The sequence below is a fragment of the Gavia stellata genome, chromosome 1, assembly GCF_030936135.1.
Source record: "Gavia stellata isolate bGavSte3 chromosome 1, bGavSte3.hap2, whole genome shotgun sequence".
NCBI lineage: Eukaryota > Metazoa > Chordata > Aves > Gaviiformes > Gaviidae > Gavia > Gavia stellata.
Window position 1 is genome coordinate 129,449,943 of NC_082594.1, and position 124,240 is coordinate 129,574,182.

At 45.0% G+C, this 124,240-nt stretch overlaps 2 protein-coding genes across 2 annotated transcripts; both read left to right on the forward strand.

The window, feature by feature from the left end:
* Positions 1–286: 286 nt before the first annotated feature.
* On the forward strand, positions 287–36,336 carry SLC22A15 (solute carrier family 22 member 15). The gene is made up of 12 exons (XM_059821132.1): positions 287–373; positions 15,730–15,942; positions 19,030–19,162; positions 20,597–20,761; positions 21,794–21,923; positions 23,697–23,912; positions 25,258–25,398; positions 26,210–26,295; positions 28,381–28,501; positions 29,464–29,536; positions 32,878–33,066; positions 36,170–36,336. Exons 1-12 carry the CDS (start codon positions 287–289, stop codon positions 36,254–36,256), a joined length of 1,641 nt encoding a protein of 546 aa, XP_059677115.1. The 3' UTR covers positions 36,257–36,336.
* Positions 36,337–58,897: 22,561 nt separating this feature from the next.
* On the forward strand, positions 58,898–75,733 carry MAB21L3 (mab-21 like 3). Its single transcript, XM_009815128.2, has 6 exons — positions 58,898–58,945; positions 63,408–63,548; positions 68,312–68,603; positions 71,414–71,595; positions 72,388–72,582; positions 75,443–75,733. The coding sequence occupies exons 1-6, from the start codon at positions 58,898–58,900 to the stop codon at positions 75,674–75,676; spliced, it is 1,092 nt and encodes a 363-aa protein (XP_009813430.1). The 3' UTR covers positions 75,677–75,733.
* Positions 75,734–124,240: the final 48,507 nt, after the last annotated feature.

Below are 124,240 nucleotides of genomic sequence, written 5' to 3' on the forward strand. Positions count from 1 at the left end.
GAACGCGCGCGTGCGCTAACGCTCGTAACGGCGATACGGCGGCTGTTGCGTTTCCGCTTCCCTGCCGGGCGCCAGGCAAGGAAGCACGCTGCGCCTGCGTCCCTGGGCGGGCCGCTTCCCAGCTGCTCTCCTCGGCGCCTGCGCTTGAGCGCCGCCTCGCGCCTCCCGCCCTTTCCTCCTCCTCCTCCTCCGCGAGGGCCCGGCCGTTGCTCCGCGCCCCGCCCCGGGCCGGGGATGCACTGCTCGGCGGCCGCTCCTAGGAGCCGCGCGGCGGGCGGGGAGCGGGATGGAGGTGGAGGAGGCGTTCCCGCTGGTGGGGCAGATGGGGCCATACCAGGTGTATCTGTGCGTCCTGCTGGCCGTGCTCCTCCAGGTGAGAGGTCCCCGCCCGCCCCTCTCCCAAGGGTGGGTGCAGCGCCCTGACTCGTGTGGGAGCACCCCTGGGGGAGGCGGTGCCGGGAGGGGGGTGCCCCCGCAGGCACGGGGTGGGTGCTGTGGGCAGTTGCCCTCTCAAGTGGTTGGGTGGACGTGCCCGTGGTGAGTGCTGCCTGGCGTGAGGGTTGGTGGCGGCGGTCTTCCGCTGAGGGCTGCTGGTGGCAGTAACCGGTCTTCTGCCCTGGATTTAGCCCGCAGCGGTTTGCTGTGCTCCTGGGGCGAAGGTGACCTCTGTCCAAAGGCAGAGTGACTTCTGCAGAGTGAGTCTGGGGCCAGTGGCTGATGCTGTCTGTGCTGCGTTGCCTGGGGAGTTACGCCTTGTGTCACTGGGTGAGCGACTTGGGAGTATGCGGTTTGTCAGGTGTGGGGCTGGTGGAAGTGAGATTAAACTGTGATTTCCATGAGCTAGAGTGGAAGGCCGACTTCTGTCAGAGGCTTTCTTGGGAATCCTACACAACCTAGAGTTAATGGCCTAGGCTGGTGATTTCTGGGTTGCATGTGGCTTGTTTGTGGTGGAAATGTTTGAAAAGCTACAGGTGGTCACCGATACCTCTGTGTGTAGAAGCTTTCATCTGATCGGCTGATAGGCTGTGACTGCTTATGGTACTCTGATTTGCCTTAACTTAACTCTTAGAGCATAGCGGCAGTGTCTCTGCATTAGGTATTTGGACGAGGGTCTACATTTTGGGTAGTCAGGTTTGTATTCCATGAGATACAAAACTGGAACTCTCTTAAGTTTCGTGATGAAAATGGAGTCCCAAGTAACAGTGGAGTACTATAATATCATTCAGAGACTGCGTGACCAAGTGATGTGCTCTGCAGCCAGGTTTGTTGTCTGTATTTCCAGCTTTGCTTCGTCCTTGTGCCTATTCCTTTGGGGTTGGGGATGGGAGATGAGGATAATATGTGCACCTTCACAGTCAGGCCTAAGCACAAAGTGTAGTTTGAATCTGACAGAAGTTTGGTTTACTCCATGTTAACTCTTCAAAAACTTAATTGTAGTGAATTCAGCTAGGCTGACAAATGCTGGCTTACTGCCACTGCGGAAAGTTACCAGCTGCAGGAGGGAAGAGGGGGACTTAAGTGTCCTCCCACCTCTGCTGACCAGTATTTTGTTGTCATCAAGAACTTCCAGTCATGGGCCATGAGACTGAAGATGTCTTCTCCTGGCAGCTAGGGGACTGGCAGAAGTATAAAGAAGCTTTAGGAGATAATCAGAGAAAAGTCAGATGCCCAGTCCTGTCAGTTGGGAACTCTGTACTTGGTTGCAAAGCTGTGATGATGAACAGCAAAAGCTTTGTAGGTTTCTGTTTCCTTGTACTGTTTGTTTCTTTTTTTTTTAACTGATTTAGCTGATTAATCCTTTAAAATTAGACATTGCTTAGAGCTTGTTCTGGCTGACTAGCTAGAGAATTTGTATGCTCACTGAAGATTAGGGATTAAGGAAGCGATAGTTATTTTTTTCTTCCAGTGCTAGTCATGTTCTGGAACAAACTGCAACCATGACAAGTGCTCTGTATTCCCAGAGTTTTAAGTAGTATGGGTCAGCTGTTCTGTAATGCTTTTGTTTGTTTGTTTTCTTTTGAATGGATTAACTTGCATTTCTCATGGGGGAAGTAAACAGAAAGATCTTTACAAATCCCAGAACTAATTCAGAATAACTAAAGAAAAAAGGTAGCAGGCTTGCAGGTCTGGTTTTTTTTTTTCTTTTTTTCCTTCCCATATTACCTTTAATGCTTGAACTTTACCAGTGGGGATCATCCACTGACATATGTTTTCTTTGCTTCAGATCATGCAGGCACAGAAGTTTGTAAGGGATTTAGATGTGGAGCTTGTTGTCTTTCAGTCTGTGAATAGATTTGGACTTACACAACTGGTTCCTGCTTGGGTGGTTGGTTGCTTTCGGTGTTCCTTTATTGGTGCCAAGTTACATAACATGTCACTGGAAACTGCAAGAGCAAGACTGAAGGCAGGTTCCACGGCCGGTGTTAGTCTTTTGTCTGGTTTATCGTCAGTCTTTGGAGGACAGACCCAAAAATAAGTAATGTATCTGGTGTGTGTGACGTAGATTTAGGTAATCATGGGCTGTTTTAGTGGATTAGATGCAGCATCTGGCTGCAGAATGAGAACTCCTGTTAGTTTGTCACTGGTTTATTGCTTGTTTCCCTGTCCCTTCCCACATGCTCCCTCAGTTGGCTTGTATTTTCGCATTGGTCTATTGGTATAAAAAATATTTCTACATTCTTAAAGATAAGAATACCACAGGGGTGAAAACTGTTTTGGTTTTTGCTGTGTCAAGTCCCTTCATCTCTAATCACAGAATCATTAAGGTTGGAAAAGTCCTGTAAGATCATCAAGTCCAACCATCAATGCTGCTTTCCCTGCCCATAAGATTCCCGGCCGATGTTCTTGCTTTCCCTGTAGGCTTCTGTGCTGTTTCATCTCTGCATGTTTCTAATCTCTTGAGTTTCATACTTTATAGGTATTTTCCCTCATCTTAGTGTTTTTCTTCTCATACAAATTTCTACAGTAAACTACTTCTACCAAGTAGCCTTACTGATATGCCAATGTATCTGGTCTCTGAATTCTAATCACAAACATAGTTTAGCTCACAGAACTTCTTTGAGGCAAGTTGTACCAAACACTTCCATTTGTATGGGTGAGACTTTGCACATGAGAGCCAATTTTCATGTGGGCTTTAGTGAACTCGTACTTGACCTGTGGAATGAGCTTACTGACACTCTGGCAAAAAACCTCCAGGTTGCTTGTAGTCAGAAAAACGTTTTTGTGTGTCATCAGTGTAAAACTAGATTAAGTGTAAGTCTTGTGGGCTGCTTCTTTCGTCGTCTTCACTTCTTCACTGATTTGTATTATTTGTCTGCTACCTGATGCTGTTATTCATGAACTTGTTGAGCTGTTACTGTATTAAGGTATGCCTGGCTTATTCACTACCAACTTAATAGGACTTTGGAAGATTTTTAGGAATGTTCTGTAGCAGTGGTTGCTAACTTTATAATGGAGTGATGACAGCTAAAGTAGAGAAACTTTTTTTTTTCAAAAATCTATGGAATTACCCAAAGACCAAACTTACCTGAAGAATGTGGGGATAGACGAATGATGTGAATTTGAAGCTGGATTAGTCTTGCATTTCCAGTGTATCTTTAAGAGAGTGAGGGAGGAATAAAGGGAGCTGATAACTCTTAAAATACTTCAGAATTTACTTTGAACTAAAAGTAATTGCTTGACACCTATTGATTACTAGAAAAGTCCTCATTACCTTTTGAAGAAATTAAATTGAAGCATTATTAAAGAATGGTGTCTCTTGGTGTTTGTTTAGTGTGTATAACAACATTAGACAAAATCTCACATCTTGATCAGACACTTGAGAGTGTACAAGCATATTAAAAAAAAGTTTCTTGGTCTCTTGTGACTCCACATATGTGGTTGAAAGGTTTGTCTTTGCCACCGAATCTGAGCTACAGGATTGCCCAAGTCCAAACTGAACCTGCAGAAATCTGAGAATGGAAGTGCGGTCCTACTGTATCTCTATTAAAAGCCTTTTAATAAAACATGTTAGAGTTTAAAAGGGAGGTCTTGTTTGCACAGCTGAAAAAGGCTTTGCCTAAAGTTGGATAATGTGCATTGCACAGCAGTATGGGTAATTACCAAGGGTGGTGTTTCCCTCTACCTTAGGAGCTTATTACTAACTGAAGGGAAGATGGAAAAACAGTTAAGATAGTAACATCAAGTTCCTTGAATAATAGTTTGTTTTAAGGCAAAGGCATTCTTGATGCAGTGCGGCCGTAATGAGTGGTGCTGCTAACATCTCTGCTGTTGGCAGCAAGATCATGTATGACTTCTATCATTGGAATATCCCAATGTAGAAAGCTGCACATCTGCACAAATGTTTTGAGGGAGAGCAGATTCTGGGACATGTGGCTTAAGTAAGGCGGGCTTGTCCCAAATCTTTAGAAATAATTCAAAAGAAGTAGTGTCTGACTTCAGATAGGATACAGATGTGATCCCATACATAGCCTTGTTTAACTCCGTTTCTTGACATTTCTTATCTACCCCCTATACACATTCTACCTCTTTAATGGCATGAGACATCACTCTGTAGTTGTAATGACAGTAATGAAATACTTTGTCAGTGAATCTTCCTTTAATACTTATGTTTTTCTTGAGTCTTATTAAGCTGTTCTTTGAACTATCCAGAACTGATCATAAATTGGACAGCTTACTCTCAGTCCTTGATGAGGTATACTATTAGGACTTTACCTGAATAGAAAGTGCAAAACAAATCTGAAATGCAATAAACAATTTAAAATGAAGGAAAAAGATGGGTATTACACGAATTGCATTACAATTGCTAGTATAGGGTGCTTCATGACAGGTGTTTACTCAAAGTTACTTGCACTGTAACTCGGACGTAGTTCAAATATAAGTATCTGTAAGGTATGTACGCGAGGTGACAGATATAAAAAAGATTTACAGAATTGCTGTGTAACCTTCCTTTGCTTAGATTACCTCACTGTTTGGCTTTTTTCTTTATGTCTGTGGGACAAGTAAGAGTTTTAAGTCCCTCTGATTCTCAGGAGAAGCAGTTGCAGAATGTGTGTCAAACATGTGCAGCCACTTATGTAGAGGGTGGTTTCAAATGTGGCATGAATACAAACATAAAAAGTAGGGGCCCAGATTTTTATTTCTTGAGGTAAGCTTCTTATTCCAACATCTTTTCGTGCATTGTATCTTACTCAAACGTGCTTATGCTGAAGGATGGTGTTGCTTTCCTTGTAGAAGTGATGAACGCTTTTAGAGTAGTTGCATCACTGAATAGAATTCCTTGTTCTGGTATAGCTTATTCCTGTTCAGGCAGATAAACTAGATGGGCATAAGTATGTAAACTAGTCACACAGAAAGATATGCTGCTACTCATTTAGCTAAGAATATTTCTACCTGAAAGTTGGTGGAACTTCCAAGTGAAGACCAATCCTACCATTTGCTCCAATTGGGCGGGGGGAATCTTTTAAGGAAAAAAGGTAGTCACGTGTTAAATTTCATTTCAGGACTCCTTGGTCCTTTAGTGGCTTTCTGTAGATAAAACATAGCTGCCAGAAGAATCGGAAATATAGTCAAGACCCACTGTGGTCTGTCTTTCTGTATTACTTCTTTCAGATCCTTAACTGTTCTTTAAAAGAAACAATCACTTATCTTTTGTGATATTGTAGTTATAACCTTAAAAACATGAATGCAGCTGATGCAGACATCGTGCTGTATTCTGCAGAAAACCTGAAATAACAATGCTGAGTTGGGACATGCTTCATTAGCAGTGGGGTCCTTAACTCTCAAATAACACAGAAGTTTAAATTCTAGTACCTGCTTCCTTGCTGATTAATTTTAAATAGCTAACTTGCTGTTGTTTTTTCCAAAAATAATCCTGAGTGGAGGGGAGTCATGAATACCTTATCAGTTGCCTACATCTCTACCTTCCCTCAAAATTACGTTGCCTTAATGCAAACCAGTGCATCATCCATACAGCTAAGCTTTAAATTTATGTTTGTATGCAGGGGAAAAGTATGGTCAAAACAAGCTTGAGGTATAGAAGAAACATAAGCTGTAGCTTTGAGACCTTCCCTTCTTTAGCTGCATCTGTACTGCAAAGCACGTGTAGTTGGGCTCATATTTAGTTGGTTTTAAGTGTCATTCACAATTGCTGGGTCTTTTGGCTCTTCTAATGATCACTACATTCGCTCTGACACTGAAATCACATGTTCTGTGTGTATGTATCCATATAAATGCATCTAGTCAGCTTTTACAATTTAACTTACAAGACTGACTTCAGTTTCTGTGCAGTTCAGTCCTAGAAGATGCCTGTTCAACGTGCTGTTGTAAAGACCTTTACAGAATTATTGCTGATGGGCATATTTGGGGAGAAACACTGAGAAGTAGGCATTCTGAAGGCCTAGCAACAGAGAGAAGGAAGCAGATTGTTCTACCTATTTAAAAAAAAAAAAAAACAACCAAACCCAAATCAAACTTTTTTAAAAAGTGAAGGCTACATGCTGTGTAAAGAGTGAAGTTGTCAGAAGGAACTCGCTCTGGGGCTCTTTACTCGAGCTGTGGCTGAATGCCTTGCTTTTGCAATGTCTTTTTAACAGCTGGGAATGGAAGGTGCCTGGGAGCCACTGTGTCAGTGATGGTTGGCGTCTTTAAATGGGGTGTGAGTAAAACATACAGGGAGTTGTTTTCAGATTATTAACAATAAAGTTATTGTTATATAGAATATTTTGTGCAACGGGACGGTATTTGGATTCAGTGGGAGGTGAAACAATCCCATATTCTGCTATTAATCAAGATGGCTTTCAGTCTGGCAAACTCTGAAACAATCCATCTAGCTAATCTGTCCTCTGAGCACCCTCAGAAGATGAGCTTGGGAGTTAACAGGCATAATTCTAATGGATAGCAGACTATGGATTAAAAATATTTGTATTATGGCACATTATCTCCCTTTCCTTCTTCCCTGCCCATGTGTACACACAGCCTCTAACTTTCATGTTTCGTAGGCAATAAATTACCTGTATTTTTCCACTAGCAAGGCATATCATCAGTGCTCTCCTCCCTGACGCTTCCTCCATTTTAGAGACCCTAATTTCCTTTTCTCTCAGGTGATAGAACTGATAGATGTGTAATTGAACTCAGAATAATTGTTTCCAACTTGCACATGATTATTGCGCTTTATTTCTGACCCAAATAAAGTTTTGTGCTCTCAAATGCTTTTTTTAAACTGGAGTAGTTAATGTAACTACTTCTATTTATAGGTAAGGTAGTGCTTCATGTGCATTGTTTGCATTAAGTAAAACCTCTGCTTGCTTTTTACAAGTATCAGCCCAATGGGACAGGAGTCCCCCTGGAGCAATAGCATGTGTTTTCTAGGTCTCCTCTGTTTGCAGTATGATCTCTGACTAAGTTAGCGGTGGTTAAACATTGTATTTGTGTTTGCCTGGTCATTTTCCTAATACTGGTGGGCTTCGGGGGAAAGGGTGTTACAATGAAGCTTCTGAGATCCTCAGGTAGGGAAAGCTGAAGAGTTTTAAGTATAGCTTATTCCAGCTTTCTGTTAGTGGTATGCTGTTCAGTTATTGGTGTCTTAAAAATACAGAGACAAAGACCAGAGCTCTTCAATCTCTTTCAACTTGCAGACTCCCTACAGACTTCCCACTGAAGGTGTTAAATCCTTGTACAGCAAATTTAAGACTGCTGACAGCTTTGTATTTCTTAATTGTTTTTCACAAACTTTAGTAATTCAGGGACTTCTGAGGCCTGTAGGCTGTAAGGTGAAAAATCACTGGTTTAGCACGTTCCACCCCAAAATTGGAAAAAAATGTTCTTTCAGTTCTGGAGCATCATGTTCCTCTGAAATAGCAGTAAAGCCAAGACTCTTTTTAATTGAAAAAAAAACCCCAAACAACAAAACACAAGTAGATCCAATTGCTTATCCTCAGAGAAGTCCTTAAAATGCATAAATGAATGAAAGCAGCTAGTACAAATGTCAGCAATGTCTTTTAGTGTGGATACTTAAATAGCAGAAAATTCTGAAGTAATCAGTGTAAGCTTTTATTGCATCTCTTTACCAAGTTAAATGCTTTAGTCATTTGGTAGCGAAGAAGTCTAGGCATAGCCAAGAATGTGCTCTTCTCATAGTCTTAGCAGAACTCCCTCTGAGAGACCAAGATGCTCAGCCAATAATACTCTTTGGCAGTGTCCCAAACCAGTGTGCGAAGGTGAGAACTTTGATCTCTTATGGTACTGGCTGTGACTCAGACATGTTGATAGCCAAAGCAGGCTGGAAGATATGGAGAGAAAGAGGGACAAAGATGAAATGCAGGCAAAAGGATAATTGTGCTTGTGGAAGCAGGACTAAACTCTGCCTGATACTTGTCAGCCCACAATTCCGACTTTTTTTTAGTCAGCAGTTGCTGACTTTTTCTTCATGTTATCCTATAATGCCACTGAGACAGTTCAGTCCTGTGCTGGTTTGTAGTATATTCATAAACTGGAATAGGAACTTCTGGCACTTTTTTGCTTTATTCTCCTGTAAGTTCTTCTTTATGTAAGAAGAGTGGAGTGGCACTTGTGATCTGGTATTGATGAAACTGTATAGGTGACGTTCAACTGAGGAGTTTTGGCACTTGACTGCACTTTAATGTAATTTAACTTTCTTGAATATTCCTGTTCAAGCAGAGGTAGTATTTATAGTGCTTTTTGTAATTTTGGTTCTTGTTTATTGGCTTGGTTCTCTGACTTACTAGTGTGTGAGCATTTTTGCACAGAGGAACAAGAAGTTTCCATGTAGATACTTTAATAAGGCACCTAAGCTTCTTTCTGCCTTTTGTTTTAAAGGCAGAAAAATAATACTTCCAACTTCCTTATTCACGTTCAGAGGCCTGTCAACCTATGATGTGAGGGTGACTTTATTTCCCTTGCTTAGGGTGATGCAGTCATAGCAGTGGCAAGTCCTGTCCCAGGCCTTTGAGATCCAGTGTATGAGTCTGTGCTAGGTTAGTTTGTGTGCCTTTAAGTGTTGTTGCATGTAGTCCAGCATACTACAAAAACCACAAATGCTTTAGGCTATACTGCCTGAAGCAGTTCTGGACTCATGTTTTCAGTCTACCAGCACACAGTTGGCTGCTGTGCTAACTGTTTAAACATACAGTAAAACTTACATTAATTTCTGTCACTGAACTTGATGCTTTGTAGGGCAAGGCTGTGAGGTTTTTTCAGGGTGTTCTACTTTGTAACATGCCAGAAGCATTGTAGCACCTGCTTCTCCCTTCTAGGTCTCTAGCAAATTGCAGGTCTCCTTAGCATCATGTGCATTTCCTGTACCTCCTATGTTATTTTGAAGAAAAAAAATGTATTTATGGTCATTTTTAATGTTTCTGTGGTAGGTAGCACACCAGGTGTTAATTTAGTCAACAGACTGATATACCACAGTAGAGGAATACTACTGAGCTCTTTTCAATCCTGTAAGTTGTTTCATCTGTCCCGGAGCAAACCGTAGAGATAATTGTCTTGCAAGATTTTGCTTCAGTACAAGACTGACAGCTGACTTCTTAACAGCAAAGTCATTATCTGTATTTATAGCACTGGAAAAATCCAGCTTGCAGGAAGTAATAGCAACCTGTCTCTTGGTGGTGAGTTTTCTTACTTGTTTATTCTGGTGTTTGGGAGAATGGGGTGGTAGGAGAGGTAGAAGAATTCAATGCAATTGGCACAATTAATGAAGTATGCATAGTCAGAGTTTAATTCACTCACGTGGTCTTGCTGTGGGAAGAGTATTGTTTTGTTCTTGATGAACCCTTTGTGGAGCTTTGTTTTGACGTTCCTTCGTCACCATCTGCATTCCACCCTGTTTTGCTCTCCAGTTATAAGCAGATTCTGACATACCCTCTGTCTTGGGTTCATTGACAATAGCTGAGAAGTCTCAAATGGTATCAATTTACCTAGAAATACTGGATCTCTAGTGTGGCACTAGTGGAAAAAAGTGCAGAGCTGAAAGTACTTCACTAAATTTTGCTGGTAAAGATCACTTCTGCATGTTGGCAGAAAAAGGGTAGGTTCATGTTCTTGTGATAGACTACAAAATAATTAGTAAAGCAACTTGAGCTGAGGAGGTGAGAGCCCAGGTATGTGTCCTGCAGTCCTGTTACCAATGCTATAACCAGATTTGTCATCATTAGGTAGGCAGGTAGGAGTACAGCTACAGGGTGTGTGCAGTGTTCCCATGGCCCTGTCAGGCAAAGGTGTGTACGCAGGAGTTGGCTACTATTTGGACTATCTTTGCAGAAAGCTTGTGCAATGAAGTTATTTGCTCTCGAGACTCAAACGTTTGCCTGTGCTGATGGGAAGTAAAGCAGACCTTGTCTGTCCATGTGCTGTTTGGTGGCAGTGGTCACCTAACTAATCGACATGTGTGCTGGCTGGCCGGTCTGAGCAGAAGGAGCACCAAACCCCTAATGCTGCCATTCCCCACCAAAATGATACTGAGCATGAAACAGAGTTGAGGGGTGCGTTTAGATGTTTGGAACAGAGAAGAAAGGGAAGCTGAGGGGATGTTTTTCCACAAACCTGTAGGAAACAAGGCTCTGAGAGTTTTGGTTTGCTGTACAGTGTTAGATTTCAATGTGGATGTTGAAGAATGCTAGAATAAAGCTATGTATGGGCTTGGACAGACATTGGACTTTTTTCTGTGGATTCTGGAGGCCTACGTTTTAAAGGTGAAAAACTCTAAATTGGGTAGGTTTTCTCAGTTTCTCTACAGAAACCCTAAGTTCTTTCAAAAATATGTGTTGACTGCATCGTTGCACAGGTAATAATCAACAGTGGTTACATTCTTCATGGAAAATATTTCCTATCAGAATGGGGCTGGGGTTGTTAAGTGTCTGAGAGATTACATCGTATTATTCTGCATATGGTGATTGTTCGCTTTGTAACTACAGCATATCCTTTCCTTCTGTTTTATGGTGTTCTCTCTCTTACTGCGCTACCAAGAGGGGGAAGGGTATTCGCTAGAAGAGCGTGTTAGCAGCAGATAATAATTTTGAAGCAGAGAGATGTTTTAGGGCTTTTCTACACAAGACTTATTGGGGGGGGGGGGGGGGAATCATGGGAATTTTAAAGGCAAATCACCCTTTTGAAATAACTCGGTGCAGATGAGATCGTCAGACTTTCAAAAATAAGGTGGCCCTCCAGCTTTTCAGCTGGGTCATGGGTTCAGGAGAAATTACTCTAATCCTAAAATGTAACTGTCTCTTCACTGTAGGCTTCTACCAGAGCAAGGTCATATGTTGCTCTTCCTTAATTTCTGTCTTTCCTCAAGGTACAGTTTTAATGTTTCTGTATTTGAAAGGTCAGAAGTTAGTGGCTTGTGAACTGATTAAAAAGGTTGGAAGCACTTGGTGGAATTTAAGTCTTGCTTTTGTTTTTCATTTCTGCTTCATAATGGGTAAATGATGAGGTCTAAAAGAGTTTCTTAAATTATTTTTGTGTGTATTTTCATTATAATGAATGAAGGGTTAAATCACTGACGGTCCCTGGCTGAGACACTACTGTGATACATAAAAGCTTTACTTGCATAGTTTTAGTTATTCCTTGAGCAGAACTGATAATAGGATGTTTCAAGATATGTAACTCCCTTCCTGATAAGATCAAATGGGCCTTGAGGTAGCTCGTTAACATTCCGAGGCCAAAGGATGGATAAGCCAATCCCATGACTATGTATGGACAAAGGAAGCCCGAAGTTCAACTAGCAGACAGTGTGAAGAAGACTATGAATGACCACCGGAGGGTGAAAAGACCCTAACCCTAATTTTACTGCGCATGCTTGGACTATGCAAATGAATTCCAGGAACTCATCTACATAAGACCAGATAAGACCAGCCTTTGTAGAAATCTGATGAATATGTATGATTTTTCTGTATATGAACTGAGGTGCTTTGCTAACCTGTTGGAGCACTCGTGGTGGACAAATCCCCAGTGCTGCCCAGCGCTGTATTAAAGAATGCCTGCTTAATAACAAACTGGTTGTTATTGAGTTATTCATCTCGGAAAACCATCCCGATCATGGGCTCGGTACCGACTTTGTTGTTTCAATACACAAATGAAACTATTTAAGTTCTTCCTCCCCCTCCCTTGCTAGTCTTATTAGAGATTCTACATTTTTCTTGGAAGCAATTTATTATTAAAATGAACACTAAGAAGGCTGGTCAAGACATTCCAGGCATTTCTATTAAAATTAATTTTAAAATGTTAATTTGAAATTAATTTCAAAACCTGTTAATGAAATAGCTATAAATGGCTAACTAAAATTCCATCTACTTAGCAGAGAAAGTGAAAGTTTACAGGTTAAGATCTTGCCTTTTAATAAATCTCTTTACACCATGGACTTCTAATCTAGACAACTATAAAATTTTAACCTACAGAGAATATAAACAAACAGGAGAAACTCAAACCAAACTATCAAAACTCTCAGCATTTCATCATCAGTGACTACGAGCTTCTGCGTCCTCCCCCTGTGCTTGGTATTCATCTTGATTAATACAGATCAGTGCAGGGAATTTGGTGGGGAACTGTTAACATATATGTAGAGCCAATTAAAATCTTTTGTGAATAGAAGGTATACCTTAAATTTGACTTGACTTGTACTATATGGGTTACAGAAGAAACGAAAAAATTAAAGGCTTTTTTGTCTGCCACAGTGTATGTAATGTAGCCATCTTATACCTTATAAAGTTGTTATATTTCTATTCTGATTTGATAGTGTTTTATATTGACCACCAGTCTATGCAACTATGTTATTGCTAAGTGCAAGCATTTAGTGTTCTTATGGGGGGGAATCTCCAGATTCATTAACAGAAAACCCTGCCTCTTATTTGAATGTTTAAAAACTGTATTCTGAATTTCTTTAAGTTTGGAATTTACTTTGTCATGTTTAAGACCACTTCTAGAAAATGTTTCTGGTCTTCAAAAGTGTAAATTAATTTTGGGGTATGTTTTGTGGTTTTCGGTTTTGTTTTTGCAATGAGGGTTTACCATACCTGTTACCCAAAGTACAAGGCAGATGATCGCTAGGAAGAAAGTCTTGTGACAGCAGTGACTCCAGTGAACCTGAATATAGAGCAATACTACTTGATAACATCAAAACATGTCTTCATCTTCATACATTTTTCTGATTCAACAGATCATTTGAAAGTGTTTCTGTCTTTGTTATATCCTTGCTTGCTGCAGCCACTAGGCATGCTTAAGGCTGACTTTTTTTTTATTGAAAAAATATCTGTAGTGTTTCTTTGTGCCTGCAATCACTTATTATTTGATTTAGTTTTCTGTAGGCGGGGTGGGTTTCACCTAGAGCAAAAATAAAAAGCGTTGTGCTTGCTTTCTCTAAACCAAATGCTTTGAGCATTTAATTTCCTGAACTACTTCAAAAATATGTTTACTATTTCACAAGACAAAAGCAAGGATGTTATCACTTAGTCCTGACACGGAATTGTCTGAGTGAGTCAGAATACGGGAATGCACCACAGATCATGATCTGTAATTCCAATTTCTCTGTAATTCCAAACTGTTCTTGAGAGTACTGTATCCATACATCCCTAGCAACATGGCCATTGAGCTTTTTAACACCTCTTTCCCCATGTAATCTTAGTCATTGCCTTCTTTCACAGATGAGGTCTTTTACTTTTCATCGTTGTCTATCTAGTTGTTCTTTAGCTTAAATAACATAATTAACAGGTTGGTTTTTTTCTTACAAATTCCTTTTGATATTCAATAATTTTACATTAAAAAATAGAAAGAGAATGATTTTTTGAAATATTTCTTTACCTCCTGCCACTACATTAGCAGCTTATGATGTAGAATGCAAAAAGGAGCTGATGGAAAGAAAATGTTTTCAGGTAATAACTCAGGGGTCTCTGTGTTAATTCAGTAGTAATTCTTATTTAGATCTGGGTGTAACTCCGACTGCTCAGCTGTTGTACAGAACACAATAGGATTACCTGATGTTGCTTGCATCAGAATTCAGAGGTCCTCAGAGGTCTCTTTTTGTGCATATCTATAGCCTTTCCAGTTTGGAGAATTATTTGTGAAGCAGCCTTCTGAGAGAACACACTTCCTACGGGTACCTTCTTCCCAAGAACATATGGAGGAGATGCTGGGAGCAGAGCAAGAACTGTAGTTAGGCGGTGTCTGAAGCAGAGTTTGAGGGATGGAGTGGCATGGCTGAGGGGTTTTTTATGGAGGAAGTAGGCAGGAGAAGCAACAGGATCCCCTTTTTTTTGTCAGGAGCTACTGTGCTGATTTACTGTTCCTCAGTGAGGGTGTGAGACAAGAGGCAATTTTATCTGGAGAGTGTGGGGGGGTCCTTGTTGTTACCAGCAACTGCTTTTGTCTCAGAAGACTTTATCATCTGTCTTCTTTTGCAGAACTCATGGCACTTCTATGTTCAAACAGGTCTAAAAACACTGGGTTTTAAGATGGAGTTGCAATGTAGACTGCTAAAGCAGTGGCCTGTCAATGTTCTTCTGGGGGTCTGGAGCACAAGTCAGTTTTGGACCCCTCACTACAAGAAGGACATTGAGGTGCTGGAGCGTGTCCAGAGAAGGGCAACAAAGCTGGTGAGGGGTCTGGAGCACAAGTCTGATGAGAAGCAGCTGAGGGAACTGGGGTTGTTCAGTCCGGAGAAGAAGCTGAGGGGAGACCTTATCGCTCTCTACAACTACCTGAAAGGAGCTTGTGGTGAGGTGGGTGTTGGTCTCTTCTCCCAAGTGACCAGCGACAGGACAAGAGGAAATGGCCTCAAGTTGTGCCAGGGGAGGTTTAGGCTGGATATTAGGAAAAATTTCTTTACTGAGGGAGTGGTGAAGCACTGGAACAGGCTGCCCAGGGAGGAGGTGGTGGAGTCACCATCACTGGAGGTGTTCAAGGAACGTGTGGACGTGGCATTGCGGGTCATGGTTTAGTGGGCATGGTGGGGTTGGGTTGATGGTTGGACTTGATGATCTTACAGGTCTTTTCCAACCTTAGTGATTCTGTGATTCTTCTGAGCAAGCAGCAGTGACCCAGCTCTAGACCAGGCTTGAAATGTCTGGGTGTCCAGCAGTTTTATTTATTCTTTCCTGAACAAAGCCAGCTGTTAATCACTGTATTTAGACTTTGTGTGTGTGTATAAATGTGTAGATTTATTAAAAATGCATATGTACTTTCACATGTGTGCCTCTGTTTTAAGAGTAAAACAGGTTCACAGAAGAATAAAAAATAGAAAGAATTAATTTTGGGAAAACTGAGAAAGCTTAGATATTGAAACAGTGAGGAGGAGATCTATTCCAAATATCAAATTTGAGGAATGAACAACACAGGTGGAGGGAGAGGATATAGTAGAGTAATATACTTGCATTAAAGAATAGTTTTGTCTCCCTAGTACTACTAACAACTTCTCATGCATCCAGGAGGTGTACTTGCTATGTGTGGGAGTTGGGGGGGCCTCTGAGGGAAGGGCGTCAGGAGGAGAACTTTGTTTCTCTTAAATAATCAACAGATAAAAAGTGCAAGAACCACCGTGTTGAAGTTGTCGTTCTTCAGTGTGTGATAATTGGTAGGTGGGGGCTATACGTGTCATCGTGTAGTGGTAGAAGGTGAATATAACATAGGAATATTTTTTAATACTGACTTGATCCAACTGCTGAGGAAACATTGCTTGGATGTATACTTAGCATCTTTGTTTTTTGTCTTTCATGCCAGCTCTATGTGGCCACTGAAGCCATCCTCATCGCATTGGTGGGCGCAACTCCTCCCTACCACTGGGATCTCCAAGAGCTCTCAGCTAATCAGAGCCATAGCAACCAGTCAGCGAGTGAGCAGAGAGCTTTTGGGGAATGGCTTCTGACTGCCAATGGCAGCGAGGTGCATAAGCATGTACACTTCAGCAGCAGCTTCACATCAATAGTCTCTGAGGTAAGTCTGAAACGTGTTTTGCTGCCTCGTATTTGAGTAGTAAATCTTACTGGGTCAGTTGTGGGGGGCTGGTTGTACTGCTTCTTGTTCCCATACTAATGCATGTTTTGATTAGCAAATGAAACAGGTGCTACCTCCAGGTAGAGAGCAGGTAATCTATTCATATCTTTACTGGCAACAAAACTAGCTGTATTCTGCTGTGCAGAACCAAAGTTCTACTCCAAAACTTCCCACCTCTTCCATGTGGAAGTTATGTATTGGATCCTGTAGCCTGGTTCCACAGTTGAGCTGGAATCACATCATTCATTGTACTACTGTGCTCAAAATCCTCTGTGTACCCTGAACTCTTTCTGGCCACCTTGCTAAGGTCAAATACATGCAGTGCATCCATCATGCAGTTAGCAAGCAGTGGAGGAGCTGGAGAGGAAGTGGCTTCTGCAGTCTTTGCAGCTCCAGATGTGACGGAAGATATGGGCAGTGGGGAGGCAGGTGGACAAAGCAACTCTCCCCCATTCTATCCCAAACCAAGCTTTACTGGTGTGGCCTCTGTATTTTGTCAGCATCTTCTTTCATGGTCTAGCCACAGTCCCTACAGAAATTATACCAGACTCTGCACTGATGTGTGCAACACCTGCCCTTCCTGGTGCCTTCAGTATCTGTTAATGTCAAATTGTTCTGTGCAAGAGCCCTATCCGAGTGCATGTGTTACAAGACCTGAATTTAGAGCTATACAGCTGAGTCAAGTGTAGTACCACTTGATAATTCATGGCTCTTGTCCAGAGGCATTAATGCTCTCTGAATTAGTCCTGTAAAGCACTTAGCTTTATTGGTTATGAGCATATTAATAAAAACTACCAGCTTTGGAATAGGACCAAGCAGTTGTGTACAACAGGTATTGCTTCTTATTCTGGTAATAAAGAGGATATAACTACTTATGCCACTATTTAAATTAAGATCCTAATGGACGGTGGATTTTTTTAAGCATTATTTAAAGCTCAGTAAGGTTTTCAAACTTTCTCTGGGCTTTTTCTTTTTTGCTTTCCAATTTATCTAGGAATCTTTCTCTTAAGTCAGACATGTTTGTGGAGCCTAGCAGTGTTTTTAGGACAGAAATTTTCAAGATTTTATGCATTTTAGTTGCACAGATAAGAAATGCAGGTAAAGAATGAAGTTTACTTGAAAAATAGAAAATTAAAAAAAAGATCCTAAGGCAACTTGTATGGATTCTGCTTCGAAGTTCTCTAACATACTTCTCAGTAAAGGCCCATATGTATAAAATCTTGTTGCCTCTCCTGTTTCCCACTTAAAATCCATTTTTTTTTTCAAAATTTGTTAGCTGAATGTGTGGTATATTTCAAGTTGAGTTATGTGCTGAATACAAAGATTTCAGTGAGATTGCACTTATTTGGGGGATCTCATCACTCTCTAATTTCACTACTGATATGTAAAGAAGCTTTCTCTATATTTGAGGAGGATGTTTTTAATGTTTATCTCGTGGCGTCACTGACTAATAACATGACTATTGCAAATTTACACTGAAAAATACTGATGTAAAAAGCTTGATTTATGAATATCAAGCATATATACGTAATATGCTTTATGTAGAAGAGAAAAGCTTGAGCCCTGTAAAGGGCTTCTTAACTGTGGAGATTAATTTGCAGGACAAATTTTGCTTTACAACTAAATTATCTCTTAATCCCTGAATGATTCAGAAAGCATCTAATGTCACTGAGTTTCAGTGTTGGCAACTTTTTTAATTTATATACCAAACGTTAGGGCGTAATTCTTGTAGCTCTTATAAAACAAACTGACCATGTTTCAAGATTAATTTTGCCTCGTATGCTGTTATTATACAAATGTATTTTTCTGGGAATTGTTTTTAAATTCTAGAGAAGCTTCAAAAGCTGATTTGTGGTCACATGGTTAGTTTTTAAAATTGAATTTTGTCAGTCTTGATGCTTTATGGGCACATTACCTACGGTATCAGTAAACACCTCACCATTAAAGTGGCAATTCAAAATGAAGCATATATTCAGAGTAAGCAAGTTATTTTCTTGGAGCTTCTGAATGATTTTGTTTTGTTAGCACCCTAATCTTGATGAGGTTTAATTGCATGGCTCTGTTCTTGTGTTGAGGTAGTTTATAACTGAGCTTTGAAATAATATAAGCTTTGCTAGAAAGGATATCTAATGGGGTTTTGGTAGAGAAAGAGAAGATTATGAGGAGGAGATTAGAGTGTTATTGCAGGGATAATGACATAATCACCAGCTTACCAGCACAGGAAGAAAAGTTGGGTGTCACTAAAAGGAAACATTATCTGAAGATGCAAGAGGAGTAGAAAAAGAAAAGAACACAAGATGTGGAGTTTTTAGAATACAAAAGGAAATAACTTTTGAACAGTGACAGCATGGCATATTTTCATTCTGCAGTTTTGTGGGGGAAAGAATTTCCTGTCAGGTTCAGCCTAAGACATTAAGTCAGTAAGAATCAAACATAGGAAGATCAGATTTGTATTTGGAATTGAAGAACTGGAAATGACACAAAGTAGACTGTAAAAAAAAAAAAAAAAAATGAGTATTTGCAATACCAGAAAAACTGTCTAATGCTACCAAAGTGTTTCTCAGTGACAAGACAGTTCACAGGAAGGAGCATATGCAGGATTATCTTTGGACATAAACCACAATTTTTTTTTTTTTGCATAGTGTGCCTACACACTGCAGTGGCATATGTCAAGAGGTAGGACTGAGTCTATTTAAGCTAGTAGATTTATGTGAGAAAAGGCAATAAAAGGGAGAGTGGGAGAAGGCTGCAAAAATTACAATATTCTATGAGGGATCTGTCCTTGATTTCAGAATCAAAGACTTCACGTGATTTGGGGGAACTGTGCAATTGTTTAGTACTACCTGGTGAGTCTGGGAGACAACAGTTGTGTTTTGGTGACTATCTGATGACTGACTGAATGTGATGCTTAGGAGATTTATGCAGTTTGATCTTCCTTAAAGTATGTGTCATCCCCCTCCAACTATTAGCTGTTGGTGAACTGCTTGGATACTGGTTAATTCTCCTTTTTTTTTTTTCTCCATCCAGTGGTTTTTAATTGGCAACACGTCATACAAAGTCAGTGCTGCCAGTTCTTTCTACTTCAGTGGTGTGTTTGTTGGAGCAATCTCCTTTGGCCAGCTCTCGGATCGCTTCGGGAGGAAGAAAGTCTATCTCACAGGTAACCACTGCCTCCTAACAAAATGAATGAAGTGGAGGTGTTGTGTCTCTGACAGGAGCCCAGTTTCTGCTGAGAGCTTGATATGCAGCAGTGAATAATGTGCTGTGATTTTTTTTTTTGTCTTTTTTTGTCCTTCCAGTATACTTCAAGAATATAAATAGGGACAAGAAATTAGTATTTGACTATTCAGTCACTCTGAATGTCTGGGAGGTATTCTGGATTCAGGAATCACAGAATCACTAAGGTTGGAAAAGACCTGTAAGATCATCAAGTCCAAGCATTAACACAAAAAAAAAAACCCCAAAAAACCCACCACAAACAAAAAAACACACCACCATGCCCATCAATCCACGTCCCACAATGCCACGTCCACATGTTCCTTGAATACCTCCAGGGAGGTGACTCCACCACCTCCCTGGGCAGCCTATTCCATTGTGTTACCACTCTCTCAGTAAAGAAATTTTTCCTAATATTCAGTCTGAATGTCCCCTGGTACAACTTGAGGCCATTTCCTCTCGTTCTGTCACTAGTCACTTGGGAGAAGAGGCCAACACCCACCTCTCTGCAACCCCCTTTCAGGTAATTGTAGAGAGCGATGAGGTCTCCCCTCAGCCTCCTCTTCTCCAGACTGAACAACGCCAGTTCCCTCAGCCGGTCCTCATAAGTGCTTACACGCATGCATGTCATGCTTATGGGATCTCCACAGGTTGCAATTAGTATTTCTAGTAATTTGTTAGCAATGTTCTCACATGCATAACCTGCTAGGAATTTGTTGCACCTTTTATCTCCTTTCTGTATGATTTAATTTTTATGTGTTTGTGATCCTCATCGTGTTTTAAAGCTCAAGCTTTTTTACTCTCCCCAGATCAAACAACATTTGGAACTTCATGTTTTGTGTATGTATTTATGAAGTTGTGCGTCAATGGATGAGCATGTAGAATTAAAAAATGATTTTTTTTTTTAAAGGAACAACCTCATTCAAAGCAAATAAAGGTGGGCCTGCTATGCAGTGCAAACTCCCCATGAACTGTCCCCTGGTAACTTTTCTCTTCGCTAGTTTGTATGGCCTGCTTTCCAAGAACGAGGAGAGATATTTAGTCATATATTTAATCTGTGGCTTCTGTATGGGGATGAATATCAAGCCATCTTAACTGGAGCCAGACAGTAGTTCTGAGTATGTGAAAAAAATTGACTGCTGTGAATTTAGTACTGCAAATCATGTATTAGAAACCACTCCTTTTGTGTCCCCTCTTATGATACTGACTTTAGGTACTTACCACAGGTTTGGGCAGAAACGTCTGTAGCAGTGCGTAGTTGTTGACCGTGATTACTTAGGACAGATGCCACTGAACATCAAGTAAAGATACTGATAAATGCTTCTGTTTTTTAATTTAGGTACTCTTCTGAAATGAAACCTTTTGCCTTGTTTTCCAGGTTTTGCGCTTGACATCTTGTTTGCCATTGCAAATGGATTCTCACCCTCATATGAATTCTTTGCCATCTCTCGCTTCTTGGTAGGGATGATGAATGGTGGGATGTCACTGGTGGCCTTTGTTCTACTGAATGAGTGTGTGGGTACTGCCTACTGGGCATTGGCAGGTAAAATTTGAGTGTCGGTGTCTTTATTGTCAGAATTTATAGATTTCAGTCTCACGCACCACTTGAGATGCACTAAAGCTCCCACCATAGCAGCTGCAAATTTAACTCTGCTTGAGGATCTGTGTGACCACAGTCTTTGAGCCTTGCTTTAATATGAACCTTAGACAAGCACAGGAGCTGACTTGGGGCAATTCAGATTTCTGCATCACTAAAGCTGACGAGGTCCAGTTGAAACATCCCCTGTGAATGTTACACAGCTAAATACTCATCCAAGGTTCATGATAGCTGAGTATTATCCATCAGAATTTTGGACTCTGCTAAACAGAGCTTAGTGTTTCTGTGCTAAATATAAATTCTTTCATTCCTGGCAGTTCTCAAAAAGAAATCAGAAGTGGTTTTATATAATGGGAAGATGAGACAACTATTGTTTACATGTAAAAAAAAAAAAAAGTTGTCCCATCTGGTAATCAACCTTAGAACTTAGAATAAGACACAGATACCTTTACCTGTCTGGATTGCTAGTGTTGAAGCTGTCCTTCAGATATGATGCATATAAATTGTACCATTACAGCTCTGGGGCCTGACTTACCCAGTCTGTGATAAGTGCCAAAGAAGTGCTGTGCTGAGACTGTTTTAAAACAGGCTATCTTACAAATCATGAGAGCTACAAATGAATACTATATATTCCTAAAAATACCAGTTTTCCAATGGTTTGTAATATTTATTTTTACACATAGAAAGATGAAACATATTTATATTTGAAATTACCAGACTTGTTTATGGGGCTCTGTTGGGTGAGGAGGAGGTAGAATGCTGCTTTTTAGACTTATATTGATCTTTGCAATTAGATGTAATACTTCTGCCCTGCATGGGTGAAGGACAGAATGTTCTTTGGTCAAATAGCTGTGGGTTTGCCTGTATTACTGAGTGAATTTTTCTTAATGAAGTGTTAGTTTCTGTCTGATCCCATGCGTTGAGAGTTCATAATGTTCCTTAAAAGAGTGATAATGTTTTTGTTTTGTTGTATATTAGGATCTATTGGTGGCTTGTTCTTTGCTGTTGGAATTGCCCAATATGCTTTATTAGGCTACTTCATTCGTTCCTGGAGGACTCTGGCTGTTGTGGTTAACCTGGAAGGAACAGTCGTCTTTCTTCTCTCTCTGTAAGTTATTTTGCAAACAGAGTTTCATCAGGAAAGATGTCAAAAATAAGAAAAAGAAAAAAAAACCTGAAAACAAACAAAAACCCCAATGAACAAACCACACAACTAAGTCAGGGTGCTTTTCTAGGATGGTATGAAATGGTGTAACTAAGGTATTTCTCTCAACCTCTGCCACCCAATGTTCTGTGCTTTCTTTAAAGAGCAGTGCTGCAGTATTTGAAAATGTAAGTGTACATTGTATTGTATATGCATTGTTACTGTAGATGGAACAGTCTCTAGAGTCCTGTAGAACCACATCCTATTCTTTAACTGGTATATGTAGGTGGTCTAAACTGTTGTCTGGTATGCTACAAGAGACTATATAGATGTTAAAAGAAACAGAAGTGTTTTTGCAGTTATGTGATAACATGGTATTTCTCTTATAATTGTGCTTACACAGAAGGAATGGCATCAAAATTGCTTGCATATACAGTCTTAAAGGTGACATGCAAAAGAAAAAATAGGCAACTTCCTTTTATTTTTCAAATATGATTAGGAAAGAATAGGAAGAAGACTTCTTTATTAAGATAGTAGGGGTTTTGTGTTTGTGGACTTCAGCACTGAAAGGTATATAATGCAGTGTGCTCTTTTGTTATATACTTCCTGACAGCAAAATCTCAGTAAGTGAAAAATGATGATTACTTTAGCTGCTGTTTAAACTTAAGGCTTTTTTCCTTCCAACATCTATTTAACTTCAGTAGCTAACTTTTTGAATAAAGCCCTTTGCTAAAGAGTCAACACACCCTTTCAAGGGAAGCATCGAACTCAGGGAAAGGTCTTAGGGGCTGTTCATGAGGTGAAAGGCAGAGATGACACTTCTGATATTTCAAAACTTAGTGGTGTTTGGGGCCTTTGGAAAAAAATTTTAACTTTCAGATTGATATGTTAAATTTTTTTGAAGTGCTTTATGCTTGGGACTTCAGAGCTGTGCTCGGAGGCCTATCTTACTGTAAGAAAGGATTTTTTTTTATTCCAAATTTCACACTGCCTCCCTCCCACATTGCTTAAAAATTACTCTGTGCAGAAAATGCTGTCAAGATTTTTTTTATCACAGGGAAGAAAACATGTTCCTTTCTAAGATCTTTTCTTTTATAAAACCACAGAATCACTTTCCTTCAAATTTAAAGGAAAAAAAAGGTCACTTCTGGTCAGAGGCAAGACTGTTAAATAGCTTCTGGCAAAAGACTAAAGTTCAAATTATTTTTGGGAATCTGAAAGTAATAGAAGATTTGCTTTGTAGGCTGTGTTGGAGTTATAGACCTATCAAGTGAACAGTGCACATGGGGTGCAATAGCATGACCTTTGCACAGCCTCTACCTTCCTGTCTACAGGAGAGAATTTGGGATAAAGTTGGAAAATGAGGAACAGAAGACAACTAGTTAGTGTTACAAAAACATCCTGTGGTTACTTGTAGTAATGTGGTGCCTCCTTAATTCTGAATTCTCCTAAGAGAGAGTCCTAATGATACTGTAATTTGTAGTATTGTGTGTATATGTATGTGTATATATGTATATACTCAATGTAATTTCTTGGTATCTAAATTACATATGACTTATGTTCCCTTTCCTTTCAATGTGCTTTGTCTCTGTTTCAGTAAGTGAATTCTGTACCTGAAGGGTTGTTTGAAAAATTCTTTGTTATACTGAAATGTATTTCAGCCTTATTTCCGTAGACAAGTCCAGCCTTGTAGAAGAGAAAGCCCTAAAGCTTTCTGTGTGTGTATGTGTGTTTCAGATTCATTCCAGAGTCCCCTCGCTGGCTCTATTCACAAGGCCGGCTGAATGAAGCCGAAGATGCCCTCTACCTCATTGCGAAGAGGAACCGCAAGCAGAAGTGCACTTTTTCATTAAAACTCCCAGCAGAGAGGAGCTCCAGAGAGGCTAGCAGTTTCTTGGATCTGTTCCGATATAAGATTCTCTTGGGACGCACCTTGATCATGATGTTTACCTGGTACTTGAAATACTTAGTAGGCCCAGTTGTGCTACTGTTGCCTCTTTAAGTCTTTGAGAGAACATGTTGCTGAAAATTGGCTCATCCTACAGATTGTACTTAGTCTCAGCCTGTATTATTAGGGACACTGTACCTAAAAGGATCCTTGTATTATAGTATTTCCTTAGTGCATTTCTAACGTGAAGCCATTTTTACAGTCTCGTTCTGAGGTGCTTAACGTTTGCATTTCTGTCATGCTTTTTGAGTCTCAAAATAGTTGAGAAATACCTCTTCCTTTCTGCCCCTCAGAAGCTGCTGAGATTAGTCGTGCTGTCCTCCTCTGTGGCCCGGTGCTATGTGTCAGTACTTTCAGTCAGGTGGATTATTCTTTGTTTTGTGTGTGAGGAGCCCACACCCACCAAGGTGGGTGGCCTACCTTGTCTAAGGAGTGTGTTTATTTTCTTAAGAGGAAGTGCTGCCAGTGCTAGCAGTTGCTGTAGTAAGGAGCAGGAACTCGTGGTGCTACCTGTACTCGTTAGCAGAAATTTAACTCTCCATAAGTGCTTATATTGCTTCAGATAGCTCTGCTAGCCCTGAGGTCTTCTGCTGCCACTTTGAAATAAACCTTATGTATGACATGGTATGTGAGTCCTCTGGCATTACTGTTCATACAGTTGCTTTTATAATGCATATATTTGGGGAAGATGTATTGATGAAGAGAAAAACAAATCGCGTTATTTTGTTTGCAGACAACACAGAGCTGTTTTCCTGTTGCTTTTCCAAATGCTTACTGCAGAATAGTTGATTTTTCTGTTCCTTAAATGAGAATTGCTGATTTCCTGCAGAATGAATTAGTGACCTATTCCTTTCTTCTCTGTAAAGATGACAGCCAGTCAGAGTTACGAAAGAAAAGTAAAAAATCAGAATTGGAGAATGAATAAAACTGGACCAGGGTGTAGAAATTAAAAAAAGGTGGAAATCTCATCTGAACTGTTTGAGAAAGGGTTTACACACAATTGGAAAAGTATGGACAGAAGTGAAACCTGGTAAAAACAAAAAGGACAAAGACATCATTTCTCAAGTCAAGTAATATAATCATGTTCATATTTTAACTTTGTTGTGGTTTACGCACATTCTTCTTAAGCGTAGTCTTAAGTTTAACTGAGTAGTAAGTCAGGAATTGGGTATGTGCAGAGACAAAATGGTTTCTTTACCTAGAAAGCATCACATACTTGTAGAGAAACATTTTTAGACCTATCTTCTGAAACACTAAATATAGTTCATAGTGTATTGTGCCAGACCAGTGCTTTGATTTGGCAGGCAAAGCAGCAGCTCTGATTTTACTCTTTTTTTCTGTCTCTTGCAGGTTTGTGTGCAGTTTGGTTTACTATGGTCTTACCCTTAATGTGGGTGACTTAGGTGGAAGTATTTATGCCAATTTAGCCCTTTCAGGGTTGATAGAAATCCCAGCATACCCAATCTGTATTTACTTGATTAACCAAAAATGGTAAGTATGACATTTATTAACCCATTCAGGGTTTTGTTATAACTTTTCTCAAAGATAGGTTTTCTGTATATTGCACCGCCTAGCTTATATCCCTTGTGTAGGGCTTCCTGCTTCAGTGACACTACTTCATTATATTCTCCTGGGAAATGCTTTTTTGTTTGAAAGTGCCACTGATACATCTTTTTTTAAATAACAACAGTATACCTTGTTCTCACTAGCTCACATTAATGAGCTGTCTAAATTTGGCTAAGATGAGGCTGATACTCCAGATCAGTCGAACCTATTGTGCTGACTCCATGCTAACACAAGATGGCATTCTTCCCACCTCTGCCTCATAATCCCCGTTCTCACAGTTAATGTCAAAGCTATTGCAACTAAACTCAACTGAAGCCATCATGGGGTTTCGTGTAATAGCTGCTGTGTGCACTAGTATGTGACCAGAGCTTTTGATTCAGGTATTTAACAGTTTCCTGAGCCATGATATTCTGGACAATGTCTTTCACTTTTTGTAGCATTCACCTCCCAATCTCTTCTCTACATGTCTCTTGAGGAACTTTACAAACGTGCATACACAAACGTGGGAAGCAAATCAGAATCCTAGAAATTGTCAGCCACTGCATAATGACTTCTTGGTGTTCATTTTGTTAAGAGTGCAGTAGAAGCTTGTTTAAACAGTGTGAGAGGAAGTGTTTGTGGGAGATGGCATTCAGAACTTCCAACTGCAAATAAAGAGACAACATGAATTTAGAGGCCTCATTGCTCTGCAAACCACAGATCTAATGCAGAATAAAGCTTTGTCCTTGCACATCAGGTTTGGTCGGAAGCGAACGTTGAGTGCATTTCTGTTCCTGGGAGGACTGGCTTCTATTATTGTCATGTTTCTTCCTAAAAAGAAAGGTAAATATTTCCTTTTGTTTCTGGAGTATGTGATAAGAAGTTGTAAACACAGCATCCTACAGCCTAAGATTTTGATGGTTGCCACTAGATTAGGCTCATACCACATGCAAGTCTCAATTTTTGAAGCCAGAGAAACTAACTCAAAAAGGATAAGCAGCAACCTTCCTAAGACCTTAAGGAAGGCATGTTAGAAAGACTTGGGCTTGAACTTTTGTCTTTGGGTTCTGCCCTTTACTTCTGATCACATCAATCATTCCTTTCCAGTGTTTCTGACTTAATCTCAAAGATGATGTTTTTTGGGGTATCTCTGTTAGCCAAATGATATGTCAGTGTAAGTCGTACCTGTGCAGCTTGTATGTATCCCTCCAAGTGAAAGACCAGTGTCAAAAGATCCTAAGAATTGAAACTTGGGGCAGGTTTCCATCTTTTCCTCACTTCTCTGTAGTGTTCAAGACTGGTGTGATTGTGGTATTAGTAATGTGACCACATAACTTATGGTTCAGAAAGCATTCTGAAAATCTTCTGAAGCACAGGATCTTTAAGAAACGTGAAATGAAATGTCTTTTTTGTAAAGACACACTAATGTTCACTTCTTCATTTACAGATGTTTTTCAGAATGATAGAAACAAAGTTGCACAGTGGGCATTTTTTCCTTTGAAAACTAGGTACATAAATTCATCTCAGCTTGTAAGATTTGGGAATGTATAACACCTGTCATAAGGAGAGAAAATGCTTCAAACATTTGAAGCATGATTCAAAAAGATTAAACATTTATGATGACAGTATGCATGAGTTGCTCTAAATGGCAATGAATCTAATAGGTGAAACTTTTTTTAAAGGGGTACAACTCAAGTTTCCAGAAGTATTCCAGGTGCTAGAGCCCAGACACTCAGAGATATTCTGGTTAGGCTGGTACCAGTCATCAAGTAGCTTTTCCATACCAGTCCAAGTATAACATGTGAAAAGAAAGAGATTTTTCAGAGGATAGAACTGCAAGACCCCAGGAAATCAGCTGTGTGCTGAACTGCCAAAGTCAGCCAGGACCAAAGTGCCTTAAGAAGCGAAATGGCAAACTGGCCAAAGCAAGCACCTGTCTCTACTGTGCATCATTCATTCAAAGCAGTAATGGCTTATGCTGTAGCCTTCCTTGGTAAGCATTTACCATGTGTTCTGCCTGGTATAAGTGAATAAGCGCTGGCCATTCTGTCAAAACTGAGCTGGATAGGATAGTTGGTATGGTTCTTTACAGCATCTTCCTGTCTTTTATTTTTCTTCCAAAGTAATAATGTTAGAAACACGTTATCATGCTATGGAATTGACACTGAATAGGGCTCTTATTACTAAAAAAAACTTCCTCACATTTGAAAAATGAATCTTCAACTTGCTGACAGAACTAGTGTAGTATTTTATTAGTGGTAGACTCAGAAAATGTTGGTTTTTAATTTCAGCTTTTACTATGTTTATAGGATTTTTATCTTACAGTACTAAAATCTGATGTTCTAGTAGAGCCTTAATGCAGGAAATTAGTGCTTTAAAGATGTCACTCACTGTAACACTGAGGACAAGGAAAAGAAAACTCAGTTTCTGTTTTCTCTGATACTGAGCAATAGTTCCATTCTGTAGTCCCTGGGACTGTTCAGTCATTTAACCCAGTCATTTTCTATTGGATTGTATTTAATAAATGGAAACAATTTTGGGCTCGTAGCAAGTCTGCCATGAATTTAAAATAAATTTTTTTCAGTTATTTTTTTCAAAATGTGTTACATGGAGACTTTTCCTCTTTGTACCAATTTGATTGCATGGATAAAGGTAATAAATCCATAGACACAGACTATAAATTCCGTTGGATGATTTCTGCCATTGCTGCCTAAAAGAAGGCTCTTGGATTCTCTTGAGTTTTGAGAGATCTCCTGAAGGTACAGATCACCTCTGACAAATACTGTCCTTTATTAGAAAAATGCTTGGCTCTCATAGCAGGTCCTTCAGTAGGTTCCTTTTCACTCCATACTGTTGTGTGATTGAAATGATTACAGAGATGTATTTGAGTGCTTGAAAGCCTTACGAGGGTCACATTTTCTCTGTCAGATACTGGAGTGTTTGCAGTGGTGAATAGTCGCTCTCTGTCTTTGCTGGGGAAACTGACAATCAGTGCTGCATTTAACATTGTCTACATCTACACATCGGAACTTTATCCCACAGTGATCAGGTAACACAAGTTAATTTTAAGGTCTTCATTTTTCTGTTTCTCTTACGTGATCACCTTTTATTTCTCTCTTCCTTTTTTCTATTAACTATATCTTTTCATTTGAGATTTTCAGTTACATATAATGATTATCTGTAGTTTTATATGCTAAATTTCTTCCCTTACCCTCTTCTCACTTCCACTTCCCTCAAATTTGCAGTGTTCTCTTCAGACTACCCATATTCTTTTATATAACAGTAAAATAGTCCTTTGGCTCCTTTGTATGCTCACAGCCCTCTCTCCACTAATGAGGATGACAATAGTATTGCTGATATTTCTTTAATGACTGATATCTAACTTTTTCAGTGCTTTATAAACCAGACAACTCTATTAAACATTCATACTTGCTTAACCAGCGACACTGAAAATGACTGGTTGGTCAGTAAGCTTTGTAAAATTAACTTGATGCTTCACAGGCCACATGTAAGCAATAGTAAGGTTTCACTCACTAGAGGCAGAAGTACCCCATGCTTATGCTGATGGTAGACAAGCATCGATCATATGGGTGCAATTTTTAATAGATATTTTAACCAGGTATTATTGTTGCTGATCAGCCACCAGTGAAACTATACTGTGGTGTTTTTCATGGGTGGGCAAATCTGTTGATAAACAGGATTTGGATAAAGGAATTTAGCCAAAATTTCAGGCAGAGGCAAGATGCATTAACTGAAATAGCACTTTTTTGTCTCTTTATAGGTATGTATGTTAGAATTCTGAACATGCAGGAGATTTTTTTTGCTTCTCTTAAGCACAAAGCATGTTTTAATTCCTGTCATGATGCTTTCAGTTACATTTGACTTTTCTTTGCCAGTTAATGTGGTCAGGATCATGACTGAGATTTTTTTTCTTGCTCAATGGCACTCTTCAAAAGTTGTAATTTCTCCTATGCAAATGTCACTGATTAATGATTTTTGTTTTCATCTTAGGAATGTTGGAATGGGTGCCTGCTCCATGTTCTCCCGTGTTGGTGGAATCATTGCTCCTTTTGTCCCTTCATTGGTTTGTCTGAACTTCTCACTATTATGTGTGTATTTGTTTTGTGGCTCTGACCTATCAGAGGCTTACAGAGGTGGGAATACTTTGGCTAAGTCATGTATATAAACTAAGATATGTAATTTGGATGTCTTAATGCTATCGTGGTAGGCTGAAGGCATTGTGATACAATCTGTGTAATTAGACAAAAACAACGTTATTTAGTTCAGAAGATGTTTTAGCCCTGTAAGAATTCTGGGACTTATCTAGTGGACTTTAGCAGTACAGTAATTTCAAAATACCAAGACAGTGATACCCAATTTTAAACACTAAGCAAGCAATAGCAAAAACCTACATAGTTAAAAGATCTACAGCATCAAGATAAAGCATAAGAGCTCAATAACTCATATTTGTGAGAAGCAATTAGTTTTACTGTCAGTGCACTTCATTGAATATCCATGGATTATAATTATCAGCAAAGCAGTTTATCTTTCAGTGAATGAGTATGTTGTTGTGGAGACCTGATATACCAGCAAGGCTTTTGAGCGCAAACTTCACAGCAGTCTGTCAAGGCAAAGAAATTCTGAAGAATGAAACATGAGGATGATAACTGTTATTTTCCTCTATGTTCATAGTCTTATGTGTATGCAGGTAAAATAGTGTGCCAGTTTCTTTCACACAAACTGCTTGCTGAGGTCAAGTGACAATTCCTTTAATGTGACAGATTTCATCTGGAATAACTTTCCTCTCTGCCATTTGCCATCTTGTTATGTCAGGCAGAGGGCTAGCAAAAGGGCAGATGAGCACAGTGAGCCCTTTAATCTGCAGAATGAAACATGGGGTAGGTGAGAGTGCAAGCACCTCTGGGGTACAACAGGCAAAGACCAAAACTGGTGCAGGTCTCCCAGGTAGATTTATCAGGCAGCTTTTATGTAGCAGTTGGGGCATCCATTATGTTGTATCTAGTGGAGATTTAGCACTGCAGCAGACACACAAATCTTGGATCATCATGTTTGAAGGGGTCCATGAAAGTGAAAATAGCTCTGTTTAAATAACAAATGAACATTGATTTGAGGAAAGAATTAAGTATTTCTGTGGTTTGGAATGTCTTCAACTATTATAATGCGTTTTTGGTAACTTTTGTCTGAGGATCTCATAAGAAGGGTGGGAATGGGAAAAGTTAATTGCTGAGATAAGAGATGAAGTGTTGCTCTTAGATTTCATCACAGCCTGTTATTTTCTCAATTTAGAATTGCTCTTTACTATACAAAGCAAGTTTTTGAAACAAACAGCTAAACCCTTGCCTTTTTTTAAATGAGCCTGCTTCACTGATTGTCTGAAAGTGAATGTACACGTTTTGGAGCTACATTGTAGATGGTGTATATTTTCACACACACCTTTCCCCAGTGTAGTTTTGCTTGTAACAAGCCATGTGGAAGCAGGGACACGCATCAAAGGAGGAGTATAAACACTGCTTAGGCTGTTAGGGGTGATGACAGGAAGACCAAAGCTCAATTGAAGCTAAAACTACCAAGGAGCATAAATAGGGATTCCATTAGCTAAAGGAAATTTAAAGAAAATGTTTAGCCTGTTGTTAAATGGGTTGGACATCCTATTGGTGGATGAGATGGAATTATCTGAAATACTTAACACTTTTGCTTTAGTCTTCATAGGCAAAGCCTGACCCCAAGACTGCATATCAGCATAGTTGAGGAAGCAGAGGGCCAGCCAACAGTGGAGGAGCAATAGGTTCAAGAACGCTAAAGCTGAAAGCTTTCCATTCCATGGGATAGGATTCCCTAAGAGGTGGTGAAAGAGCTGGCTCTGATAGTGAGGCAAGTGTCCATCATCTGTGATAAACCATTCTTGTAGAGAAAGGTCACTGATAACTGTGGGGATAAAAGCTAATGCTATGTGCATCTTTAAGATCAGAAAGTGGATCCAGGGAGTTACAGGCTGAGCAGCTCGAACAGTCTTTGGGAAGATAATGGGACACGACCTTTCAGAGTCTGTTTCTGAGCATGTGAAGTGCAAGGAGGTAATCAAGATCAGTGAACACAGATTTACTAAAGACAATTTTTTCTTAGCCAGTTTGATTTGATAGTTAGCTATTTAATCACAGAAGGTAATACAGATAAGGAAAAGGAGGAGAGCAGAAAAGGCTTTTGTAAGGCTTTTGACACTGTCCCACAGCATTCTTGTTTGGAAGCTGAGGAAGTGTGTCCTGGATGAAAGAAATATTAGATCTGAATGTTGCATAGACCACCAGGCTCAAAGGGACAGTGAAAGTCTCAGTATTTGGTGGCTGGTGACAAGTGGAAGATACAACAGAATACAACCTCCTCATATTTTTAGAGGATGCAAAATAAGGAGGAGTGATTGACACACCAAATGGTAGACCTTGAGTCCAGTGGGACCTTTTGGGCCAACAGAAATCCCATGAAGGCCAATAAAAAGAATAAAATTCTGTTTCTGGTGTGGACTAATTACATGGTCAGTACAGGCTGGGAACCAACTGGCTGAAGAGCAGCTGGAAGAGACCTGGGCACAACAATGGATGACAAGTTAAATGGGAGCTAGCAGTGTCCTCTCATCACAAACAGGCAAACTTCACTCTGAGCTCAATCGGGCCCAATTCAGTATGTAGCCCACAGGTTAAGTTCCCTCCCAGTTCTAGAGGGATGTTGAAGAATCTGTGGAGGGTCCAGTGGAGGGTAAGCAAGATGGTCAGGGGCCTAGAGCCCATGGCTTCAGATGAAAGCTTGAGGGAACATTACACCCTTGATCTTTCCAGTAGCATTGAACAGTTCAGCAGGGGTCAATGGCCACAAGTTTTGGCTTGGGGGTTAGATAGGAAATCTGGACAATACTCTTTCTGAGAGGCTTAATGCAGCCCTGGAACAGTCTACTCAGAGGGAGAGTCTCCATCCTTGGAGTTTTTTCAATACTTGGTTACACAAAGCTATGATTGACCTGGTCTAGTGTTGGCTGTAGTTGTGCTTAGAGTAGGTGGTGGGCACAGATGACCTCAAGGGATCTCTTCCAATCATCATGTCTATGATTCTGTGATATCTCTTCCCTACTACAAAGTTTGTTAAAAAGTACATATACTCAGTTCTTGTCCATAACATAAATTCAGCAGGCATTTCTTTTAAAGTCCATCCCAAAATCTCTGTGGATCTAATAGTATTGATAAGATACAATTGACAATATTGGTTAAAGAAAAACCATAGGATTAGTAACTTTTATGCTAAATACGAACACAAACACTTGCCAGATGGAATGGTTGTAAAAGTTAAGTGCTTTAATGTGCAGTATGAACTAGAAGGAACCAATCTCAACCTAACTCTCTTTGTTCTTGTCTCCAGAAATCTGTACAGTGGTCTCTGCCTTACATTGTGTTTGGAGCAACTGGTCTTTTGTCTGGGCTCTTAAGTTTATTGTTGCCAGAGACCTTAAACAGCCCTTTGCTAGAAACTATTTCAGACCTGCAGGTATGCTCGTACTGGCGGCTGGGTGATGAAGCCATGTCATTACAAGCCCTAGATGGCTCACAGGTATATTAATTTTTATTTCCTAGTACTTTTCTGTTGTGTTTATTTCAGCTGTCAGCTTGAATATGCCACTCTAAATAGATTAGGGTAGTGATTCTTGACCTGTGGAGAGTAGGCCCCAAGGAGATACAGAAGATAGTTTAGTAACCTTACCATTATGTCTGAAATGTTGTTTGGAAATGCGAGCTGAAACATAGCTGGGTTAATTCATCCCTTCAAGGCCAAAAGCTTACAATCTTTTCCTTTAGGATAAAGGACTCTGTGTCTGTCCCTCTCTAATCTCTAAGACAGATTGCTGCAGCATGCTTCATGCAAAGCTGGCCACTGAAGTTTGAGAAGCCTTAGATGTTAAAGAAAACAGAAGCCTGTTTGTGAAGGGCTGTCCTCAAAGGTAGCACACTGTCCTTCTGCCCTGACCTGCACTGGCTGTTCTGCAATGTCAATTGTTAGGTCTACCCTAGAGAGTCTTTAAATGGGTTAAAGCTAGACTAACCTCTGAGATCTGTCCCACTGTTGATTCTGGGAAATGAGATTCGTTGAAAACGTTGGAACTACAAAACTCCCAGGCATAAGCATAAATAAATGTGGCAGTGGGATGTTTTTCAGTGAGGTTTCCTTGAATGTTGTTTTTTCATATCACTTTATACTTCATTTTGTCAAACTCCTTGATGCCTCCTGAGGTGTGTACAACTTCCTGTCATGTGGAGGTTTTTTTACGTGGCTGCTCCTCTGTGAATGGAGTGGGATTAAAAAGAAGGAGGTAGAGAGCTGGAAGTGGGTGTTTGAATTTGGGTAAGGTTTTAATATTTAAAACCTGGTCCCAAAATTTCAAGTATCAATGGACTAATAAAAATTGAATAAGTGGTCAGAAGACTTGAAGGGCAACTCATAACAAAAAATGTTAGTTGTCCCATTAGGCTGAGATGAGACAGGATCCTTATAACAACTTTTACTTTCATTTGGTTAATTTTTGGTCAAGCAGTCTGAGATTCACAGGTAGTCATAAACTTATTTTCATAGAAATCAGGAGGCAGAGTAACACTTATTTCTAGAATGAGAACAGTTGCTTCCTTTCAAAGGCTTCAACACGTTGCCTTTGTTTACCAATTTTAGCTGTAATCATTCTTGAAAGGACAGCGCAGTTTAGTGACAAAAGCACCCTTGAAGAAGGGTTGAAAGAGGCAGCCCTGTAACGATTAATTTTATACTTTAGCTACTTTACATGCGCATTTTATAAACATTTTTAGCCATACTGGATAATACGTTACGGCACCATGTTCTTGCTGGCTACACAAATCATCATATACATTTACATCAAGTTTATACCAGCTGTTATTTTGGTAATTACATCATTATTACATCTTAACTGTGCAGATGGCTTACTAACAAAAAACAATTCTAGCAAACAGTGCAGGTATTACAACTTAGAGGGGGGGAAAGTCACGGTTTTATTTTCCTTTCTAACCAAGTAAGGTCAGTATTGCCCTTTGGGGTGACAAGTATTGTCTGTCTATCAGTATTTGCACAACTTGGTTCACTTATGTCAAGCAGTCTTCTCAGGTTTAAATCTTCCCTGCTTGCACTTCTGCAGGCTTCTTAAAAATCCCAACCTCAGCAGGATCCACAAAAGAAAAAAAAAAAGAAAAAAAAATTGAGAACATTCTTCAGGAACACTTTTCCCTAGATGGATTAAAATTATTGAATCCAAATGAAAAAAAGTTGATGGTTCTGGCCTGAAGTAATCCTGTAACTTCAGTGAAGTTACAATCTGGAATGTCTGTGATACATTAGGGGTTTATTTTAAAGCTCACAAAGAAAGCACTGATAAAATGGAAAGCTGTTAAACATTAACCCTATTTGACAAGACCATGGAGAAGTCTTACTAAGCTTCTGTAAGAATGATGTAGAATTTGTTTGGCATACCCTGAATTCCCCCTGTGGAATCATTGTCCTTTTGTACCACTTTCAGTATAACATGCGTTCCGGTTGCCCAGAATGGAGGCTTTGTCCCTGTTAACATACATGAATGTGATATTCAAGTTGGACAGCATCCAGTAATAGCCTGACTTCTCTCAAATAATTTTAGAAATCCAGAAAAAAGCATAACATGATTCCCTTTATATCTTCTGTCAGGTCTTAGTGCTCAAAGTGTTTGAAATTCCTTTGCAGTTAATGCACATTGCTGTAGCAAAACTCTGAAGACAGATCTAAAGCTACAGATTTTGCTTGCATGGTACTGTCAGTCAGGAACATGATTTCCATTTCTCTGTTTTCACCCTTTCTCTCACCCTTCTTCACATATAACTAGGCAGGCAGAAGTCTTAGGGTGGATGCAAACATACTGGAAAAAACCTAAATGCTCAAACTAGATGGGGGTTTATACTAGCAAGAGAATCTTTTTAACTGGAATAATTTGTATCAGTTGGAAAAATGCTACACTGGCAAAATAAAAATCAGTTAGCTGTAATAGCCGACTTTAGTTTGGCTATATGATATAAATTATGTTGTTAAAAGGACTCTGGCTGGAGGAGGTATGTCTATAATAGGGAGTTTACTTTCTGAACATATGAAGTGGTAATGTTTTTTCCCTTTTCCATAACACCTTTAGTTAGTATTGCAGGGCGATCTTTTAGTTAAAAACTTGCATAGGAAAATGCCTGTGCTACACATGGACAAATAATAATTCAGGATGGAGAAGCTTTTTACCTAACAAAGTAATCTGTATTCTGAGCCTCTGTTTCCAGTAGCTCACCACAGAGTAGGGACCTCAGACTTAAATTAAGAAAGCTGAGCAGATTATCACTTCAGAACCATTCTAGCTGGTCTCCCTCCTCATATATTCTCTAGTGTACTGATGGAGCAGAGGAAGTCCATCCACTAGAAGCCCATCTCTTTTAAAGGTATTTTTGAAGAACCAAGGACATAAAAAGAAATCTTAATTCACATTAGGTGTTTTACAAAGTTTTAATACAGTGATTTGACCTGTCTTTTCTTACTTTTTTTTCTCTACCAGCATTCCAACAGAGGTGTAATGGTTTATGCTTACATATTTTGAGATTGATTTAGTGGCTTCTGCACTAACCAATGACTTCATTTTTGTTTCTAGTCTGGAGACAAAGAGAGTTCTGCAGGGAGTGGAAGTGAAGATGAGGAGTTCTATGATGCTGACGAAGAGACTCATATGATAAAGTAATGAAAAGAAGAAACACTGGCTTATTTTATGCCTTGTCTTACTTGTCCAGTCAGTTCAGCTGTAAGACGAGTACTGGGGACCTCGCCTGTCAGGGAATGTAATTGGGCAAGTGCCTGTGTTTTTCCTGACTAGGAGAGGGGTTTGAGTACTGTTCAGACTAATTGCACCACTGATGCTCTCCATACGAGACAGCCGTTCAAATTCTTGTGGTTCAGAATGACAGTGCACGGACCGCATTTGAAGCCAGGTGAGACAGCAAGGGTGGGATCATGTATTTCTGAAGCCTAGGAAATTACCTAGGCTTAGACAGATTTGGACAGATCATCAATGCACATGTTTGTATTTTATTTTTAAGGTGGGTGATTTTGTTTCAGTATAAATCGATAAACTTGAAAACATCCACTTTTTTTTTCTGTAGAGTGAAAGTGGTCACAGAAATGTGCTCTGTGCTACTCCAGTGGGAACAAATTCCTGAAAATGTATGTTAAAATCGCTTCTGCATATTGAATAGGAGGGAGGCAACTACGAAAATGAGGTTTCTCTCTCTGCACAGACACCTGTATAGAGTTACAGGGTGCAGCTGGTTAGTCATGAGCTGTGCATTTACTTAGTGATAATGGAAGGCTGGGAGGAAGGACTACAAGAAAGAGCAACTCTAAAGCCTGCAGTCATAAAGGACATACTGATTTTTTCATTTTCATCCACCAAGCATTTTCTTGGGTTGTCTTATGCATACGTTTGCCACGTGTTCCCCACATCTCAGCACTGCTGTTTGTAGCTTTGCCTACTTTTACCTTGTCCTCACTTTGCCATAAATATTGAAGCTCAAGAAATTCTCTGTTCAGTGAAATAATTCTGTGAAGGATATAATTTCATGGGTGGGACATAGGTGAGGTATTAACACATACTCTGTGAGTGTGGTGTGTGTTAGAATACATAGCTCATTTTTGTGGACCTATCTGTGTCTTTATTTCTGAAAGAAACTTAACTCTGAAGTGGTAAGAGGAACTATGGGTTGCTGTTACATTTGGGGATTACTTCCAGGAAGCTGCTAGTATTTATTTAAAATTCTTGTGTGTTGATAAAGTTATCATTAAAAAAAAAAAAAACGGTAGACCTCTTTGAGACAGCATTTGGTTACTTTACGTTGTTTCTTAACCAGGTGCTTGCTCAAGCACTTGGTTACTTGACCTTGTTGAGGAAGACAACTTCACTCTCCTGTTTACACTGAACTTTCTGTAGGTGCTTCATTAGAGGGATATGGAATCTTGAAATACGAAACATGAACGTATGAAATGTAAGGCCTCATCTTTGTAGTTGGAACAAGAATTCAGTTTGTTTGATTGTGTTGTCGTCTTCATCCTCTAACCCGTGGCTTTCTATTTATTAACATTGATTTCCATAAAATGTTTGTTAGTCTTTATACTTGGAATTCCTAGCAAAGTGCCACAAAATGGCAGCAAGTATATTGTCAGGCTCACTAGCCATTTTTGTGGATGTTAGACTAAAAGCATTGGATTAAAAAAAAAATTGAAAAGCTGACTGGTGAATATTTTCTGGTTAAACTGGGAAGCTCCTTTACTCTGAAAGGAAGTGAAAGTAAACAGCATCTGAAGTTTGCAGCTAGCTGCTTGCACTTTGTTTGCTGGGAACTGTAACACTGAGCAAAGTGCAACTACCCTGCTTGGTGCAGAGGGCAGCCCAGAGACTGCAGATTCACGCATGCAGTCCTCCCACTTGGCCTGAGCTCAGTCCAAGCACTGAGTGTGAGCAAAGTTGGCAACTTCAGTCCCTATGGACAATGTGTCAGTATTGTCATGATTTTTGCCTGTTATGAGCTTCACTAGAAGAATTCCAGCCTGCAGTCTTCACTTTGTTTTTCCCAGACTGTTGAATAGTTGTTGTAGATGTGGCAGGGCACTTTTAAACCCAGTTGGATAGTGTTTCTGCCTTATTTGGCCTTTCTGTATGCAAGAAAATTGCTCAAATAAGGTACTCGGAAATACTTGGAAAGGTTGAATCTATTTGTTTGAAGAATTTTTAGTGTTGTATTCACATTTTGAGTCATGGACAACTGGAAAAATGACTTTTTGTTGCTGATGGCTTCTAAATAAATAAAACCTGCTTACTTAGAAGCAAACAGCGGTAAGCCTAGCAGTATTAACATGCCGCCAAGACCTGACAGGTTTTTTTAGGTGTTTGCTACCTCTGTCCCTCTTTGGATGGTAGGTAGAGTAAGTCACCTGAGAGGCAGACAGGAACTGTTAACCTTCCTCCCTTCATAGTTTACTGTCATTATCTGCTACTGGCAACCCTGGTCATGCCACAGGACATGTCAACATGATTTTCATTAGAACAGTAGGATGCTGTAACGGTTCAGGTGGAGGAGATCACTCTTTGCAGGACCTGAGCTGGATTTTGTGACAGTCCTCAACTTATAATTAAACTTACCTTTCCACTCATGCACTTCTATATCATAAGTATACATATGTAAAATTGCAAAAACAAGAGTGAAGAAAACATTGGCAATTTTTTTCCATAAAAGCTGCTGCTCTTTTTTAACCTTAAATCTGTCCCATGTTTGCACCTTTGGAATTTTAAAGGGCAGCATCTTTTTTGTGTCAACCATGGGAACACTCTGTTGTTACTTTTGCTGGCCAGTTAATTCAGAAATTTTATAGGAGAGAATCCCTCCAGGAGGAGCTCAGCAATGTAGTATCAGGCTTCTTACAATTACTTGCTCTCCTCCTTTGTGTTCTAAGGTCCAAATCCGTTAGGTGCATTCAGTTTCTTTTCAGAGAGGTTTGTTTTATAAGAACTGGCCTTGTGGTACAGAAACCTATAGGATCACTTTTTTCTTACCCATAGAGTGTAATGCTTTATAATATTGAGAAACTTGTGCTATATGTAGCATTCACTGGGGAGCAATGCTGCACAGTGTTTTGTAGCCTGTGTGGTCAGCTTTTTCTGTATCTAGATGGAGCATTATTGCGAAGCAGAAGTTCTTCAGTTGAACAGTGCCTGCTGTTACGGGTCTCACAACCGTGTTACTTGAAAGCCCAAGTCATAAGGCCAGAGAGAACTTGTGACTTTGAAGTTATATGTAAGCAGTCTGCATAGGCCCAACTAATAAATCTCAGTGTTTGGGTAGTAGATTTGCCCTGAGGAGCTACTGGAGAGCAGAGGCTGATACAGCACTAGATGTATCACAGTGTTTGACATATTGTAATGATAAGAGTCTGAGACCAAATATTCTTGCTATAGTTGAGTGAAGTACGACAACCTTATCCCACGTTTTTTGCTAGAGTAGCTTTGTATTCTAAGCAGCCTGCACTGTTAACTGGTTTTTGTGTTGCACAGGCACTAGGATACCTACCCAAGATGGGAATTCCTTCGGTTTTGTAGCTGTCCCTTTTTTCAGCCAGCTCACTTAGTGGGATTATGCTAGAGATGAGAGAGGCTTTCCCATGGTGCTGATTAGTCATAGCTCACCTGAGACAGTATTAAGATCTGTTTGGGATTCTGCTATCTAGGGACCTCACAAGTGATACCTGAATACAGCTAGGAGTGAAGGAGAGTGACAGGTCATGTGAGACAGCATGGCGGAGAATTAGCTGGAGGGAGTCGAAAGACTAGAGGATTCAACAGAAACACTTTAGGGCAAGGGTAAATGAAGGCAGAAGGTAGTAGCCATTGGGTGGAAATACCCTTCTTGCTGCTTGTGTTGACTTGAAGCTGCTTTCAGAGCTAGCATTGGTTCCAGGATGTCCTTTTGGGTCACCAGTTCTGTCACTTACTTTTTAATGTCAACTTTGTTCAGCACTACTACTTTAGTGATGAAACATTTCTTTTCATCAATATAAAATGTGGCACGCTTCAGTTTTCTTTTGGATTCAGCTTTTCTATGAAATGGCATGTCACTAAGATCATCAAAATTTGTAAAGCCTTCTTTTGGAGAATGCTGTGTAACTGGTCTTCACTTAACTTGCCAGCTTCCCTTTAGAAAGATAGGAAGATTAGAATTATTTGATGCATTTTTGTCACACAACTTCTTGTGAAGTGATACTTCAGCCTTCTAAAAGGATTTTACTCCCTGGCTATTTTTCATAGGCTGAAGAGAATAGAATAGGAAAGCGATTTGACTAGTTTATCTTTTAAACTGCTTCCCCTGAAAACAAAGTTAGTGCTCTCCATTTAGGGATTGGGAAAGTGCTGTTTGGAGACTCCCTGACACACTGGAAACTTAGAAGCTCTGTGTTAAAGGAGGGCCACAGGTGACTCTGTGTTCAGGTCAGGGTGCTGAGTGAAGAACATGTCCACACCTCTCCAGAGACACCTAATTAACATGGAGCAGGTTGTAGCTAGCTGCCACCTTTGTTCCAGTAAAGGCTTTACGGATTCATAGCCCTATGCAGTCCTCTGCTCACAGTGCACAGTCTGTGCCAGGGTTTCCAGGCTGTATGGATGTACTGAGGTTAGCAGAATATCCTTTGCAGAACCATGGGGAATGCAGTTGAGCCGTACATTTTCCAACCTATGTCGCCTAAGGTTATAAAAGCAGTTCGCAAGAGAATGTTTTTGTTGTACTGAGGAAAAGGGGGAAAGTGAGAAACAAACTTTTCCTAGAGTGTGTTAATGGAAACATTTGAGCTAAAACTCTTGTTCCTGAGTTTTCTGTGTAATCACCGAATGCAGATTTGGTTAGTATTTTGTTTTAGCTGAAGGATAGTGTGCTATATATACACCTTTTCCCATCTTGTTAGAGCTTCTTTGATCATGCTCTTTGACAAGGCTGAATCTAGGCATCTGTACATGCAAGTCGTGAGCCTTGCAGTAAATATGTCAGAAAAGCCCAAGAGCAGCACTGTCATTTGATGGTGGAAGTTAGTCTGACCTGACACACGTAATGCCTGTGTCAGAAATGTGTATATTCAGCTGTTTACCAAACAGGAGACTTAGGTATAGCTGTATTTTCCGTCTCATTGCTTGTATCTTACTACAAGAGGTATTAAGTGGAAGAAAGATACCTATGTAAGAAAACTTCTATGGCAGATCTAAATGTAGAATTGGAAGGTGAACAAATTTACACAGAATTTTTCCATGCTATGTATTTTTAATGCCTTGTCCAGTCTATTGTAGCCTTCAGATTTTCCAGGTGCTACTGTTATTTAAGTCTATTAGAGCTGGGTAAAACTTTCACCCTGACAGTCTGAATTCACTGAACTATCTCATCTTATTTTTGGTACTACTTGCTGTTTCTGTCATTCTGAAAAAAGCTCCTGTATTGCCTAACAGGGAGCAGATTTTTCTGTTCTAATCTGAAGTGCCTGTTTTTATAAAGTCTTCTTTAATTTCCTCAGCCAACTTGATATGGGACTGTGTGTAAAGTAACATCATAGAATTGGATTATATCAGTGCCAAAGACAGTTTTTACTGGAAAGCAATGGTCCAAAACTAGTTCTAGCTGCATTCATTTGGAATTCTTCCATGCAACCTGCTAAAACTGGTATTTACAAGCATCTCCAGAGCTTTAAGTGACAGAGTTAGTTACCTTTGTTTGCTTGTCTTTCATTGCTCAGTTCACTTAAGTAGCTTTTGCTTCTGAGAAACCAAAGAAATTAAATGAAGGATTTAAGACAAAGTGTAGGTTCTGTAGAACAAGCAGAATTTACACCATGTAGCCATTATAGAGAAATCTGCAGAGCCTGTTTGCTTCTGAGCTGCAAATATCAAAGCTTACTCTAAGACTGATAAAACCTGGTTAAAAAAACTGCACATTGGAATTTGTTAGTTCATTCATCAGCCTTACAAATTAGCATTGCTAATAACAGCTTGCCTGGAGCTTCACAGGTTCTAGCAGACTTCTACAAAATGCACAGTCTGTTTGAGGTGTTGCTAAATAATAATGTCTAGAGTTTAAATCCCTATTACAACTAAAATTCACTGCAAGACAGCCCTATCATGGCTGCTTGTTTGCCAGTGTTAGCAGGTGGCTAAAAGTTTGTGCAGCAAGAGCTGGCTGCCCAGGATGAATGGTTTTAAAAGAAATAATCTGCTTTCTCCAGTCTGTATGCAGAATGAAGCAGGACCATGGGGTGTCAAGGACCTCTCATATACAGCAAGCTTATGGAATGGAGTGTGTTTAAGTACTTGCCCACCCTCATTTACAAAAGGTTTGTAGAGGAGGCAAGTCTTCAGCATGCATGTTACTGCTTCCCACCAACACATCTGAGGTGCTCATATTATACCTACTTACCAGTAGGCGGGCAAAAAGTATGGCAGTAGGGAAACTTTTGCCAATATCGAAGGTTATATTTACTTAAAGATGTTACATGAGAGGTACCTGGCACAGCTGTGTTGAAACAAAATGCTTTTACATGATGGAAACTTGATTGGGAGACAGGCATTTCTGATGTTAGTTTGTAGGAAAAAAAAAATCAGTGTTGCAGATGCTGAAAATTGTTATAGAGCAGACAACTGCTGGGTGATTTGTGATAAAAGAATTTATTGTGATTGCTGTGATTTCAAGTATGCTTCTAAAAGACTGGGTTTGAGTATTTGATCATTGTCACTCCCCAAAGTCCAACCCAAATTTTATTTTGTTCTTGTTAAAATTTGAATAAGTCATGTAAAAATTGGAAGTATATTTTTCATATGGATACTTCTATTGCACTACCTTTCCTTCCTGAATCTAATAATAATTTGATTTTTTTTAAGCTACCTCTTTATGTTGAGCTTTTTTGTCAATTTTGTATTTAATTGATTTTTAGGAAACTACAAAATATTTCCTTTTTTAATTTATGTGGGAATCCATGACTTGAAGACCACAAGTAGTCCTTCTGTTTAAAGTTTTTCTTAAAGGCCTTATGTGGTTAAAAGATTTAAGCTTTTGAAGGAGCAGACTAATTATACACTTAGAACATGTGTTCTCCTGTGTGTACTGCTTGCCTTTTAGAAGGGCCAGAAAGCCCTTAATTTTATGCTAACCTCAGTTGAGGACATGACTCTTCAGGGGCAATAAAAAGGTTTGAGTTGGGGAGTTTGAATCAATTTAATTTATTGCCAATTAAAGAGCTTTTAGTTACTGCTTTTGGTATTGAAAGAAAAAATAAATAAAACACTTAAGGAAAACACTGCTGCTTTCTTCCAGACACCATTCTTCCCTCTCTCCCCCCCATGCCATCGCCCACCCCACAGTGGTCTCTACTTCCTTGGCTGCATGTTATGCTCTGTCCCTTCAGCAAGGCAACAGGCAGCACAGGAGATTGGGATTAGTCTGTTGTGCTTGCTGGTTCTTTCACTGCTCCTTGTTTCTTACTCAACCGCTTTCGTGTGGGTTTCTTCCCCAGTCTCAGTCCCTTTAGAGTTGTAGCTCCTTCTGAGTCTACTCTCAGCCTCTGCTCAGGCTATGGTTTTGCTTTGGCATTTCTCCTGCTCAGCTGTCTCTCCTTCCTGCTCCTCTTGTGCTGGCATGGTCTTATCCTTTTTTTCCTCCTGCTGCTATAGCACAGTAATCTCTTTTTCTTGGCATTTACTGGCCTTTCTTCAATGTGATTTTGCAGAAGTGCCAGAAACTCCTGACAGTGTTGGAGTGCAGTGGGCCAGTGCCCAGTGTGCCCAAGAGGCAACGGACACTAACTGAAACACAGGAGGATCCATCTGAACACAGGAAAGCACTTTTTTACTGCGAGGGTAACTAAGCACTGGCACAGGTTGCCTGGAGAGCTGGAGTCTCCATGCATGGAGATATTAAAAAGCTGTCTGGACACAGTCCTGGGCAGCCTGCTTTAGTAGGTGGCCCTGCTTGAGCAGGGGGTTGGACCAGATAACCTCCAGAGGACCTTCCAACCTCAGCCATTCTCCGATTCTGTGCTGCCTCTTGCTGAGCTGGCTGGGAACAACACAGGGCAGTCTCTGGCTTCTTCCCACACAGGACACCCTGCAGCCCCCTCACTGCCAGAACCCTGACAGTTATGCTCAATACATGACTGTACAGGGTTTTCTTCCAAATCAAGTCCTTACAGTTTGGGCTGACAGTTTTTGTGAGTGGTAGTTGGTACTGTATTCCCTTTCTGTTACTGTTGTCTTAGGTCAAGTAAGTGAAACTCCTAAGGATATAATCAGACACTTACAGCCAAGTTCTGTGTCTGGTTATGTCTGCATCTCTGCTGATTTCAGAAGACAGAACTTAGATCTCCACTTGACCAGAGGAGCAGCCAAAGGGGTAAACTACTTTCTTTCTGCTCAACCTTTCATCATCATGAAAACAAATCTTTGTATAGTCTCTGTATCCTGTAGACTTTATATTGTTTCCTTGTGCTTTTTTAATTTGAACCAACAATCAAAAGTCCTTGCCAGTTGAGAGTTGAGTAACAGGAAAGTGGGAATGGGGGGGGGAATAGATTCACTGCTGCAAACAAAAATCGAGTTGTATATAGTTGGTGTGTGTATTTTTAAATATTTAATTTGGATTACTTGAATACTGAGTGTTATGAGCCTTCCCACGTTAAAATGAGGACTGATATATTTCAGAAGTACTTTAACTGTATTAGTGTGCTGTTGTTAACTCAGAGTTGTACTGCTGAAAAGTCTGGTTTTAGAATACTTGATCTGAGAAGTTACAACTGAAGACAGCATAAGCTTTTCCACAGTAGACCTTTTATGGTGGTATATTCATATGTTCTGTGAACAGCTGTTGGATCCATCTTTTTAAGATGTTCTTTGCCATAGGTGAGGGGCCATAACAAATGTTGAAATATTCAGAATAATTGCGCTTACCTGTTCTGTTTTCTTAATATATTTCCTATGCATACTGCCTTACCTGTATGTACTATACTTCACTGGAGGTACAAAAGGTAAATATTTAAGTTCCTAATTTATAAAGTGTAAATGTGTTTTAAAAATAATTCTGTAATACTACATATTTTCCAGTGATATCTGTCTTCTGAGATAGAGAGGGTGATGGTGGTAAGCCCAGGTGAATTGAGTCAAAAGTTAATATTGGTGGGCTTTACATTTTCACTTAATTTCTGAATGATTTTGATCATTTGAAATATTTTTTTCAAGATTTTTGTAGAGGCTAACCTATGTTGGTAAGCCAACTTTTAGGTGATTTGTAACAGCTCTGATACTGCCTCTGATTCATACAGTTCATATAATGTCTTTGTAACTTATTTTGTGCCTTTTCTTCCCCTGACACAAAATCTCTCAATAAACAAGCTCTTTTGCCACACTGCAAACCTATTTTATTGTACTGATTTTTACTTGCCTGACTGTTTTGTTTTCTGGAGGGGGCTGAAGCTATCTCATACTAAAGTATATATTTATAACGGACTCTGCGGAAGAAAATTGACAAGGTGGAAAGCAGGTCATTTTGGAATGACAGCGCTACAAAGCGCCTGGGAAACTGGGACTGTCAGTACTAATCAATATATTCCACCATATCTATCACAAATCATTTCTAACAAAAACTGGCACCAATGGAATGTGAGAATCAATTTACTACTGGCTTCAGTTGTGCTGATTGATGTTGAAAGACTGGAAACACTTTGGGGGGTTTAGCATAGCGAAATGTCTGTGGTGCTGTAACTAACATTTGTACTGGGGGAGTGCCGGGGAACACTAGCTGGCACTTAATGCCCCTTCTTTAAAGTGCTTTGCAAATGCACAAAAACATAGGTCCTGTCCTCAGGTCTTCTGCCTAAACATGGAATTCAGAATTTGAACATGGAGTGGCAGAATTTGAACATTTGTCTTCATTACCTGGAAATGAGGTGATAATAACTTGACTGTATTTCCTGTCCCCTGTCCAGTGACAAAGAAAATATTGCCTGAATCTGAAAAAAGTGAATGTGGGAAATAGGGATCAGTGCTCTGTTTTAAACTGCTGGGTACCAGGGCTTTCATACCTCTCTATATGCTTCCAAAAAGAAAAAAGTAATTTAAAGATTCTCCTTGAATAGCTAGACCCTTGAACAGAAGCCAAAGCACTTCATCTATCAGTATTTTAAAGTGTATATACTAAAGACAGGTGGTCTACATGAGAGATGATATTACCAGACATTGTGTGGCTTTTTACTCTTCCTCAACATGGAGCTAAGAACAATAATCCAGCCAGACACCCTATTTGCACTTCCTGGATACAGACCACTACAAAAGTCATCCTTTGCTTTTGTGTCGCTTACTGCAAAAGAAAAATGCAACCATCTTAGTATCTTTTCTGATTAATCTCTCATATGCTTTCTAGAGTCTCCTGAAGCTTTAAAAAAGGTATTTTGAAGTCTTTTGAACTCAAAGTGTTTTCAGCAGCAGCCTTTCTAGAATGAGTGATTAGAATATGAAGCATATACCAGCATCCGAAATCACTTGTATTGTTCACCCCTTGATCTAAAGCTACCAGATAAAGGCCATCTTTTGTTCTTTTTATTTCTGATTCTTGTGAGCCTTAGTCTTATTTCTGGCACTTCAGCTACTTAGGATTTTACTTTAGTTTTCACTTTTGCTGCTGTTTCACCATGGAGATGATGATTGGAGGCCCAGTTTTTCAGATGTGTCTAGTTACATGCTCAAGATAGTTCCCATAGCCATTCAAATTTGTTGATCCCTCCTTTCTAATATGTTTCAGTTACATACTGCAGGGAACTACTGGCCTGAAAGACTTGGTTGGTTGTCATCTACATGAGGATAAGGAGTGCTTCTGTGAGCAGCCACGGAGTATGGCAGTATGATCTGCCATACCCAAGGGCTGATTTACATTGATGCACCTTTCTTTTGAAACTGCTTTAACTTGGGCTGCTGTCAGATGTCGCTTTGGTTGCCTATGCTTTGTCTGGGAATGGCTGTATCTTGCTGTGACGGGAGCCTGTTTGACTACCAAGCCATTGCGTTACACTCTCTGTTGGGCCAAGATAAGGAAAAACAGGGTGAGAGACCAAGAATGGGGGAAGGGGCCACAAATTGCATATGGGAAGGACTGTGGTTCATGTATTGGATTTTTTTTTTTTTTTTAGTCAGTGTAGCTGTAACCTTTGCTTTGTTGTGATGCTTCTGCTGTCAGTAATTTTTCACACTGACAAGAGGAAGACATCTCTGGAAGTCATCAAATGGGAGGTGTAGAACTAAAGTGCCATCCCTTGAAAGCAGGGACATTTTGAGAAATGTGCTTGTCCCTTGCCAATAACAGCCAGTACTGGTGTTGAGATGGCAGTAGTAAGCGTTGTCTACCAGCTGCCAAGCAGCCATCAGGCAAAATTACTCAGGTCTTCCAAACTGCACCAAGGTCAAACTTAACTAAAGTACCTTACTTCTACTAGACTCGCAGACTATTTCCAAACAGTGCGCATCTGAGCGAGACTCAGCTCTGCCTTTTCCATCATTGTCATCTTGCATCTTGTTGGTTACACAGAGACAAGACAAATACTTGTGGTCAAATTCTCCCTTGGTGAATAAAGGTCTCTAATCCTGATCTATTACTTAGGAGCACCTTCAGTGAACAATCTTTGCTGCAGGGAGAGGGGGGGAAACCTCATATTCTTATTGAACAAACTTGCTAACAGCAGATAATACAATGTCATGCTTGGAAAAGTGGTTCGTGGGTGACTTATTCTTGCCATTTCTTTTTCTAGTAGAGATGACAAATGCAACTGATCAGATCTATCTCCATCTTGGGGAGGGAGGAGGTAATATGCACCAGAAAAATTGTAGTAGCATTCCTTTTGTTCTCATTTTCCCTTCCACAGTCCTGCTACTGAAAGGTAGCTAAGATATGACAATCCTGCAATCTGCTCTGCAGCTCTAAGTGGGCAATTTTGTGCGTTCTCTGCACTTTATGTAATCCATGCAGTAGCTTGGCAAAACTACAGTGGGGAATGTCATGAAGACTCATTGGAGGGAAGGCTGACTGATCCATGCAGATGGGATTACTTGGAAGTTTGCAAGTTCAGAAACAATTAAAAATCTAGTTCAGCTTTATTTTGATTCAGCTATGGTTTCGGCCATGGACCAGATCCCAAAGCTGGAGTGGTCTAATGTGTTTTTTTTATTTTTTTTATTTTTTTTTTTAAGATTGTTGTTAGCTCTCAGTTGCTGCATCTTGCAGTATGAGACTCCTGATCCCTAACCTGTCTCCCAGCTGCTCTGCTTACCAGCCATGCCAGGACAAGGTGACACCTTTGCTAACGTCATGATGGAGTTGTCTTGTGGGTGTGCCTAACATAAGCAGAGAAACAGGCATAAGCAGCATGCAGGCGCTTTGTGCAAGTAAAAACTACTGATAAAGGAAGCTGTTCAGTGTAAGGTAATTCCTGTCTTGAACAACTGTTTCTTCTTCCAAGAGCTCCTGCAAAGCTTTGTCACCTCCCAAAGCTATTAGTAGCACTTAGATTGGGTAGAAATCGTCTACCTCATTTTGGATGGTGGGTGCACCAAATAGTAGAAACTACCTCTGCACAAGTTCTAGCAATTGACTGCCAGTTTCTCCCTCTTCTCCAAATATGAGATGCTATCTTCCTAACTCTGGGCTCAAGTAAAAGTAGAAGCTGTTAGAGGAAGTGTTCTGTCTACAGTTACATCAAGGAGCCAAATGCAGGTCAGTACAGAGGTCCCTTGTGTGACAGGAGGGCAGTGGGGCTCCATCCTTCAGTATGCCTGTACTGCCCTTTGTGAAGATCTGCCCTGCCAGCTTGAGCCTGTGATGCTCCATTAATTTTTTTTTAATTTTTTTTTTTTTTTACAGTGCTGGTTTCCTGCTCTGCAGTCACCCTTGTTTTTCTGTAATAGTGGAAGTGGCTACTTGTACTTCATGTAATTGGGTTTTTTTCTCTCCAACTTCAAACCTGCATCAAGGCACCTCACCAGCTGTGTTGCATCTACTGACCCACGGATACATTTGCAGTAGGTACCAAATTACCCACCCTGTTTTATATTGGTTATTAAATAGCAGTGGGAGTCTTTGGCTTGTGCAGACTGTATTCTGTTTGGGTCAAGCTCTCTTTCTGGTTTGCTTGATACTCACTTTGAAATGTTCAATTAATACCTTGTTAAAGGAAGTGGAGAAAAGTCCTCTCGAGCTTCTGCAAGCCCTGCCAAAGCATGGGCTACCGATGCGGTGATTAGGACAGAACCTTTGAGTACTACAGCTGAAATTGGCACCAGCTCTGGGTAAGTTACTTTTTCTCACCGAAGTTTGTTGCTTTCTTGAACTCTCCACCCCTACTTGTATCTATAAAATGGAGCCACTGTGATTTCACGAGATCATGGGTTATGTTCAATTAGTGTATATAATGATGATGCTGGACAGAGTGCATCTCTGTTGAAGTTGGCATGAAGATGTCATAGAGAAACTGAAAATTCCTAAGAAATTTATTTTTAATACTTTGATTCTTGCATGGTATATAGGGAGGGTGAGCTTTTGGGATGGTGTGGCTTTCAGAATGGTGTGGCTTTCAGAAACAGTATAGACAGGGTAGGAGAAAGCAGTGCTTAGACAGTGGCCTTTTCTCAGGGATATTGGGTTGTTTGAACTGAGGTTCTGCTACCTTCTATAAAATTTTGAATTACAGCTGTGGCCATTTGGTCTTTTTCTCTGCTAGCCTTTGGTTTGTTAGAGAGCCCTGAATGGAGTAGAAGTTCACTCAGAGGAGAACTTTGTTATCCCTGATAGCAGGAACCGGGCCGAATGACCCTGCCGCTCCTATGAATGCTGTTCTGCTTCCTCTTCCCTTCTGACCCAAACTCAGCATGGTGGTGCTTTAGCCTGGCCAAGCAGCTTGTTCTCCATATTCCCAGAGCTTTTATTCCGGGATTGTTTCTCCTCCCCCATGCCTGCTTTCAGTGCCCTAAATCTGCATTTAAGTAGTTCTAGCCCTAAATATCTACCCTGTGTCCTGTCACTGCCTGGAGCAGATGCAGCGCAAATGATTGACCATCTCCCTTTGGCAATTTGGCTTTGACTGTATAAAACAGCCAATAAAGTGGGAAGGGCTGTGCAGCTGATTACAGGGATTAGCTTGGAGCTGTATAGTTTTATGGTCTAAGATAGAGGAGGAAGGGTTTGCTTGAAGAATGCAATTGCATTCCTCCTTTCTCCTGCTGCCTGCTCTTGATGATGACAAGTTTTTAGCAGTTGCCGACTAAAAGAATAGCATACGTATTTGCCAGACACAGCTTGGGCTGGAGGCTGTTAGCTTATTTTCCAGTGACTGAAGCTGGAGTGCATAGCAATGCAGGTCATGATCTGATCTGTCTAGAAATTCTCTGAAAAGCCTTGACTGAAGCCTCTGTTGAGATTCTCTCTCAGACAAGGCTGGTTCTCACTATAGTTTGTCTGCTAAATCTCTTGCTCTGCTTTGTGGTACGTATATATCGTACTTCTAATAAAGAGCATCTCTTTTCTTGCTTCTGCTGGTGCTCTCATTCTTTTCTGTATTGTAATTGCTTCCTCGTGGCAACTGTTTCCCTCAGGGCCCTCACACTATAGAGTCTCTTAATGATTCTCTCCTCTCCTCCCTTCTTCCCACCCAAAACATGTAACTGCCTGGCCCTTTCCCTGTGCTTTTCTGAAGTCAATCCTGAAGGTATACTGACAAATCCTTCCTTTATCCTGTTTGCTTCTTCGGCTTCTCCTTTCCATCCTCTCCTCAATGCCATGTTAGCCTTGGAACACAAGACAGTGTCCAAGTTGACATATCCTGGGGATCACCTATTATTTGTAAGGTTGATGTCTATTACCTGTGTGTGTGAGATGACACAAGCTGAGAAGTTTGGTCAGACAGCTTTTACAGTAGCTTGGCCATACTGCTAACCAAGATCGTACAAAACCACAGCTGCTTTAATGTGGTTCAAGCTCTTACAGAATGTGGTTGTCCAGCCCTCTTCACTCTGTGTTGCTTTTTTTTAATCTCACTCCCCTCCCATACAAATATATCTCCCAGCACTCAGAAGTAGCTCCCAAGGACCAGGCTCTTTGGGTCTGGAGACCCTTCTAAGCAACTTGCTGAAGCTGACCTGTTTATTGTTCAGTAATTATATTTTCATCAAGAGAAAGCAATAAATCTTATGGGTACGTAGCTGTAATTGGCCTGTGAGATATGAGACCTAGTTTTTAGTTCTGGCTCCAATGAATACTTGTACGTTGTTTACTAGTCAGTCACTGGGTGAAGCACATAAACAGGGGTACCAGTCTGAGTCCTCTCTCTCCAGTGAGTTTGTGTTGGAGTGACTATTCTCACTTAGCACTGGTGATTTATTCAGTTTGCTTCAAACTGCCATAGACTCAAGCAATAAGTTCTGAATTGTGTCAATTTGGACACAACAGCAAAGTGTAAGAATCACAGAATCATAGAACCATTTAGGTTGGAAAAGACCTTTAAGATCACCAAGTCTAACCGTAAACCTAACACTGCCAAGTCCACCGCTAAACCATGTCCCGAAGCGCCACATCTACACGTCTTTTAAATTCCGCCAGGGATGGTGCCTCAACCATTTCCCTGGGCAGCCTGTTCCAATGCTTGATAACCCTTTCAGTGAAGAAATTTTTCCCAATATCCAATCTAAACCTCCCCTTGCAGAACTTGAGGCTGTTTCCTCTCGTCCTGTATCTGCACAGTGCAATTATTTATTTTCTGGGACATGTTCCCACAGTCTGAGACAAGCACGTGGGCCTCAGTTCCTGCTTGCTTACCAGACTCACCCCTGTCCCCTCTGCCCTGATGGAGGCAGAGCTGTATGAGATTTATATGAGATACATGAGAATTTTTACTGCAGACACTTGCAATCCGTGGCACAAGTCTGGGAAAGAAGACACGCTTGGTGGAGGTGAGGAATTACTTTCATAGGTGCCTGTTGGAAAAGTGGTGGCTACCAGATAAAAGATAAGGTAAACGCATCTAGGAGGTCTGGAAGGAATATTTAATCTCAATATAATACAGGCTAATATCGTTTGCGCTCTGGAGGGCAGCCATGGAAAAAATACCGGCTGCTGGAAATGCTGCGGTTACAGTCTGATTCAGCCCCTCATATAAATGGAGCATCATTGCAAGCATGCCCCTTGTTTTGGCTCTTGACAATCTTGGCTGTGGTCTGTCTGTCCCAGAGTTATCGTGCCTCTAGATTTAAAGTGCTTTTCTTGACAGCTGAAAATAGTCTACCAAGAGCTGAGCAAACCTATGCTGAGATCAAAAATGAGGCAGCTTTTTCTCACCTGCCAAGACTTCCAGTGCTAAATGTTTTTCCAGTTGCACTGTGCTCTGCCAAACATCATGTTTTCTCCAGATGCTGTTCTTCTAACCATGTGTTTAAATCAGTGAGAGCCTCTTGGTATACAGTATTTCCTTTTTGGCATTCAGGCCATTTACCTAGGCATATAAATAAAAGTGCTGGAAGGCTCCTGTTTTTATGAATGTTGGCCACAGGTAGTTCTTCAGGATGGTGGGACATCCTGATTGAAACAATAGATCAGTGGTTGTAGTTTAGTGATGGATAAAACATAGTGATAGAGGAAAAATATCCTTTGCAGATGCTTGGAAGTGGTCTGATTAAATATTTTATGTTTAAATGAAGAGGCACTAAACTTGTACGATTTCAGTGAATTTCCAGAGGAGAGTATGTGGATTTAGAATTCAAAATGCCAGTTTTCCTGCCCAATATCTCAGTCAACTCTCCCGGGAGACTCAGAGCTGATGCAGCCAGGGCTTCCAGGTTCCTGCCCCCCTCTGAGCTGACCATTACGAACTTGGAAATTTCCAGACTCTCTGAACAGCTCACAACACTGGGTGCCAGTGATCTTGGCAATACTAGAAGCCCTGCTATATGATTTATATTTGCTGCCCAGTGGCTTGCTTCTTAACAGCAGCTGCAAAACTGACTGGATTCTTGTGAATTTGCTAGTTGAAACTGGTCAGTGGTGGGTAGCAGCATCATAATCTCAGCATTTTTCAGAATTTCCTGCATCCTTAGCTAGTGATAATGGAGTGATCACTTTCTTTGGAAATGCTATGCTGCAGCCTGAAAAGATTCAGGTTGTAAATAATTTTGGATTTCAAAACTCTTCCCAGGTTGAGAGAACTCATTTTTAGCAAAAGCTATCTGCCTTTTTCTGACATGTCCAGTCTGGTGACAAATGGAAAAAAGATATCAGGCTTGATAAACCAGTGGACATGATCCAATGCTGTGCTTAGTTTGGAAAGGATATAAACCTTTAACTAACTTGATACCAAGTGCAAGCCCAAGGCTAATGTGAGAATGTGTGGCAGTGAGAACAAGCAGCGTAGGCGTTTGAGCATTTTTGAGCCTGCCAATTATTGATCGGTGAGGGGTGGGAATGAGTGGAGGAGCATTTCAATTTGGCATCCATATGTGATTCTGATGCTGTCACAGTGAATTAGCAGCACTTTCTTTTCCCTGTAGCCCATCCCAGGCTTTTGTCATTGAAGCATCCCCTTTGCCTGTATCTACTTGTTCAAAGACAAAATGTAAAAAACCAAGTAAATTCACAAAACTTGTGCCCCCAAAAAAGCCTGATTATGTTAATGCTAGTATCCTCTGAATGGAGACTCTGAACAGTACTGAACCATCACTGCTAAAGGCTATTACAGCATAAATGTTACAGGGGATTCAAGCTACAGTTTCTCATTTTGTAGTCACTTAATCCACTAACAGGGAGAAATGGGGCAACAGTTTAAGAAGGCAAGAGAACTGTCACAGATTATTAAATCTACTTGGATGATTTGTTTTGGTGTTCTCTCTTGACCCAGGTATATGCTTCAGCTAATGCAACAGACTTAATGCCTCGGTAATTAGAGCAAGAAGTGATGACTCATCATTAGCAACTGCAAATTAAGGGTTGTATTTCATCTGGAAGGCAGCATCTTCAGCTGGGCTTATTTGTAGCCACTGCAGATCATCTGTGAGTCACAAGTGATACATTGGACTGACTCATTTGTGTGATTTAGTGGAGAGTTTTTAATACGTGCTTACTGTTCCATACAAGTAGTTTTTCTAAATAGTCGCCGAACAGAAAACACCACAATACTGGACTTTCCCATACAGTTAATACTACTGCTCTTATTTACATGATGTAGGTGGGTTTTTTATTGTTGTAGAGTTCACAGTTCAGATGATTTTTGATTGTAGGTTTGAAATACGTTTGTCATATCTATGAAACTGAAGAGTGAATAAAGAAAAGCCAGACAAGCATGGAAAGCATCAGTAACTGGCAACTTCACAAGATACAAGTGCCAATCTAATACCATTCAAGGTATATATTCACAGAATACTTTTATGTGGGTTTCACAGATCCACAATCATATTCAGTTCTGGATATTGCCAAAGGCATGAATGAAGATGCTATATCATAGATTCAGTATTTGTTCAGATACTACGAAATCCCTAAATCCTCTTAGAAGAATACCGATAAGCAAATGAAGACACAGGTCCAAAGGAAATTAGCCACAAACTGAACTCCATTAAAAGGTGCTATGAGGTGGGCCCTGAAATAGAACAACTGGGGGGATATAATATAGCCGAATCATTTCAGATGAACTTACGCAGATCAGCAGGCAGGGAGCTATGACTTGAGAAGACCAACATACAGAAGCGTGGCTTGAAAATGCTTGAGAACAGCTGGATAAATCAATGGATGCTCATTAAGCAAAACTTGGGGGACTCTCTGTGGTCAGCTAGCTATGTAAGTGATGCTGATAACCTTCTGAGGGACACAAAAGACGGAAGGAAGGTTGCAGTGCCCTCAGCAAGAACTGTCTGAGGGTGAGCCTCCCTCTCAGAAATATGCCCAGACCCCAATGGGGGCTTAAGCCTCTTTCAAAAATCAAGAGAAGAGAAAGGGATTCAGAGGTGTCAGAAAGGTAGCCATTCTCAGTGCAGATGGGAGTCTCCTTAGAAAGAAGTATACTTGGGGAATTTATTAAATTAACAAAGCTCAAGAGCTCTTTACAGATGGATGGGAACACATGGCTCTGGCTGATACTCTGTGAAGACATATTTCTGTGGCAGGCCATGGCCTCCCCTGCTAAGGGAGTGTTAGCAGCGTGTGTGCTGCTCAAAAAGCAACAGTTAGCAAACATTCTCCTTCAAGAAACAAAATATGCCTGGTCCTGGAGAAAGGAGGAGAGTCTAAGTGACAAGAGAGGAGTTCTTTTCCTTCTGTGCTTCTCCAAGAGTGAGGAACAAGAAATAGCCTTTCTTCACTCCCTCTTGCTGGAGTGCCTGGAGGAGGCATTAAGTTATTGTAGGTTCAGAGGCAATGTTTTCTCAGGTGATTGTGTTTATTAGCCTTTGGAGCTTGGGTCCATCTCAGGTTTTCTCCGTTCGTAATCTTATTTTACTATCACGCACTGTCAGGAGAGATGCTCCCTGAGAAGGCCCAACCTGGAGCATGGGTTTGCTTCTGTAGTTTTGGTGGTTAATTGGAGCAAAAAAAAAAAAAAAAGGCAAGCTAGAAATCCTGAGGGATTGAATGGGGTGAGCTGCAAAAGCCATAACTACTGGCTGAAGATAGATGAAGGTTTCACTGCAACAGCACCGCATCATTTCAGCACGTCTCACTGGACAAGCCTGAATTCTTCCCACATTGGGTCTATGTCCCCTTTTATCTCTGCAGATGTTTCTCTCTCTGCACTTCCCTTTCTCTGTCTTCTTCCCTTCTGATACAGGTTTTCCCCACAGTAATATTCCCTCCTCACACATGGCCATCTGCCTCTACTTTTTTTCCTGTGTTTTGTGCTATCTGGTCCTCGTGAGTCGTTGTGATGTCTGTTTTCCTCAGTGAGGTCAAGACTGGCTGCTGTCTCCCATGCCACCACACTGCTTTTCCCTTTACGGGAAGGGTCTATTGCTATTCTAACCTGTACTGTATTTTGCTGTTAGTGTGAGGGCCTTTATCAGTTGCAGTATCTTCTATCAGACAAATAGTACTCTTCTCATCTTATAAGTAGCATAATAAAATCCACAGGCATTTGGTGCAAGTTGTCCATCTGCTATGATCTCCTGCATCTAGTTCGTGTAACTCCTCCTCTTCTTTCTTTCTTTGGATTCACTGAAGCCCAAGGAAATTATGAAGCAGCAAATTCTTACAGCTGGGCCAAGGAGTTTTTGGGGTTGAGAAAAACCTGGTTTTGATGTTATATTTGATACTGACTTTCTTGTTGCTTTTTCCTCAGCCATCTTCCCTTGTACCTTCTTAACAGTGATGGTAAGGGAGAGTTATTTATTCTCTTCAGATGGCAGGAGCAGGCAGGAACTCTTGCTCAGATCCTTGGACTTCAGCATAAACTTGGACTTGAACTTAAATATGCTTGAACATAAAACAAAAAGACAGTCCTTGTCCAAGACTTTATGTCACCTTCCCTCACTATGAGGAGGAGGAGCAGGGGACATCCAGACCCTCTTGGAGAAGTGTTTCCCAATACAAAACCAGTTATAAACGTAAGGTGTGTTACTGTATACAAGAAAAATAACCAAAACCGTGTTCTTCATCTGTCTGCCAGCACCTGTGACTCTGGACAGCTGTCATGAGGAGAGACCTTATAGGTGTAAGAAAGTGAGACCCTTACCCCCAGTATTGCTACAGGCTGGGGGATGAAGGGATTGAGAGCAGCCCTGCGGAGAAAGACTTGGGGGTACTGGTGGATGAAAAGCAGGGCATGAGCCAGCAACGTGCGCTCGCAGCCCAGAAGGCCAGCCATATCCTGGGCTGCATCAAAACAAGCGTGGCCAGCGGGTCGAGGGAGGTGATTCTGCCCTTCTACTCCGTTCTGGCGAGAGCCCACCTGGAGTACTGCGTCCAGCTCTAGAGTCCTCAGCACAGGAAAGACATGGACCTGTTGGAGCGGGTCCAGAGGAGGCCACAAAAATGGTCAGAGGGATGGAACACCTCTGCTATGGAGAAAGGCTTGAGAGAGTTGGGGTTGTTCAGCCTGGAGAAGGGAAGGCTCCAGGGAGCCTTTCAGTACTTAAAGAGGGCTTAAAAGAAAGATAGGGATCAACTTTTTAGCGGGCTCTGTTGCGATAGGACAAGGGGTAATGGTTTTAAACTGAAAGAGGGTAGATTTAGACTAGATATAAGAAATATTTTATGATGAGGGTGGTGAAACACTGGCACAGATTGCCTGGAGAGGTGGTAGATGCCCCATCCCTGGAAACATTCAAGGTCAGGTTGGATGGGGCTCTGAGCCCTTCCTGAGTCCTTCCTAACCTATTGTTCCACTCACCTCCTTTCAGATCCTACCTTTTGTCTGGCTCCCCCAGCAGAACTCGCGTACACTGCTAGCCCCTCAGGTGAAAGATAGCCAGTAAGTCTTGAAGTGAGCAAGGATGAGGTATGGTTCCCTAAAAATTGGGGGGCTCATCTTTTTCAGTGCCCAACTCCCATGGAAGCTGGTTTCAGAAGTAAATGCCTACATGTCTTTGTGAAGGAGCCCCCAAGCCTCTCAGCAAAAAGATGAAGGCAGATACCTGGGACGCACAGAGAGAGGTTTCATTAGTAGATTCTGGGGAATCGGATGTCCTGCAGGTATTGGTACTCCATTAATGTGCTTAGTATTTGACTGTTAATAAGAATCATCATGAAGGATAACTAGCGACAACAGTGCCTGCCCTGAGGTAGCACCAAGTGCCTACCCAAGTGCTGCCTTTTGCCAGCTGCTGTAGAGGTAATAAATCAGTCAAGGGATGTCAAAGTTCAGTTTCCAGGGGGAAATAATGATTTTACTCAAAAGTGGAGTGTGCCTTCCTTAATAAGGGACACTTAGCAGCATGGGATCTCATCTCTATGCTCCATCACTCCTTTCCATGTGCTGATGTACCCTTTTCTCTGAAAGCCACCAACCCTCACTGGATCAATGAGGCCTGATCAATTGTTTTTCCCTCTGAATTATCCATATAGGGTTGTTAGCTGAGCTGCTGGCAGAAAATGAGAGACAGCTTTCTGTCTGTTTACTGTAAAGAAAGCAAAGCAAACTACAGGAGGGGACAGGCTGCAGGATATTTACTGTCAATACAGCCGGAGAGAGAGAGGAGATATAAGGAGAGGGGAGGAGAGGGGAGCAGCGGCTGCAGACTGCAACCCAAATGAATGAGTGTAAAAATACCCATGCAGTTTGAGACAGAAAGTGGGTGGATTGAAGTCAACAAGGGATAGCTGAGAGTGTTTAACAAATGGTTTAGTGAAGGGCTAGTGAAGCAGGGAAGTACTTGTTGTGCACAGAATAATAATGCTGTGCATAAGCCTAGTGAATCTGCAGGGCAATCTGAAAGGCACTTCCAGATCTGCCTCGAGACAGAGCAGTAGCTGGGATATTTTTGTGTGTGCCTGCGTGCAAGACCCACCATTTAAAAGTAGTAAGATGAATAATAATGATTGACCTTAGAAAATAATAATTGGAGCTAGTTTTCCGAAGCAGCTGGATGTCACCATTGTGACTCACACCAGAAAAAAAATATTAAAAAAAAGGCATAATTCCTTGCTTCTCTCTCGTTTTCTTCATCCACGGAGGTAAATTAGGTGACCTGAGCTTCACAGGGCAAGAAGGCTCTGAGCAGCTCTCTGAGTGTCCCTCTACTTCTGGAGGCAGGTGAAGGAGTGAAGAGTGAATTCACACTTAAGAGAGCAGCGAAGACCATCTTGCCATGAAACCATTCACAGATGAAGATGTAGAAATCTACATCCAGAGCAAGGTAAGGCTTTATCTGTCCAGATTTTCTGTCTCCCACACTAGGTGTTGATTCTGAAGGGTGCCAAACTTGACAGTTAGTTGCTTGCCTGCTGTCTTCATTTCTGAGACAAGACTGGGTGAAGTTTCATGAGAGCTGTATTTCTAATGAGATTTCTAGGTTTCTGTTGCAGAATGTTGTCAGGGATCTCAGCTGGTAGCCTAATTTTTCAAGGTGCTTGTCCTCGTCTTCTTCAGAGGTCCTGAATTTTTGCTCCTGATCTGGAATTCCAGATGTGAGACTAGCTGTAATTGCCAGCATTTAATCTAAGGAAAGGTCCTTGCTTCTCTCCTTGTCCAGTGGTCTTGGCTTGACAGAAGCAAGACCAAAACCACACCAGGGGTTGCCTCTAAGAAAGATGCATGTAGGAACTAGAGAGACAGACAGATATTGTTAGAATTCACCCATCGGTCTGTCACCTCAGCTAAGGATACTTCTCTATACACCATAATTAAAATAACATGCCTCATTAGCACATGCAGGCTGGAACCACATTTTCTATTTTATGAGCTATTCCAGCACTCGATTTTTTTTTTTTTCCTGTTATGAAATGAAGTAAAACAGAATAAAATCATCAATGAAACAATACTGTTTCATAAAAGTAACTCTAAGTGAGCTATAACATTTTTTAAAGCTGACATGTTTCATCATAGTACTTAGCTAGTTACTATTTTATAGTTTGTTTTCCCCAACAAAATGCAAGACACCAAAGTGAAAAATCATTTAAAAATGGAAAACTGTAAGGCTTTCTTCTCTGTAAAGGATGAAATATTCTAGTAAAGGTTTGTTTTCTCTATGGAAATGTTTTGGTGACAAGTAGGTGTATTTCTGTGAGAACTTTCATTTTCAGCCATGCAGTGTGGTGCGCCAGAAAATCATTCCATCAGAATCTGTTCAGTGAGCTATAATAGTGAACACTTCTCTGAAGATTTGTAAAGGGGAGCTACAAAGGAGGGAACAGAGGGAAGCCATGCACAGGAAGATGCTCGTATGACTGGCATAAGTACAGGGAACAGAAGCAGTGTGTCATTAAGTGAGGCTCATAGTTGCCAACATTTTAGGTTCTACTGAAAGTCTGTTTTCTAGCAGCCCTCCAGCTCTGATGGATTCCTAGTTTCTGCCTGCTCCTGAGTCTCCTGTCCAAGTGAGGCTGCCTAACCTTCAGTAAAATGCGGCCTGTTTTTGAAAATTAGTCAACCACCTGGGACGTTGAATCTCTGTGATAACAAAGATTTCTTCCTTAAGCCACTCAGCAAAGGAAAAACTCAAGTGCGTACAGAGTGGATGTGACTGGGTAAATAAGAACAAACCCAAATGTTCTTAGCAATCCCCAGTAAATTTCAGTCCTGTTTCCTTCCTCCATAATAAAACCTTAATCGATCTTGTTCTGGCTTTGTGCATTTGTTTTGGCATGATTTCCAAAGTTAAGACCTCCTAAGCGGAATGCCAGTAGGTGGTAGAAGCGGCTCTCCAATGAAGAGCTTATTCTATCTCTTCTCACAACCTGTCCACGCTGGTGCTAAAGACATCTTAGATAAATGCCTTGGCTCTTCAGAAGCTGCAGTCACTCACTCATGTTCTGTCTTCTGATTTTTATGCCTTCCCTTCTGTAAGAAGGTTATATCTTCCAACAGCATAATTAGGGAGCTAATTGTGGTTAGCAACAGTTAGCACCATCTGTCACATGCCCTTTGTACTTTCATCCCTGCCCCAATGATGAGGAGTACATGCAGAAAGAGGTGTTTAGTGGTACCTCCCTTAATAGGTTTTTTTGAGAGTCTATACTCTCTTAAAGATTTCATGACAACTGCTGTAGCCTAGCCAGCAGGTGATGAATTAGGCACAATTAAATGAGGCCAGGCTGGGTTGGATGGATTCTCCCAGGATACTGGAGGTGGCAGAAAGTGTTTCTAGCAGGTGCCCCTTAGAGAGAAGATAGCATGAGCAATGTGTACAGAGGCGCTTTTAGATTTGCGGTTGAGCTGACCCACAGTGATTGTACACTTTCAACAGAAAAAGTCTGGTTTTTTACGTAAGAGCTCTTACAAGTGGACAACTTTCTCTACCACTCATACCATTTGCTTGTTGGAGAAACCGTTAGGAGTCTTGTTGAGCAAGTCAAGCTTATTGGACTGCTCTAAGGAGTTCTTCTGGATGAGCAAAAAACATGGCGGAGAAAATAGCTATAGCTACGGATGGAGAAGTGCCATAAATGAAAGCTGAGATGGGGAGATGAAAATGAACATGGGCTAAAATTTTTCATTATAAATTTTCTTTAAAAAAAAAAAGTACATGTAAGCTAGCTAAAACTGGTTTCAGAGAAAAAGGATGAATTGTAATGAGGAGGAGGGTGAATTACTAGGGAAATTAAAGGGGTTTATATAAAAATAAGGGATTATGTGTTGTTAACATAGCAAAGAATCAGGATGTCAAGGGTACATGAGAGCCCAGCGAAGGGAATATGATGCTGCTGTCTCATGTATTGTCCACTTGCAAAAACAATTCAGGCTTACTAAAAATGCTATTAACTTTGTTGGCTGGGGAGAGGTATTCAAACTCTGCTCATCTTCAAGTTCAGTGTTAGTCAATTGCTATTAATCGGTTAATTGATCTTAGGCAAGCACTAGTCCTTTTTAGTCGATTGTATGGTCCTTTGTTGTGAAGAAGTGAATCTATTTGTCACCTCCCAGAACTTGGGGACACATTTCAACGCACTTGAGTGTTTTGTCTGACAGGTCAAGATTTGACATAAAGGTGTCCAAAAGGACTTTTAATGAAGTACTTATCAGTGGGTGCTTGTCAGTGGTATTTTCTAAAAGGGAGAAAAGTGATGTTTAGATGCTGAAGAAGATGCTAAGCAAGCAGGACACAGGAGTTTTAGAATAGAGTCACAGAATGGGTTGGATTGGAAGGGACCTTTAAAGGTCATCTAGTCCAACCGCCCTGCTGTGGGCAGTGACATCTTTCCTCCAATCAGGTTGCTCAAACTCCTGTCCAACCTGACTTAGAACACTTCCAGGGATGGGGCATCCACAACTTCTCTGGGCAACCTGTTCCAGTGTCTCACCATCCTCATTGTAAAAAATTTCTTCCTTATGCTTTTGCTTCCTTGTGCTTCCTTTTGCTTTGGTCTTTGATAATAATGAAAGACTGTGGCAATTATGTTTGACTGTGGCGATTATGCTTGATCATTCACTTTAGCCAAGCTGTTAATGATCTAACACTCTTGTTTCATACCTGCAAATAGACCAACTGGGGTTTTATTTCTAGCTTCAGGTGGGTTTTCATTTTCCGATCTAGGTCTTTTAACCCTCCCAACTGCTTCTGAATTTTTTTCTTGCCTGCAAACAATGAGATTTAGTAGAATATGGTGAGGAAAAAGAAAAACAAAGAAAAAATTAGAGCAAAAATTGCAACCAAATGAGATAAAGCATTAGGATGCAAAAAAGACAGTAAACAGTCTTCATATCTCACTCTGCATAGGTAATTCTAGATCAGTAAGTAATGAGGAATATGTTCATGAACTTTGTTAACAGTAGCTGAATCTCCTTCTCACTTCGGTAAATGTGTAAGGATCTTTGGGAAATATTTAAATGTCCTTTACTAACATGGTTCCTTCATGTTCCTCCTGTTGAATCTCTTTGTTCAGATTTTGACCATCCCCTTATGCTCCATTAATTTTTAGTCATATGTGAAGGTTCAGGTTCATCTTTTATTTTTCTGAGTTGTCAACCTTCACCTCAGTCCTTCCAAGACTCAGACCTTCCATTGAAATAATTTTCAATAAATAATTATGCTACTAGTGCTTGAATTAAAGAAATATCCATCAAGTCACACAAACACCTAAGTCTCCCATGGGACCAGCTTTGGAAAGGCTATTTCTCACCATCTAGGAGTAGACTCTCATCTGTACTTCAGATATGAAGACAGTATGGATACATTCAACATATAATGTAGACACATAAATGCTGCCACATACACCTGCAACCTGACTAATGCACAGAGTATCTGTAATTCTTGAAGTCTTGTCAGCTCTTGGAATCAAACATATCCTGGCTCTGAGAATGGCTAGTATATGCAGGGGAATAACTGGGTATTCTGCATCAAATGGATAAAGAATGAGACTGTAGCTGGTTGATACCAAATTTATCCATGTAATGAACTCTTTCCCTTCCAATGGTATTCGCATGGAAGTATCAATTAATGCTCAGCAGTCTTGAGTATTGGCCCTTCGGTGTTTACAGCTGGTGTTTACCTGCTCTGTCTCATAGTAAGTTGGTTGTAACGCACAGGGAACGGTAAGTTTTATTCCCAGTGCAGCACAGGTACAAATGTTTCAGGATGCTTTAAGTTGATTGTCTGTTTTCCACTGGAGACAAAGACTGCAGTTACCTGTAATATGAAGTGTCTTTCTTGGAACTGACAGGTGAAACAGCGACATTATCTGGTTTCCAAAGCAGTGGAGGAGGTGCAGAAAATCATCCAGCAACTGACCGCAGAAATCAGCTATAAGGCCACGCGATTCCAGGCTATCTCCAACTCTGGCATTCACAACGAGAATATTAAGGTATGAACAAGAGCTCTAACATACTCTCTGGCAGCTTGTAGACAATCAGTAAGTGATTTCTCCCTTGTTGTAAGTGTTTGTATGAACAGGTACCTCACCCAAAACACCACAGACAATGTGTTGACACTTCACTGTGGAAGTTCTAGTGACTGACTGGGTCATAGGGACTTACTCAGGGACATCTTACAACTAGAGGAGCGTCAGAGAGGGCCGGGTAAATCAGGCAGAGTCTCTTTCTACAACTGCTGCTTTTACAAAGAGCGTCTATTGCCAGAGCTGTCAATCTGCAAGCAGAAGTCAAAGCTCTTCGGGAGACAGAAAGAAAAACTTGTACAGCAGTAACGTAAGAAGAAAAAATGCTCATGCCTTCATGAGCTATGACTCATATTTTTCACAGGTGGAAAACTTGTCAACTTACTAAAAAAAAAAGAAAAAAAATCAAAAATCTTCCTTTGGCTATGAACATTAGAAAGCTCCTTCAGAAAAATGTTTTTCTTGGTCATGGATTGGAACTTCTTTTTTTACTGGGAAGAATTATGCTTATTAGTGGGAGAAGTTAAATGTCTCCCCATTTTAGACCATCAAATACCAAAATAATAATGTCCTGTCCCAGCTGTGAGAGGAGAAGACTGATTATTTCTTGTGACTAGTTAACAGAAGAATAACTAGTGTAAGGATATAAGAAACAATCATAGCAATGGCATCTTCAGATAAAAAGGATCTTTTTCATCTGAACTAGTTTACATACTCTAGCTATGTCAACCCTTATACTAAAATGCAGCCCGTTACAGATCAAAACACAGCAAACATGTAAAAGCATGAGGCAACTTTTGCAGCTGTCTAGGATTGAACGGGAAGCACTCTGTGTGTATCAAGCTGCTGGAAGGGTATGGAGGTGGAGGCAGAATATAGTCATCCAGTCTGAAATGTGGCTATTGCTCTGGGGACAAAACCAGTCAGATTTATATCTTTTTCTGGAATTTCGCGTATCCCAGAGAACGTGATCTTGCCAGTGGACATGACCGCAAGAGACGTAAAATGGTGCCACATCCTGGTCCACGTGTTCCTTGGTGCCACAGTCTGCTGTCCACTTCTCATGCTGGAACAAACCTGCTTGGCTAATGAAGTCTGACAAGACCAGGGTCAGGGTAAAATTGCTTTTCTGCAGAACAAAGCAGAGCAAAACCAAGGCAATCTATTCTGAGCAGTAATTTGGTATTACGGTAGGTTGATCTGAACAACCTCTGCTTAAAAGGAATCCCCAAAATTTATTTTCTTAAAAAGTAGCAGATTTGTTATTCATACTTAGCTGAACCCAGTGCTGTAAATCTGTGATAGTCACAGTAGGAGGGCCTGGGTAACTGTCCTGTAGGTATGTGGCAGCAAAAAACAGGTTAATAAGAATTTTTTTTTGGCTTGGGCTGTTCTGCTTCCAAAAAATAGAATCTTTAATATCGCCGTTGACATAACTCAACATAGAGGAGACTTGTGTCAAGGGAAATGTATTAATGCATTAACTATTCTGTGTTCACTTTTGCAACATCTTTTTTCCTGTCAATTAAATTTACAGGAACTTTTCAGAACTTTCAGCTTCTGATTAAAAGGACTTAGTTTAACATGCTGAGGGGTCTAGATTTGTTGAGAAGCTACAAGCCTCCTTCTAGATATGCAGGGCTGGGTAGGGAATATAGAAGAAAAGTCTTTAGATATTCAATGTTTTTCTGTAACCCAGGGGACAAAATGTCAAAATCTTCAATAAAAAACTTGAAATCAAATTCAGATGGACAAAATGGAATATTTTATTTTTAAAACTTTTAAGTGTTTGGTTTTAGTTGTGGCGCACCATTTATGCAGCTGTCAGCTGTGCAGCGCTGATGCAAAGGCTGTGGAGGCCTCAGTAAGGCATAACGAGCAGGTTAGCATCCAGAGTAATTACTAGTACAGCACTGCCCAACGGCATTGCCAAGTGTTTAACTCTGTAATAAAGGTGGGCGCGGGTGTATTTTCCTATAACAAATAGGCTCGAAGGAAGGTTGCAGCTTTGCTCTGTGAATGAATGACCTGGCACATGCTTTCTTTCTGTTCTGGGTACTTCTTTGTTTTCCTTTCTGCTTCTCTCAGGATCAGCCAGCTTTACTGGCCAAGTGGTCAGCTCTGCTTCGGGGGAAGCGCCCATTCCACCCATCCATCCAGGTACAAAGCCTTCCTGCCACCTGGTGCCTGCCGGTCCGTGTGCCTGCTTCCTCCTTGCTCACCCTCTTCTCCAGACAACTTTACGCACCTAACCGATCCTCCCATGACTATTTCATCCTCTCTGCAAGAGACTTGCTTTTTTGCTCAAAGCGTAAATATTTTATTTCTAACCTAATGCTTCTGCCTCCCTGGGATATCCTGGCCGGGATCGCAAGAACGAGGCTGTATTTAATTTGCCCCACATACTGCAGGCAGGTTTTTAACACAGCAGAATTGGCCCTAAGTTACACACCCCAGAATGTGAAGCACTTGTTCAAGACTGTGACTTGCTGGGGCCTGTGTTCTGCATATGGCACGTAAGACTGTTGTGTGACAGAGCATAGGTGTGGGACTGGGATTTGTTTGGGCCAAGAGGACACCAGCTACCCAGCTTTACAGTGCCATCCCCAGCCTTGTGATTTCTGGTGTTTCCTGGTAAGCCCCAGGTGGAGGAGCCTTGTGACTTGTATTTGAGGCACTCGCATAACACCTGCAGCTCTTCCCTTTAAAATCTGTTGGATCCCACTGTGTACAAGTCAGCATCTTGGTATGGGAAGGAATGGTCGTTTATCTGCAGATGTGGGCTAAGCAGTGAAACAAGCAGTAACTGCGTGACAGCCACTGTATTTTTTCCTTATGGAGCCTAGCTCTTCGTTCCTGAGCTGCTCACAGGATTTCTCAGCCTCACCAAACCTGACTTGTGCAAGTCAGCTTGGTCTGCAATGTCATCCTTTCAGTATCCTCCTGCCTTTGGGTGGTTTATATTTGGCAAAAGAAGGGCTTTCTGGTGTTTCCTTTGCCATTTCTGTGCTTCTTGCTGGCCATCTTTCGTATTTCAAATCTCTTGCCAGGGAGCAGAGAAGACCGGCTGCTCCCTGTGGGAAAGGGAACCAGGAGGTGAGCATGACAACATGGCAGCCCATGCCCTGTGGTCCCTGAGCAGGGCAGACCTAGGGAGGGCAGCTGGGGTCAGGCGAGAGTCTGGATCATCAGGCAAGTCTGTGCTGATAAGGCAGGTCTGAGGTCAAGCCAGGAGCACTCATCAGGGTCAGGATCAGGCCCAGTGGCAGTAACCACGGTCAGATGCAGTCTATTGATTGCCAGGCAAGTCCATAGTGGCCGGGTAGGTCCGAGGTCAGGCTGGGAAGGCAGTCTGCAGGTAGGAGAAGGTCTATGGCCAGGTGCCGGCGTAGCTGTCACACAGCTGGAGACCAGCACTCCTACGGCATAGCCTGGTGCTGAGCTGAAATGGGGATTCCATGGGCAGAACGTCTGGGTAGAAGCCCCAGAAAGGCTGCTCAGGGCCATCAAAGCCTGTTAGTGCCCTCAGGACCCTGGCACCTCTGCAGTAATATTTTAAATCAGCTGAGCTACCAGGAAGGCCACCAGAATGTTTTGGATTATTACAGGAGAGTGACAAGGGCATTTCATTCACCTTGAGGTAACCACCTTGCAGCAACAGCCGTCACTTCACATCCTGCTTGCACAGCAGCTTTGCCTTATTAATCCCACCGTAAGTTAGGCTTGGTAGCAAGCGGAGTTGAAAAGCTTCTGAGTCAACACACTAAAAGTCTGAAGGAGTTTGAACACCCTCTCTGAATACCTGGAGCCACGAATGGCCAAATGCTTCCAAACTAGTGTTTGGAGATGTCTGGCTACACCCTGGGACACTATGAGGTTTCATGGTATTTGTGTTGCCTTATTTACTCTTTGCAAATACTGGTTCAGCACTGGTTTTATTGGGAAATGGTCATTCCCATAGTGAGGCCAATTGCAAAGAAGCCTATTTGAGGGTTTTGAACATTGGTTACTGTTTCTGGCTTCTGCTCAGCAGGAGATGCAGGTTCATGCAGTACAGCTGGCCAAGACCTGGGTTTGTTTCTGAGAGTGCCACTGCCTGTGTAGGCTCAGGCAAGTACTTGCCTCACGTCTCTGTCTCGTAAAGGACAGTCATGCAGAGTGAAACACTTGTAAAATGAATCAGCCGTAGCCTTATTTTACTAATGTCTATAGTGGACTTTGAAAGAGATCAGAAAAGTGTAATTTTTACCGCGGTTATTACTACTGTTGAACTCTAGGCTTACTTCCAGTAACAATTCTGAGGTAATAACTTGCACTATTTTGTTTCCCTTTGCTGGATCTCAGAACATGCCCTCTGATGTTTTCCTGCTCCTTGCAAGCTGCTAGTTATTACATCTCATGCAATTGCAGACTAGAAATAACAAGGAATGGGGGAAACCACGGCAGGCGTGGTGGCAAATCAGTCAGTGCACTCTTGTCTTCTGTGGGCCATGGCTGTCACATCAGACTCCTCCTAAGACAATTTCCTTTTAGTCTGTGTACCTCCAAAGTAACCCTCAGGCAGGCATGAAACAGGTCCTGGCTGTAATCAATTGATCCCATCATACCATGGCTTTTCCTTCTCTACAAAGCCCCCAGTTTTACTTATTACTTCCTTAACCTTCTTTTCCTTACTCCCGGCTCATGGATCTGCCCTTGTCTCTTCTCTCAATCTCTCTTCACTCTCCTAGGTCTTAGCACCCAGCCAATTCCTCATCACAGTCCCACTGCGTGGCCTGACCGGGTACAGGGAATGCCAGCTACGGCACTGGCGTTACTACACCGTGCATGGAGCCAAGCTCCTCTCCTCCGTGCGGGACCCTGAGGAACTGCATCAATGGCTAGAGGTGGAGCAGTTCTCAAAAAGCCTTCAGCAGTGGCATGAAACGGACGTGAACATCGACGGTGATCTGGTTCCAGCCAAAGTCCTTATCGTCTTCCGGGAGCTGGTGGAGAAGTCGATTATCTCCTGTAACCTCTCCAGTGAGTTTAGTGGGGACAGGTATAAGGGGAACTGGCTGTCTTCTGCAGCTGATAGAGGGGAAACCATCACACATGCAAAGTGTTTGGTTGACATTGTCAGAAGTTAAAAAGCAACAAGCCTCTCTGAAATCAGGGAGCCTGTAGCCCATTTCAGTGATGCATGTACACCTGCATTGAGGATAGAATTAAGTAGTTCTTGGCCTCTTCATACCCAAGATGTTGCTCCTTTCTTAGGAATTTGGGTAGGGTCTCCAGCAACATCACCCTCACCGTTCAGCCAAAATGCAACACAGGCTTTTCAGAACATTTAGGAACTTGTTTGGGAAAAATCTTTTTTCTACTACAGCAGCCACAATATATCTAGACTAGCAAGGAAGATATTATAGGAAAATTGGATATGGGGAAGGTGCATAAGTCAGAGGAGAAAGTGCTTGAAGATGTTTATAGGGCAGGTAATGCTCTGGGGAAACCTTAGCTGCCCATAGCTTTCCATCATGGGGTGGTGGGAACTAAGTAGAAGGACTTCTACTTAAGCAAAGTCTGTTGGATATGTGCTCTTTCCCCCAGCGCCCAGGCTACTCCAGTCCTGTTCAGCAGGAAATTTGCTTTCAGTAGTGGCGCTGATCCCTCTGTGAGCAATCCAAAGTGCCTCTTTATTTCCTGTGGCTATTTATAATGGAAGTGCTGATCACTGACATAACGCAATCAGTGGTGCATGCAGCGTGCCTTCATAGCTGCAACATCTGTAGCAAGGTGCTGCCTGAACAGTGATACTCATGCTTAATTCTTAGCATCCTAGAGGCTTGTTACAAACTTTAGCCAATGAACACTTGGCTAGGTCCAAGCTAAATAGTCTATGTCCATCCTTCCACATTAAGATACTGTGATATGATCAAATCCAGACTGTGGTGCCTCTTCTCATAGCATGTTTCCAGTACGACTTTACTCATCAGCAGCCTAATATGGGTCTTCTGTGTTCCACAGAAGTAGGATTCATCTCCACTCATCTGATTGCACTCTGAATTTTAGTCACAGGAGGAAACATGTTAAAGTCAAGCTCAGCTAGATTGTTGCATTCTTTCAGGAAATATTTGTTATCATAGAAATGGAAAGGTTGACGGGAATGAAATTTCACTGTTGAGACTCACAGAAAAGACCAGATGGAATGGGCTTGCATCTGAGGCTTTACTTATGTGAAACTCTTTGTGCTGAACTGAAAACCTGCCGTTGTGTCTAGTAGCAGTACATCAAGTTGTTGAGCCAGAAGAGGTACTTCCAAGGGACCCAGGGAGTAATGTTTGAGCTGATTATTCTATGCCTTTTTTTAAGGCCAACTGGGAGGAGATGAGCTAAGATGAAGTCAGGAGGAGTAATTACCATTTTTGTTTGTTTCTGTGAAGAATGAACTTCATTCATCCCACAGTACAACTGACGTTACAGAAAAAATTCCTCGATTTCATTGCTTCCCTGTTTTTTAAATTTTTGAGCACCAGCAAAACCACTTTTTGAGGTGTCTCACTTTTCATTGGTGGAAAAATAGGTAGCACAAATGCAATGGTTTTGGAAATACTGTGAATGTATTTCCATGCTGATGCAGCAGTTGCTCTAATGCTTTTCAGCTGCTAGGGATCCCTGCTGAGGGCTTGGGAGCAGTACAGTTCCTGTTTTGGTGCCAGGCTTGCCTCAGCAGGGAAACAACATGCAGGTTTTACTGAGGGTTATAAAGTTCTGGTTGGGATGGACTGCACTATTTGCAAGGTAATTCACCCCTGCGCTTCCTGGAGGAGATGCTAAATTACCATTGGGAGTAGGCAGATATTTCCTCTGTGAGGGTAGATGCTCATCACTGTCCCTTCAAGTCTGTTGTGTGGGCTCCTTGTGGAATTGCTCCTTAGACCATGCCACTCAAGAAAAGGTGAGTTAACACACTACTATTTAACCTGCTTATGGTAATCTGCTCCATCTTTTACTTCAGTAGGTTAGAGCATGATCACGCAATTGGCTCAAATGGCAAAGTTGAAGGGACAGTGATCCTGCCAGAGTGACAGGGAAAGCTGGGGACAGAAACTTCTTCCATGAACACAGCTGGACAACAGAAAACATCTCTCTAAGTCCATTAGTTGCAGCTTTCATTTCTTTCTGCTCTCTTAGAGCACGTTGTTCCTGGAGATGAGCCACTCTTCTTTCACTGAGGAAACTTCTTTCCTCCAAATCACCACGGAACTAACTCTTCTTGACACTCAGCAGTACCAGGGAGGCAAGCAGTTAGCCCTTTTTGTATGACTGCTCTGCACAACAGGCCATAAATTCTGGCATTGTCTTCTGTGCAAATGCATCTCCAGAAACAAAACTTACGGATACCCCGCAAAACATTCTGAATGACCGGCAAGGGTAAGTCATTTGGTCTGATCACATGTTTGCTGAAGGAATAAGGAGATCTTTAGATATGAAGTGTTCCTCTGATCGCCTCTAATCTGCAGCGATCTCCTTGTTGTACTGGTACCATCAGAAATGCTAGGTTGCACCAGTTGTCTATCTGTATTTTTAAGAAACTCATCCTAGGATTTACAAGGACGCACAGAGGAAAACAAGCAAGGTGTAAAATCGAGAACTCAGTTGTTCCTTCATCTTCTTCCCACTTTCATTCCCCAGGGTAGATAGAGACGATAACTTTTTTCTTGTATTCTGCTTATGGCACTGAAGAGAAAGTGTTAAGACAGAACAGTGGAACCGCAAGACTCTAGACAGCCCTTTGCTTATGGAACAGGACCTTTTCCTCTTTATTATCTTCTCTTGCCATTCCTTCACAGGTAAAGTGACGGTGCTGGAGAGCTTCAGCTCAGTGGTCCGGGTGGCTGTGGAGACGTCAGAATCCCAGGTCGAGGTGGAGCTGGTCCCTGCTGTGGAGATTCCAACTTGCTGGCCCAAGAAAGCCCGGTGGCCTCATTGCCTTAAGCGTTGGCCTTCCCAGGAAAAAGTGCAGTGCGTCAAGGTGAACAGTGTAAAAAGCACTATTAACTCTGTGCCGGAATTTACCTCACAGGTGTCTGACAGTGCTGACAGTGGCTTGCCAACTGAAGGACTGCATGGCAGACAACAGCATGGTTGGAAGGTGTATTTTCTAGAGAAGCAGTATTTCAAAGTATTCTGTCAGATTTTATTGGGATTTTTTTTCCCCCTTACGGTGGTGAATACTATTGAAGAAAAACTGAGTTAACTGTTTATTGCATAGGTCTCTCGCACACAGCTCTGCCTGTGTATCTCAGTGCTGATGTGCATCATTCTTGCTGTTCTACTCTGCCTCACATAAGCCTTCTGCAAATGGGCTGCTATCTTGCAGTTTTCCTTCCAGCCTAATCCCATCTTTCCCTAGAAAGCTCATGGCTGGATTCTGGCACTCCAGCTCAGCCCCACTGCCATGTTCCTGCGGGTCCAGTTACACCTTCCACAGTCCTGCTCCCCTCTCATGCATGACCTGCTGTTCCATGGCAAAGTGCCTGCAGAGCTGTGCCTCTGCCTTAGTGGCACTGCTGGTACTGCACCTGGTGGCTCTAGAGCTGGATCTCCTGGGAGTAACTGATGTCAGCACATGAGGAAACAAAACAAATTGCACAGTCATTTGACTAGGAATTATGATGGGAGCATGACCCATGTTTGCTGCCTCTGCTAACCCTGTTTAGAATACACTTTAAGATATGTTACACATCCTTTTTGTAACATCTCTCTGCATTGCTCAGAGAAGTTTGCCTCTGATCTGGTGTCACACTTCCCCTTTTGTCCACAGTCGCTTGGTTTCGACCTTTTGGCCCGCTCCAATTATCACTGGCAGCTGTGCTTCTCCCGTGCTGAGCATATACTCATGGAAGGACTTGATGAAGATGGTGGTTGTCGCATGAAATGCTTCAGGGTCATGAGGCAGATGAAGGAAGATGTCTGGTGTGCTGGAAATAAGCCTGTCATCACAGCTTATCACCTTCAGGTAGGCATCACCATGACACCGAGACACGGTCTCAGTATCTGTTGCAGGGGCTTTCATCCAGTAATGTCAAAATATCATGGCGTAAATCACTGTAGCGTCTGTGTAACTTCTCAAGTAACTGTCAAAACTGCAGTACCATTTCATTCCTTTACAGTGGCAAGAAGTTCAGTAAATACATGTTCCAAACTTCAACAAGAAACTAAAGCCTTTAGCAACATTATGATTGCGGCAACATAAATAATGTTAGAGTTGAGGCCCCTGCTCTGTTTTGACTTTGCATAGGCATTGTAATACTGTCTTTAATTGCACAGTTACCTCCTGCTTTTTGACTATCCCAGCCATCCATCTGTCTGTCTGGAGGAAAAGTGTGCATTTGTCTTCGTGGATGTGCAACAAACAAAATTTTCTTAGGTGAGCATTATTTTGTGAATGAGGTGCAAACTGACAGTTCTGGTGTTGTTTCACCTGGGGTGGGAAGGGAAGAAAGAGGTAAAGGCATGGTAGCATCCTCCCTGTGTGTACTTCAGGGTTCAAAATGGCTTCAAACAACATTTGTGAAGAGGAGGCAGAAGGCTCTGCTATGACTATGTCCCCGCATCTGACAGCTGCAGACACTCATGGACCACAGGCAGCACCATTTATCAGACAGTAGAGCAATCCTGTTTTCTGGGCCTCCATCCTCCTGAAGCTGCCAGGGAGAGGCTGTTCTTCTCTGACCTTCAAGCCTCAAGCCACCAGGCTTCCACATGAGTTACTGACCTTTTGGTGTCCAAAACCAGATGCAATGCCAAGATTACTCCTAAAGAAAAGGTTGTGACCATCAAGTGCTATTATAGTAATGGGACTAATCTAAGTCAAGATAGAATCAAAAAAGAATTAACGAGGCTGGTTATAACTTAGCAGAATGCAAGACTTCTCAGTGCCTGTAAGAACAACCTGGTGGAAAAATCTATCATAGGTAGGTGAAAGTGGAAAACCATTTAACTATTAGTAACGATCTCTTTCTCTGGCAGAAGGAGAAGAGTGAAATGCTGTTGCATGGACTCTTGAGCAAAATAAAAAGCTCTTTAGAAGCTCTTCAATTCTTTACTGTAACTGTACTTCAGGCTTTTACTGCAAGAGAGGATTGGTTTACCAGACAGAAGGAATGCTTCAACATTACTTACATTTTAAAAAATAAATTAAAAAAAAAAAAAGTGAGAAACAGTCAGTGGATAAACCAGCAGTTGAGCAGAGGGTTAGTGTTAGGTTTCTTCACATTATCAGGTTTCCCGTTAGAGGTATCCAACAATTACTATTAAACAAGACTCCACATGAAAAAGGCCCTCTATGACAGAGAAAATCCTTCCCCCAGAAGTTGTGAAAGCCCTGGAGGACCAAATAAGGGCACTCATTATGCTTACCTCCATAGGAATGAAGTTCAAGATCAGGAAGTCCGAAAGATGTAGGTACATTTTGAAAGCCAACTCTATGCCTCTGGTAGACTGCTGGCAGTTAGGGATGGTTCAGTAAATGCTGGGGATAGATCACCTGTTTGTCACCTGACTGGAAGAGCAGCGCTATTTTCCTTGCCTCCAGAAACTTCATTGCAACTGCTGCCCATGGATCTTGCAGAAGTAGTTTTAGTGTGACGAAAGGTAACTGCTCTGCAAGTCTCCAAGGAGTAGCTCTCGCAGAGTTACAGCTTGAATTCCTCACTACATCTTTTGTTCCCTGGCAACACTAAAAAAAAGTCTTTGTGGTTATTGCAGCTGTGAACAAAAAATTGTTCACATCTGAAAAGCTGTCTGAGAAGAAATTTGTCAGCAATATAACTATTGCAAGGCCTACTGGAGGAAAAACCAAGCCAGGCAATCCAGAAGAGTGTGGCTTATTTTGATTAAATTCTACCTCTGAAGAAACAGGGGAGTTGAAGGCTGTAGTTCAGCCATGTCTCACAGCGTCTGTGCGTCTCTTTTTGGGTCGCTGAATCTGCAAAATAAAATTGGGGTTCAGAGGATGGTAAGGAACTTACCAGAATTACTGAACCCAAGATGGGTGACTTTGTACTTTAAAAACTGATTTCAAGTTGACCAAGGCAGTCAGTATGGCTTTTTTGGTACAGTAAGTGTAAGTACCTCAAGAAAATTCTTCCCAGTCATAGGAAAGTCTTAAAAATACAACATGGGCGGCATAAAAATAATACCATAAGAGCAATAATAATATGCGGGGTTTTTATTTTAACCACAGATTTCTCAAATGTAAAATCACATAAAATAAACTTGGGGGAATAGAATATAGCACATGCTGTAAGTATCATGTGTCAGAAAAAACCAGGCTGCACTTGACCAGAAAGCACACCCTGCACCTGCCAGAGTTGCTTGGAATTTCAGTCTGTTTGGAATGCAGATCTGTGTGCATCTTCAGCACAAATACAGCTGAAGCTAACAAATAATTACGTTAATCCTATTATTCTTCTTTCCCTCCTTGCACTTACTGGCTTCTACACTCGTATAATAGGCCATTTTCTACAGCCTAAAATGCTTGGCATTTCTACAGAGGCTCCTGCTGGAGGATGGCAAGTAGGCTAAGATTATTTTAGCAAGACCATTTTCCTTGGGTTCCTGGCCCAGTCAATGGGAGGGCCTCCCCTTGGGAGAGATCCTAACCAGGCACATGAGAGTTGCTCTGCCTGATCCCCAGAGGAGGCTTTAGTTGTGATCCCTCCGTCGCAGAAATGTTAACACAGAGAGATAGCAGTGCGAGTCTCTCTGATTTCCAAGGCTGCCAGCCATTTACCAGCACTAAAACTGCCTTAGTAAGCTGTGTAAGCCCTCGACAGAACCTGTAACACCTCTTCTCTCCCATCTGCTTCTTGCAGACAGTGCTATTCTGGACGTGTGAAAAATACCCACGCACCAAGGATTGGCGCTGCTTCCCTGAAGCCTTTCTGAGGCTGGTGCAGAAGCTGCACAAGTGTGTAAGCCAGCACTTCCTCAAGCATTACTTTGTCAAGAACACCAATCTGCTCAAATACGCCAATACCAGTGACCTGGACCTGGTGGCCAGCAAGCTCGCGGTCTTCTTGGAGAACCCCGTCTTCTGCCTGGAATAAGGCAGGAAGAGCCCTCCTCACCCCAAACCTGAGCCGATCCCCTGTCTCCTCTCCCCACCTGTGGTTGTTCTTCGTGTCCTTCCAGTAGATGTTGCAGCTGGCGTTGTAAGACAGTTGGCACATGCAGCGTGAAAGAGAAGTGTCAAGCTGGCAGCAGTGGGCGGTGAAAACTGGTGGGAGGTATCGCTTGATGCCCAGCTGATCTAATTTGCTTTCAACAGCGACAGCCTGCCTGGAAGCTACAGCCAGTGAAACCCAACTTTCTGTGTCAGTCAGAGCAGGCAACCGCCTTCTTCCCTGTCTCTAGTCTTGTGGCACCTAAGCAGAAAGACGGTGCAAAGAAGTCTCGCTCTGCTGCCTACCGGCTGGGTAACCTAGCACATGTATTGTTGCTGCCTCCCCCTCTCTCACAAGGACAGCGGGTTTAATTCCCCACTTGCTTCACAGGCCAGCTCTGCAGAAGAGCAGAGGAACACTTCTGAAGTGTACTGAAGCTGGAAGCTTTCTCAGAGGCACTTCAATGCCTCCATCTCCTATTAAATGGGAGCCTGCTCCAGTACGAAGACAACCACGCTGCTAGTGTTGAATAGCTCAAGGGAAGCAAGAGGAGGAACGGTGGTTTTTGCGTCCTCCTCATTTTTCTCTCCTCCACTTCCATTTTTCTTCCAGTCACTTCAAATATGTTTCCTTCATATTTGCCTTTGCCAGTTTTGTCAGTGCCATACAACCAGGGGGCTTTGCCGGAGCAGATTTCACTCCTGCCCCTGGCTCCATTCAGCAGGCTGGAGGAGGAGCAGGTCTTTCCCTAGTTGTTAGCACCCACATATTTTTGGGTGGTGTACAGAAGGAGAATATTTTTCAAAGGCTGTTAGCTCCGAACTCCCCAGTGCTTCTAATATTGTGGATGTTTAAAAAGAAAATAAGTTTTAGTGTTTTAAAAGAACAGAGTTCTAGAATGAGTATAAAGAATGTTGGTTTTAATGTTATTAAATCACTGAAACTAAACCAAAGTGGGCTTTCTTCTTTCTTACACCTGCGCAGGAAAGTAAATAAGTATCTCCTTTGCCAAGGCAGGTGGCAGAGGTAGGATTTGCAGCCCATACTCCAGGGAGCTGCTGCAGCGGATGGCCTGCAAGATGACCATCCGTGGCAAAGCATCTCCCCCTTGTGTCAAATTGTGGTCTAACCATGCATCTTTAGCACAGCCTCTGCTTTCTGGCTTGATTTTGTACGTGGGAGTACGTTCACAAGTCCATGGAGCCTGATGGGATTCACCCCAGAGTACTGAAGGAGCTGGCGGATGTTACAGCAGGACCCCTCTCAATCAACTACCAAAGGTCTTGAGGGTCTGGGGAGGTCCCTGCTGACTGGAAGCTAGCCAGAGTTATTCCAATCTACAAAAAGGGTGTGAGGGAAGACCCAGGGAACTACAGACCTGTTAGTCTAACCTCAGTTCCTGGAAAAATTATGGAGAAAATCATACTGGGTACTACTGAAAGGCATTTCAGGAATAATGCAATCATCAGGCACAGTCAACATGGATTTACAAAGGGGAAGTCCTGTCCAACTAATTTGATCTCCTTCTATGATAAGATCATCTGCCTGGTGGATGAAGGGAAAGCAGTGGATGTAGTTTTTCTGGATCTTAGTAAGGCTTTTGGTATTGTCCCTCACAGCATTCTTCTGGACAAGTTGTCCAGCTGTGGGATGAGCAGGTAGGCAGCGTGCTGGGTGAAGAACTGGCTGAAGGTCAGTGCTCAAAGGGTTGTAGTGAGTGGGGCTACATCTGGCTGGTGACAGGTCACCACCAGCGGTGCTCCTCAGGGCTCAATCCTAGGGCCAGTTCTGCTCAATGTAGTTATCAATGATCCGGATGCAGGAGTTGAATGCCCCATTAGCAAGTTTGCTGATGATACCAAACTGGGAGGTGCTGTTGACTCTCTTGAGGGACAAGATGCCTTGCAGAGGGATCTAGATAGATTGGAGCATTGGGCAATGATTAATGGGATTAAATTTAACAAGTCCAAATGCCGGATTCTGCATCTGGGACGGAGTAATGCCAGGCACAAGTATAAATTGGGAGAGGAGGGCTGGAGAGCAGCCCCGCAGAAAGGGTCTGGGGGTGCTGGTCGACAGCAGGCTCAATAGGAGCCAGCAGCGTACCCTGGCAGCCCAGAGGGCAAACCGCATCCTGGGGTACATCAAACCCAGCACAACCAGCCAGTCAAGAAAGGGGATTGTCCTGCTGTATTCGGTGTTGGCGCGGCCTCACCTGGAGCGCTGTGTGTGGTTCTGGGCCCCACGATTTAAGAAGGATGTGAAGGTCCTTGAATGCCTCCAGAGGAGGGCAACAAAGCTGGTGAAAGGGCTGGAAGGCGTGTCCAGCCAGAGGAGCGGCTAAGGATCTTGGGCTCATCTAGTTTGGAGAAAAGGAGGCTGAGGGGCGACCTCATTGCTCTCTGCAGCTTCCTGAGGAGGGTACGTGGAAAGGGAGGTGCTGATCTCTTCTCCCTGGTATCCAGTGACAGGAGATGTGGGAATGGTTCAAAGCTGCACCAGGGGAGGTTCAGACTTGACGTTGGGAAGGATTTCTTTACTGAGAGGGTGGTCAAACACTGGAACAGGCTTCCTAGAGAGGTGGTCAATGCCCCAAGCCTGCCAGCATTTGGACAATGCCCTTAATAACATGCTTTAACTTGGTCAGCCCTGACTTGGTCAGGCAGTTGGACTAGATGATTGTTGTAGGTCCCTTCCAACTGAAACAGTCTATTCTATTTGCTTCCTTATCCTTCACCCAAGTATAGGAGGAGGCTTTCTTCTACAGTTCATTCTTTAGCAGAGAAGATATGGGTCAGGCAGGATCCCAAATTCATGGTTGTTCTTGCACTGGTCTCCTGCATCAGACCCCGCTGTGTGCAGACCTGACCCTACCGTGAAACCGGCAGCCTCTTTGCTCAGGACCTGGGAATACCCTCCAAGTCACCTTTCCACATGGGTAACTGCATTGTGTGGAACTGTTTTGAACAGGTAACTTCTCCTGCTAACCTTTGTTCTCGGTCTTGTTTCTAAATGGGGCACAAGTGGCCGTTTTGTGATGACACCCCCCCCGTTAAAGTGTGGCTTTCCTGTTTCTGGCGAGCAGAGCTGTTTCCGTAAAGAGCAAAGAGATGCCAATCTGCCGAGCAGAGTCAGGCAGCTGTGACTATGAAGTAATGTCTCCTGTTTCGTCTTGGTTTTGTCTTGTGGTTGAAGGGCTAGCTTCTGAAGTTGGAGGAGGGCAAAAGCAGTTTGAAAGGACAGTGAAAAGTGTTCAGGGCTCTTAATCCCAGGTTTGATATTTTTGGGCCCTGATGCATGATCCGTTTGGGATTTAGTTGTAGCTGTTGAATAATTTATCTCCCTTTGTAGCTCGGGGGGAAAGTGTTTCAGTGGTGATATCTTAACTGAGCTGCAGCTGTGTATCAGAGTCCTCAGTTGCTGCGGTTCACAGCCTGCTATGAAGTGAAATTGCGGGCATGCAGCGTGTGCTGCAGAGCCACGAGGTGGAAGGCGGCAGCCTCTCACAGCCAGGACTGAACCAGCAAAGCCAGTAAGCAAGCACAGGATGATGGACTCCTGCTTTGAGCCAAGTCTGACCAATTTTTTTCTCTCTTTTCTTGTTGGTACACAGGCAAACACATCAGCTAGCATATACTGCCGCAGGAAATATCATGACCACATAAAACTAAAGATCTGCCCTGGAAGATACGTCACTACTGACTGCAAAGGCACAGGAACAATCCCCAGCTTTTTCTCCAGAACAGCAAGACGTGACACAGATGGCCACTAGCAAAAGGTGAGGGGAAAAGGCTTTGAAGAAAGAACTTACATGTTCATTGAAGTGGTTGAATACAAGAAATTACTCCGTCCCAGAGACAGGTGTGGGGTATACTACATACTATCTTATATCATCTAGTGCAGGTCTGGTTGCATGGGGGCGGGTTGTGAGGCAGTTTTCTGTGGTGATGGGAGAGTTGTGCAGGAGGTCTCTGGTAAAAAACTTTGTCAAACGTACTTGTCAAACTTTCTTATCACAGTAAACTTTCTGCAAATAGCTTTTCACTTACACATCCAGCCTGATTGCAAAATTGTGCCCTTATCTCAAGGTTTTCCTCCAAAAAAGGGTATCACATTGTGTTTTGGCTACAGAATAAGTTTTACGTTTCATATTTTTAATTTTTCTTTAAAAAAAGTGAGCATCTTGACAAATACAGACTTTCTTGAAGTACATTAAATTTAATCAAAAGCTCTATCTTTGTTCAGAGTATCTGGAAGGAATGACCATTCATTCTCCCTCTCTTTTTAATTGCTTTCATGAGTATTTGCTCTATCAGGGAAGGAAGGAGAATTCTTGACTTTCATCATTTCTTTATGGTTGGCTGTGACTTTTTGCTTACCTCTCAGTTTTGCTTTCTCTCCTTAAATGAATTATTGTCTTTAAAACAAGAAGGGGCAAACAGTGGCCAAAAGGGAACTGTCTTGCATGCATGTGAAGCACAGCACTCAAGAACAACAGACATCCCCAAAGCATTTGCATAAGCAAAAGAAGAAGACATTAAAATGCATTTTTGTGACGAGACATGGGGTGCAATGAATGTTTACAGAAACCTTCTGTTCAGGAGACATGAAACAGCAGCTATGAGAGAATTTCAGCTGACTCACGGCTGAGCTTTGGGCCACCGTTGCCTTTGCACAAGGTGATGGCACTCAGGTTGAGTGCTAACTGAAGGTGTTTTTCAAGGTACCCTCAGCTTGTTGCTGGCTGGGCAGGAGAGGTTGTGTGGTCCTCACTGTCCTGTCATGTCCTGGAGCCTTAATTGCAACTAGGGGTGCTTTTGGGATGGCTCATGGTGGGTGCTAAGGGCCTCCTTACAGCTGCGGGGCATTCTCAGCCCTCACCACAGACACCATTGCTCCATCTATCAGAAACTTCAATTTGAAATGTGTTCCTCTGTCACCATATAAAACCCTACAAAACTCCTGATGTTCCAGTACTTTTACACTGTCTGCCTTTAAGTCACTAGAGGGCAATGTCTCTCTCAAACACGCACAACGATCCAGTATCTCACTTGCTCTTAAAATCAGCATCTTGTTAGTTATCATTGAACTGAGACAAATGAACTCGATTAATTTAATGCTGAATTATATTGCGAAAAAGGAGAGAAGAGAAGAGACCACGGGAGAGCTTTCTAATAAATAGCAAGACTCAGGTAAAAAGTCTCTAAACCCTGGGAACCACTCCAAGAGCCAGATTATGGATTTATTGCTTTCTGCAGCAAAAGATGGGCTTGCAGTAATTCCCAACAGCCTTGTTTTGGGGAGAGCACTGACAAGCAAAGTGCAGGCAGGGTTCTGGGAAGGAGAGAACTTGCGGGAATAGCCAGCACTCTGCTCCATCAGAGCACATGTCCTGCCCTCTCTCCATGGGGTTGGGCCATGGGCCTGGTGAGAAGGAAACGTGACTGGGACTCCCACGTGTGCCTACCTCCCAAGCACCTCTGTCTCCCTCTTTTTCTCCTTCTCCCCACCCCAAGAGATTTTTCTGTGAACAGGTTTTCTGATGCCACCCCTTTGGCTCTGGTGGGAATGGTCATTTCTGAGTGCACATCATCTCTTCTTTATGTCGCAGGACCCAGGTGTACACAGAGGCCATTACAGACCATCCACCCCCCTTCTTATACTCCATCTTTAGTTTGGAGCGATGCCCAGCAATGAAGTTAGAGCACCTTGCAAACGACGTTCCCAGCGGGAGCAGCCTGGCCCCTCTGAGCAAAACTGGAGCACGGACAATGATAGGCGAGATAACAGGCTAATTCTGCCTTCACCCTAAATGTTTCTCTCCCTACCAATGCTAGGATTGGTGTTTTTAAGGATAAACGTAGTAGTAGTAGTATTTCCCCCTAGGACTCTCATCCGAGGCCCTTGCAATGTCACATGAGACAGTGACACACCACCAATGTTCAAAACATGGTGAGATGCCACTTGCCCTATCAGGCCAACCTCTGCCACGTGTGCATGCAACTCCCCAGCATCACCATAGGATGCGTGTGATGCCCTTGATCTCTTTGGGGTCTGACTTCTCTGGCTGGAGGAAGATCCGCAGTTTCAAAGAAAATTAAACAACTCCAGGTAGCAAATCACAGAATCATTAAGGTTGGAAAAGACCTATAAGATCATCAAGTCCAACCATCAACCAACCCCACCATGCCCACTAAACCATGACCTGCAATGCCACGTCCACACGTTCCTTGAACACCTCCAGTGATGGTGACTCCACCTCCTCCCTGGGCAGCCTCCTCCAGTGTTTCACCACTCTCTCAGTAAAGAAATTTTTCCTAATATCCAGCCTAAACCTCCCCTGGCGCAACTTGAGGCCATTTCCTCTTGTCCTGTCGCTAGTCACTTGGGAGAAGAGGTCAGCACCCACCTCACCACAACCCCCTTTCAGGTAATTGTAGAGAGCGATAAGGTCTCCCCTCAGCCTCCTCTTCTCTAGACTTCCTAATATCCACTCTAATAATGTATTGTAATAAATGTAATTGTAATAAAATGTATTTTAGCCTTTGTGTTGCAGCACAAAGAAATGGAGAATGCTTTTCTCATGACACAGGTATTTGTCAGTTCTGCTCCAAGCAACGCCTTTGGTCTGAAAGAAAGGACAGGATCCGAGCCTGGTTTTGAAAGCATCTCCTGGATGGGTGATGAGGAATGTACAGATGCTACCAGAGACCAGGCCTGTGGAGAGTGCAGAATGTATTTTCCACAGGAAAGATTCTCTAATTTACCCTTAGCATCCTCACAAATAATTACAAGGAAATGCATCAAGGAAAGAATTAATCAGATTGAAAGGCTTTGTAGTAATTAGAAAAAAGAATGGCATCTTCTCAGGCTCCCCTGGGTGGTGGTAATTACCAACTGCACAACTCTGGTTTGTGCAACTTGAGGTTCTCTGGATTAAAAAGCTAACTATCTTCTTGTTTCCTTTCTTACAGAAGCCACTCTTGGAATCAGGCAGCTACACAGGCCAACAGTTCAGAGAAACGTGCATCAAGCCTCCTTCAGCCTGGCAGGGCACCACTTCACATGCGGGGTGGTCCAGAGCCTGATCCCAAGCCATGGCCCAGTTGCATCTGGCCTATTAGTTTTTGCTGTTGCCTTGGAGGAGATGGCTACCATTTGTTATCCAGCAACCCAAACAGCCAAACCCCTTCTGCCACAACCACAGGCAGCCTTAGACCCATCTGCTTCTGTACTGCATCCCAGCAGCAAAGGCCAGGTCATAGCCTCTTCCGATGCCAATATTGTCACTAACACGGCTGGGGGGCCTGAGGGGCGAGGTTGCGTGCACTGTAAGGAGTTTATTAATTCAAGAGAGATTATGGAATTCTGGTTCCAAGCTAGTAATGAGCTGAAAAGAAAACGCAGCTCAGGGGAAATAAAAAAAAATCCCTCACAAAAAGAATTTTTAAGGAAATGAACATCAAGTGGTGAATTCCTGTGATCCCCTTTTAAAAGGGTAAGGACACAGGGCCAGGAGGGACCTCATCAGCCACCAAATCCATCCACTGCTCTTTCTGGTCCTTTCCCCCAAATGAGCCAAGAGCTGTTTCAAAGTTAGTTAGATACTTTGCCACCCCGCTCTTCAGGGTGTTTCGGACTGGTTTGGACCCGCACAGATCATTAGGAGCTTTCTTTGAACTTTCAGCCTACGTCTGTTCACAGCCAGCTTTGTCTGGTTTGTACCAATACAGACTCAAGCTGCTGTTCTCCCTCCGGAGGGGTTGCTGTCCATGCAACCATCACAAGGGTAATAATAAGCTCCCTTGGCTTTAGCTGAGTATGACCAGATACACCAAACTCTTATGGTCTCTTTTTCTCTGATAAAACCTCTGTTCCAGACCTGCTTTGCACCTTTTCCATCTCAGCATGGATAACCAGGGTGGTTTGCAGCGTTCCAGATGGGGTCTCATTAGTATCTCCTGTAATGGCACGTCACATAGATAATACTAATCCATGCAGCACATCCCCTGTGCTGAAGAGAAAAGACCACCCAAAGGTCAAGTTCCCTTAAAAAATAACTGCTACTTCAAAGGAGGAGCGACTATCGTCAATGATTTCCTTTGGGAAACCGGGTTAGGCTGGTTGAAAGGCTTGCCATGGTCCGGTTGTCTTGGAAATGAACCAAATTCCCAAGGCTGTGAGCCAACAGATTCATCATCTCCGTGAGATCCCAGCTCAGGCCAGAATCAATGAGTCTGTTTCAGCGTGTTCCTCTCTGCCCTCCCCAGACGACAGCTTTCTTTGGGCTGTGCTTCTCCCCCTCTTCTTCCCCTCCAGTCAGTGGTAGACACCGTCCCTGCTTGTAACACAAATCTGTTTTTTTGCCACTAAGCTGAAGAGTTTGGCTATTTTCTAGCTGTGTCATTAAAATACTGTAGACTGGAGAGGCAACAGATCAGTGACCAGAGCTAATAGCAGCAAAAAGGATTAAATGAACAATAGGTCTTGAGTGTAATTTATGAATGCCATTAGCCGCTGAGAGGGAATTACGTTATGGCTGCAGATCTGAGGGGGAAGGGTGGGTCTTATCTAGGCAGGAATAAAAAAAATGCATCTGATTGCATTTGGATTAACAAACGATATTGATTCACCAGGTGATATGTCTTGGGCTCTTATGTTTAGATCAGATGTAATAACATCTGAACAAAGACAAACTGCATTTTCTGCAGTTTGCGTTCAGACCCCCATGGCCAGCAAACGTTGTGTTGTATCTCAGGGCTGTCGGTCATGCAGCATCCACCAACCCTGCCTGGTAAAGCACAGTTCTTCATCAAAACTCCTGCAGAAAGGCAGGTTTTCTTCCTTTCCCAGGTGCGCTGGTCTTTAAGAGGCACAACATTAGTTGCACGAGCGTTTCTTTGCAGCCTGTGCACCACGTCCCAGGGATGGGACTGAGCAAGCAATGCCTTTGTCTGCAGTATCTCCTCCACCTTTTGTTTGATAGACAACACGGTATCTCATTAAACTGCTTAGCTTGGCAGCTGGGGCCATTTGTTATAGTGTGATATGAAGGATCATAATCAGATTAAACCTCAGGATCATATTGCAGAGGGAGAGATTAGACTGGAGAATAAAGAGAAAGTTTAATTTTGTGTGACAGTGCAGAGTTGCTTCTACTTGGGGCAGCGAGGGAGTTACAAAGCGATTGCGGAGGCTCGAGCTGGGGAGGATTTGTTTCACTGGCTGCCTGCTCAGTTTTGAGCAGAGGGGTTTTAGCACCCACTTTGAAATACGGGGTAGCTCTGCAGCCACCAGCCCCTCACAGGGTTGGTTCACTCTGCTTTGCTTCCCAAATGAGGGCTTGAATGGAGGGTTTGCAGGGGGAAAGAAAACCCAGGGCGTGTAAATGATGCCAGAAGCCAAAGCTGCACATGGGCTGAAGCGTGGTACTTCTGGGAGGGGGATGCTCTTGGCACTAGCCACTTAATTCTCATCTCTGTGCTGGAAGCCCAGGTCCTTGAGCTGGACTGGTGTTCCCCAGCTCCTTCCCACTCCAGTGCATTTAGCACAGTGTCCTACGAGTCCTCCAGCAGTCTGGGGACAGGAGACACCCTCCAAAAGTCAGCAGGAGCCCTGCAGTGTGAATGTACAGCTCGGAGGTCTTCTGTGAGCTCCTCTGAGCCGATTTGGCTAGTATTAAAAGCAGCAATAAGAGAAAAGTTGGCAGGTTGGGAAAGGCAGCATGCAGATGAATTTCTGGCATCTGCGCCACCAGAGAGAAATGTCCTGAGCCCATTTAACAGGCAGGTCTCATGGAGAGACACCAGCTACCACCAACTTCAGAAACAAACTCAGACCCCCGCAGCCCTCTCCATGGGCATTGCAATAGGCAGCAAGTATCCCAAACCCTGCCAAAAGGATTTTTTAAAATGTTGGCTGCCACAGTGCAGCTTGGGAATCTCTGTCCTGTTTTTTCCCCTTAGTCAACGGACAGTTAAAGCCAAAGAGGGGGCAAAATCTGTAGAGAGAACTCCTTTGGCTCAGGGGAGCTCCAGGTCTGGAGGAGGTGCATGCACTCACATCATCACATGCACGTCCCGTTGTCACCAGTGAAACCAGTGGGAACATATGAATATACCCACTTTCAAAAATGGTGACTAGGCTGAGTAAACAGCTTTGTGTGGAGACAAAAATGGCTATATAAATCTTTTAAAACTGTACCTAAGACCATTGTAAGTTCTGTTCCCACACTCCCTCTGTTACTTGTCCTGGAGATAAACTTAATGAATAATATATTCTCTCATCAGCTTGATCTTTTGCTCAGACATTGTACCCTCTTCCTTCTCCTTTGTCTGCTCTCCATTCCCTAGAGACTAAGTACTTTAGGGCAGGAGCCTGGCATAGAAAGATCTTCAGTTTCATTGTGCTTCCTCAAGCTTAACACAATGCAAACCCCCAGCAAAACCTCAGAGTAACGGAGGAGATTCTGATCTAAACAGCTGGAAAGCCGCCAGAGCCTTTCCAGCCACCCAAGATGACTTCTGGGGTGATGAGGAGCCACTTGGGGGGGGTGGGGGGGGCAGGTGCACAAGAAACTTGCGCCCCGCTTCACCTGAGTGCTACAGCCATGCAGATTGCTAACAGCATCCCCTGGTTTGGGATGATGAAGTGCCAGCGCGCAGGGGGTGGCGGTGCCAGATGCTCAGTATATGGCTTCAGGGAACTCGCATCCAACATTAACGACCAAAAAAAGACGGCAACAGACTGTCTTCCCCTCCTGGTGCCTGACAGAAACTGAGAAAGGGCACCCGCACAACGGGAAAGCATAAATCTAGCCGTGACACTCTTTAACCTTGCAGCAGGATGGGAGGATGCTTGCTGCTGCCCCTGGGACCTCCACGCAGCGTGTTGACTTTGGGCAAGCTTCTGGCCCCATGAGGAGCCGGGGAAGCTTGCTCCGGGGTCAGAGCCCTTCGACAGTGCCTGGAGGCTTTTCTGCTCAGCCCACAGCAATGGTGGGAGTGGAGCAGGGGCAGAAATCCCGCTCCAGCTGGCCGAGCCCACCTTGGGTGTAGCAGCGGTCTGAGCCAATGCTGCAGCTGTGTGCCCTTAGGAGCTGCTCCCTCTGTGGCACCACATGCTCCCAAAGCATCCCTGCTGATTCAGCAAAGGCATCTTGGGTCTTGCTGAAGGTTTTAATAAGTGATGATGATCATATGCAATATGCATACGATATACATTATATAATGCATGTACCGATCTAGCCAGACCTAGGTTGTATTTTCCTCCATCACTCTCTATAGGTACACAGGCAACATGTATTCGGTGCAGAGCCCGAGCTCTCTGCCTGTGCACCCAGCTGGAACTGGAACTGACGGCGGCTGTCCCTGTAAGCATGGTGCAAAGCACGCTGCTGATAGAAGGAGGCTGACCCCATCAAATATTGCCCTGGTGAGTTTGTCGGATAAGGCAGCCTGCACTCAGGCGCTGTCCTTGTGTTAAAGGGCTCTTAGTGATCCTGTGAAAGCTCCCATGCAGAAAGGCCCCAGTCTTTATTATGCCTCTTGGAGCTGCTGCAACACAAGAACTTATTTGAAAATGGCTTCAGTTAGGTTCCTCCAGGCACTGAGAGAGGGGAACCTGAGGCACAGCAGTCAGAGACATCAGAGCTGACAAAGTCAAACCCCATGATATGCACAGACTTGGAGTCTATGACAAGGGGACAGCAACACCTGAAAACACGGGTACCAACCCTCTGGCAAATTAAAGTACTTCAAGGACTGTTAAAAAAAACTCCAAAACACGAGCAAAGACCTGAGATGATCCCTGCTCTGTGTGCAACAGCCACGGGGCGAGCTGGACTGGCAAAGGTTGGGATGTGACAGGGGTCGGGATGTGAGGGCAGTCAGGACATGGAGGTGGCAGCAACCTCATCAGGCAGCCTGGGCATTAACATGATCGCAGCATGGAGAAGCTGTAGCAGCTGGTTGCTTTCGTTTGCTAGGGTTTAATGAGAGCAGTTTTTCCATGCAAAGTGGAGGACCACATCCCTGTTTGTGTTACAGTATTTAACTTTCCCCTTTTACTTAGGAAACCACAGCAAGGGCCACTCTTGGTGTTCTCAAATTGAATCTCTTTGAACCTTCAGCCTACAACCAAAACATGAAAACAATGCTTCAACAAATAGTCACTGTTTACATCCAAAATACATGTAATTTATGAAAAACATGCTAGCATCCAAACCCAGAGCTCACTGAGCTCTGCATAACCTGTGGTTAGTAAACAGGAAGGCACTGGGGTCTGGAGGTGTTTTTCTGAATGTGAAGCATCTCAGAAGACAAATAGCCATTTTGGCAATAGTCAGTAGTTAAAATACACCCTAAAGCAGGCTGGGAGAGCCCTAATACACATATCTGTACCCTGTGTCCCAGGCACTGCAGGCATAGCTCTTTGAGAGGCTGGTCGGGTACCCACAAACTTGCTGTGCTAAGACTACACTGAAATTTCACACAAAACTCAGAGGTATGAACAGGCACATCCCTTTCTCGGTTCACAGAGAGACTGATCTGGTCTGCGACCAATAATGAAGGAAAACTAGAATATGTGCCAAAGTCCAGGGCTTAATAGACAGAAGCACTAATGTCAGCCCAGCAAGAGTCTTGTAGTGCTGACAGCAGAGCTATGTGGGAACAATACAATGCTTCTTACCTGCATGCAGTGGACAGCAGCTCAACCTAAACATCACTCTGTAAGAGGCTGCAATTCAAACTTAGCTTTTATTGATTTTTTTCCAGTGGTCTGCCCTTTTGTTACAAAGCTGGATAAGCTCTGTAACAAAACCCTGGTCAAATGAAATCAGGTGCTGGAGTCTCATTCGAAACACTTGTGATGTAAGACACATGGTAGTGCTTTGAAAGAAGATGACCCTTAAAATCACCTGGACTCCCTCTTTTTCTTACTTCCATTTCCCTTTAATTTGTCACCACAACATCCCCAAAAGCATCCTCAGACCCTCTCCTCTCCGTGGCCCGGGCAAGACATGAACGCACTGTGAGCATCAGCCCACCTCTGAGAGCCTGCAAGAACTGGGTAAGACTCGAGCTGGATTTAGCAGGACTTTTAAGGTTGGGGAAGCTGTAGTTTCTCCTCCCAAGCACGGCCATTTGGCATAGGTAGCACTGTGCATCATTTTGGGAGGAGGGAGGCAGGTGTGACTGCAGTGTTGCATATTCTAGGCTTCTTGTATCGGAGCATGGTGCGAAAGGATGGCCAGTGGCTTGTCCAAGGTGATGCAGCAGAGCGTGGGAAAGGCAGACCAGGACCCAGCTCTCCCAGCCCTCTGGCCTGTCTCCTTAGCGTGTGCTGAGAAATTAATCTGTGACTCTACGGCTGCTCCTTTATGCAGAAAAACTGCTGCTGCTGTTAGTGATGCTGTGTTTTTTTTTTCTCTCTGTTGTTATTTGATATTCTTAGTGGTATGGTATTCTTTCTGTTTGTTTGTTTAAATCCTTCATGGTGATTATAGAGCCATCTCTCCTCAAATTGCAGGGCTCTGTCTGCAACATTTCTTGTACCTTGGATGTAAATAGCCTTCATTAGTTTCAATAGTTTCTGGCTGTAAATGCAAGATTGTCATGAGGAGAGCATTATACATGCTGCTGCCCCGGCCTCTCTTTAAAAGGCGGTCCTGCCACAGGGCAGGAGTGACTGGAAGGATGGTATTTCTCAGACTGACCAGAAATAGCGGTATTTGCAGTAATTCTCTTTCTCTAGCCTTGGCAGGAAGCTATTTGAGTATCTGGACCACTGTTGCTATCTGCCCAGAAACACAGTGGCAGCATGTGAATGGATGCTGTCGCGCTTACCTGCTGCGAGAGGCAACACTTTTCTGTCCCCCTTTTGCTACCTGAGCCGGCCGGCTCGAGTGAGAGCCCTGCCGGGGGCTGCCTATGTCTTAGCTCCACAAAAACACCGGGAGCCTAATGCTGTATTTGGGGGCGGTTTCTGCACTGCAGCTGCATCTCCAGGTGGAGGGGGACCTCCCTGTATTTATTTCTCCCCCATCAGGGGCAGGGCATCGCTCTGGCCCCGCTGCCGGCAGCTGGGTGCTCGGGTGTCCATCAGGGTGATAGCAAGCGTGCAGCTCCCGCGGTTCAAGCTCTGCCCATGGCCTTCCAGGAAGAGCCCTCCCTGCTCGCCTCCTCTTCCTCCGCTCCCTGAGCTTTGGGTCTGGCGTGTACGAGTTGGGGAGGGGGTAGGTAGGTCATCCCTCTGATGCCCTCCAGCCTGCATGTGCCCACTTGTGCTCTCCAGACTGCCGCAGTGCAATCCCCCCACCTCTTCCCCTTGGACGGCCGTGAGCACTGGGGAGAAGGGGCTGGTGGGGCTCCAGTTTGCCTCGGTTTTGTTCTCCCTTGTGCCACGTGTCTCTGGGGTTGGAGAACAAGGTGCTGCCAAGGGTCCTACTCTCTCTCTACTTACTTCTACACACGTGCATGCCCTTATCCGCCGCAAGCAGCCCCTGGCTCCCTGAACCCTGCGCCTGCGGTCCTTGTGCAAGCTCTTCCTTTGGCTGCAGAGCTGCAGGGCAGGGGCTGGCTCCGGGCACCCGCTGTGGGGCTGTGGTTGCAGGCGGCGAGGTCCCACGGCATCTTTCCTCTCCAGCTCCTGCATCTGGCAGCCATCAGGATGGCCGAGGGCTGCTTGAAAATAGCATTCCATGCACACGTAAACCTCCTTGTCTTCCCCCAATAACCCTGACGTGGGGAACATGGTCCTGTGGCAAGCATACCGTTAGGAATAAAATCCACTTGTGGGGAGTGGCAGAAGGCCCTGGGGCAGGTAGAGCTGATCCTCCATCCCACTACCTGTGCTTTAAGCAGAGGGCTTCTGGATTTCAGGGTAATCCAGCACCGGTGCCAGGGCTGTCCAAAGTAAAACCTGCCCTCCCTGGGCAGAAACCACAGCTGAGCATGCCTGCGTCCCTGCCCTGAATTTGCCCTCACGGTCAGGTGATGCAGAGCATTCCATCAGACTTGGGCACAAAACACCTCCTGAAAAGCTTCTCACGCGTTTTACTTGCATCCAAAGGTGCACGGGTTTTTTTCCCTATCTGCTCTGATCCAAGCCTAAATTTTCCTCTGCGTTAGCTCTGCCAGCACGAGCGAGCAGGCTCTCCCTGTGCAGCGAACGCACCCATTGCCCTGTACCCGCCCTGTTGCCCCATGCCCCTTCTCGCTCCCAGCTTGGGCCAAGAACATCATGTACCTGCAGGTGGGTGTGCCCGTCAGCGCCTCCAACGCACTGCTATGTTCCTCAAGCCAACACCAAAAGCTGCCCTTTTTCTTTTCTGTTGTGGGTTTTTGTGTTGGGTTTTTTTTTCCCTTTAAATGAGCGTGCTAGATTTATTGGGCAATGGAAACTTTCCATTCCAAATGACTCAAGTTACGCTGGAAACTGAAATATTTAAATATTTCTCAGCAGCCTTTTACACAGCTCCCTCCTCTTCCTTCTCTCCTGAAGAGCTTTTAAACCCACAGATGAGCCGGGGGGGGACACACACTCATTGCCCCCCCCTTTTCCCCGACTGAGGTGCAGTCTCCAGGTTGCTGAGCGCTGCAGCCCCCCTCGCTGAGCTCGGGGTCCAGATGCAGCCAGGCACTTTGGACGCAGTCGCCAGTCCTAACGCCAGACTTTCGGCTTGCTAGCACTGCGATGGCGGCGTGTGCCTCCTTAACAGCAGCGCTCTGTGCTAGTAATCAGATCCACTGGGTCCAAATTCCTTCCCACCCGCCTGGATACCAGCTCAGGGAGGCAGCTGGTGCTGTGCCAGCCCAAAGGAAAGTCCACGCATAAGGGTAGCTGGTGTTGGGGGGGGAACCCTGATTTACTTAGCACAGGGCTTCTGCCTTCCCGCTCTGATTTGGGGTGCCCCCAGGCTCCCCTGCATCCCATGTAGCAGTCCAACAAAGTCGGGGTGATGCCGTGTGGAAACCGTAGGCAGTACCTTGATATCTGCTTTGAGTCTCATCCATCTCAAAGAGCGTGTCTATAAATGGAGTTATTTCAGAGTAGGGGAAAAGCACTCACTCTTTACTCCGCACATGGTGTTACTTAGGCAGAGTAATTAACATGCAAATGCTACTTGCATCCAAATCAATTGCTGAGCGAGGGCATGCCCTGTGTCAGCAAGTCAGCCCAACCCTGGGTGACATGACTTTTGAAGGCAGCACTCCCCAGGGCTGGGCGGCCGGAGCGCAAAGAGCAGCGGGCTGTTGGTGTGACTCCCTGCTGTCACTCGGCGTGGCTTGGCTCAGCCCTGGGGACAGCGCCTGGGCTGCTGCTCCCCTGTAGGGTCCCCGGTCAGCAATCCCTGCCACCACCCCAAAACCTGCAGAAGCCCCTGGGTGCAGCTGGGGAGGGGTGACCCCGGCAGGGACATCTCTCCTCCTGCATGCCCTTGCAGCACAGCAGCCAGCCCTGCCTGGTGTGCATGATGATGGGGTGTGGGAAATACGATGTCGGGGGACCTGGCCCCTACAGGTGTCCCCCCACTCGAGGCGTCGCAGTAAAAAGCGTGCTCCCCTGCTGCGGCTGGTGGGTAGACGGGTACCTCTTGTGAGCGTGCTGGCGGGCACACACATCTCCTGTCCCACGAGGCAGATGTGTCCCCATGGCACAGCCAGGTGCTTCCAGCTGCAGGCACGGAGACCGCGGAGGATGAGTGTGGCCCCGTTGCAGGCAGCGGGGTGAGGAGAGCCAGCTGCAGGGAGCCCAAAGCATTTGGCCTCGCACTGGTGTGACCAAATGACTCACGTCACCCTGGTTTTCCGAGGAAGAACGGGCGTCAGCAAGCCAGGGTGAGGCTGCGTCATTCTGGCCGGAGCGGGTGTATACAAAGTGCAAGGGGCCATCTCAGATCTGTCCGCAGCAGGAGCGCTGCCGCAGTCCAATCCGTATGGCCATGGGCTGGGTGGGACCAGGAGCAGGGGCTGGAGCCACGCTGCAGCAGTAACAGCATCGGATCAGCGTGCTGCCTGTTGCAGCGCTGCTGGAGACTTGGCTCTGAACGAGAGGTTAAAATAATCCCTCCCTGTCCTTCAGGGGGGGTGTGTGTTGGATTTCCACTATGAGAAACATCAGCTTGGACGGGAGATTTCTGACTGAAGTGCTGCTTTGCTGCAGTTCTGCAGGGCGATGGAGAGAGCAAGTCGTGCCTATTTTCTTTTTTTCCCCCCTTCCCAGCTCCAGCACCGTGCATACCATTTGCTGTTTTAGTCTGCACCCAGACCTTCTTCTGCATTGCGCTGGGGTTTTGTGTTACCTACAGGGAAACTTTTAAATCTGGGTGCTTTCCCTCTTGATAGTGATAATTTTTTTAAAAAAACCCAAACAACCCTTTTCAATTTGTACTGCTTTGTACGTCAAACCTGTATCACCGATAGCAATTATTGGAAAATCACTTCTATGGTTTTCATCTTAAATAGTACTTCTCAAAGACCTAAAGAGAGCTTGCTGTTCATCTTAAATGTGATGGAAACCTCAAGATTTCTGCGCAGGTGGCTGCACTGGGCAGCACTGACAAGCACTCACAGTTAGTAGTTACTCCAGTAAAGCTCCAGAGCTTGGAGCCATGTAATTACGAAAAACGCCACATTTTCATTTAAAAATAATAAAGTGGCTTTCCAGGCCTGAGGGTTGTGGGGGGGGGAACTGTGAAAAATGAGCCTACAAGCCTCACATTTCTCAAACTAAGCAGCAAATAAAAAACCTACGGATTCCTTTTAAAAAAAAAAATCTTGGCTTTTTTAGCCATCTTCGTGACACTTGAAAGCCTCACATATTATTTTTTTATTACTTTTTTTGTTTTCTCCCCCCTGAAAGCTGAGGAGCTGGCAATAAAAAGGCAGCCATTAATCCACCCATCAAGTGGTTCTGAAAATACAACCTGTGTAGCTGAGATGGATGCTGGTGCCGGGCTGGCTGTGTACATAGCCAGGGAGGAGCCTTCTATATTTAAAAGGCTAATATGGTGGTTAGAGCAGAAAATAAGACAAGTGAGTCCGTTAATTAGGAATGGAAAGCCTCAGTCCCTGCAGCTCTGGTACGTATCACGCTTTTCTCCAGCCCTTGGCTTCTCTCCACCCCAGTTATTTCATCTTTCTTGTTCATCTTGTATTTGATTATGAGGTCTTGGAGCAAAGGCTTCCTTGTCCCAGGGCAGGGCAGTCAGCTGTAACATCCTTTCCTACTCTTCACGTCCCTAAAACTGTTACTCGGTGATCCCCATAATAAGTGGCAATAGCTCTCGGAAGTGCTCAGCGTTAGGCGAGATGCCCTTGACCTCAGGGTGCCATTTAATAGCAAAGGATCACCTGGTGCCAGTGTTAGCAACCAGAAGATGACGTTTCTTGGAGGTATCGACTTCCAGAATTTTCCTGTACCTGGTGTCATAGTCATGTTCTGCTTGAGCAGCCTTGAAAAAGCCAAAATATTTGACCTTCAAGATTTCAAAATCAGTGAGTTTTGTAACTTGTGGCTCCGTGTGGGACTAAAGGAGTCATTCCAAAATTTGGGAGAGCAAGCGCTGCTGTGTTGTTTTTGGCCTGGTATTCGAAGCAGGAAGTGCCCGAGGTCTTAGGAAGCCAGTTTCCACAAATCCAGCCTAATTTTGGCAAATTCAGGAGGCTTGGAAATGACAGCCAGCTCTTACATGACTTTAATCACGTGGAAGCGTGAGGGTGGGAAGAAGTCTGGTTCCAGGGTATTTGAGGGTTTCCTCATTGCTGACAAACAGCCCAAGCTTTGCAGAACAAACGCTGCATACATCTGTCCCAGCCGGTCAGAGATGCCAATCCTCGGGCTCTGCATGCAGAACCCGCTTGGATCTCTGCTGCATGCGAGTTTCACAAGCACCATGCAAGGTGATGGTGCGTCCCCATGCCTCCATGTCGGGTATCGCTGGTTGGCCTTACCTAGTGCTCCGAAAGGCTTTTTCTTTGTCGGCTAATGAGGCCTGTTTCCGTGCTCTGGTGGGACAGGGAAAGGCTGTTTTGGGCTCATCCAGCAAAAGCCGGATTGTGGATATTCTCGGAGAACAGGGTGGGAGGGGGTATCTCCCCAGCATGTGCTGGCTGTAATGCTCTCAAAGGCTGCAATGGACTGCCAAACCCAGTAACTCCCTGGGGCAATGATGGTCTGTGCCACACTCACTCCGGCTGCTTTGTGTGTTCCACAGCTGAGAAACCATCCTGCAGCAATCAGGTGTTTTTTCCATTAGTGGTCCATTATGCTTAATACCAGCCGTCTGTAAAACTCTCTGCTCCACCTGCAGCCTTAAGATATCTCTTCTCCTTAATAATTCAGTGCCTTTAGATGGGCATAGTAAAGATTTGGCTCCTTTCAGTGGGGACTTTGCCTCCCAAGCAGCAAGCAGAGGTCTCTCGGTGTGGTAATGCTGCCCTTTCCCTCCTGGATGAGCTTGCCTCAGCAGATGCCAAAGGCAGAAATGCAGCTTTGCCCTCGGCACTGGAGAGCTGCCACCCCCACCTCACCCTCCTTGAAAAAGCCAGTTTGGGCAAAGTTCCGGATTTGCTCTCCTGCTGCTATTGCTGGTGGAATGCAATGTGGGGCATCCCAGAGCTTCCCAACAACAGCCGATGCGGGGCTGCCCCATCAGCCCCACACTGATGGGGCAGCCCCACACCCCTGGCAGCTTCCTATGGCTGGTGGTGCTGAGCTGATGTATCGTCTGTGGTTCCCTCCGTCCTGCGACTGCTCCCGGCTCCACCAGCGCCTGGAGTGAAAGAGCCTGTTGTTCCCTGCAAGGGTATAGTCTAGCCAGGGAGACCACGTCCTCATTAAGGGAGGGATGCTTATCTCCTAACCTGCCGTGGAGATTGCAACGTGCCCTTGGTTGTGTCTCCGTACAACTGTACGAAGCAGCCGGGACTGGAGCCCGGACGCAGGGAGCACGGGGGTGCACGCACAGATGCGCTCCTTCCCTGCAGCTGGCCGAGGACTGGGTGACCTGCACACCCCCCGCGCCAACATTCTGCCCCAAAACACGGTCGTATGAGGAAATTTAGATAGCAAGAAACAAGTGGAAGGCACGGAGGGATAAATGGGTGGTTAAGGGAGAGAAAAGTGAGATTATTTTTTTTAGCCTTCCCCCTCTTGCTGCTGTACCTGAGAGCACCTGCAGCTGCAGGCATCCCTCTCTTGACCTTCAGCCTTGGCTGCACTGATTTTTTTTTTAAATTTCTCTTAAATTAACTGCTAGTCATATGTGAGGAAAGGCCAGAAGCAAACAGAAAATCCAAGCTGCCCACCAGCTGATGTGTCTGGTGCAAGCAGGAGCCTGGGTCAGGGCTCCTCTCCGCTGGTGGGAGGGGAGCCAGGCACCGCTGCAAGGTCCTCCATGTGCTTTACTGCTTTTACTGAATCCCCATGAGCATCAGGAGTGCTGCGGTGGGGGGAACCAACCACCCTTAAATTAGCATGCCAGTTGAAGGAAAAAAGCCAAACCCTGCTGCCCTCCGTGCCGGTGGGCCTCGCAGGCTGGTCGGTGGGTGGGCACCCCTGCGGGGAGGGTGGCATGCAGCAGCCAAGGACACAGATGTGCATCTCGAGGTACCCGAGCAGAAGAGCTGGCTGCTCGCGGGTGAGCTGGCCCCAGCTGCGGGGGACAAGGGACACCCGGAAAGCCATGCAGGGAGGGGGGTGGCCGGCGTGCAGCGGGCCTGGGTCTGGCACCACCAGGTTGGAGCAGCACTGGGCAGCGTGGCCCTTCTGCCGGGCACCACAGCCGGTCTCACCAGCTCTCCCACCTGCCTGGTGTGCAGCCACGTGTGTGACTTCTGCTGCAGTAGTTTTCCATCGGGGAACACGTGCGAGGCTCGGTATTTTCCAGAAAGTGAGCCAGACATCTTCCAGGACCCCCCGTAGCCATCAGCTGGTACAGCTGACTCATTTTTAGCTTGTTTTGAGGGCTGTGCCTGCCTCTATGCCTCCTCCTCTCTCCCCACCCCTGCGTCTCACCCCGGCACAGCCGCTGCCTTGCCTCCCTGCACATGTGAATGCCACTGGCATTGCCAGCGCCCCAGGGTGGCTCTGACCACTTGTGTGGCACGTGTGGTGCAGGAGGCGAGAGCCATCCTGCTCCATCCCTCCGCCCAGCTACATCTCCAGAAACCTTGCCAGTCCCTCCTCCCCCAGGGTTTCTCACCTGGCCCCTCTGCATCCTCTAATTTGGCCCATCAGCGTCCTCTGCACTCTCCAAGCCGCCCACAGCTGCCACAGCTCCTCTGCCCTTGGCTAGCAGATGCTTAGTCCCGCCATGCCTTTGCTGCAGCATCCTCCCTCTTCATCCTCCCCCCCCCGCCCCACCAAGCCTGCGGGCAAGGCAATTCAGCTGGCGCGGGATGCGACGGCCAGCATCGTCGTGTGTGGGGACAAAGTTTTAACCAAGGCTCCGCGGAGGTATTTACAAGCTAGGTCATGCAGTCCCAGACGCCCTTTCTCTGCGAGGGAGGGATGTAATATTACTCCTATTTTAAACAGCCTTAATTGCTCACCCCTCATTTTACTGAGTGTTTTTGCCTTGGGTCTGCCTTTTCCACCCCCCTGCAGCCCTCCCCTTTTGGCTGAGCTCTGGTGCGCATCTGCACCCCCCATCCTCACCCCCCATTAGCCCCAGAGAGGGGGCAGCTTCAGGACACCCTCGCCCTTTCTTGTCTCAGAGGGTGAATGAGAGCTGCAGAGCTACCCCAGCTTGCTGACTTGCAGCTCCACAGGCACCCAGTCGTTCGTTATCTTAACGAGCAGGCTTATCTCGGGATCTTTTCCATGAGAGCAGTGCATAGGCAGCAAGAAGGTGGGCTGTCCCCTAGGCCTTTTCCCATAGCACTTTCCCTCCCCTTCGGGTTCCCCCTCCTCCTCACCATCCCTCCATCTCACCTCTCCGCCGGCGCAATTCCAGCCGACTTACACGCACGCGACTTGGATGCACGTGTCTATCCTGTTTACCACGATAAAGAGCTAGTGGAGGGAGATGTACAAATGCAAGCGGAGATGCAGGCAGGCGCTTGGGGAGAGGCACACGAGCGTAACTGAGCAGAAAAATACAGATGCACGTAGATGTACATGTAGCCGCTAGGCAACCTGAGCAATTAAGAGCAAGACACGTGCTGGGGCTAAATGAGACACGCGAACATGGGTGCACGTGCAGGCACATGGGGACAGGACATCTTCAAATGCCTGGGAAGAGACAGACAGACATAGCCAGGCAGAGAAATAGCAGGCAGGTAAAGAGGGACAAGGACAGGGAGAGTTGCAGAGACACGTGGTGAGGGAGAGCGGGCAGACTGTGCGCACAGGCGTGTGCCACGGCCCCTTTTCCCAAGGGAAGAGGCGAGCGGTTAGATGAGTCCGGCCTCCTCCCTCCTCGCTGGCCGGATCCAGACAGTAGACAGCAGCTGCTTTCAGCGCTGGGACCCACCCAGAGCAGTCGCGCTCATTTATAGAGTTTCCTGCCCTTGGCTGCCTTACAAAACCTTGTAAAAAAAGAAGGGTTTTGAATGTTGGATGCTGACCTGCACAAGCCCAAACGCGATGGCCCAGAACCGTGGGCTCATTAGTGCCTCCTTGCATAATGAGGAGAGAAAGTAAAATCCTTACTTGGTCAGGAAATTTTGAGGCTGTCTCCCAGCTGGACTACTTGCTTGGCAGCTCCAGCTTCTTGCTATAGATTTGACCCGACTAATCCTTTTCCTCTTGGCTCCTTGATCTCCCCAACCCATCTCCCCTCCCTCCCCCAAGAAGGAGAAGGATCAAGTCCCAGTCTCCAACAAGAAGGTTTGTGGAGCCCCCTTGTAACGGGAACTCCAGACGGCATGAGAGCTGCGAATGGGGCTGTCCAGAGGTGCCCTGCCCAGAGCTTGCCTTGCACACCTCCTCCTTTTGCTGCTCTGGCTCTGCAGATGGGAAACCAAATCCCCGTCACTCGCTCTGAGCCACCGGGGTCTGCTCGTGGTCACTTCCTGGAGACACTGGCTTTATTCCTTGGACCAGTGGATGGCTTTTGGCACAGGAGCCAAATCAGTGAATGGAAACATCCTCCCTGCAAGCTGCAGTGACATCCTGCTATTGTTGGCACCCCTTGGCAGGTTTGTTCAGCTGCTTTGTACCAGTTGACATCTCCGGGCTTTCATCAGTGCATCGGTATCACCATGAGGCACATGGGCTTCCTGACCTAGTGCCCAAGGAAAGCCCTCTTCTCCTGTTTACGGTCAGGATGTGAAAGTAAAGGAAGTTGAAACGCTACTCAGGAATCCACTCCGGGCTTTAATCACTACTGTCATTGGTAGAAGACATGGGGGATGTTGAAAAATAATCACCGTGCTGTGTAATAGGATGCAGATGTTCAGGTTGCGATCTATCCAGACACCGTGACCTCCTGGCTACTGGAAGACAAGCCCTAATCAAAACTCTGGAGCTGAAAAAAATTGCTCCCACAAGCCTCCAAGAAATCAGGAAGAGCTTTGTGTGTGATTAGTAGAAGCACAGTGGCTCCAGCCAGGACTTTTGTTGGGGCAGGACAGATCTCCCAGTTGGTGCGGCATCCCCACCTGGGGGGACAGAAGTGGATCACTGCCCGGTGCTGGGCTTCACCCCCGATCTCAGCCATAAACATGCACTGACGCTATTTAGGAGATACGGGGAACCTGTTTGCGTGCTGCTGGGGTGTCCCTGGTTGCAAAGGAAGGGGTGGAGGTGACATTCCCACAGTGGTAGCTCCTTTCCCCCCCACGCAGCCCACCTCCAGGCACAGCATAAGGCAGTCCAGATTAACCACGGTTGGGGCTGTTTTGGAAAGGCCCCTGGCAAGACAAGAAAATTAAAATTATGAGTGTCTTGTAAGCTGTAGGGTGTTAAGGTACATACACGCACACGCGTACGTAGACATAGGCGTACACCCACATCTCCCTGTGGAGGGGAGTGGGTTCCTTTCCGTGCATGGTGGCTGTGTTTGTCCCGTCCTGCTCTTTCCCATGCTGGAGCCGGCTGTCTGGGAGTCGCCAGGGCAGCTTTGGGAAGAGCAAAGGAGGAAACTGCCTTCTCCTATGGACCGTCATGGTCCTGCCATGCCCCTGGGAGGTGAAACTGTGCAGACCTCCTTCAGCTGCAGCAGTGACCCTTCCTGCAGCCATGAGAGAGCTGGGGCCGGGAGAAGAGGTCGGGACGGCACCTCCACAGCCAGTCAAGCCATCTTACCCAGCCTCCTTCTCCCCTCTCCTCCAGCCCTCTCCTCCAGCGAGAAGGCTCCAGCGAGTCTTGGCTGGGGACTGCTGAGCTATGGTGAGCAGGCAGGCAGGGCAGCACTGCTTTCTGAGGAGGAAGAGGAGGCAGAGACAGGGGATTGGGACTCCCTTCGGCATCTTCCCGCGGTACCCAAGCCTCACTGAAGCTCCCGGTAATGACTGATGCACTGGCCAAAAATACCAGCTAAGCAGCACAGATGATCTCCCCTCCATACACACATCGTCGGTGCAGAAGGCTATGGCAAATCCAAAAATAGCAAAGTTAGATAAATACAGAGAAAAGAGTTTACAAATTTCTGAGAGGGTGACAAGCAGCAGTGCTCACTAAGGAGGGGAGCTTTTTTTTAACCACAAGGCTTTTTCTTTCTGCAGATTCTTTCCCCGCACAGAATAAAAGATAATTTACTTTTAAAGCAAAATGACCTGAAACGTGAAGACTATTTGACTGACAGAAAGTGATGCTGGGGGCTGCACTGCAGCAGAGAGAAAATTTGTGGTGAATACATGCCTGCAAAACAGAGAACAACCTGAGCCTCAAGTTTTCTTTTTCACAGCTCCATCACTTTCTGCCTGCCAAAAGTCTGAGTAAGTGGCTGTTTAGGGAGCATATACGAAAAGAAATATGTAATCTAACTGAAGCAGGGAACTGAGATGCCTTGTTTTTCTCCCAGCTCTGCTGAAAGCATCCTGCGTGAGCTGGATAAATTGCCTTGCTTTGACGTACCTGCATGGATACAGATCATGGTACCAACTTCACTGGAGTCCGTGAGGCACATTCACCTGCCCTTAAAAGTCATCAGCACCTGGAAAACCTTCACACACTGCAAATAGGCTATTTTTAAATCAGTATTTTTGGTCATATCTGATCCTCATGCCGTACTTGATGAGGGTGAGGGAAATGCAGGGCGTACGTTGCCTGCTGGGGATGCACCATCCTCTGCTGGTGCTCCCAGAAGGTGCAGGGTTACAGCTGAGCTTGGGGCGAGCACGCAGAGCGGCTGAACCCCATCCTGATTTTACTGACAAATAGGCACTGGGTGCTTGCGAACACGCTGGGGGAGAAGCCGAAACTCCCTCCCATGCTTTTGATGGTGGGGACACTGGGACAGCCAGCTGCTGCACCGTGTACAGGGCAGCCCTGGGGACACTCATCCAGCTGAGCGGCGGCTCGGCTTTCAAACCAGACCGGGTGCACTGGGTGTACCGGAGACCCTGCTGGTGCCCCTTTCTGAAAGGGGCATTGTTATTCCACGGAAATGACCTTTGGAGTCCAAATGTCTTTATTTAAAATGAAACAAAACCAACCCTAACTGCTCTTTAAGCAAAAACAAATTAGCTGTTATTGCTGCACAGCTCTAAATGTGCCGTGGTAATCTTCCACGCTTCCCTCTCTGACAGGTCGGTCAATACATGGTGCTGCCTTAACTCATCGCTACAGCCGCTCCCACGCAGGTGAGAATGGCAGGGAAACCGGCAGGTCTCCTCCCTCGCCTCGTATTTATTTTCCCCTCAAAAAAAGATCTTAAAATGACCAGAAGAGGAGGAAAACAGTTGTGTTGGTTTCACACTGTTGTGCAGGAAGCAAAAACCACTGCAAGTCTGAAGTATATTATTTTATATTTTAAAAAAGCCAGTGTTGTCTCACTGGGGCTCTCGTCTGTCTTCCTTTCCTGCCGTGAGTTTCTGGCTCTTTTCAAGCTTCCCTCTTTGCTGTCACTCCGGAGGAAGGTGGCAGGAGCTCTGCTTCATCGCCTCTTGGCTGGGTGGTGAAAATGAACTGTAAAATTTGGAAATCAGTCGGTCTGGCTGCGCTGCTTGTTCACTTTCTTTTTAGAGCATCTAATGCTTTGCTTGGACCTTCATGTCCAGAGAGAGCGAAGCACAAAGAGTTTCCCAGCCAAGCTTTGCGGTAGCAAAAAAAGGTGTGTGCTCCTGTTCCTTCTCTGTCTCCCTCCTGTTGTACAGCCCCGGCCAAACACGGTTTGTGTTAAAAGTTTGTGACCCTTGCACAGTATTTTTTGAGCCTTTCCAAGCCAAAACCAGAGATTATGTTTCCAAACAAACTTGAATTTTCCACTGGCGGCTGGATAATCACAGTGCAGAGGAGAACACTAAAACCAGAGCTTGAGCTTCGGAGTCGCATATGTCTGTAGCATCCCTCATGCCGGAAAATCCCAAAAGCCTGCCGAAGGGAGCATTGCCAGCCACGAGAGGTGGGCAGTCAAGCAACCTGCTTGCCTTGAGGACATCGGTGTTTGAGCAGCTATTTTGGGAGGCAGGCTGCCCAGGGCAGCCAGGAGAGGAGGGCTGACCTGGGAGGGGGCTCTGGCATGGCTGTGCAGCCGCAATGGTGGGCACGAAGCACCACTGAACACCTCATCCCGGCAATGGAGAGCAAAGCTCCCTGTACCTCGGAGGACATCTCTGCAGATACCGCCAGCACCCGCCCTCGGTGCTTTTGGCCCCCTCAAGATGCGAGTCGAAGAGGGGCTGTGCAGAGGGGCACGGAGCAGGCGGCGGGTTTCTGCACGAGTCCCTGCGCGAGCCTGCGTCCGTGGCAGAAAGAGACTTCCCAGCCCGGCCAGACGCGCTGTCTCCTCTCTCTAATTGCAGCCTTGCGCAGACCTCGCGTGTCCCAGAGCGAGAGCTGGCTCCTTCCCCTCCATCGCAGTGTCTTTTCCCACAGCCTGGCTCCCGCGGGGCTCACAGCTTTTCCTCTCCAGCTCCCAGCCCAGCTCTGCCTCGCCAGCTTTGTCTCACCCCTCGAATCTCAGCGTCGTCTCTTCTCCTTTCCCCCTCCTCTTCATTTGGATATTCCATTTTTTAGCCCCCACCCTAGTGTCCTCCCCTACACCGTCTTTTGCACAGAAGTCCAAAAAGCAGTGGGGCTGCACAGGGGAGACACAAAGGTGGGCTGCCCACTCCAGAGGCTTGCCTCCATCCCCTTCACCTTGTCATATGTGCTGCTGGGCTGCGGAGGTCCCAACCGTGCCTGCCTGGTGGGGATGAGAGGCGCCTTGTGCGGCCCCGGAGCCCGGCCGGACAATAGTGGCACTGTGCTGGAGAAAGCAGCTCTGTCCAGCTGCCACTGTGGCTCCGCATACACCGAGCACGTGGGAGGGGAAGGGTATCCCTCTGCTCCCCTGCGTGCTGCTGGCTGGGCAAAATCAGGGATAAGTTGGAGGGATCAAAGCCTGAGGCCGGCATCACTCCGCTCCCCCATGCGCTGCGAAGGCTAGTGCCGCTTTTAGGGACTAGGGTGGCTCTGCATTTGCCAGCCGCTGGCTGGGTCGGAGCTTGGACCTTCGCTCTGCTATAGACTCCCCAGGGAACCTCGGGCAGGTCCTCTGGGCCACGCTGGTGCTTCGTGATCCCTGCAAGGCATTGAGGCTGCCCAGGTGAGCTGCACAGCTGGGTCCCTGCAGCTCTGCACCCAAGGGAGCCCGAGCATGGAGCCACGCTGGCGTGCCCCAGCCCCGGACAAGCACTGTACACAGGGCCGTGAGATACACCAGCTTGGGGGTCTCTGAAGCAGCCCCATGCTGTGCAGAGCGGGGGGACCCACAGATTCTCCCTGTGTCCTTTGCCTGGGTGGCAGCGGAGGAGACAGCAGCACAGCTCCATTTCACGGGGGGCCATCAGACAGACCTTCTCCAATCCTGGCTGCACTTCTGACATCACTGCTGGGCTGGTATAAAAGGTGGCTTTCTCAGCCCTCTCCTCATCCGTTAGCACCTCACAAAGCAATGGGTTACCATAAAGGAGTGCTTGCAGCATCAAAATAATATTGCGAAGCTGCGGTTGCACCCAACGCCCGTGAAGAGGGCAGGAGGAGGGAGGCTCCTGCTGCAAGCCCAGGAGGAGAGCTGCTAGTCACAGCGTGATGACCGAGCTGGGTGGGCAATGGGGGCTGGCTGCGTGGCTCTGTGGCCTTGCAGCAGCCCTGGGAGGGACCGGAATCAGGAGTGATGTGGGGGTTTGCCCACATGTAGGCATTCTCAGCTGTGTGCCTCACCTAGAAAAAGAAAAGGCAGCTCTTTCCAGGCTCGTTGGTGCATTGCTTGCCATCGTCACGCAGAAGAAATCACAACTTGCTTTCTTCCAAGCTGTCCCTAAAGTGTAGCTTGTGCTGAGGCAGAGGCAACCCTGAAAAGAGACTTTCCCATCAGAGCTATAAACTCCCTACAAACCTTGACTTGGAAAACACTCAGATTTCTTTTCCTTCCCCTAAGGTTCCCACCGTAGAAAACATTTGCAGAGCTCGCTGCTTCATAGCTTAGGGCTGTAACACAGTACAAGAGTTTTAGTCTCGTGAGGGTTGGTGCCACGCTTTGTTAAGCTGGGACCCTTCCTAAGTGCTGGCCCTCTCGCTCTCGCTTAGCCAGGGAAGGAGTGGTTTGGTTTGATGCCATCTGGGAGAAGACATGCTGCTGGGTTATTGTAAGGCAGCTTGAGGTCCTGCAGACGGCTGACCTGTAGGTGCAGGTTTATTATTGCAGGCTTGCTCTCAAGTGTTGCTGTGTGCCCACTTGTTTAGTTTGTGATGGTGATGGTCTGATGATGGCTGATTCACTGATGCTGATCTCCTACATCTTCCTCTTTCCCTCCCACCTCCTGAAGGCCACCGCAAGTGTCTTTTGGAGAAGGAGGAAACACAAAGGGCTTCGCAAGCCCACAGCAAGGAACTGTTTGGGTTTCCCTGCATGCCCCCACTCCTTCCATGCACATGTGTGACATGCGTGCGCATGCATGCCATGGGCACCATCCCTATTAAAAAGCCTCCTCTGCAAGCTTTCTTTTAGCTCTTAGAGAAAGAGAACACCTCTTTTCCTTCAATTCATGCGTTGAATTGAAACTGGGTCTTCCTGCTTCTCCCCTGCGGGGACTAGAAGACCAGGCTGGGAGTTAGGGACCAGGAGGAAGGGAGAGTCGCGGGTGTCCCGTCCCATCCCTGGGGCTGTGGTGGAGCCACCCCCTTGCAGCTGCAAGTCTGCAGGGAAGCTCGCTCACGCAGGGCCAGCATGGGTCGTACTGGGACATTCCAGGCCCAGTTCTTCCTACGTCCTCATCAAATGGGTCCAAATCCAGTTGGATTCCCGGCAGCAGAGCTGGGAAAGGCCTGAGCAACTGCGAGCCAGTCACTTTGTGACTGTGCGATGCCTGCAAAGCTGGGTTCCTCAGCTCCAGCAAGCCCTCCATCTGGGACAAAAGCCCCGAAACAATGGCCCAGCTTCCCAGCGGCCGGTGACCCAAAGGATGCCGCGTGCTGAGGCAGTCAAGCACACAAGGATTAATGACAGCAAGAGGAAGCCACTCTCCGGCTGCACCGCCATGGGACTCAGCAATACAATAGCCAGAAGGAGCACACGGGTTCCTCGGCTTTTTCTCAGGGCCTAGGTAAATAATCCCCTTCCACGGGAGCTGTATGGATTCCCATAAAGCTGAATAGCAAAAGTATTCCCAGGCTTATGGATAATAACCATTGTTTCCCAGGCCACGTAATTATTATTTTGACTGTCAGGAACCTGGGAGAGAGAATGCAGACACAATATTTTCCCAATCAGTTCATGGAGACCAATTTAATTCCGCTTAAAAGGAGCCAGCTGTGAAACAGTAAGCATACCTGGACCCTCCGGAGAGGGGCACGGCCAGTGCCCGTGCCCGGTGCAGCCCCTGCAGACCTGCTGCCCCCCATGCTAGCAAGGACTCGGGGCTAACGGCACGTGACAGAAACCACATCTCCTCATCTCATGAATTTGTCTCTGGGTCTCGGATGCCACAAAAATGCTTTGGAAATTGCTGCAGGGCAGAGTGAAGTGGGGAGGGAGGAAGGAATGTGCTCAACCCGGTGGAGGAAAGCAGCTTCTACGCAAGAGCTAGGAAGAAGCAGGGTGCAGGGCTTTCTGCAGCCAAGTCCCAAATATTTTGCATGGCTCACGCAGGAGAAAGCATCTGATGGGCGTTCATTCGCAGGCAAGCTGGGAGCACGAGAAGCCGGGTCTCTCCTGGCAGCTATGTGGAGCTGGCAGCTCGGGGCTTTGAGCAGGAAGAAAAGGAGGAAAGGAATCCCAGCAGCTCTGACATGTGTAGATGGTGCAGAGCACTGGTTAGATCACACTTCTTGGTTACCAGCAAATTAATTTGCACGGCTGGAGAAAAATGATGCTTTGGGCAAAATCCCGCCTTTACAGGTCAGAGCAATTCCCCCGGCAGCAGGAGTGGGACCAGCCTCAAGGAGATGGGGTGACTCAAGCCCGTACAGTCCCACCGCACAGCAGTGCACATGCTGGCAAGCCCATGCAAAGAAACAGGATACAAGCCCTGCTGCTCACATGTGCCAGAGCCAGCCTGCCACAGCCAAACCCGGCCCCTGGGAGCAGTGGGGCTCCGGCTAGCGGAGGAGCCGGCTCTGCGGCACGGCACAGTATGCTTGCCAGGGCGGTGCATGGTGAGGTTTGCAGGCTGCACATCACCCAGCACCTTTCCTGCTCTTCCTGGGGTGGCCTCCTGCATTTGCACACTCCCCCAGCTGGGGTGGCATCAGGAGAGGGAAGACACGATACAATTCGGTGAACACATGGCTGACTTGACAACTTTGGGCACCAAACGGTGATGCTTGAAACATGTGTAGGGTGAACAGCATCTGTGCGGGTCTCCCGGCTGGTGGTTTTTCAGACTCGGACAGGTCTGGCTTGCCCCATTTACCGGCAAGTGCCATCACCTTGTTGTCCAGATCTGTCCACGCTTCATGGCAGAGATGGCTTGGGAGAGCAGCCGCAGGGACGGAGTGGATTCTTCCATCTCCTCTCTCCTGGGCTCCTTGGGGGATGTGTGGGTGTTCATCCCAGCCATCAGAGCCTCCCACCTGCATGTCCTTTCCAAAAGGCTTTCACCTCCTGGATATTGTATAACTGCTTTCCAGTGCCAGCACCAATTTTGGCTGCTCAAGTTACGGGAGGATTGCAAGAGCCATTTGAAACAAAGGAGCAGCATTTAAAGGGGCACGGCCGCAGCCCCAGAGGGTCTGCTTGTAGCAGCACAGCTGCAAAATCTGCTGGCTAAATGCAAAGACTGCTATGTGCTGGGCTTGCAGAGGAATCCACGTTCTTGGACAGTTAAAGCAAGATCAGGAAAGGCTGCTTTTAGCAGGTTTGAGGTGCAGGCAACCGAGGCAATGACTTGCCTGAGGTTACACGCAGCAGCAGGGTGTAAACGCAGCCTCCTCCCCAGCATTAGGACCAGCGTGCTTTTGGCTGCAGTCCGGTTTCAAGGCAGTTCGTGATGCCTGTTGTTCTCAGAGCCATGCTATGGAGGGAAGAAATGTTGGCTTTTCTGCTTACAGGTCTGAGTAAAGGGTTCTCCAGCTTCAAGACTTTTTTTGTAAGCAAGCACACGATTGCTCTGAGGCTTGTGGGAGCTGTGATTCCGTCAGCCCTGGCAGCTCTGCCAGCGAAGGGGAAGCCAAGTTCAGGGGTCTGCCTTCTGCCCATTGCCAGGATGGTAACATTGCCAGACAAATGCAGAAAAATAAATGCCTTTTCCCTGGATCCAGTTCTAGGGCAGATGGGTCATCGTTTTGGGTCCCGTGGGTGAGATTCTGGCTCAAAAGGAATCTTCTCCAAATAGACCTTCTCCAGGTACTTTCCTGGCATCGTATCCTCTGCAAACTTTTCTCTGCGGACCATGATGCTGTCATGGAAATGGGCAGTTGAAGTTGCTGGACTGTTAGAATGGAGCACGGATAATCCATGTGCTGTAGCTCTCCTGCTGCATGGGGATGGAGGGAGGCAGGCGGTGCGGGAGAGCTGCCCGCGGGGAAGGGCAAAGCAGGTTGCCTGATGGACACTTGGCGTCCCTGAGCCCCACACTGCATGTGTAGCCCTGGGGAAGGTAGGGCACAGCCCAGGCAGTGGCAAAAAAACCTTTCCCCATGCATGCTCCTTTGCAGGACGAGACCTGTCTAGACCACTCACTCCTTGGCCACTCAGCTGAGCCAGCCAGAAGAGGGGCCGCGTCAGACCAGTTGACAAGAGCTGGGTTTCTTTAGGGGAGGTAGACGCCAATGACATTAAGCTTCTGCCAAAGATGGGTTGGAGGTGGTGCCACAGGAGACGGGCACCTTCTATACAGTTTGAGCTTTGAGCAATGGGCTTGTCGATGCTTCGCAAAGACGCCCGGCCCCTCTGAGCACCCAGAAGCTGCTCCCAGCAATACAGACAACAATAACATTCCTGTTGCCTTCAATTGCTGTTGTATTTGAGCCATTGTATCTGTTGACAATATGCTGTGGGGAGAGCTGAGGCGCTTCCAAAAATGTCTCTTCAGAGCCAGCCTTTGGTACCCTGTCGAGGCACCAGTGCAAACATCAGCTCGGCACCCTAAGTGGCAGCGGCAGTGGGATGCTGGAGAGAAAGTGAGTCCAGGGGGCATGAAAGACAGAAGAAGGGGTGAGTGGAAGGGTGGAGACTATAACCCAGACCTCTCTCTGACAGTGCTCCCCTCCTGTAGTACTTACAGTGAGAGAACCTGTTTATGTTTTGTTTCTGTTCTGTTTCTCTCTTTGGGTTTGATAGAAAAAAAAGCAGCGGATGCAATGGAAAAATGAAGTGAGAACAGCAATGCTCCTAGGTCACCCTCTTTTTCCTTTCCACTGCGCTTGCCAAGCACAACCCATTTCGGTCTCTGCTAACAATGCCCCGTGCTGCACTGCAGTGTGCTCCAGCCCCCCAGGGCATGAACTGAAACAGAAACTCCTGGCAGTCCCCGGAGAAATGCAGCAGTGAGGAACTCACCACGAGGCCTCTACCCTGAGCCCAAAGCTGTGGGGTGTCACCACCATGAGATATGCATGTCAGGGTACTTTGTGAGGGTTGCAAATGGCCTAGGAAGACACCACGTCCAGCATCTGAGTGAACGGCCAGCTACATCTCTGAGCACATGAGAAATGGCGTGGCAGTTATGGTGAGGTTCTTGATGAGCCTCGGGGGGTTTATAGACCAGTCTGTCAATGTTAATCAAAAAGATATTATTTTTTTCCCTCCGCCTGTCCACAGTCCTCTCGACTTTGAACTGCTTGCTTTTTGGTCCGTCCCGAAGAAGAGCTTCAAAATACAAATTGCTTCCTGGGAGCGTAATCCAAGGTAGAGCCCCAGGCAATGTCACGTTCAGATGCCTGATCCCTTGCACTCAGCTTTAGAGAACTTAAATCTGAACTCTCTTCAACAAAGTGACCTTTTGCCCGTGGTCTGCAGACCCCCTTATTTCTGAAAGGTCCGTGAAAGGTAATTAAGGAGAGCAAGCCTTTAGCTGGCCAGTTTAAATTCACTGTATGAGGTCTGCGTCTTCAAAGGGAGACAATCTTGTGAAGAGCTATAATCAGAAAGGTTGAAAGCTACTGGTCCAAGAAACTGGAGGCACTTATGGGAGAGATGGCTCTGCTGGCTGTGGTGTATCTTTTTGTTCCCGAAGGAGAAGTTCTGCCTGCTTTTAGAAAGCACTGCAGGACCTGGTTCCTCTCACAGTCCTCCCTTAAGCATTGGCTATGGAGTAAATGGAGGATGTTTTCCTTCCCTGAATATCTATTTCCTTCCTAAATAAACCATGGGTGAGTCTGTTGGGGTTTTTTTATGGAAGAAACACAAACGAGTAGGGATCTTACAAAGCTTTTAATAGCTGCATGTGGTCCCTGGGTACTATGAGGATTGGTGAGATCACTGAACACAGAATAGGAAAGGAGCTTGGGATCGGCTAGCCCATCCTCCTCTCCGAGGCAGGATTAACTAAGCTAGGCCATGCCTGACAGATTTTTTTTTGACATGCCTTTAACAGCCCTCCAATCCTCCAGCCTACTCAGGAAGTGATTCACTCACCTTATTATTTAGAGATGGTTCATGGTATTGACCTGGAGCTTCTCACTGTGTTTTAGGCACATGAGTTTTGACTTTTCTCCAGTGGGAAAAGAGAACGGGTTATTCCCTTCCCTTCTGCAGTGACCTTTCACATGTTTGAAGCCTATTACTGCGGCTCCTCTCAGTCTCCTGTAGATTGGATGAAAACACAAGCCATGCTTTCCAGACCTCCCATTGCACTCTGGGGGAGCTGTGATGGGAAAGCAGCTGGGCAACCCTTTGAGCAATTCTTCCACTGTCTGTGATGGTGATGATACGGAGGGAGTGGATAAAACTAAGATAGGTCAAATGCCACCCCTGCTTTGTACTCACAGAGCTCATCTGAGAGCAATTCACGTGCATCAACACCAAGATGACTTTTTGCGAACCCTCCAAATGCCTGAAGCTATGATTCTGCAAAACTCCCCTTGTCCTCATGAGTCACAGGAAAAAGGAGCTGCTGGATTTGGACTCTGTTACCCGGTCTGTACCCTCTACTGATATGAACCCTGTGATCTCTTCTGCTCTGACTCTTAACTCTTACACCACTGACCTTCCAGGAAGGCTTGGACTGAGACTCAAACACCCGGTCTGCGTGGGCAAGTTCAGACACAGGTTTTTGCAAGCAGGTCTTTGCTTCACCCATGGACAATTTTCATCGGGATGGTTTGCCTCCAGCCTCATCTGTTGTTGTGGCCTCACACATACAGCTCATGGCTTGTTCTTGCCTCCTACTCCTTGGCCTGCCAAAGTCCCATCCCAGTTGCAAATACCATAGCCCTGAAGCAGCCAGGTACAGTGCTCCCTACAGGAAAATCGATCCTATTCATCCACGGAGAACTAAACCTGCATTTAACTATTTTCTGCACCAGTGCCACTCTTGAAGCTAATGAAATGTCAGGATTTGGTCCATGGCTTCTGCAAGGCTGTGATATGGTAAACCCAAGCTGATCCCTTCTACATAGGTGAGGCCAAACTTTGTTTACGACAGGACATTGCTCCATATCTAACCTATTGCACGGACACACTTTCTATCTCTAGTATTATTGTCTAACCCTCCCACACTTAAGGCCTGGTGTCGCCCCATCAATATTGCAGTGGGGTGCAATATTGTCTCACTGTATTCAGCAAGACACAATCATGTTTGCAGGTCACATTTCAAAAGCTCTTCTTCGCCAGGCTAAAACATGGGGCATGTTTAAGGTGTTTGGCTGACTAAGTGCAGATACCGCTTCATTTTGGCATGCTGACAGGACCTTGCACTGTGGCTCTATCCTCCAAAGGTTTCCCTTTAGCTGCAGTGCAGCATCACAGCATCCTTTCTGCGACCACGCAGAGATACCTAATGGCGGCCTCATGCTTCTCCTGCGGCCAGGACCGTGGCCTGTATCACCTACATGTGCTTGTACTGGTTATCATCCTCTTCATGCACTCAGAAAGAGGAGCCTCTGACCCACCAACAGTGTGGTAATGAAATGGTGGATTTGGTCATACAGGTGGCCTGGGAAATGCCCAGCCATAGGGTTCCCTCTACCATGAGTTCCTCGCCTCTACCAGAAAAGATTTTGCCGATGCAGCTAGATGTGGCATCCATGCTAGCACGAAGTGTTACTGCTGGGGAGGTTCTGCCTGTAGAAGGCCCTGCAAAGCCCATATGAGGTCCTTGTGCTGGGGCTTTCGCTGGGATACAGTTATTGCACAGTGGACCTTTTTTAATTCCCCCCAGTACGTATTCGTACAAGCTTTCAAGAGCAGGTAAATGCTTTTCACAACCAGAGCAACTGCATGCTGCAAATCAGGGTGTACTTCATGTTGGTGGCTGGATGCCCCCTCCCAATGGCAGTTTTTGGTTGGTCGCTGACACATGTGGGGACCATGCCATGTCCTCAGCAACCGGCACAGTGGTGCCCCTGACAGCTCGGTCTCTCTGTGCTTGGTGCTGACCGGCTTTGCCTCCATCCCCAGAGTGGCTCTTTCACTGGCCTTGGATCTTTGGTCGACCTCGCAGGTCCCCGCTCAGGTTCCCTGGAAAAGAAACATCCTTGAAACCATAAATGATCATGTATTACTTCTATTGAGGGCACAACTGGGAGCCCCTGCCCTGAGACGAGAGTTTTCCAGTGGAGATCTGTGCGAATAGATGTGCTCTGTGCAAACTCTTGTACTGGTCTGCTTTCCACCTGGGGTCTGAACGAGTCACATCTCTACTGTGGAAATGCGGTGGCAAATACAAACTCTCCTGATGCATACAGACCAAACACTGCCTGTCTTTTTGGGTTCCCAGCTCCAAATGATGACTTTTGAAGTTCCTGGCAAAATTTATTCTGAATTCGTATTCTAAAAGGCCAGAAACCATTCATGCATTTCCTTGTTCTAGAAAAGGCAGAAAAGCTTTGATGGTGACCTACCCTTTAACATGCTGCTTTTGTTCAGAGGTTTTTTTACACCAAAAGCCAGGTCTGATGCTTGCTTAGCTGCTCTGAGCAGCGTGAAAATGTTGTATTATGTGGTTGTGAGAAAACCATGATGAGGCTTGTCCACTTGGGAAATTTTACTGACATAATTTCTTTGACTGTAGGAATTATGCTGGCGTAGCTAAACAGATGATAGATATGACCACATATTATATGTCATTCCTTAGCTAACAGTACCGTGCAAAGAACATGTTGTGGGCAATACCCTGTTTTGATGTCTCTGGCCTCCATAGACAGCAGCTTCCTCAGACTGCAATCAATTCCCAAGATTGCACAAAGGTTATGGACTGTCTCCAAGCTTCCAGTTGAGGACCACTGTTGTGTACAGGGGTAGAGTAATAGCTAAACTATATAATTACTTCTGATCACATTCACATCAGGGACTTTAGGACCAGGCCTTCGCTACATCTGCTATCAGTTAAGGATGCATGATCTTTTGCTTACTGAGCTGTGTCAGCAAGTCCCTGCTGTCTTGTACATAGAGGAGTTAAAATAAACTACAACTGCTGGTTAGCATAAAGCCTCGTGTGTTTTGCTGTGCAATATAGCAGTGAGCTACCTTGAGAAGGAGTTTCTTCATTCAGACCTTGCAAGAGAGTGGCCAGCCAAGAGAGCTTTGCGGCTCGCAGCCTGCCATCAGCCTCACCAAGCATCTGCATGAAGAAAGGAAAAGGGTTTTGTGATCTGAAGGGCAGCAGAGGCAGGTCCCAAAGCAACCGAGTCCTGCAAACTCCAAGCAGGGTTCAGATCCATGCAGTGAGCTGTTTGATAGCAAAGCCTAACAACTCTTTGCGCCCTGCCTGGTCCTCCCTGCCCATGGACACCCTGCCAGTTTCACCAGCCGATGCGGGAAGCAGGCTCCCAGCAACGAGAAGCGAGATAGCCTTCTTCCACGCTGCTCAGTCCCAAGTCACTTAGCCTGACCAGCTCCATTTGGACACTGTCAGCTCCAGAGATGGGCAAGACACAAACACAACTAAAGTAGAAATGTAAGACATCTTTTTTTGCTGCAAGGAACAAGTAGACTCCAGTCTTTTACATTCCCTTATGCGAGAGGGCTGATTAGGAAAGGGCAAAGCTGGGAGGCTGAGTGCCCTGGCTGTAACTGAGATCCGTGTTATGCTAACGAGCAGCTTTGGTACATGCAGTGCCATTTGTTATGCCGCTGTTTGGCCAGGCTCCTTCCTGCTGCTCAGCCGGTCATGCAACAACCTCTCACTCTCATTAATGCCAGATTGGGTTCCCGCCGCCGCTCTCCCGCTGCTTTTAATCATGTGGCCACCAGCCAAGGACTGCTGGGGAAAACCCTACCCCTTAGGTTGGGTGTCAGCTGATCCTAACTAAACCACAGAGCTCTCTGGATAGGGGGGCGTAAAGGAAAACAGCTGAAATGGGGATAATTCATGGGAGAAAACAGGTGAAGGTCAGAGGGCTAAAAGTGCAAGAACAGGGAACCAGGAGGGGCACAGAGCAGAGCCCCACCATTCATGCCCACCTCTCCCTGTGAGTATCCAAAGTGTGGGGAGAGAAAGAGTCACTGTGGTCCCCCCTCTTCATCCTCTTCCTCCTGGAGCTTCAGGTGTTCAGCCTGACCAAGGCCAAGGTCTTGTGACATGGTGGGGCCGCAGGTGGAGAGGGTGCAGGTAGAAAGGTGGGGAGAAAACCACTTTAGCCCTTGGGGGAGCTGTGAGAGGGGCCGGGGCATGCGAGGTGCATGTGTGCCAGGGTGCCTTTCATGCTGCAGAAGGGACTTGTGTCCAGGGACCCAATAAACCATGCTGTAACCATGCCTGTGCCTGCTGCTTCTGCCGGGTGTGGAGTTGGCTCATGGAGAAAGCAGTCCTGCCAGTGTCCTTCCACATCTTCTGAGGGTTAGGGCTGACTCCATTTAGAAGCTGGGAAAAGGGAAGCAAGTGGAGTCCAATCACTTGCAGTCCAGAAAGGCTCTGATTTTGGTGACACCTGCCAGGACTGTCCTCTGGAGCACTAGGGTCTCTCTGCCATCTGCATGCAAGAGGTGGAGCATACACAGTGGGGACTCACCAAGGATATCCCCGCCTGCCCCTTGGTGGTTGCAGGAGACCTGGTTGTCCTGAGATGTTCGCTCTGGGCTGGAGAGGAATAAGTGGCAGAGGCAGACCTGCGCAGAGCATGGAGCTGGTGTCCCCAGGGATGGCACAGAGCACAGGCGAAGGGACCCGTGTGGCTGGCGCTCTTGGCCCCACTGATGTGGGCAGGGGATGCTGCCGTGTAGGTGACCAAACAGTCTCCATGTGCACCAGGTCTTCTGGGTGAGGAGGAATGCTCTTCAGCACATGCCATGAGAAAGACCTACAAGCCCTCTCGGCACAGAGAGACAGGGGTCCTGGTGATTTAGAAGGTCCAGCTTGGCAAGGCCAGCCCAGAGGCACTTGCTGTTCGGGGGTACTGCTGCAGCACTTGTACTGTGGTGGTATTTTTAGGGGCAATGAAGCTTGTGTTCCCAGGCATACAGACAGAAGGTCAGTCTGACCCTGGTACTTCTTCCTATTCCCTGGCCCAGGTAGTTCCCCACACAGGCCCTCTGAATTGCTCACTAGCCTCCTACATGTCCCTGACAATCCCCACTGTCTGCACACAGGGGCCCAGGAGGGACACAGGCCACCTGAATGACAGGACAGTGTGGTTGAAAAAAACCCCTCGTGGTCAAGATAGTGACAGTTTAACATGAAAAAGCAAACCCTTGTGGTCAAGATAGTGACAGTTTAACAAAAAAAGCAAAAGCTGCACACGGAACCAAAGCAAAAAGAATTCATTCACTACTTCCCATCGGCAGGCAGATGTCCAGCCATGTCCTGGGAAACAGGACGTCAGTATGCATAGTGGTTGCTTGGGAAAACAAACGCCATAACCACGAACACCCCTCTTTCCTCCTTTTCCTGGGCTTTTATTGCTGAGCATGATATATGGTATAGTCATACGGTAAAGAATATCCCTTTGGTCAGTTTGGGTCAGCTGCCCAGCTGTCCTCTTCCAACCTCTTGTCCACCCCCAGCCTACTTACTTGTGGTGTACAGGGAGGAGAGAGACAAAGCCTTGACGCTGTGCAAGCATTGTTCAGCAGTAGCCAAAACACTGGCATGTTATCAGCACTGTTTTAGCCACAAATACAAAGCACGGCACCATACGGGCTGCTGTGAAGCAAGTTAACTTCCTAACTTCATCCCAGACAGACCCAGTACAGGCAGTAGGCATGTCTTGTCGCTTTTGTACATGCACTTGCAATCGCTCACCTTTTTTTTTTTGCACACTCTTGCCATCTCACTTGAACCTGGGTCTGCCTCCCCATGATACCCATTTCTTAAATGCCGTCATGTCAGCTCCATCGTGTATACAATGAACCATTCTCTGATGTCCTCAACAACCTCAGGAGTGCTCCCACTCAGAGACGCTCATTTTCCTTGTGCATGCTACCATGCACACGAGCCATTACACACATTTGTGCTCATACACACCTATTTGTTCCTACCACAAATACATCTCAAACACAAATCTGAACCTCTGCACTGGCAAGCTACTTAGCAACCTGAACTCTTAACATAAACTAGACTGACTGCACTGGTGAGCAGCACCTACAATAAAAATCACCTTAGCTTCCCTTCTGGCTTCCCATCCAGACAATGTGGCAGCCTCGGAGTCATGTTAGGTCAAGAGATATAGAAGTCTGAACTAGCTGCAGCTGCCTCGAACAGCTCTGGAAGGATCTTTGTCTTTGTTCAGCTTTGATCCTGCTTTAATAAGCAAGAGTAACTGGTTTAAGGCAGCAGGCAGAGTCCCTGGGAAACCCACTGTCAGAGCAGACGCTTGGCTTTGTCCAGCGCCTGGGCACCTCATGCAGAATGGGGACTTTGTGTTTGCTCTTAGAAGATAACTAATTCATATAGGAGGTTCATGAATATTCAGCTTGTGCTTAGGGTTTGGGAGAACAATCCCTAAAACAAAGAGGCAAATTCTTTTTACCCTTCGTTTGGGGGAATGCAGTTCTCAGCCTACGGGCTGCGAGTAGCCTGCGGTCCCTGTCTGTCACAGTAGGATCCATTAATGACCCATGTTTTTCCAAGCCTGAGCATGCATTGCTTGTGAAAAATGGATGCAGTCAGCAAGGGCTTGGAGTTAATGTTTCTGGATGAAGGAGAGTTTGGAGGTGAGTGCAAGAGCATAAGGAGCCAGGCTGAAGTCAGTCAATCCAGCTGTTGTAGCCCCTCTGGTGTTGTCCCCTTTCTGTGGCTGTACCTGTCCTAGGAAGCTGTAGCAGAGAAGTCTCCCAGCAGTGTGGACATGGCTTTTTCTGCATAGCTACTGTAGCTATTCTTCTGTACAATGAAAAACAACCAGTGAAGAGGTTTGTCAGCAGCATGCTATTCCCAAAGTTGTATATGGCCTCCTCCCCCATTTTGCTTGCACAGCACACATTTTAGAGCTTAGACACACTGTCATGGTATTGATGGTAACAAACTACTAATAAATAATGATTGTACCTTGTTTGCCTATTTTCAATAACTGTGCATGTGTTGTGAACTCAGATAATCCTTCCCAGGCAATGTGCAGCTGATGAGCAGGAGTTTGCTATGCCACAGGGACCTGGATGCATATCTAGGCTCTTGTATACATACTTCTCCATACAAAGCAGTTGTGGACGTTGTTTGCACAATTTCCAAGTGAAACAAGCTTTCCTGGCAAAAGTGCTCTCTTCCAGCATAACTGTACCTACACTTCGGTTGTTACTGCTCTGACAAAGTGCTGTCTTCGCTCCTTTTCCCAGCCCCCTTCCAAACTGATTACACTGGTAACACTTTTAAGTACAGCTTTGTTTTCCTTGTCTTCACCCCCACAGGAACTCTCCAGGCTCCTGTAACTGTTCCGTGTTTTCTAACCAAAGTAGTAGAACAAGTTGGGTGACCACTGTGTGACTGATCACCACCCCGCAGTGGGGAAGGCAAACAGTCGGGGATGGAGCTGGGCGAAGTGGGCACTGCTTGCACCAAATGAAGGCGGTGTTACTGTTGTGGATCTCTGGTCTGGTCCCAAAACTCCGCTCCAGTGTTGGCAGGTGAAGATGGTTGCTAAATGTGTACATCAGTGCTACCTCCTGGGTGTGCAAGGCACCTGCCCGGAGATGCGTGTGCTGGGAAAGAGGCTCTGTGTGACCTCTCGTTTCTGCTGCATTTTCCCACTTGCCAGGAAATGTGTGCAACACCAGCTTCCATCACCAGGCCCTCCTCCATACTTCCACCCGTTGCCTTTCTTTTGCGAGGGTGTCTGTGTGCTGCTTTATCCCCTTCCCTCTTTTAACCCAAGATCTCCACTTTCTCCTTCTGCTCAGCTCCAGCTTTTCCCCCTGCCCCACAGTGCAACCCTCCTTCGCCTCCATCATCATTCCTCTTTTTGTTTTCCCAGGAGAGGAGCCGTTAAGGCTGTCCACCTGCTGACCAAGGAGGAGGAACAGGGATGAAGGAGAGACGTGGTCCGTGGGCAGCAGGACCTGGTGCAGCATAACTGCATGCTGCTTTGAGTGGTGATGGAGAGGGCTGTCACACCGATGTTGTTGCGTTGGCATGGCAAAGGTGGGAGGCAGGAGGCAGAGGATGGGGGGGAAGGGACTTGAAACTTCAGCTGCCCCTTTGTCTTTTCACCTCCTCCGGTTTATCTGGTGCTCTGTGGAATTTATGATCCTCCCCCCTGCAAAGGGCTGTTGTATTTCAAGTCACAGAGTGCCTTCCAGCCCAGTAATAATTGTTGCTTCGTTTGGCCAGCTAGCCTGCCCTTTAACAACCTCGAAGGGCTTAATGAGCAATAACAAACTTTCTCCCAGCAACAGATTTGGGAAGACTGATTATCTCTGTTTTACAAGTGGGGAAACAGTGTCCATCCAATCCAACTCTCCGTGGCGGAGCTGAGCGATGGATACAACTCAGGACTTCTTACACATTATTCTGAGGCTGCTAACGATCCCTTGTCCTTTCTCCCTCTCCATGCTCAGCTGGATATTTGCCGAACTTAGGGAGACTAAGGACATTAACTCTTGTCATTTGAAGAGGCAGGTAAAGCAGAGCAGAACAGGAGCGAGTGCAGCAGAAGTCAGCCAGAAAAATCCGATCTCAGCAGCAGGAGTTGTCATCTAGGTATTGCTTTTCAGGTAACCCAGGTGAAGGACCTTAGGAGTGTCAACCTTATCTGTTTCTCATCTCATTGCTATAGCGTGTTGCGAAGGGGACAAGAGGCATGGTTTGGGAGGACATGGTCCCTGTGACATGCAATTGGAAAACCACAGCTCCAGAGCAGTTCTGCCAGCAACGTTTTTCACAAACAGCGCAGCCCCTCAGTGAAGTCCCAACACCAGCAAGCATGAGGGGCAGCCCCCCCACCCCATCACCCCATGTCAGATCACTGATCAGGGTCCACCTTCCCCTCTCCTCCAGGCAAGGTCACTTGTGGGATGGGCCCTGGCAGCAGACTCTTTCCGAGCACCGTGCTGTTTTCTGATTAACGGGACACAGCTGAGAGGCATCAGGAATTAGAGATAAACCCCAGCACTGGGAGCATGTCTTCTGCCAGTCCTGTAGCATGGTGGGAGAGGCAGATGAATGCAGAGATGGGGATTTCACACCCCCTGTACAAGGTTTAAGGCATGCCCGCCTCTGGAGGAGGGAGGCGAGCCCTGAGCACCTGGGGATGTGGCAGGCTGACTAGAAGCCCTCTGAGGACATGGGTAGGTGCTGATGCAGCCACCTGCATGCTGGGTGAAGCACCAGGTGCCTCGGCTCCTGGGCAGGTGCTGGGCTGCAAGGTATCACATGTTGCTGGTGGCTCCATGCCCCGGCCAGCTCAGCTGGGGGGTGGAAGGACACACAGACCTCAGGCAAGCAGGGTGCCTGGCAGGTATGGCTTCCTCTGAGCCGTACAGCCCAGCCTGCTTGGCCTGGGGACCTGGGGTGGCTTTGCTGTGCTGGTACAAAATGCAGCTGCACCAGTGCTGCTTCGTGCTCCCCAAAAGCACCCAGGCATCATCCTGCAACCTTTCCCTAAGGAGCCTGAGGGCCCCATCAATCTGCTTCTCCTTTCTGTCTATGCATGTACAGTGCCTTCAGGCTGTAGTAGGTGGCTGTAAGACTGTTAACTCCTTCCTCCCCATCCCAAGAGGGAAACACACAGATGAAGTCATGCCAGGCAGAGCTCCTGTGCCGTTAAGACCCAGGCTGTTGGCTTGACAGGAGTGGCCTCCTCTATATATCACCTGGTACTCCAGATGTGTCCGTCTTCCCCCTGAGTGCTAAGTTTCAGAGGTCAAGCTGATACCCATGAGACTCAGCTCCCTTCCCATTGCTCTCCTGCACGTGGTCTGTCAGATTCACAGAGACAGGGACACATAAGCTGCAAACTTGTTGGATTTGCATTTATTTTGCCTTTTATTTTCATAAAAGGTGAAAGGCCTGTTCTTCAATAATCTCCAATACTGCTGTACTGACATCCTGTCAGTGGGATTTGCAACAGGATAGCTGATGGACGACATGTTTCTTGGATCGATTTCGGCTTGCCCTTCTCATGGCTCTGCTACGGCCTCTCTGGTTACCACCTGTAGATGCGCTGAAACCCAGATCAGTAACGCACACCGTGCCTTCTGCTGCCCGTGCTTGCAGGAGAGCAAGAAGGAAAGCCACCTGCAAAGGCTCCTCCACCTCTGCCGCCACAGAGGAGTCGTGCAAGCCTCAGTGCTAAGACCTGCAACTCAATCCATGGGCACGACCTCTTTGGTAAATCAAGCCGAGTGTCCCAAGTTTCTAATTCTCCTGCATTATTAATGTTTTGCTCAGGAATTAATGTGGGTCAGGCTCTGCTTATGGGCCCATGCGCTCACTTCAAGTGTAAACTTATCTAGAGTTTAGAGATGGCTAAAGGCAGGATTTTGACTCAGTCTTTCTTTTTTAAAAAAGGCCCTATGAAGTTATGACCCAGTGACAAGTATCCTCATAGACGGCTGGGACTCATGTTTCAGTTTTGTTTCTATTCCCTCACCAGGGAGATTGTTCCCTTAGGGCCACGGGGAATTTTATGTTGGGTCAGAATTCAGACTAAGTTTGCATTATATCAGGTTAAAGACTCAGAGAGGTGAGCAAAAACTTCAAGAGAAAGCAGCAAGCTGGGCAGAAGGCTCAGAAAACACGGCCTCTGAGGAACATGTGATAGAGTCCAGCATGTTTTCCTCTGGACACAGCAACTGGAGAGAGACCGGAAAACCTGCCCTTTTGTAAAAGTTGTGACGCATTGTCTTCCATGTCCACATAGGCAAGACTGGCTTGATTTACAATCAGGATGATTTATGGTAGGCACTGGGGAAATATTTTCAAGTTTTTAAGGGTCACTAGCCTTCCAATAAGTACCCACAGCCTCTGTCACTGGGCTACCACTCATCAGTTCTTAAAAGTCTCCACAGTTCAGGCAGGGTGGGGTAGGTAGCCTTGATCCTGTCTCACAGCAACGGATGGGTTAGATCAGCATGAGCTAATCGGTGAAGCAATCAGGTACAGCCCATGGCCTTTTTCCTTGGAAGAAGGAGGCTTTTCGGGTACGCATTCAGTCAGCATCCCCTTCATTCAGCTGTGCAGGGCTGGGTGAAGAGAGCCAGAGATCTCCCTGCTGTACCACTGTAGGAGAAAGTGTGGGGGCACCTCATATAGAAGTGCATGGCTCAGTGGGGAACTACAGTTTTCCATTTAGGAAGTACCTGGAGTTCCCTAGGCTCTGTGGTGAATCCTCAGCAAGTAGTACATGGTGTTTTAGACTTAAATATGGCTAGAAGCAGGGCGATGCCTGCGCAGTGAAGCTTACAGCTTGATCTTCTTTATGGTTCAGCTCTAAACCCTACCCTTTGGCTCAAACTTTTCCTTTCGGATATAGGGTAGAAATCTAGTCTCACAGTCAGACTGGTGTAAAGGTCTAGTAAGAGTGAGTAACATCTCAGCTACACAGTGCTAAGCACAGAATTAGGTGCAGTACTTAGATTACCTTCTTCATTACACTACAATCTTCCTTCAAGGCACTGCCTTTTATAGTGGCAATGACCCAGCTCATTAATTTGGGTGGACTGATGGCAAGGAGCTTGGCTTTCCTGTCCCAACCACATCAAACAAAAAATCCTGCATCAACAGAGGCACAAGCACTACTTGCCAGCAGGAACCAGAGGTGTAACCTGCATCCACTTGCACAGTTGTTTTCCACCTCAGCCTTCTCTGACCATTATATTTGCTAACGGCATTACATCTGCGAGAGACCTTTTGCAATCTACTGCACTGTTCCCGAGCAGAGGAAATGAGGCTCCACATGGCACCACAGGAGAGTGGAAATTTAAAAAGTTAACGGCATGAGGTGGAGTACCAGTTATGCCCAGGTCCCTCTGCAGTCCTGAAGACCTTCAGGTGAAGAAGGGGAGCTGACGTCTTTCCACTGCGCTCCAGTTTGCCACAGCTGCCTCATGACACCCTGCCTGGAATTCCCATCTCTGATCACACACTGGTCCTTGTTGTGCTGTGATTATTTTTTTTCTCGCCATCTTATAAGCTGATTTTAGGATTGCTAGATGGCCACAGATCATGAAGGCACCTGTGTTTTGCTGTCAAGGACTCTGGAAGCACTGCTAGAATCTAGCTGACTCCCCATACACTGCTGCCTGTGTTGGCAACATGGACAAAAAGTATTTCTAAAACTCAAATGCAGAGCAGACTCCCTCTTTGGAAGAGCAATAAACAAATCTCCTTTCCTCTTTTACCCAAACAATCCTTTTTTTTTTTTCTTTTTCCATTTTTTTTTCTTTCTTTTTTTCCTCCTCCTACTTCTCAGGGGGTTATGCCCTTTTATCACCCTGTCTGTTCTCTGTTGCCTGGGAGAGGCAGAAAACCCAACATGTCAGATCCATCTTTCTTAGGGCGGAAGCTCTCCCAAAAGCCTCAGCATATTCATGAAGTCCAATGCCTCGGAGAACCACCCACCTCACTCATGCTAAAACCATTTCTTGAAAGATCGTATGAAACAGTCTGTTGTGCAACTCTCAGAACATCAAATAACCCCCTTATTTATAGTATATACACTTACAACAATAAACCTCCCTTTTGAACTGCATTGGCCAATATAGATTTAAAAGGCTTTTTTCCTTTTAATCAACATCTCAATTTGTTGTTTAAGCATTCAGTGCTTTGGCTTGAGAGGAGCTGGTCTCATGACTTCCCGTAGGACTAGCTGATTAGGTTTGCAAAACCTTCTGTTTCCTCCACTGTGGTTCTCCAGAAGATGGTACCGCTCCAATTTAGTAATGCCAGCTTCTTGCTCAATACTCTCAGCTTGCATCAGAAAGCCTGTGTTGTGAGTTTGGAAATATACCTGGGAAAAGTTGCCCCAAAAATGAAGGAAGAGGAAAAAGGATATTTCTTCACGCTGTTAAGGACGGTTTAAAAATATCTGCAAAATTCAAGAGGCCCTTTCTACAAATAGCTCCAGCCTGTAAAGACCAGCAGCAGAGCATCAACCGCTTGCAAGCAGTCCCCTCCATGCCCACCACAACTCCTTTGGTCAGTCAGCTGAAATAATGTGTTTCCAGCAGTGCCCTAGGCATTAAGTCAGGCCTCAGAAGTCGCATATTTCTTTTAGCTTCAAGCTGGTGGCTTTGGCCAAGGGCAGCTGTTTCTTTACCAGATGAAGTCCCTCCATGACGGCCAAGAGAGCCAGGCTAGCTCAGGGCGCGTGGCAGGTCCTGGCCAAGCGCAGCGCCTGAGCCACCCTGGTCCTGCCGGATCAGTGGCACCCTGAGCCCATCCAAGGGCCATCACAGCTGATCGGCTCGGAGGGGATTGAGCCAGGAGGGGAGCCCTCTGCCCCACTTCCCGGTCCTGCTGGCCACCACCGTGGTTTTGGCTTTTCCATCACCCAGCTTGTTCCAGCCCCCTGTTATTTCAGATAGGGAAGAGCCGACCACTTCCAGTTCTTCCCCAGCCTTTTCCATCTCTTCATTGCCGGTGACTTCCTCAGGGCAAGGAAATACTTTCTTTTACGTGTTGGTACAATACTTAGGGAATGATTTGCATGCTTTTATGGGTGGTGCGTGCCCTTGCCTGGAGATGCAGGAAACGAGGATTGCATGGGCGTGACGTGCATTAGTTCTTCGGAACATACCTCGGGGAGGCTGTCTGGTGAGTTTGGCAATGCCCTTGGAGAGGCTTGTGTGCACAGTGTGAGGGTAATAAGCTGCTAAGAATGAAGACAAGGCTGGTGGTGTTTGTTACTGGTGTCTTCCTACTCATCGGGGCATAAATAACAGAGAGGAAGCTCCCACTGTTTATGTAGGAACTGGAAGCAAAGCAAAGCTTTCTCATCTGTCCATTGGGATAGACTGGAGATGACTCAGGCTGTTTTCCTCACTACCTCTTTGCAATATATATATATATATTTGTATATATTTACTTCAGCGAGGTCTTATTCTTAAAAATTCTAGGTGTAAGTATTCCAGAGGAGCTATCCCAGCAAACCCTCCCTGTGAGACTACTGCTTTTACTGTCACAAGAGAGTCCTGTTAGTTTAGCTGATTTCGATAAGTGAAACAAAAATCACTATATATTGGCAAAAAGACTTATAAGGGGATTCAACAGCATTTGCACTAAGGTTTTTGCCATTATGGAAATTTCAGCTTCTCTGCCAAAAAAAAAAACAGGGGAGGGGAAGGATGTTCCTTAACAATATTGCTATTCTGGCACAAAAAAAGACTTTTACAGACCTGCCTTAAAATTAGTTTTCCCAGGTATTCACTCAGCTCATGATTAG

Excerpts from the sequence above, each read along its gene's own strand:
- SLC22A15 (XM_059821132.1), top strand. The coding sequence starts at position 287 with ATGGAGGTGGAGGAGGCGTTCCCGCTGGTGGGGCAGATGGGGCCATAC. Across the intron at positions 25,399-26,209 it reads TACTTGATTAACCAAAAATG|GTTTGGTCGGAAGCGAACGT; the intron begins GTAAGTATGACA and ends CTTGCACATCAG. Across the intron at positions 28,502-29,463 it reads CTTTATCCCACAGTGATCAG|GAATGTTGGAATGGGTGCCT; the intron begins GTAACACAAGTT and ends TTTTCATCTTAG.
- MAB21L3 (XM_009815128.2), top strand. The coding sequence starts at position 58,898 with ATGAAACCATTCACAGATGAAGATGTAGAAATCTACATCCAGAGCAAG. Across the intron at positions 58,946-63,407 it reads AAATCTACATCCAGAGCAAG|GTGAAACAGCGACATTATCT; the intron begins GTAAGGCTTTAT and ends TGGAACTGACAG. Across the intron at positions 63,549-68,311 it reads TTCACAACGAGAATATTAAG|GTCTTAGCACCCAGCCAATT; the intron begins GTATGAACAAGA and ends TCACTCTCCTAG.